Here is a 116,143-nt window from a genome sequence, read left to right as displayed (position 1 = left end):
AGGCCTCGTTTGCCCCATACAGTTAAAGCAGCATCCTATCCCTATGAAAAAAATCATGGCTCCCCCCAAAGCACTCTGGGAGCTGTAGTTTATTCAGGGTGCTGAGCTACAACTCCCAGGGTTCCCAGAGAAGAGGGGTGGATTCTTAAACTACTCTGGGTATTGCAGCTCTGTGAGGGGAATTGGGGCACCCTAAAAGGGCTCTTTAATGTGGCGTTATGGGCCCCGCCTGTACTATACACTTAAACGACTATCATACCTCTTTAAGCAGCCCCTTTCATAGAATTGTAGAGTTGGAAGGGATCCTGAGGGTCATCTAGTCCAACCCCCTGCAATGCAGGAATCTTTTGCCAAACATGGGGCTCGAACCCGTGACCCTGAGATTAAGGAGTCTCATCCTCTACCGACTTGGGAAAAGCTCTCGTCTATAACCTCAAGAGAGCTGCTGCCAGTCAGTGTTGACAGTACTGAACTAGGTGGGCTAGTGGTCTGACTCGGTAGATGTTTCAGTTAATTGGCAATAATGGCTAATATATGTAGATCTATTAGGTCAGGTGTGGGGGACCCTTTGCCATTCCAGATATTGCTGGACCAGCTCCCGCCACTGTGTGTCTTTTAAAATTATTATTATTATTCCCTTGATTTCATTGCTCTGAATGCCCTATCGATGCTGTGAACTTCTCAGAACACGAGGAAACATTATAAAAACATGGTAGATAAGTGAAATAAAAAGGTTTTTTAAAAAAATAAAAAAGCTTATCTCTCTGTTGCTTTCCTCAGCTGCCGAGATCAAGTGGATGAGAAAGAACATGCATTTTTGCTTGTGTTTTAAAAATTGATTTAATTATTTGTGTGTAAACATAAGAACACAAGAAGAGCCTGGCTGGATCAGGCTAGAGATATTATTATTATTATTATTATTATTATTATTATTATTATTATTATTAGGCATCCATCTGACTGGGTTGCCCTTGCCACTCTGGGCAGCTTTCAATCCATGAAAACTGTGGTTTTCAACCAGCTTGTCGTGGCACCCTGGGGTGCCTTAAATGATGGCCTCTTTCCTTCCTTCCCTCCCTCCTCAGATGCCATCTCTGACTCCCAAAGGCTTGTGCAGCTGTTTGTTGCAGCAGCCCTGGCTACAAGCTCTGCAGGCGAATGGTGCCTCTGGGGCTGGCCAGAGGGTGTTGGTTGCCAGGAGCTGAGGCGGCCTCGGAGTAAGCAAGCAAACTGGTGAGGGGCCCTTGCTGTTGGGAATGGACAGATAAGTCCCAGGCCCCTGGGGGGCAGCGTGAGGAGGGACCTCTCTATGGGGCAGCTCAGAGACCAAGAGGAGGACTCCTAAGGAGAGGGGAGAGGAGAGGAGGCTGAGGAAACACTCCACAAGCAGTGCTGTCAAGTATCCCGTTTTCCCCGGGATTCTCCCTTATTTTAAGCAGTTTCCCGCTGCTCTCCCTTATTTTTTATTTCCCTTAAATTTCCCGTTTTTAATGGAAGCAGCTCCTCCCCTGCTGGCCAGGGACTGGGTGGGAAGACCTCGCCTACTTGGAGAGAAAAGCCTCAGCCCTCAAAGCAAGTGGCAGCCGTTTCCCGTGCTTACAGGGGGGTGTATTCCTCCCCCTGCATCAGCCGCTATCCGTTGCCGCCGAGCCCCTCAGCCGGCCAATAGGGTTAGCTGGTGGGCGGAGCCTGGCTGCCTTTGAGCAGCTGCTGCTTCCTGTCCTGTTTTGATGGGATCAGACAAGAAGACGATGGGGCTCCATTGCACAGAGCACATGGCTGCCCTCCTCTTTGCTGGCTGCCCTCCTCTTTGCTCCTCTCCGAGCCCGCTTGGAGTTTGCATTGCTGCTCCGCCCACTTTTGCTTCTGGCTCCACCCACCACTGACATGTGACTGTCCCCCGGGATAGGTGAGACTGCTGATCCCTTATTTTCAAATCCGAAACTTGACAGCTATGTGACCACAAGGGGTGAGGGGCTGTGGGCTCTGCACCCAAGGGGTGACACAACTGGGTTCCTGAGCGCCACGGTAGCCGCAAAAAGGATGTATGTAGTTGGTCAAGGGAGCCATGGACCCAAAAAGGTTGGAAACCTCTGAATTAAAATGGCACTCTGCCCACCTGTGATTCCTAGCAACCGGCAGTTATAGAATAATGGAATTGTGACGGACCATAGTCCAACACCCTGTCTCTGACCAGAGAAGCAGGGTTTAGCCATCTTGGGCAATAGCCACTGATAGCCTTAATCTCCACGAATTTGCCCAGTGCTCTGTTACAACTGTTCCACACAGTGGTGATAATCAGTGCCTCCTGTGGAAGTGAGTTCCACAGTTTAACTGCACAAAGAAGTTTGTTCTTTTATCTAGACCGAATCCTTGAGTATTCAGCTTCACTGAATACTCCACGAGTTCAGGCACGGCTGTAAAGGGAGGAGACACATGATGTAGATTTATGAAGTTATGCAAGTTAATGGCAAGTGTTCAACACTTTCTTCTGCTTTAAGGGCTACATTGGCTTCTGGGCAACATTTTGGGGTCACATGACAGGGGAGGCAGAGGAGAGAGCGGAGGCTGTATGCAGAAACAAGCCTGCTGCATAAAGGCAAAATTTGCTTTCGTAGCTCCCCCCAGGGTCCTCTGGCCTCCCCACCACTGATATGGGGATGACGACGGGACAAAACCCATCCCTGTTCAGTGGTAGAGCATCTGCTTTGCATGCAGAAAGTCCCAGGTTCAATCCAACAGCCTGGCTGCTGGATCAGGCCAAAGGGGACCCCTCTAGTCGTAGAATCATAGAATCGTAGAGTTGGAAGGGATCCAAGGGTCATCTAGTCCAGTGTTTTTCAACCTTTTTTGGGCAAAGGCACACTTGTTTCATGAAAAAAATCACGAGGCACACCACCATTAGAAAATGTTAAAAAAATTAACTCTGTGCCTATATTGACTATATATAAAGTAATTCTCTTGAATAGGAATCAAATAAACACAAAGAAAGTATTTTATAATTACTTTATTATGAAATAGTAAGTAAACAGAAATATGAAAAATTATAAAATACTTTATTCAGTGCACAACCAGGGCCTGTTTGGCTGAACACAAAGCTGATATTCTGGCTGGGATTTTTCCCACGGCACACCAGGCAACATCTCGCGGCACACTAGTGTGCCGCGGAACAGTGGTTGAAAAACACTGATCTAGTCCAACCCTCTGCAATGCAGAAATTTCAACATGCGGCTCCATAGTCATTGCAGCTAGCAGTAGCCATGGATAGTCTTTGTCCAATCCTTTTACAAGTTACCCAAGTTGGCGGCTGTCTGTTGCTGCCTCATGTGGGAGGGAGTTCCGTAGTTTTAACTATGTGCTGCGTTCTTCCGTCTGAGAAACCATACGAGTGTCCCGAGTGCGCAAAGGGGTTCAGTCGCATCGGAGGATCCACACTGAGCAGAAAGCGCACAAGCGCTTCCACTGTGGGAAAAGCTTTTCCTAGAGAGATACATTATGGAGTCACAGAGGGACCCACACATGGGGGAAGCCATGAAAATGTCCCAGTTGGGGGAGAATCTTCAACCATCCGTGCAACTTAAGAGAACACTGGAAAATGAGGCCTTTGTGATTTGAGCAGAGAGAAAACGGAGAAAAGAATGCAAACTGCTTGCTCCACAGGGCAGCTGAAGCATCTCCCAGTTGCTTATCATTTTAAGAAATTAAAGAGTGCTTAATTCAGATCACTTGGAGAATAAATCTCCCCACTTACTCTTAGTATGAATCAGCCCTTTACCCCAAGGTTCCAGTACAGGTTACAACCACTGAAGACAATAATTAAAAGCAATTAAAAGTAACTTACTGTCACCAAAATAAGGTGGGTCCTAACAATATGCGCAAGCAGGTAAATGCATAACTTTTCATCTGGCCCTTGTTGACTTTGGGTGGCAAAGAGGGGGGAGGCAAGCAGGTGCCTAGAAACGTAGGCTTGGGGAGACCTGGGTTCAAGTCGCTTTCTAGCTTTAGGAATTCAGAGTTCCCCTGGACCACTTGCTGTTCCCGATACCAGTCAACCTCACAGAGATGTTTGGGGTATAAAAAGTGGGCTGAGGGGGGATTAAGCGATTTCACCAGCACTAGGTACCCACGTTGCTGGCACCTGCTCACAACACCTTGCCATAATTTAAGCTGCGTTTCCGACAGTCATAGCAGTTTGTTTCTCTGCTCCACCCCACATCACTACGGTTTGAAAACTCGCTGGTTGCAGCAATGCTTGATTTAGTGTGAATGTGCTTCTCAAACCACTTTCTTTGAACACAGGCATCTGTGTGTGAGGAAATAAGAATGCAGTTTCACAGGTCAATGAAAAACAAGCTAAAATACGTGACATAAAAGGAAAGGGGAATGGGGAGGGAGGAGGAAAGGAACAAGCTCAGGTACTAGTAGTTCTTAAAGTTCTAATGACCACTTGGGGTAGAAACAGTGCAGGGAGCTTCATGGAGTGACTGTTACTAGGTGACCGTTGCGGAAGAGCCCAAGGCAGCTCTGAGCCGCAGTGATAGAATAACCCTTATTGGTGTGTGTGTCTCTCTCTCTCTCCTCTGCAACCTCATGCAATATTAGCATTTGCTGAGTTCTATTTCCATGCCTATTTCCAGCATGGCCTACTTTAAAAAGGGTTCAATCTAAGCTCTGATGTCTCATCCATTGTGTCATTTAAAGTCACACTGTGTTGTACACCTTCAAACAGCATTCCTGAACATGCTTATTGCTCCCATTGTATTTCTGCATTCTGACTGCCAATGCAAGAGAAATGTGTTAGGGACACAGCCAAGAACACTTGTGTTTTTTGGGGGGTGGGGGCGTTGTCCATTCTAGGCAAAATGGCCACTCATGCCTGCTTATTCCTGGGGTTCCCGATGTGGCCCCATGGTGCCTGCCCAGGCCCTTGGCCCCTCCCATTTGTAATGAGGGTTGCTTTTTTCACCGAGGATGGTGTGGAAGGGGCTGCAAAGTGGCGTGCAGGCATCTAGGGACACCTTTCTCCCACATGGGGCCCATAAATAAGATGGGGCAGACAAGCTAGAGGCCACCAGCATGTACTGCAGGGGGTTCCCTCTGAGAACTGCTAAGGGCCAGAACCCCGTAGGCGAGGTCACAGTCTCATGTGTGCATTTCTTGTGTGGTGGCAGCAGCCACAACCCTTCGCTTGCCTGGTGCTGCACACCTTTCCTGCTGCTCTCAGCGTGGTGTTGTCTGTCAGCAGTGGGGGTGGGCGGCGGGCCAGACCCCCAGCTCAGGGTGCCCGGGGCCAGAGGCGTAGGAATCCTCTGGAGCACCAGGGGCACCATTGCTGTGGAGGCACCCCCTGGGTTGGGGCATCCTGACGCACGGACCGTGACGTCAGGACGCATGCATCAGCACAGACTGCACATGCCTGGAAATCCGGGCATGCGCCGTCCATCCCGCTGGCGCTGCTGCTAGTTTTGCGGCGACCCGCTGAGCAAGCACCAGCTCCTAAAGCAGCACAGACGGGGCAGCCCCACGAGCCGTCATTCTCGTGGGGCAGCCCCATAGCGGCGCCGGCGGGCAGACCCTGGACGGGCCACGGGGCGGAGCGGCTTTGCTCCGCGGCTTGCTCAGGGCCCGCCGGCGGGGCTGGCCCATGCGGCACCCCCTCCCCTGGAAGGACCCCCACCCCCTCGCTACGCCCCTGCCCGGGGCAAGGGGGGTGTGCCATCACCAAGGAGCAGGGGAAAGTGCTGGAGGGCAAGTGATAAAACCAAGCCTAAAGTGGAGTGGATTAGGGCTTATCCTCCCCCCCCCCCAAAGAAAAAAGAGCAGGCTGCACCAGTCTGTAGTCAGTGGCCCTGATAGTGGAACCAGAGTGAGTCCTGCTGACAAAAAGACGCTCCTTGGGGGAGCGGTGTGTATTTGGGATGGGGTTGAGGAGCACAGAGAAGGTTCCCTGCATAATGTATAGGGCAGCACAGCCCATGGGGCCCCTTCTGGAAGCTGCCAGACTGCAACTCCCATTCTCTCTTTAACCCTTGGTCTTGCTGGATGGGTCGGAGGGGAGTTGGACTCCAGCATTATCCAGAGGACACCTCATTTGATGCCCCTGATAGACAGAATCCAGCCTGTAAATAAGGAACGTTAATGCATTCACTTGAAACACGTATAACTGGGCAGAAGCCCCACTCAAAGCAATGAGGTTTATTTCTGTCAAAGTGTGGAGATGGCGAGGCTGTAATTGCAGAGAGCATTTGAAGCTGGTGCACTGTTCAATTTCCTTTTCATTTTCTTCCCATCTAGGGTCTCCAGAGCAAGGAGCTATCCTGCCTGACGTGGGGGAAGGGGTTCATTTTTTAGTCATCTATTAATCCAATGATGCATGAATTTTTCAGCTGCATAAGGTCTTGTGGGGAGATGAAGGTCTTGCAGAGTTGTGAGGGGTCCTGAGGATCATCTAGTCCCACCCCTTGCAGTGCAGGAAACCTTTGCCCAACATGGGGCCCAGACCCACAAGCCTGGGGTTAAGAGTCTCGTCCTCTGCCAAATCAGACATCTCAAATGGAAAACAAGATTGAAGGTAAGGGAGCCTGTTTGAGGAAAATATTATTTATTGGTACTTGTAAATGTGTGACTGTCTCTTTAAGAAGTAAGCGGCAGAGGGAATTCTGGGAAAAGGAAGGAAAATGCAAAGTGACAGCAACACATTTTTGTTTTGTTATTTCTGCTGATTTTGACTGGAATGAATCTTCTCAAAGGTCCCCTTGAAAAACTGCTCAAACTGCTCTTGGTGGGTAAATGGTTTTTATATTAGTCCCTCTGGTCTGGAGAGAAACTCCTGCTGGGCCTGAGAGGAAGATTTAGTCTCCTCAGGAGATACTGAGGTGGGTTTCATTTACCCACAGACAAAAGAAAGGGAGGAGGGTCTCTCCAGAGAACGAGGTTCCTGAGAACGTGTAAAGTTCGGCTCCTGAGTCAGCGTCAGAAAGAGACACACGTCCCTCTTCATAGTCCAGAGTCACCCGGATCCTCCTGGGCTCCTCATTCAGGGACAGAGGAGAATTATCAGGGGAAGTGCAAGCTAAGTACTCATCTTCCCACTTCCGCACAGCCCAAATCCCCACCTTAGGACTGAAGTAGAAGTGACCCTTTCTCTCCACAGACTTCCTGGCGACCCCCACAGCCCACCGTTCCCCACTTTCCACATTGACTTCCCAGAAATGTCTGCCTGCTGTGAATCCCTCACGTCCCAACACACAAGGCCAGTAGTTGTATCTCTCAGGATTTTTGGGCAGGTCTTGCTTTTTGTCTCCCAATCTCACGCTTTTCCGATCCTTGGACAGGATGAGGCCAGGATGGGCTGTGTCTGGATCCAGAGTGACATTTGCTGTTGGGGAGAAGATGAAGGAAAGAGAAGATTAGGCAGAGGCAGCTGAGAGACAGAGACAGACATCTTGTTAAATAAATAAAAAACAGCCGAAAAACCCAGATTCCCTTTCAGATCAATGGGATTTCACTTTTTTGTGAACATAAGTGTGCACAGACCAATTTATTAAATGTTAAACATGTGCATATGGACTCTCCTTAAGGGCAGGGGGATGTTAACTCTTGTCCTCCTGGACTCCTTCTCCAAGATCTTGTAGCTGAGCCAGCGTCTTTTTAGTTGAGCCACAAGAGAAGGGTTTTTTACAGTATGTCACTAGCTTAAGATGCTGCTCTGTTGCGATTCTCTGCTCTAGGCTAGGTGCCTTAGATCTGAGTCTAATGCACTAGAAATTTTTTCATGGGTTACTGTAAACCAAATAACCAAACAAAACAACTCGAGACATTTTGCAAAGGTTTAAAAATCCACCAAGAGCAGAAATTTTAATCATGAAAATAGAGAACCTGTCTGAGAAAAAGAGGACATGTGGCAACCAGTCCTGAAAAAGGTCACATGGAAAAGCAACCCAACTCTCTCTAGGCAGGAATAAAACTCTTCCCTCCTTCCATCTGATCCTTCTGGGTAATTTATCTCCCCCCCCCCTTCTGCACTTTAAAAGTCCACCCTCTCTGCCTTAGTGGTACAAACAGCAGGGCTAGAGTCAAGTTGTACAGAACAGACTCTTTACCCTCCATGAAACTGTAGTGCCCACCCCTCCTGTGAATTGGGGTCTCCATGTGAAATTTACCTCTCTGAAGATTTCTGAATGACTGAACATCTGAGGAAGCAAAAAGAGAGGCTTAACAGGCTACACTGCAATAACTCAAAGAAAATCATTTTACAAAACATCAGCATTATATAGCACCTGTTGTTTCCTTATTTCAAGCAAAAGATTAAATGTAGGCCTAAGGAATTAAAACAACTAACGTGTTTAGCTGCAATTCCTGCATTGCAGGCGGTTGGACTAGATGATCTTTGGGATCCTTTCACACTCTGCTATTCCATGGAAAAATCAGAAATGGTAAATCATACTAGAAAATGGCAGAATACAATCATTCAAAACCCACAAATTAAATGGGGATCTGTACTGAATGGCTGGAGGAAGGTTAACATCTGCCCCAAGTAAACTGGTGGGAAAAAGCTTTTGAAACAGGAATTTCCAAGCATGCTGACAAAGCAGATTGCAGAGGAAGAATCGACAGAGCTGGAATGGGGCTGATCTCAAAAGAACTGTGGGAACTCGGAGGAGATTGGGATGGCCGAAGCACGAGAAATGGCGGGTGAGGTTGAAACTCTGAGGAAGAGGCAGCTCAGGCCTTGGCTCTGCTGCTGGGAGACCAGCCTGGGCAGGAGGTGGAGGAGAGACTGGGTGCTTGTGGGTGCCGTTTCAAACACACTTCTTGAAATTTTATGTTATTAGCAGCAGTATAAGGGATAGAAGAAGTTTGTATAGATTTGATATAAGAATAATTTGTTAAGATTTAAAGATTTGTTATTAATTATTATTAACTATTATGTATTAAGATGCTTGTTTAGATTTGATTTTTTTTTAAATGAATTTAATTTTTGGAGAGGAGATGTTATTAAAGTAGAATCTGGATTTAAAACCGAAGGAGAAAAGGCAGGGGAAGTCAACCGTCAAGATTCGGAACTAGAATTTTTTTTTTTTTTTGCATGTAAACAAGAAGAAGAATCCTGGCTATGTTTGTATTTGTTTTATATATGTAGGTGTGGGTGTGGGGTTTGTGTTTTGCTATGAAATTGCCAATAAATTCTTTATAAAAAAAAACAACACACACTTCATGAGGGGAGAATCCAAGCAAATCTAGAGAAGCCCCAAAAGAACCTCTCCAGATTGTGTGGAAGGAAAAGAGAATGCAAGGGAGGTTGAGAACTCAACAAGATGGACATTGGACTGACTATGCAGGATTCCCCTTAAGGGCTTATGTAAGTTACTGTAAGGCTCTGAGGCTTTTTCCTACAATCAAGCAGTATATAAATTTTATGAAAGAAAGCAAAATCTATAAAATTGAGAGAAAATCAGGATAATAGTCTATAGGCAGGAATGGAACTCAAGACTAGTGTGCAGGTTCTTTGCAGGGACAAGCTCTGCCCCCAATCCAAACCTTCAAATCCTCTCCTAGTTCATTCATGGGACATACGAAGAACCCAAACACCACTAGAGGACTGTTACCCAGAGTGACGTCATTGATGGGGGTCCCAAAGTCTGCAGAACAGACGGTTCAACACCCATGAAATATCAGTCCCAATCCCTCCTTTGAAATTGTTCCTCCCCTGGAAATTTGCCTTTCTTTCTTTTCTTTTTAAAAAGATTTTTATTAAAGATTTTCTTGGTGTACAAAGGTCATGCAATGTCTCTCTCGTATTTTTCCATATAACATTTTTACAAATCGTTTTTTGTTGTTGAGACATTAGGAAGAGAAGGGGGGGAGAGGTGGGTGGGATGGGAGATAGGTGGGGTAGGGTGACGATGTTTCTGTTTTACTTAATATGTGTAGGGTTTGGTGTCAGCGTTGTCTGTGCAGGTTTTCTGTTGTTCACTTGTGCTCATTTGCTGGTGTGAGAGATCGGGGTTGGCGTGGGGTGTGATTGTTTTTTTGTGGTTGGCTGTGGTGTTCTTTGGTCTCCTGTGTGCATAGGGTGGGTGGGTGTTTTTGTCAGGTTAGCCATATTGATTTGTATGCTGTCGGTAGATTTTTGTCATTGTCTTGTTGGGCTGTGTGTACAATGAAGGGGGACCATATCGGGATGAAGGAAATTTACCTTTCTGAATCTGTTCTCTGAATAGCAGAGCATCTGAGGAAGCAAAATTATATAAAGTGTAAGGGCAACACTCTTCCACCTGAAATAAATCTCCATACAAAAGTAACACTTCAAAAGGTGGCATTATTAAATTCAAATACAGTTATTAAATATTAATTAAATTGTACAAAAAATAATTAAAAACAAGGAAATCATAGGAAGAATCTATGAAAATAACTAAAGCTTTAAATAGCAGATTAAGAATATTCAGCATAACTCCTGGTGGTCTCTGAACTTTGTCCCTGAAATTGGGCTCTACATTCTTGGACTGGAGGGGAGGCAGAGCAATAGGAATCTTGTACAAGGAGGCAGAGGGGAGATGGAGGCAGCCTTAACATCTTCCCAATTACCGTATTTTTCGCTCCATAAGTCGCACTTTTTTCCTCCTAAAAAGTAAGTGGAAATATCTGTGTGTCTTATGGAGCGAATGGTGGGCCCTGGAGCTGAATTGCCCAGGAGCCAAAAGCAGATTGTGCTTTTTCTTTTTACAAAGAGAAAAGGGGTGTTGAAAGGACCCGCTCAGCAGCTGATCAGCAAGAGATCGGGAGAGAGATAAGAGTCCCGGCTCCCTTTCAGCCCCGCCCTCCTTTGTTGAATGTGCTGCAGGGGGAGGTTGTTTGTTTCCCCAGCGACACGTGACTGGCTGATTAGCTTATCTGTCTGGAAACTGTAGAAAGGGCTCCCTTTCCTTCAGTAGTTGCAGAAATGTGAATTGAACCCCATAAAAATGGGGCTTTTCCTCTTTGCTTTTCCCCCTTTGCAAAAGGAGCTTTGCTTCCCCCCCCCCCCCCCGTTGCAAAAAAAGTTGCAAAACTTTTAGCTGATCCTCAAAAAAACAGGGCTTTTTCCTTTGCAAAAAAAGTTTCAAAACATTTAGCTGATCCTCACAAAAAAGGGCTTTTAGAGGAGGAAAACCAGAAAAAAAATTTCTTTTTTTTTATAAGAATTTATTGATTTCCACAACAAACAAATATAACACCGACAATAACCCCACACCCAACTATAAAATACACCAATAATTCTTCTTCTTGTATTATATATATATAAAAAAATTCTTGTTTGAATCTTGGCACTGACTTCCCCTGCCTTTTCACCTTCGGTTCTAATGACAAATATTACTTTAGTAACATCATATACAAAAATAATCAAATTCCTTTTCTAAACAAAACTTTGGATCTAAACTTTCTTCCTAACAAATCTTGTTTTATCATATAGAATATTTTCCCATTCTTGGCTTAATAAAAATCAAATCATATTATAGCTTCGCATTAATTCCCTACAAGATTCTAATTCTTAACACATTATTATCAATATACATCATAACAAATATCCTCTTTCCCTATAACTGCTGTTAATAACAAAAATTCAAAAATCTCTTTTCTTAATCAAAAGCTTAAAATCTTACCACACCGGTTTCAGGTTACCATAGTATAGTATTTTTCCTTTTTACCCTTAATACAGCTCACCCTATCCCCCTTCTGTCCATTTTCTTCAGTCGTCTTACTCCAGAGCCGCTCTTCACAATATCTTGTGAGCCAGTGTGGTGTAGTGGTTAAGAGCGGTAGACTCATAATCTGGGGAACCGGGTTCGTGTCTCCACTCCTCCACATGCAGATGCTGGGTGACCTTGGGCTAGTCACACTTCTCTGAAGTCTCTCAGCCCCACTCACCTCACAGAGTGTTTGTTGTGGGGGAGGAAGGGAAAGGAGAATGTTAGCCGCTTTGAGACTCCTTCGGGTAGTGAAAAGCGGGATATCAAATCCAAACTCTTCTTCTTCTTCTTCTTCTTTTTTCCCTACAAGTCCACAGATCCAGACAAAGTCCAAAACAGTCCTTGCGTGAAACATCAGGGTACACATATCTTCTTCTTCCAGCTTCTCCGGTTCAGCATACCATTCTTCTTTTATTTGTAGACATAATAATTTCTTCACCAACACTCTCGAGCTCTCACCTCGAGAGATAGATATAACAATTCTCCCCGTCCTGGGTCTGCCACCCCCGAAGGACGTTTCTTTTTCCCAGAGTCGCCAGACCATTCCACTCTGTTCTTCAATCATCCCCTTCAGCTCCATGCCAAGGCTCTCTTCTAATGCAGCCATTTCCTGTAAAGTCTCCTCTGTGGGGTATATCTTTTCTGACATGTCCCGGTTCAGAATCTCCAGTTTTCGGTTGAGCAGTTCCAGTCTCAGTAAAGTAATTCTTTGTTCATCACTCATCTCACGGTTCATAACCAAATCGAAGACAGTTCCCAACATGGCAGAAGCGGGCATAGGTGTCGAATTACAGTTTCGACTTTCAAACTTCTCCATCTTAATGTCAGTAACTTTCCACTCACTCACAGTCTTTCACCGCCATTTTCCTGAATCCAGGGCGCAAGAATCACAAATTTTAAAAAGAGATATTTTCCACATATTTACTCCCCGAAGGGAGATCAAAGGAGTCTCACTTGTCAAAGTTCTGATACTTTGTAACCATCACTGTAACAGCAGTCTCTTAAACTGGTTATTTTCTTTCCCCCGAAGGGAGGGAGGCAGGCTTCCTTTCCAAATGTCTCCCGGATCGTTAAAAAGGCACAAAAGTTAGTCCAATCGAATACTCACAACCACCGGGCTTCTTTAGTTCCAAACTTGACAGGTAGAACTTTGACGCTCGTCGCGGGGGTGACCGCCGCTCCGCGTCCCGGTTGGGGCATATCCCCTATGGCCCGGCTCCGTTGTCCCTTCACCCCCACTCCCCCTTTACAGGGGGAGCGAGGGAAGGGTTCAGAGCCATAGTGGGCACAGCCGGGGAGCCCGGGGTGCGGGACGCTCTTCCCGCTCCCCACCGGAGCCCCGCTTTGCGGTAGCGGGGCTCCAACCCCCGGGACGGACTGGGTCGCCTCGCAGCCGAGGCAACCCACGACCGCTCCGCGATGGCGTCGCCGCCGGAAGTGCAGGAAAAAAAATTTTCTAGTTTCCTCCTCTAAAATCGAGGTGCGCCCTATGGTCCGGTGCGCCCTATGGAGCGAAAAATACGGTAAATGGTGGGGGGAATAATTAAAGCCAAAATTGTGAAACATAAGGAGAAGCGAAGTTTGATGAGGAAGGATTGGCAGAGCTCTCAGGCAAAAGGAAGCCCTTCCTCACAAACCTTCTACAAACCTTTAAGGTTGTTAACAAGCAGAATTGTGCCCTTTTGGGGCTCATGTGCTCTTGCTTCCATCCTCAATGTCTCCATCTCCTCTCAGGAGATCTTGAAGGGAGAGGCACTAGATATGGCAGCTGCAGTGGGACATCTGAGGAGACGACGGCTCAGGCCATGGCTCCACGGCTGAGAAACAAGCCTGAGCAGGAGGCAGAGGGGGGAACTGGGGGCTTCTCAATGCCCTTTGACTCCATTCAGAGCAGGAGAACCACCTAAAGGACAACCCCAGATTGTGTAGATGGGTAACCAAAAGGAAAAGGAGGTTCTGTATAACTGAAAACAGAAGCACATGGGAGGAAAAAATCCTTCCTTTGCTCTACACTCTGTTTCAGGCTTTCTTTACAGGATTCAGCGTCACAATATACATGGGCCATTCTGGGGACAGGAAATGTAGGTTGGCGCACCAAGAAGGAAGGTATCCTGGGGTTACTCAATTCCATGCAATAAGAGCCTGGCATGTTCAGTTCTGAAGAAGTGATAGAATTCCCAGTGTCAAATCCTGACACCCATTTTTCATTACCTTTCCATTGTTTCATTGTATCCTCCACAAGGTGATTCAGATCACAGGATTCCAAGATCCTGTTCTTCAGCTCTGGAGGGAAAGCCAGTGGCTTCTCTGGACTCTCTTTTTTCTCATACCTGGTGAAAAGCAAAACAATGAATGGTCCCATTGTGGCACTGTCTCCCAAATTATTGCAGGAGATCTCAATAACATGAACAAAGTTGAAGTTCATTTCCCAACAAGTCATTTTCAGGATTCAGCTTCATCTGTTGACACCCACCTCTAAGTCCTGGTCTAGCATTTCAACTTCCTGCCCTGACAGAGATGGAAAAGTGGTATAAAGCTGGGTGTCCACCACAGATTGGGGAGACCTCAGTCCAAAACCCCTGAGGGCAGCTGTCAGCGGCTTCGTAAGGATGCTAAACAGCACAAGGGACAAGATGTAACCCTATGCGACACCACCGGAGGGCTCCCATGGCTTCCAACAATGCTGCCCCATAACAACTTTCTGGGAAGGTCCCAGGATGTAAGAACCAAACCCCTGAAGTGGGGTGCCTGCAATCCCTCCCTCCCGGAGCCACTCCAGAGGATGTGAGTGATGTCCAAAGCTGCCAAGAAGTCAAGGAGAACCTCAACCCTACCTGCTCCCCTCTCTCACCCAGGAAGGGCACAACCCCATTACCCCATGGGACTCTCACTCCAGAGGCAGGAAACAACCAGACTTTCACCCCCCACTCCAGACCACCTTCAGCCTCTCACGCTGAAAACGCTCCCAAGAAAAATAACCCATCTATTCTATAGCAACAGACCTTCCCTCCCTAAGTGCATCAAAGGGGCTGAGTTACCAGAGTTGGGGGCTTCTAGCTGGACATAGAAATCTATTGGCACATCCTAAGCTCTTTCCAAGCATCTTTGGCACTTTCTCTTCTAGATGTTTGAAATTACCAAAAAGTCAATGAAGAGAAAGTGCAAGAGAAAGAAAAGAGCCCCCATCCCTGGCTGATGTGATGTGGGGAGGGAGGGAGGAGGCAGTTGACTGTGAACCTTGGAGGGGGATTTGGGGGGGGGGGGCTACAAGTTCCAAAGAGGGGGTCTTGCTTTTACCTGTGAGATGCTGCAGGGAGTGAGTCCTACTGTCTCCCCCCTGCAGCCCCTGGAGAGCCATGTCTGAGGTTCTTGCATCTCTGCTTCAAAGTGATGCTAATGTAAATGAGCCAGATCCACTTACCTCTGCAAGGTGCTTCTCACATCCTAGAGGGGAAAAGAGAAGGGAATTCACTGCACACCACAGGACACACTAGGAAGACCCCCTCAGACCTCCCCATAGTGGAGGAATAGCCTGGTCCTCGGGTGTCAGTCTGCCTGGCACATGCCAAGGCTTTGTGTAGGGATGGAAGAATCAGCCAGTTTTCGTTTCTCACAGCTTTTATTTTTCCAATCTGATATTAAGAATTGTTCTGATATCAAGTTCTCCACATTTCCACATCAGTTTGCAATTATTGTTTAAAATCCATGTGAAAATCCACTAGCATTTAATGGAAATTACACCTTTGTGGATTCAATAGAAGATTCCACCCCATCTCTTGTTTTAGATTATAATTTAATAACTTTAATCCAGTTTGCATTGTGCAATTCAGACGTAAGTAAGCCTACAGGATAATCTTACCAGGGAACAGTCCCAAACTGTCTTCCATAGAAGTCCCCAAATTTCAAATTCTACTTTCCAAGTGGAAATTTAAAGAGCACCAGCAGCATAAAATGCCTCCAAAGGGGTAATAAAGCAGCTCAGTGTTTCTTTGGGCTCCTCCACACTTCTGCTTTTCCTGTGTCCAGAAAACACAGGTCCCAGTGGTTTTGCCTTTGCCCTGGCACTTTCCCTCAGGAAAAACCTGCTCAAAGGAAAGGTCAATCCGGAGAAAACCTGGCTGATGTTTGCTCTAATTCAGCAGTAAAAGAGGAAAGGGGTGGGACAAGCAGCAGTCTGGATGAGTCCCTCTGTCTTCCTCTTTGGTCACTGTGACTGAGCACCATTTTGGACTGATCTAGATCCCTGGGGAAGGTGATCAACCCAGAAGTTGTGGAGGGAACGGGAAGAGAAGCTTGGTAAAGAGACTGGCTCAGGTCAGAAGGAGGCCTGAATGCATCCCCAGTGCTCCTCCTCTAAGGGCACGAAGGCAGCATTGCCAAGCGGGAAGGCATTCAGAGACAAAGCATCATCAAAGAGCAGAATACCACCTCCCGTTCCATCAAGAATACAGAAGAATCTCTAGTCTGCATTCAGGTGAGTTAAGCATCCCAGGTCTCTTGGCTCTTCCTGTCCATTACAAACCTGACTAGAGGCTCCATCATCTGAGCCCCTGCACTCCTTGCATACATGAAAGGGGCACATAAAGGATTGCAGGCAGCCTTTTCCTGGAGCCTTGGGCTGTTCCTGCCACCGTCTTACCTGCAGGAGTTCACTCGCTGGCTGCTGACCCTTTTCCTCCATCTCCTGGATGATCCTCTCAAGAGAGGAGAGTTTCCTGGAGAGTCTGGCCTGCTGCTCATCCCTTCTCCCTGCAATCTCCTTCTCCACCTCTTCCACATGATTCAGCAGATGTTTTTCCTGTTCTTCCAGAAACTGGCGCAGTTGTCTGAACTTCTCCAGTATCTTCAGCCTCTCCGTTTCTGTTAATTTCTGGAAGAAAAGAGGAGGTCTGAGTGTGGAAGATGGTCAGCCTTCAAAACATCAGGAAGAGAATGATGAGAATTCCACAGGGAGGGCACTTCTGATTTTTCATAGACATGAAACCCCCAGTGGCTAAAGAAGTCAACATTTATTTTGAGGGGAAGCCCTCTTCATAGCTGTTTCTGATGACTTCTATTTCCCAGAGGACTACAGCCTAAAACAAGCTCTTTTTCTAGCCACGGGTGTTCCCTGCATGTTTTTGGGCATGGCATAAGCAGAGTTCTAAGTTGTTCAGAGAACATCCAGGGACATAAAACACCCCTCTGTTTAGACTGGTGCCATTTAGGTGTAAGAAGGCAACAGAAACAGGAGGAGGAGGAGGACAAAGTGCAGAGTTCATCCCTATAGCTCCCTTATTTTCTTTAAAGGTTCAAAATGGACAGAGTTTCCTAAAAATGAACAAAAGCGCACATTTAGAAAAATAATTCTTTAGGAATATTTATGGTAAATCCGGATTTGGATTTAATTGCTTCCACCCTTTCAGCTCACAAGTCCTCAGGCTTCTCATTGACTGCTATTCACATAATGAATGACAATGGGAAATAAACTAAATGTAGCTGCATTCACCCCTTCATGGATCACTGCTTTGTCGTGGCGAAGGGGCTTGAATTGCTCAGGGAAGCTATGGACAGGTCAAGATGGACAGGTCATAGTGGAGAGTTTGGACCAAACGTGATCCACCTGGAGAAGGAACTGGCAAGCCGCTCCAGTATCCCTGCCAAGAAAACTCCATGGACAAAGACAACAGGCATATAAAAGATATGACGCTGGAAGATGAGCCCCTCAGGTCGGAAGGCGTCCAGCCAAACTGCGAGAGGCAGTGAAGGATAGGCGTGCCTGGCGTGCTCTGGTCCATGGGGTCACGAAGAGTCGGACACGACTGAACGACTGAACAACAACAACAACAACAACAAAGCTGCATTCAAAGGTGAATTTACCTAATTTGCTATTGCTGAAAAAATATGGAGACCAAAACAGAGCAATCCTTTGAAATTCACACCTCTGATATTTTCAAGGTTGACCCAGCCAGGTAATATTCACAAAAAATGTATTTATGAGGGTAAAGTACAGATAAAAATATTTATACAAGGAGGTAGCTACCCTAACATGTGATTCATTTTCAGAATAATGAATAAATAAAGAGACTGATATGGAAAAAGGAGAAATGGGGAGAAGCTCAAATGGGCAGATTTCCCCATCACTTCTCAGTCCTGATGACTTGATTCTTCAAGTGCTTGTTCCCTCCCTAATAATAAGAGCTGCGCTTACCAGGAGGTCTTTGCATTCCTTGTCCAGATCTGCTTGATAGCCCAGGATTTCCTCTCTCTGTTTCTTCAGAATCTCCAGGCGGTGACAGATCTCTCCCTGGAAAGGAAAACTCAGGTTAGATTGAGACATAAAGAGAGGAGATGAATATTAGACTGGGTTCTTGTGCCCAGTGGCCTTGCTGGAATTGCAATGTAATTTACGGGAGGAAATAGAAGTCCAGAGGTTTTCAACCTTTTTGGCCATGACCCCCTGGACCAGCTACCTTTTTCTGTGGCACCCCTGTGGGGCTCAGAGACCCAGTTAGCTCTACCCTTGCTAACAGACTTCTACTCAAGGGAGATCCCTTAGTCCCCCTGGCAGAGAGAAAGACTTCAACTCCCTCCTCCCAGCCAAACCAGGAGCCCTCGGGCTTCCCCTTGGCTGCTTTTTACATAATAAACAACCACCAATTAATGCCATGCCTACTTTGGACCTGAGAATTAAAAAGCAAACCTCCCAAGAAGAATCCACAGCTATTCCCCACCCCCTTAAGATCCAGGGATCTCCTACCTTGTATTCCTGGAAAGCCTCCTCCAGAGGAATCACCTTGTGATGTTCATGTTCCTTTGATTTGTCACACACCACGCAGATGGGGGCTTCGTGGACTTTGCAAAAGAGCTTCAGGGGCTCCTGGTGCTTCTCGCAGACTCTCCCTTTCCTTCCTCCTTCTTCCTTCCCCTCTTGAAGGCTGAGATTCTCGATTAATTCTACGAAGTTTGCCAGTTGCCGGTTGGGGATGAGGCTCCTTATCTGAACTCTTTTTCTGCACTGAGGGCAGGAAGCCTCTGCCTCCGATTCCCCCCAGTACTGGATCAGGCAGGATCGGCAGAAGTTGTGCCCACACTCTGGGATGGTCACTGGATCCTTGAAGTAATCCAGGCAGATGGAGCAAGTGGCTTCATCGCGGAGACGCTGGATGTGACCCCCTGCAGCAGCCATGGCGCCCTCGCCCCAAAGAGCCGAGTTAAGTTTCACTTTCTCAGTTTTCAGCCCCTGGGAGTTTCCTGGAAATGACTCGGTGATCACGTGATCTTTAGTATTATTATTTTTTAAAAAAATGCCTCCAGGTCTTTGCAGTTGCTGAATTGTTTTCTCAAGGAGCAGGAAATGCTTTTTTATTGCTTCCCATGCTTTTCATTACACACCCACACAAAACCACACATTCCCACCACCCTTCTGAGTAATACCCCTCCCCACTCCCTCACTATATTTAAGGGTCTGGTGACTTCCGTTTCAGTGTATCTGAAGAAGTGTACATGCACACGAAAGCTCATAAGAAATCAAATCAAAGTTTATTGCGTTTGCCAATTGGCCATAGCACATAGAAAAGAATTCAGGCAGAAACCTGCCGCAGTTATGCAAGATATGTTAGATACATTTTGCTAAACAACAGATATAAATCATGGTGGATAAAACAATATATGGTAAAAGCAGTAATAAATCATGTGGCTATGGGTATTTCAGAATATTTACAAAAGTCCAGGGCTTTAAAAAAAAAAAAAAAAGCTCATACCAAGAACAAACATAGTTGGTCTCTAAGGTGCTACTGGAAGGAACTGTAACTATGGAAGGCATCATTTTAAGAAATTAGTGCCTAATTCAGATGACTTGGAGGATAAAGCTCCCCCCTTATTCTTATTCTTGTTATGAATCAGCCCTTTACCCTAAGGTTCCAGTACAGGTTACAACCACTAAAGATAATTTGAAGCAATTTAAAACAACGTACTGTCACCAAAGTAAGGTGGGTCCTAACAATATGTGCAAACAGGTAAATGCATAACTTTTTGGCCGGCCCTCTTTGACTTTGGGCGGCAGAGAGGGGGGAGGCAACCAGGTGCCTAGAAACTTAGGCTTGGGGAGACCTGGGTTCAAGTCCCTTTTTAGCTTTAGGAATTCAGAGCCCCCTGGGCCAGTTGCTGTTCCTGATACCAGTCAACCTCACAGAGCTGTTTTGGGGATAAAAAGGGGGGCGAGGGGGGAATAAGCGATTTCACCAGCACTAGGTACCCACGTTGCTGGCACCTGCTCACAACACCTTGCCATAATTTCAGCTGTGTTTCCGACAATCATAGCAGTTTGTTTCTCTGCTCCACCCCACATCACTACGGTTAGAAAACTTGTTGGTTGCAGCAATGCTTGATTTAGTGTGAACGTGCTTCTCAAACCACTTTCTTTGAACACAAGCATCTGTTGATGAGGAAATAAGAATGCAGTTTCACAGATCAATGAAAAGCAAACTAAAATACGTGACATAAAAGGAAAGGGGAATGGGGAGGGAAGAGGAAAGGAACAAGCTCAGGTACTAGTAGTTCTTAAAGTTATAATGACCACTTGGGGTAGAAACAGTGCAGGGAGCTTGATGGAGTGATTGTTACTTGGTGACAGTTGCGGAAGAGCCCAAGGCAGCTCTGAGCCGCAGTGATTGAATAACCCTTATTGGTTTCTCTCTCTCTGCTATGCAACCTCATGCAATATTAGCATTTGCTGAGTTCTATTTCCATGCCTATTTCCAGCATGGCCTAATTTAAAGAGCCCTGATGTCTCATTCATTGTGTCATCTAAAGTCACACTGTGTTGTGCGCCTTCAAACAGCATTCTTGAACATGCTTATTGCCCCCATTGTTTTTCTGCATTCTGACTGCCAATGGAAGAGAAATGTGTTAGGGACACAGCCAACAATATTTGTGTGTTTTCTTGGGGGGGGGCGTTTTTCATTCTAGGCAAAATGGCCACTCAACTCAACTTATACCTGGGGTTGCCGATGTGGCTTTTGGCCCCTCTCATTTGTAATGATGGTTGCTTTTTTCACCGAGGGTGGTGTGGAAGGGGCTGCAAAGTGGCATGCAGGCATCTAGGGACACCTTTTTCCAGAGTGTCTCTGGGTCCCATAAAGAAGATGGGGCAGCATCCTGCTCGGGTCCAGAACATTCAAAAGCAGCTTATTTTCATGCTCCTCTCTGTACTGCAAGGGGTTCCCTCTGAGAACTGCTGACGGCCGGATCCCCGTAGGCGAGGTCACAGTCTCATGTGTGCATTTCTTGTGTGGTGGCAGCAGCCACAACCCTTCGCTCGCCTAGTGCTGCCCACCTTTCCTGCTGCTCTCAGCGTGGTGTTGTTGCCCGTCAGCAGTGGGGGTGGACAGTGGGCAGGACCCCCAGGTCAGGGCGCCCGGGGCAAGGGGGGCGCGCCACCGACAAGGAGCAGGGGAAGGTGCTGGAGCCGAGCAAGGGTGAGTGACGAAACCAAGCCGAAGGTGGAGGGGATCAGGGCTTATCTGCCCCCCCCCCAAGAAAAAAAGGTTTATTCAAATTGGAGCCCGTGCTTGTAAAATTGGTTGCTGAAGGCTGCAGGGGGGGGGTAAGGCTGGTTTTGCTCTCTGGTCCTGCTTGCATGTTTTCCACAAGAGGGGTCTGGGTGGCTGGAACAAATGAGCCGCTCCTGTGTCCTTCCATGGGGTGAGTGGAGCCTCACAGGGACACACAAATGAGGCCAACATCATATAGGGGATGGAGCAAGGGCGCTCAGGCGGGGGGGGGAGTTGTATTTATTCCGACATCTGCCAGCACCCCGTGGGAAACGCAGGAAAAGGGGAGCAGGCTGCACAAGTCAGTAGTCAGTGGCCCTGAAAGTGGAGCCGGAGAGTCCTGCCAGATCTTGTGAGAGGGGTCAATTCCATAGGCATTTGTTGTTCCAGCCATTAGTATCCAAGGAGAGAAATCAGATGCACCTTGTGCCAAAATGACACTCCTTGGGGGAGCATTGTGTATTTGGGGTGGGGCTGAGGAACAGGTTTATTTCTGTCAAAGTGTGGAAATGGCGAGGCTGCATTTGCAGAGGGCATTTGAAGCTGACGCCCTGTTCCATTTCTTTTCCATTTTCTTCCCATCTAGGTTCTCCAGAGCAAGGAGCTATCCTGCCTGACGTGGGGGAAGGGGTTCATTTTTGTAGTCATCTATTAATCCAATGATGCATGAATTTTTCAGCTGCATACGGTCTTGTGGGGAGAGGAAGGTTTTGCAGAATTGCAGAGTTGAGGGTCATCTAATCCCAACCCCTGCAGTGCCCAACATGGGGCTCAGACCCACAACCCTGGGGTTAAGAGTCTCAACCTCTGCCAAATCAGACATCTCAAAAGGAAAACAAGATTGAAGGTAATGGAGCCCGTTTGAGGAAAATATTATTTATTGGGACTGTTAAAAGTGTGACTGTCTCTTTAAGAAGTAAGAGGCAGAGGGAATTCTGGGAAAAGGAAGGAAAATGCAAAGCCACAAAAACCCATTTTTCTTTTGTTATTTCTGCTGATTTTGACTGGAATTAATCCTCTCAAAGGTTCCCTTGAAAAACTGCCCAATGTCTCTTGGTGGGTAAATGTTTTTTATATCAGTCTCTCTGGTCTGGAGAGAAACTCCTGCTGGGCCTGAGAGGCAGATTTAGTCTCCTCAGGTGATACTGAGGTGGGTTTCATTTACCCACAGACAAAAGAAAGGGAGGAGGGTCTCTCCAGAGAACGAGGCTCCTGAGAACGTGTAGAGTTTGGCTCCTGAATCAGCGTCATAAAAAGACACACGTCCCCCTTCATAGTCCAGATTCACCCGGATCCTCCTGGGCTGCCAACTCAGGGACAGAGGAGAGGAATAAGGGGAGGTGAAGGCTGAGTACTTGCCTCCAGACTTCCCCACAGACCATATCCCTCCCTCAGGCCTAAAGGAGAAGTCGCCCTTTTTCTCCACAGACTTCCTGGCAACCCCCACAGCCCACTCTATCCCACTTTCCACACTGACTTCCCAGAAATGTCTGCCTGCTGTGAATCCCTCAAGTCCCAACACACAAGGCCGGTCAGTGAATCCCTCAGGATTGTAAGGCAGGACTTGATGTTTGCCTCCCCTTCTCACACCTTTCCGATTCTTGGACAGGATGAGCCTAGGATGGGCTGTGTCTGGATCCAGAGTGACATTTGCTGTTGGGGAGAAGATGAAGGAAAGAGAAGATTAGGCAGTCAGCCAAGAGGCAGAAACAGACATCTTGTTATATAAATAAAAAACACCCGAAAAACCCAGATTCCCTTTCAGATCACGACGCCCCCGGGACGTTTTCTTTCGCCGCCCCAGGTAACGCGGAGCCTTCCTCCACCACTGTAGATTTTATGAAAGGAAGCAAAATCTATAACGACGAGGCTGAAACCAGGAACTCAGACTGGTGTGCAGGTTCTTCGCAGGAACAAGCTCTGCCCCAATCCAAGCCATCAAACCCTCTCCCAGTTCTTTCATTGGACATACAAAGAACCCAAACACCACTAGAGGACTGTTATGCAGAGTGACGCCATTGATGGGGGGTCCCAAAGTCTGCAGAACAGACGGTTCATCACCCATGAAATATCAGTCCCCATCCCTCCTGTGAAATTGTTCTTCCCCTGGAAATTTACCTTTTCTGAATAGCAGAGCATCTGAGGAAGCAAAAAACATATAAAGTGTAAGGGCAACACTCTTCCACCTGAAATAAATCTCTACACAAAAGTAACACTTCATAACGTGGCATCTTTAATTTCAACTACAGTCAAACGTCGGTTTTCGATCATCTCCGTTACTGTACATTTCTGCTCCCGAATGTCAAAAACCTGGAAGTACGTGCCTCGGAAATTGACCGTTTTGGAAGTTGAACGTCCTTCCAGAGTAGATTACGTTCGACTTCTGAGGTTTGACTGTACAAGTATTAAATAGTACAGTGGAACCTCAGAAGCTGACCACCTTTAAACGTTTCGGCTCCCGAACTATAGAAAAACGGAAGTGATTGTTTTTCGGAAGCCAAACATCCGGCATGGCTTCCGCAACTTCTGATTGTTTGCAGGAAGCTTTTTCAGCCAATTGGAAGCAATGCCTTGCGTCTCGAACCATTTCGGGAGGCAAACAAATTCCTAGAATGGATTAAATACAAGAACTGAGGTACGACTGTAGAAAAAATAATTAACAATTTTAAATAATTAAAAACAAAAAAATCATAGAAAGAATCTATGAAAATAACTAAAGCTTTAAAACTCAGCAATCAAAAAGCAAGCTTACAAATAGCAGAAATTAAAAAATTCAGCATGAATTCTGATGGTCTCTGAACTTTTGTCACAGAAATTGGGCTCAACATTCTTGGACTGGAGGGGAGGCAGAGCAATAGGAATCCCATAAGAGGTTAAAGAGGGGAGATGCAGGCAGCCTTATCATCTTCGCCAAGCAAAGTAGTGGGGTAAATTAAACCAAAATTGTGAAACATAAGGAGAAGCAAAGGTTGATGAGGAACGCTTGGCAGAGCTCTCAGGCAAAAGGAAGCCCTTCCTCACAAACCTTCTACAAAACCCTCAGATTCTTAACTAGCAGAATCGTGCCCTTTGGGACTCATGTGCTCTTGCTTCCATCCTCAATGGGGGAACTCTCAGGAGATTATGACACCTGAAGCCCTAGATAGGGCAGCTGCAGGGGGACGTCTGAGGAAGAGACGGCTCAAGCCTTGGCTCCACCGCTGAGAAACAAGCCATTCAGAGCAGGAGAACCACAGGTTGTGTAGACTGGTAACCAAAAGGAAAAGGAGATGCACATGGGAGGAAAAAATCCTGACTTTGTTTTCATTACAAGCTCCAGCATCACAATATACATGGGCAATTCTGGGGGACAGGAAATGAAGGCTGGAGCACCAAGAAGGAAGGTATCCTGGGGTTACTCAATTCCATGCAATAAGAGCCTGGCATGTTCAGTTCTGAAGAAGTAACAGAATTCCCAGTGTGAAATCCTGACACCCATTTTTCATTACCCTTCAATTGTTTCATTGCATCCTCCACAAGATCACTGGATTCTAAGATCCTGTTCCTCAGTTCTGGGGGGAAAACCAGTGGCTTCCCTGGACTCTCTCTTTTCTCATACCTGGTGAAAAGAAAAACAATGTCAGCCCATTCAAACGCACAATTTCTGAGTCTCCCCACTGACGTCAATTCAAAGAAGAAGCAGAATCATATGGTATCAAGGGGTAGGATTTGTCTGAGGGTGGTGACAGCACAGCACACTTTTCCTTTCTCTAGATGTCCCCAGAGAAGGTGTGAGGAAGAAAAAGAGATTCACTTCTGCTGGGAAACGTAAAATGTTCCTTAAAACCTCTACTCTGAACCTGAGTGACACCTTAAATTGAGTTACAGGTGGGTAGCCGTGTTGGTCTGCCATAGTCAAAACAAAATCAAATATGATTCAAAACAAAATCAAAAATTCTTTCCAGTAGCACCTTAGAGACCAACTGAGTTTGTTCAAACTCAGTTGGTCTCTAAGGTGCTACTGGAAAGAATTTTTGATTTTGTTTTGACCTTAAATTGAAATACTGCACGTGGAATATGGTCAGAAACTCAGTCAATTCCTGCTCCCTCGTGAGAAGCTGCCCCCTCCCAAGGGGCTCTATGGGGCAGGAGTTTGCTTGGGACAGGGTGGGGCGGCCAGAAGAGTGTTTGCTGTAGAGTGACTGAAGTGGTCAGTCTAGAATGAAACAACTCAGGCAATAATTGCTCCTAGGAAAGGAACTTTGCCTTGTTGTCTGTTTCAGTAAAACAGCCTTCTCATAGCGACACTTGAGTAAACTCAAAATATTTGTTTCTGGAGCTTAGGGATCTCTTGCTTTGATATTTAAGATAACCTCAGCTCTAGAATCAGATGTTTGCAGAAGATGAGACAGATCTTCCACAGGCGCACTGTGGGATGTAAACACAGAGCAGCCAAACACAACACTCCTAGAGAGGACATGAAGGTAACTCAGTCCTCCAGGCTTAACTTCCTGCTTACCTGGACTGAGTTACAGGAACCAGAAGTAGGTGTGGTCTTACCTGGGAACAACATCCCAAAGATCACTCTCCATTTTTGCCTCATCCTTTGAAGAAGCAGCATGCTCTCTCTCAGCCTGCAGCTGAGAGAAGCAGAGGTGAAGCCTGTTCCCTCATGGAAGCAGCTTCACTGCATGTAAATACATTTATCTAAGTTTGTCTGCCTCCTTGAAGCATGTACTGTAACTCATGGATGTCTGTAAGTAAACTCCTTTTATATCTTATAATCAGTATTGTGTCTTTCTACTTTTAAGAGGGAACAAGGGGAATATACCAGGAATATAGCTGGCTTAAGCAAGCCTATGCAAACGTTTTTCTGCTGTGTTTTAAAAGGGAATGTAAACTCTGCTAAGTTTGGAGCTTGCTCACACAAGCTGGGATTGAGATATATAAATAATATATACTCATCCACACTCCTAAACATTCCCACAAAGGGTTATGGGCCCAGTATTGCATATTTTTGTGTATTTTTGAAGGATTGCATTGGATTGTGTTTTTGAGTTGAGTTAGATTTTTTTTGAAAGTACTTCCTGGTGAGCACATGTTTCTTTGTCTTTGTTCTTTTGTTACTGTGCTGAAAAGGGATTAATCCCCCTCCCCTCCCTCAGAGTTTACAGTACTCAGAGGCAGTGAAGATTTATTTGAGTTTTTTGTATTTTTGAGCATTTTTGAGTTTTTGTTTTTGGAATTTTTGACAAATTTTTGGATTTTTGAAATTTTTTCAACTTTTTGAATTTTAAGATGGCTAGTCTAGCTTTTGATAGTGAAGCAAGGCCAAACTATATGCTGCTGAACGACCATAATTTTGTGCACTGGAAGCAACGCTTAATGGTATATCTGAGTGCAAGGAACGTTCTGCAGGCTATAAAAGATGAAAAGCCTACAGGAGATAAAGAAGAAGATTTAGCCAAAATTGAAGCCTGGGAAAGGAAGAATAGCGAAGCCAAGCACATAATTTTAAGTGCACTTCGCGATGAGCATCTATCCTTAATAAACATTGAGGATGATGCATCCCAGATTTTAAAAGACATTGAGCGGATTTATGGAGCATCTACACAGAACTCCTACAGGCATTTGCTAGATAAATTGCTCAAGTTAAAGATGAACTCCAGAGAGCAGTTCACAGAGCATGTTAAGAGTTTTTCAGAGATTGTGCAAAGAATTGCTCTCACTCCTGAAGCTCTTAATGAAGTGACTAAGGTGACTTTCTTGCTAGCATCGCTAGGACCAGCATTTTCTTCATTTAGAAGCCTAATGGATCACACAAAAGATCTGACTTTTAATGAATTAATCAGCCACTTAAGAGAGGAATGCAGAGAAAGCTTGGATTCTCAAGAACGCAACTCTAGGAGAGGTGACTGTAATTATGCTTCTAAAGCAAAGAATTCCCAGACCTTTCAGCAAAAGGCAGAAAGGAAGGAAAGATTTAAGTGCTCCATGCTGTTACAAGAGAGGAGTTTAGCTGTCCAGAATTATGAAAATGTGCATAATACGTGGATTTTAGATTCTGGAGCGAGCTCCCATTACTGTTTTGTAAAAGGATATTTTAATGAATTAAATGATCAAGAATCTGAGATCGAAATAGCTGATGGCCGCATTTTGAAGTCGGAAGGTGCAGGTTCTGTGCATTTGGAATTCAATGTAGATAATGAGTCTTTTAGAACCAGAGTGTCTGATGTTCAGTATGTGCCAGAATTGAACTGCAATTTACTCAGTGTGTCCGCTTTGGACAAGAAAGGCTTCAAGATCACATTTGAGAATGGACAATGTAGTGTGACCAAAGATGGTGAAGTGTATGCTGAAGCCAGACTAACAAATGGGGTTTATGAGCTTAATGTTTCAGAAAAGCAGTCTGCAAAAGTCGCCCATTCCAGCCAGAAGGATGAAGCAGATTTAACGCTGTGGCACCGAAGATTGGGACACAGAGACAGAAACGTCATTCTGGATCTACAAAAGAAGGATCTTGTAAGAGGTTTGCAGGTAAAAGGGAGCAACAACCAGGCTCCAACAAAATGCATAAGTTGTATAACTGAAAAGGCTGTAAAACCTTCTTTTCCACGTTGTGCAGAGCAAAGAAGTACTAAAGTTTTGGACATTGTGCATTCAGATCTATGTGGACCAATCAATGTTCCATCACTTGGAAACAACAAATATATATTGATATTTCTTGATGATTTTTCGAGATATTGTGTTGCATACTTCATCAGAGAGAAATGTGAGACAGTAGAAATGTTCAGAGACTACATTGCCATGGTCAAGAACAAGTTCCAGAGAGCTCCAGGTGTGTTGATGAGTGACAATGGAGGTGAGTACTGCTCACGTGAAATGCAAGATCTCATGTCCAAGGAAGGTATCATACATGTAACCACAGTCGCATATACCCCACAACAGAATTCGATAGCCGAAAGGAAATTCAGATCCATTATGGAAATGACAAGATGCATGCTAAAGGAAGCATCCTTGCCCCAAAGGCTATGGGGAAATGCAGCCCATACAGCCGTTTATCTCCAGAATAGATTGCCCACCAAGGGGGCAGAGCGCACACCATTTGAACTTTGGCATGGAAGAACGCCTAATTTGTCACACATACGTGTGTTTGGTAGTCTGTGTTACTATCACGTGCCCAAGGAACACAGACACAAGCTAGACTCCAGAGCACAGGCAGGTATCCTGGTTGGGTACGCCTCTGGAGGAAAAGGATACAGAGTGATGGACTTACGAACTGGTAAGGTCAGCGCACAACATGCAATCTATTTTGATGAGCATGCAAAGGTTGACACAAGGAAGACTGTCATTGACTGTTCCAAGGAGTCAGAATGGACTCAAGAACTTATACACTTTCCTTCTGTAACCCCACAAAGTACTAATCTGCCTTCTAGTGTCATAGCGCCCCCTACAGGTGATGCACCAGAAGACGCAGAGGACCAGAATCCTGGCGGCTCCAGAGACGAAGAGGATCCAGAAGGGGACATGCCAGCGTTGGAGGATGATGAAGAAGCTGATGCGGTTCAGGAACCAGAACCAGAGGTCAGACGCTCATCCAGAACCAACAGAGGTGTTCCACCGGTAAGGTTGTCCTACCTTGCAGGGTCGGCGTCACCACAGGAACCTTCCACATGGGAAGAGATTCAGCGGATGCCAACTGCAGAAGCTAGTCTCTGGAAGAAGGCCGCGCAGGAGGAGATGGATGCACTGCATCAAAACAAGACTTGGACCCTCACAGAACTACCTCCGGGTAAGAAAGCCATTGGCTGCAAGTGGGTTTTCAAGGTTAAGAAGGGGTCAGAAGGGGAAGTGCAACGCTACAAAGCAAGACTAGTAGCACAAGGCTTTTCACAGAAATATGGTGAAGATTATGATGAAACGTTTGCACCAACTGTAAGATACAGTAGCGTGAGAATGCTTTTGAGCATAGCAGCCTCTAAGCAAATGGACGTACGTCACATCGATATTTCGACTGCGTTTTTGCATGGCGAGATTACAGAACAGATTTATATGAAACAGCCTAAGGGTTTTATAAAACCGAATGAGGCTCATCTAGTCTGCAAATTAGAAAAAGGACTTTATGGATTAAGGCAGGCTGCTAGAGCTTGGAATCAGAAATTGCACAGTATGCTGGTGCAACTTGGATACAAGCAAGGAAACGCTGACAAGTGCTTGTACAGTAAGTCAAGTAATGGACAATTTTCTTATATATTGGCTTTCGTTGATGACTTGATTATCGCAACATCTAATAACAGAGACTATGTGCAAATTGTGAAACACCTCAGCAAAGAGGTGGGAGTCAAAGAACTAGGAGATGTCAAGTACTACCTAGGAATCCAGGTGGAAAGAGAGGAAGATGGATCGTTCCTTCTCAGCCAGCGACAGAAAATAAATGAACTGATTGAATGCATGCAGATGCAAGACGCAAACCCAGTTGCAACGCCCATGGCCACAGACTTCCTGAAGAATCAGCAGGATTCGAAGCTGTTGCCAGATAACAGTGAATATAGGTCGGTAATTGGTAAACTTTTGTATTTAGTTACCACATGTAGACCTGACATAGCCAATGCAGTGGGGATTCTTAGCAGGAAAGTGAGTTCTCCCACTGAGCATGATTGGGCTGGTGTGAAGAGGGTGGTGCGTTATCTGAAGGGTACAGTGAACTGTAAATTAAGGTTGCCAGCTGTCAGTGACCCTAAGTTGGTGGGGTACACTGATGCAGATTGGGCTGGGGATAATGCTGATTATAAATCAACAAGTGGTCATGTTTTTATGTTTGGGGATGGACCTGTTGTGTGGGGCAGTTATAAACAGAACTGTGTAGCATTATCTTCCACAGAAGCTGAATATATTTCTGCATCGGAAGCGTGCCGAGAGATTGCCTGGCTCGATGAACTCATCAAGGACTTTGGTTTGGTGAGAAAGCAAGCTGTCAGTTTGCTGGAGGACAATCAGAGTTGCATAAAACTGACACAGAGTGAAAAGTTCCTTGCCAGGACAAAACATATAGGTGTGAGGTACCATTATATACGTCAGGCAGTCCAGGATGGACTTGTGGAACTGTCATACTGCTGCACCAATGAGATGGCTGCGGACATCCTGACGAAGCCCCTCCCAAGAGAGAGTTTCCAGAATCTACGTGTCAAGCTGGGACTCTGGGTGGTTGAATAAAGTTGTATATTTTTGTATGTTGTGTTCGTCTGAGAAGGGGTTTGTGGGATGTAAACACAGAGCAGCCAAACACAACACTCCTAGAGAGGACATGAAGGTAACTCAGTCCTCCAGGCTTAACTTCCTGCTTACCTGGACTGAGTTACAGGAACCAGAAGTAGGTGTGGTCTTACCTGGGAACAACATCCCAAAGATCACTCTCCATTTTTGCCTCATCCTTTGAAGAAGCAGCATGCTCTCTCTCAGCCTGCAGCTGAGAGAAGCAGAGGTGAAGCCTGTTCCCTCATGGAAGCAGCTTCACTGCATGTAAATACATTTATCTAAGTTTGTCTGCCTCCTTGAAGCATGTACTGTAACTCATGGATGTCTGTAAGTAAACTCCTTTTATATCTTATAATCAGTATTGTGTCTTTCTACTTTTAAGAGGGAACAAGGGGAATATACCAGGAATATAGCTGGCTTAAGCAAGCCTATGCAAACGTTTTTCTGCTGTGTTTTAAAAGGGAATGTAAACTCTGCTAAGTTTGGAGCTTGCTCACACAAGCTGGGATTGAGATATATAAATAATATATACTCATCCACACTCCTAAACATTCCCACACGCACAACCAAATCAAATGATTCTCAAAAGGACATTCAGGCTAATACAAAACAAATTATACACATTGTAAAAGTAAAACCAAAGTTCACAAAGGAAATAGGGCTAATTCATTGGGGAGAATTGGGGTGCTACAAGTTCCAAAGAGGGGGCCCTCCTTTTACCTGTGAGATGCTGCAGGGAGTGAGTCCTACAGTCTCCCCCCTGCAGCCCCTTTAGGGCCATGTTTGAGGTTCTTGCATCCAGGCATCATGGAGGGATGCTAATGGAAATAAGCCAGATCCACTTACCTCTGCAAGGTGCTTCTCACATCCTAGAGGGAAAAAGAGAAGGGAATTCACTGCACACCACAGGACACACTAGGAAGACCCCTCAGACCCTGGCCCTTGGATGTCAGTCTGCCTGGCACATACCAAGGTTTTGGGTAAGGATGGTGGAATCAACCAGTTTTCATTTCTCACAGTTTTTATTTTTCCAATCTGAAATTATGAATTTTTTCAATATCAAGTTCTCCACATTTTCACATCAGTTTGCAATAATTGTTTAAAATCCTTATGAAAATCCACCAGCATTTAATGGAATTTCACATTTGTGGTTTCAAGAGAAGATTCCAACCCATCTCATGTCTTGGATTATAATCTATTAACTTTAATCCAGTTTGCATTGTGCAATTCAGACGCAAGTAAGCCTACAGGATAATCCTACCAGAGCACTGTCTCAAGTCCCCAAATTTCAAGTTCTATTTTCCAACTAGAAATAAAAAAGCACCTGCAGCATAAAATGCCTCCAAAGGGGTAATAAAACAGCTCACTGTTTCTTTGGGCTCCTCGACACTTCTGCTTTTCCTGTGCCCAGAAAACACAACTCAAAGGGGTTTTGCGTTTGCCCTGCCGCTTTCCCTCCTGGAGGAAAGGGGTGGGACAAGCAGCAGTCTGGATGAGTCCTTCTGTCTTCCTCTTTGGTCACTGTGACTGAGCACCATTTGGGGCCAATCTGTATCCATGGGGAATCGGATCAACCCAGAAATTGTGGAGGGAAATGGGAAGAGAAGCTTGGTCAAGAGACTGGCTCATGTCGGAAGGAGGCCTGAACGCATCCTTGGTGAAGCCCCTCACAGGGCAGGAAGGCACCATTGCCAAGCTGGAAGTCATTAGGAGACAAAGCATCATCAAAGAGCAGAATACCACCTCCAGTTCCATCAAGAACACAGAAGAATCTCTAGTCTGCATTCAGGTGAGTTAAGCATCCCTGGTCTCTTGGGTCTTCCTGTCCATTACAAACCTGACTAGAGGCTCCATCATCTGAGTCCCTGCACTCCTTGCATAAATGAAAGGGGCACATAAAGGATGGGAGGCAGCCTTTTCCTGGAGCCTTGGGCTGTTCCTGCCACCGTCTTACCTGCAGGAGTTCACTCGCTGGCTGCTGACACTTTCCCTCCATCTCCTGGATGATCTTCTCAAGGGTGGAGAGTTTCCTGGAGAGTCTGGCCAGCTGCTCATCCCTTCTCCCTGCAATCTCCTTCTCCACCTCTTCCATATGATTCAGCAGATGTTTTTCCTGTTCTTCCAGGAACTGGCGCAGTTCTTTGAACTTCTCCACAGTCTTCAGCCTCTCCGTTTCTGTTAATTTCTGCAAGAAAAGAGGACGTCTGAGTGTGGAAGATGGTCAGCCATCAAAACATCAGGAAGACATGAAACCTCCAGTGGCTAAAGAAGCAAACATTTATTTTGAGGGGAAGCCCTCTCCATAGCTGTTTCTGTTGACTTCTATTTTGCAGAGGGCTACAGCCTAAAGGAAGGAGCATATTTTTCTTTGCCATGGATATGTGGGATGTAAAAGCATACTGCAGTCAAATACAACATTCCTACAATGCACATGCTGGGGAATTCTTTGTATCACTCAGGAGAAAACTTGCTAGTTCCTCCTGAGCTGAGACAGACTTCCTTTGCATGTCACTTGATGTGGGTGTGGCCTGTTCTTGGTAGAGGAGCACATGGCCTCCATGTTCTGCTCTGTGTGTTCTCCATTGTGTGTTCCTAAGAGTTAGGAGAAGTGACTGCTCAGTCGCTGTCACTTGAGATTATTTCCCTTAGTAAGGTTACCAGACCTCCCCCTTTCCCAGGGACAGTCCCCAGATTTACAAATCAGTCCCCATACAAAATCCTATCATTCCAACTGAAGTTGAAAAGTGTCCCTGGATTCATTGAAAAAAAATCTGGTAACCCGGGGTAGTTCACATAGTTATATGTTGTTCTGTAAATTAAGTCTACCTTCAGGGATCTTATTGTGAACTGGATGATTGTAAGTAAACTAGTTTTATGTTAATTTTAATCAGATGGTTGTGTCTATTCTTTTAGGAGGGATATAAAAAAGGGAAACCAGGAATCCTAAGTAGTGAGGCTCAGATGAGCCTGCAACTAGCTGACCGCTGTGTGATTTAAAAGGGGGATTGTTTAACAATTCTGCTAAGTTATAGAAATTGCTGGCGCAAGTTAGGAAGGATATAATAAAAAAATATATCCTCTCCTGCCTCCCTAAACATCTACACAGGATATTCCCTGAATGTTTTGGGGCATGGCATAACCAGCGTTCATAGCTGTTCAGAGAACATCCATGGACTTAAATGACCCCTCAGTTTAGACTGGGGCCATTTAGGTGTAGGAAGACCACAGAAACAGAGGAGGATGAGGAGAAAGTGCAGAGTTTATCCCCATAGCTCCCTGAATTTCCTAAAGATGAACAATAGTGCACATTTAGAAAGACAACTCTTTAGTAATATTTATGGTAAATCAGGATTTGAATTGAACTGCTTCCACCCTCTCAGCTCACAATTCCTCAGACTTCTCCTTGACTGTTATTCACATAATAAAGGACAATGGGAAATAGATTGTTACCTCGAGTTACAAACGCCTCAGGTTACAAACGCTTCAGGTTACAAACTCCGCCAACTTGGAAGAGTTACCTCAAGTTGAGAACTTTGCCCCAGGATGAGAACGGAAACCGTGTGCCGGCGGCGCAGCAGCAGCAAGAGGCCCCATTTGCAAAAGCACGTCTCTAGTTAAGAACAGTTTCAGGTTAAGAACGGACCTCTGGAACGAATTAAGTTCGTCACTAAAGGTACCACTGTAAACTCAAATTAGCTGCATTCAAAGGTGAATTTACCTAATTTGCTATTGCTGAAAAAATATGGAGACCAAAACAGAGCAATCCTTTGAAATTCACACATCTGAATTGTTCAAGGTTGACCCAGCCAGGTAATGTTCACAAAAAATGTATTTATAAGGGTAAAGTATATATAAAAATATTTATACAAGGAAGTAGCTACCTTAACATCTGGTTCATTTTCAGAATAATAAATGAATAAACAGACTGATATGGAAAAAGGAGAAATGGGGAGAAGCTGAAATGGGCAGATTTCCCCATCCCTCCTCAGTCCTGACTCGATTCTTCAAGTGCTTGTTCCCTCACTAGTAACAACAGAGACACCTACAAGGAGGTCTTTGCTTTCCTTGTCCAGGTCTGCTTGATAGGCCAGAATTTCCTTTCTCTCTTTCCTCAGAATCTCCAGGCGGCTACAGATCTTTCCCTAAAGAGAAAAGAAAAAACTCAGGTTTGATTGAGACACAAAGAGAGGAGATGAATATTATACTGGCTTCTTGGGTCCAGTGGCCTTGCTATAATAATGAAGTAGTTTACTGGAGGAAATAACCTTTTTGGGTCTACGGCTCCCTGGACCAACTACATTCTTTCTGCAGCACAGCTGTGGGGCTCAGGATCCCAGTTAGGTCCCCCCCTTGCTTGCAGAGCTTGCAGCCCCTCACCCTTTCTCTAACACCCTCCCTTGCGAAGCGCTCTCTCAGCCTCCTCCCCTCTCCCCTCTCCTTAGGAGTCCTCCTCTTGGTCTCTGAGCCCCAAAGAGAGGTGCCTCCTCACGCTGCCCCACAGGGGCCTGGGACATGTCTGTCCATTTCCAACAGCAAGGGCCCCTCGCCAGTTCCTGGCAACCAACACCCCATGGCCAGCCCCAGAGGCACCATTCCCCTGTGGAGCTTGTAGCCAGAGCTGCTGCAACAAATAGCTGCACAAGCCTTTGGGAGGCAGAGATGGCATCTGAGGAGGGAGGGAAGGAAAGAAAGAAGGAAGGGTTGCTAGCGGCACCCCTGAAGCATCATTCAAGGCACCCCAGGGTGCCACAGCACACTGGTTGAAAACCACTGCAGAACTTGGATGGGAAAGTTTTCTAGTGCAACTAACTAGTCTGGAGAAGAGCAAAGGCAGCCATGATTGCTCCTTTGTCTTCTCCCAGGAAAGATGAGTTGGACAGTGTTCTCGAAGCGACTAGCATGAGTTTGGCCAAACTGCGGGAGGCAGTGAAAGATAGGCGTGCCTGGTGTGCTCTGGTCCATGGGGTCACGAAGAGTCGGATACGACTGAACAACAACAACAACAACAAGGAAAGTCCCAGCCTGACTTCTCATCTTGAGGTCCGAGGGAGACGTGGGAAGAGGAGGAGGAAGAGGAAGAGGAAGGGGTGAGGCAGGATCCAACCTGGGATGTATCAGTCTAGCATCAAAGTGATAGTGAGGTCAGCCCAAGAGGCTAGAGACACAGGAATAGAGCAGCGCTTCTCAAAACTTCACCCATTCCAAACCCCTCTTCTGCAAGCCTAGGGCTTTTCCACACTTCCTCTTGAACCCACAGCTTTGCCACTTAATTGGGTCAAATGGCAATTCAGGTTTTCTGTTATTTCTCAGTTATTTTCTCTGCAGTAGCCAGAGCCCACGTGTGCTTGGACCACTGCCTTAAATGCTGCAGCTTCTTCCATTTCTGGGCCAAAGTAGTTCTTGCTGCGGCCAGAATCCACTGTTAGGGAAAATTCCAGCCGCCACCTTCCCCCACCGTGCAGCCTCCTCGCGGGACTCCCGCGCTGCCAAATGCGGGACCTGGAAGCCTCTTTTCTTTTCTTTGCCCCCCCCGACGATGAGCGGGTACCCCTTCACCACACAAGTCGCACAAGCACCACATAAAACCCTCGCGATAAAGGGTTTCCCCTAAATGTCCCGATCTGCGCCCCCAAGCCTCAATCTGCCTTCGGAGAAGCGCTCCTGTCAAACAGCGCTCCGCTGGTCTCCATTTTCTCAATGAACGGGAAACCCACCAATCAGGAGCATGCATTCAGCTCAGCCTGCAAAATGGAACGTTCAGATCAGCTACTATGATTCAATCATCACCTTCACGCTTGACTGAACACTAAGTGGGTTTTGACAGGCTCCCTGCTGGGAGAACAATGGAATCGAAACCAAAATGTAACCAGTTGGGGAAACTATTAATTATAACTTGCAACAATGTATCAAATGGACAATTTAGACGCTGGGTGGCCCAATTTTGACAGCTCGAAATATTTATTATTGTAAAAATCCACAACTCCTGAACGCAGTGTCCGATTTGCCTGGTTCGGGTGTCTATTTGCTCCTTGTAAAATAACCTTTCTAACCCCTCGGTCCCCGCCATCCTCCGATCATCAGAAGTATATTATTTCGATACTGCATAATTTTTGGACTCTCCACTCAGTGACTTTCATAATCCCCTAAGCAGCGAGTCACGTCCGCAGGAGGAGATACACCCCTCCCGATAATCCAGTCAAGCACCCATCCATCAGCTACCATGGCAGCAGACATCCTCCTAGGAGCTTTCTATTGTCCTGACGCAGAAGAAACCTTCAATGTGTATTACACCCACCCTAGATCCATTCACCGGTTCCTGCCATCCTTCCTGATATGCAAAACTTGTTTTTCCCCTATGTAAATTTTACTGTAACCTCCTCTCTCCCCTCCCCATCTCTGACGTTTCTGTGATGTATTTCGCTATGTATTCTGGGCTATCGCGGGAACTTTTAAAAGTCCAGGACACCCTTTGTTCGGGGTTCGGATCCTCCTGAACCTTGTTGCGCAATAAACTCCTTTGCTTTTGCTCCAATCTCCGGCTGGTCTCCATTGCCTCCGCAGCGAACCACGGGCTTCCTCCGTAGGACCGGGAGCTGAGCCTTCTCGACCCGGTAATTTCCGTAACAGTCTTGGTGCCGAAACCCGGGACCTGCGTTCTCCCGTGGTGGCTGGGGACCCCCACCGAGCCTTCAGCCGGCAACGGGACCCTTTTCTCCCGTGGAGACTCGACGGATCCCTGGCCATCCTCCGGGCGGTAATTGCAGGTCTCAAGGGGAGCCAACCGGGGAGCAAAGGCAAAGTTCAGCCGGCTTCGTCTCCAACGATCCAGCGGATCGCGGTGGAAGACGCGTAAGTATAAATCCAGTGCACTGGTGATTGGGGGGAGGGGGGAGGTAAGCCTGGCAACCGCAATCTACTGCTCTCTTGCCTATCATTTCTTGCCTGTCTCTCAGTCTGTCCCGTGGACTGCTGCTCAACTCGAAAGGGGAGTCCTGAGCTCTATCTCTTTTTCTCCAATACCCAGTCAGCCGCCCCGTTAGCTGGTCTAACGAACGCAAGGGACTGGGCTCTTTTTCTACTTTGCCAGCTGCCAAGGGGCAAAGGACTTCTCTGCACTATCCTAAACCTCAGCCGCCCCGGTCGGGCCATGTAAAACACGCTAGTCGTGCGTGAGCCCGCTTCCGAACGCAAGGGAGGTTTTTCCGGACCGTTTAACTCTATCTAAAGGGCTGCCCGATCTGGCACTGCAGTGGCAGGCGTCCAGTAGGGCTCCCTTCCTTAGCTGTTAACGATAGGCAGGAGGTTGCCAGGTGGGGGTACCCTGTAATGGGTGGAAATGGGGGTTGAGAAGTAGGAATAGATGAGAAGAAACGGAAGAGAAAGGAAGAGGAAAAGGGAGCTCCAGAAAAAAGGAAAGGAAGAGGTAGTTTAGAGTAGATCCCCCTGGTCAGCCGCCCCGCTAGCCGAACTAGTGAACGCAAGGGACCAGGCTAGATTATTGGAACGTCGTGTACTGTACTTTGCTTATGTTAAGAAACCCCCCTGTCCCACTCCCTTAGTGAGAAACCCCGACTTACAAAGATACCTTTCCCGTCCCTCCTTTCCCAAAAAAAAAACCCCAGGTTCCTCTTAAACCCCAAGGAACGATGGGTGCCAAGGCTTCAAAGCATGGTCGTCCTTCCACTGGGAAGAAGGTTTCTCGAAAGCCTTCTTTTACCCAGCCGGAACCCGACTCTCCCCTCGCGATTGTCATGAAGCATTGGAAGATAATTCCGGACCATGAGATTTTGTCTAGACAGAAGCTACAAGATCTTTGTAGGAATTCCTGGCCGTCTTTTACTGAAAGAGTGCCATCAGAACTCCGCTGGCCACCGGAGGGATCCTTCCATCAGGATCAACTAAAAACCCTAAAGAAGCTCTTATTAGAAGAAAGGCCTCGACAGCTTGATTATCTGGAGACTTTCGAGGCTGTATCCCAAGTCCTTATGACCCTAAACTCGTCCCCAACGCTCCAGATGCCCGTGATTAAACCTCCTAGAAAGAATCCTAAGAGACCAAACGAAGGTCCTGCGCCACCCCCCTATGAGGATCAGGCCATGGCACAGGGACCTGAACAGGGTGCTAGTCCCAATAGCCAAGCAGTGGCTCAAGGTGACAAATTACTGGTTCATCCCGCCGGCCAGGAAGGGATTCTAGCGGTGCCCGATGTGTTTATGAGTCCTGACTCTACTCCAACTCCTGTCAGAGACCATGGCACCTGTTCCCCATCCATTCTCCGGCAGTCCGTCCAGGCAAAGGCCAAAGGCAAAGGGGGAAACGACCACCAAGCAACCTCCTTCCAGATGCCACTGAGGGCTTTCCCTATACCACCGACAGACCCAGATGGGGCCCCACGTATGATCTATACCCATCAACCCTTCCGTACGGCCGATCTGATCAACTGGGCTAACACGATGCCCTCCTTGAGAGATGACCCTGACAAGTGCCACCGGCAAATTGCTACCATTTTCTCTTCCCATCACCCTTCTTGGACTGATGTCCACGTACTCTTAAATGCCCTATTCAATGAGGCTGAAAAGGCTGACATCCTCAGTAAGGCTGAAGAAGCCCTAAATCAGGAGAATTACCAGGAAGGGAGACCTCAAGGAGTGGGGGCCCTGACACCTAGAGATCTCCGTATTGAACCCAACCCTGCCTGGGACTACAATACCCCTAATGGCATCTGGTGCCTGAACTTGTTTAAAAGGGCCATCCTAGATGGCATCAAGGCTTCAGGGCAGCGCTCAATAAACTGGACTAAGGTTCAGACTGTAATACAAGGGCCCAACGAACATCCGTCGGATTATTATTCCCGGTTGGTGGCGGCTATTAAAACATGGGGCGGAATAGACCCCGAGAATCCGCACCATGATATAATAGTAAAAGGCTTCTTCAAAGACCAGGCATCGCCAGATATAAGGAAAGCCTTAAATCTCCTAGTTGGCTACGATGGGAAAACTTTTAGCGAAATACTGTCCATCGCCAAGTCCGTCTTTAACAACCGGGACGAAAAGAAAAGGATGGACACCAGGGCAGGGGAGGAGGCAGTGCTTGCCCTCAGTATGGAAACCCCTTACTTCCCAGCTCCAGGGTTCCCGGCCAGGGGAGGAGGCAGGGGGCGAGGAAGAGGGGAAGGATTGAATGCAAGCCCATCCATGCCACGACCCTGGGGCCCATCCACTGGCCTTTGTCACCTGTGTTTTCAACCAGGGCACCTAAGACGAAACTGCCCATATTTATACCCGGGGAGCCCATGGGTTGAAACCAACTCCTACCCATTCCCCGGAGGAAACTCACCATACTCCACCTTTCCTTCGCACCCCCCTTGGGCCCAGGGTTATGAGAACCAGCAAATGGTGCCACCTCATCCCCAAGGGAATTGGCCACCCCAAGGCACCCAGGTCTCGGTGGCCCAACCAACCGCAGAGTCACACCCTCCAAATCCTTTCCGTGCCCCTCTGCCAGCTCAAACTGACCCGCAATTCGTTCAAGCCCCTCCTTCCGACTTGAGAGCATAAGGAGAGCCCCAACAGGACCTTGAAGCCCTTCCCCTTTGGACTGCGCTCAATTCCCACCCCTCGTATACCCGGGGGTACAGCCCACCGTACCCCAGCACCGCACCCCAGCATCGCACCCCAGTTCCTGTTCCTCGTACCCCAGCACCGCACCCCAGCATCGTACCCCAGTTCCTGTTCCTCGTACCCCAGCACCGCACCCCAGCATCGCACCCCAGTTCCTGTTCCTCGTACCCCAGCACCGCACCCCAGCATCGCACCCCAGTTCCTGTTCCTCGTACCCCAGCATCGCACCCCAGCATCGTACCCCAGTTCCTGATCACCGCACCCCAGCATCGCACCCCAGTTCCTGTTCGTCGCACCCCAGCATCGCACCCCAGCATCGCACCCCAGTTCCTGTCCATCGCACCCCAGTTCCTGCTTCACCATTCCCGAGTCCCCGTACATCGCTCCCACCGAACATTTTCGGACTTGCCGCTATTGACAGCTCTTGACAGCTGTTTGACAGTTCTCCACATTTTCGGACCTACCGCTTTGACAGCTTGCCCTATTCTGACTGCTTGCCGTTTGACAGCCTTTTGACAGTTCTCCACATTTTCGGACTTACCGCTTTGACAGCTTGCCCTATTCTGACTGCTTGCCGTTTGACAGCCTTTTGACAGTTCTCCACATTTTCGGACTTACCGCTTTGACAGCTTGCCCTATTCTGACTGCTTGCCGTTTGACAGCTTTTGACAGTTCTCCACATTTTCGGACTCACCGCTTTGACAGCTTGCCTTATTCTGACTGCTTGCCGTTTGACAGCTTTTGACAGTTCTCCACATTTTCGGACTTACTACTTTGACAGCTTGCCTTGGTCTACCTGCTTGCCGTTTGACAGCTGTTTGACAGCTATTTGACAGCACACCCTGTCTCCCGTTGGCCACCTTTGACAGCTCGCCGGTGTGACTACCTGCCACTTTGACAGCCGTGTGACAGCTCATCATACTCTCCGATCAGCTGGCTTTTGACAGCCCACCATGCCTGCACCCGATGTTGGCATCCAACCATGACCGGCCCGCTCTCCCCGAAATACGACCAGCCGAGGCGGGTGGGGAAGGTGAGTACCAAGTCTCGAAGGTGTAGGTGTGGAGAAAAAGATTTGTGGTTCTGCGAACCAGATACAAATCTTATCTCCAAATGCGGGACTGTTAGGGAAAATTCCAGCCGCCACCTTCCCCCACCGTGCAGCCTCCTCGCGGGACTCCCGCGCTGCCAAATGCGGGACCTGGAAGCCTCTTTTCTTTTCTTTGCCCCCCCCGACGATGAGCGGGTACCCCTTCACCACACAAGTCGCACAAGCACCACATAAAACCCTCGCGATAAAGGGTTTCCCCTAAATGTCCCGATCTGCGCCCCCAAGCCTCAATCTGCCTTCGGAGAAGCGCTCCTGTCAAACAGCGCTCCGCTGGTCTCCATTTTCTCAATGAACGGGAAACCCACCAATCAGGAGCATGCATTCAGCTCAGCCTGCAAAATGGAACGTTCAGATCAGCTACTATGATTCAATCATCACCTTCACGCTTGACTGAACACTAAGTGGGTTTTGACAGGCTCCCTGCTGGGAGAACAATGGAATCGAAACCAAAATGTAACCAGTTGGGGAAACTATTAATTATAACTTGCAACAATGTATCAAATGGACAATTTAGACGCTGGGTGGCCCAATTTTGACAGCTCGAAATATTTATTATTGTAAAAATCCACAACTCCTGAACGCAGTGTCCGATTTGCCTGGTTCGGGTGTCTATTTGCTCCTTGTAAAATAACCTTTCTAACCCCTCGGTCCCCGCCATCCTCCGATCATCAGAAGTATATTATTTCGATACTGCATAATTTTTGGACTCTCCACTCAGTGACTTTCATAATCCCCTAAGCAGCGAGTCACGTCCGCAGGAGGAGATACACCCCTCCCGATAATCCAGTCAAGCACCCATCCATCAGCTACCATGGCAGCAGACATCCTCCTAGGAGCTTTCTATTGTCCTGACGCAGAAGAAACCTTCAATGTGTATTACACCCACCCTAGATCCATTCACCGGTTCCTGCCATCCTTCCTGATATGCAAAACTTGTTTTTCCCCTATGTAAATTTTACTGTAACCTCCTCTCTCCCCTCCCCATCTCTGACGTTTCTGTGATGTATTTCGCTATGTATTCTGGGCTATCGCGGGAACTTTTAAAAGTCCAGGACACCCTTTGTTCGGGGTTCGGATCCTCCTGAACCTTGTTGCGCAATAAACTCCTTTGCTTTTGCTCCAATCTCCGGCTGGTCTCCATTGCCTCCGCAGCGAACCACGGGCTTCCTCCGTAGGACCGGGAGCTGAGCCTTCTCGACCCGGTAATTTCCGTAACACCACCTAAGTAGCTCCTTCAAACAGAAGATTGCTGACTGGTCACCCCACAAGTTCAAAGGGGCCAGCTTCATTTCATTATCATTACTATTTTGTGGCATTATTGACATTGCATGACACAGGAGCATTTCTGCACCTCTGTAGTAGAAGAAGTAATTTTTTTAATGGATTAAAAGGCATTTTAAAAAGTTTCTTCTGAAGCAGAATTAGAATTTTATCTTTTTTTATATAACAGCACAGGTCCAATTCTGAGTCGTCATGGAAAAGTCACCTTTCCTCCTAGTCTTTGCAGATGCTACTCGGAACCACTGAGTCCTTTGCCATTTGGGATGGGAGGAGATTGCACAGGCCCCACAGCTCCCCAAGAATCAGCGTGCTCCTCCCCACCAGTAGGAGCTTCCACCCGCCACTCCCAAATCTGCTTCCAACAGATACTTGGGAGGGATCCTGCACCATCCGGTCAATTCCTAGCCACCTCCCCCCCCCCGCAGCTGACCCCTTGCTGCTCTCTGCTTTGCAGGGCATTGAGGAAGAATCCTGCTAGCCAAAGGAGACATGTACTTAGTTGTGTATGTGCAATTTACATTTCTAGTTTCTAAATATTTATAAAGCAACCTTGCTGGGGGATGGGGATGAGGTTAAGCCTTTCTGGCAGAGAGAAAGAGTTCAACTCCCTCCTCCTAGTCATCCCAGGAGCCCTCAGGCTTCCCCAGGGCTGCTTTTTACATTATAAACCACCACCAATTCATGCCATGCCTACTTTGGACCTGAGAATTAAAAAGAAAACCTCCCAAGAAGAATCCACAGCTATTTCACCCTCTCAAGATCCGGGGATCTCCTACCTTGTATTCCTCGAAAGCCTCCTTCAGGGGAATCACCTCGTGGTGTTTGTGCTCCTTTGATCTGTCACACACCACGCAAATGGGGACTTCATCCTCCTTGCAAAAGAGTTTCAGGGGCTCCTGGTGATCCTCGCAGACTCCTCCATTTCTTTCTTCTTCCTTCCCTCCTTGAACGCTGAGATTCTCGATTAATTCTACCATATTAGCCAGTTGCCGGTTGGGGATGAGGCTCCTTCTCTGAACTCTTTCTCTGCACTGAGGGCAGGAAGCCTCTGCCTCCGATTCCCCCCAGCACTGGATCAGGCAGGATCTGCAGAAGTTGTGCCCACACTCTGGGCTGGTCACTGGATCCTTGAAGTAATCCAGGCAGATGGAGCAAGTGGCTTCATCACGGAGACGCTGGATGTGACCCCCTGCAGCAGCAGCAGCCATGGCTCCTTCGCGCCAAAGACCCGAGTTTTCTCAGTCTGCCGCCACTAGGAGTTTCCCCTTCCTGGAAATGACTCAGAAACTAAGTGGCCACGTGATCTTTTTTTAAAAAAATATGTCCCCAGGTCTTTGCATTTGGTGAATGTTTTCTCAGGTAGCAGCGAATGCTTCTGGATTGCTTCCCATGCTTTTGATAACACACAAACAAACACACCGAGTACGTTGTGGTATTCGTATTGTTACATTTTCACTAATAGGGTTTGTGATAGGAAAAAACCTGCTCCTTTTCCCTTATGGGGTGCCCTGGAGCCCGTATACTGTACAGTCCTTATGTAGGTTCACTATCGTAAGGTAAAGGTAAAGGGACCCCTGACCATTAGGTCCAGTCGCGAACGACACTGGGGTTACAGCTCTCATCTCTGGACCACTTCCTGTTCTCGATACCAGTCAGCCTCACAGAGCTGCTTTGGGGATAAAAAGTGGCGTGAGGGGGGAATAAGCGATTTCACCAGTACTAGGTACCCACGTTGCTAGCACCTGCTCACAACACCTTGCCATGAATTAAGCTGCGTTTCCGACAGTCATAGCAGTTTGTTTCTCTGCTAGAGCAGGTTGAATAATTAACAGGAGGCATTAGGGATAGTTATTGGAATACTAGGTTGAGAGTTGAAAATATACTTATCTGAATAACCATACAGTTATATTAAACATTTCACCAAGTCATTTGAAACCATTACACTTATGTTTTATTTTACCAAAATCTGAATCTGAAGTGAGTTATTCATTGCCAGAGTGAATACTGGCTGGTGGCAGCGGATATACCATATGTCGTTGGGGCAGTTACCAATAGACCGTTAAACGTCTGGGGGTGCTGCTCAGGTCTGAGAGAGTGACCGCGACAGTTCCGGCCACGCCCCCACCAGCAGCCTATTGGCTGAGCTGACCTCAAGTTCCGCTCCCCCTCCCTCCCTCCCGCTCTATATATATATATAGTGTGCTGCATTTTACGTCCACTGGAGGGCGCTATTTTTTTGTACAAAATCACATTTTTTAGGTTTGATAGTTGTGGTTTTTCTCAATGTATGTATATCAGATCACTCCCATATTGCCATGGAACGTTGTGTCCAAGTTTGAAGGCAATCGGTCAAGTGGTTACGGAGCAAGGCCGACGCATCCACACACCCAGCTTGAACATTTATATATATATAGATTAATCCAATGATGCATGCATTATCACAGCTGCATAAGGTCTTGTGGGGAGAGGTTCCTAGAATTGCAGAGTTGTGAGGGATTCCCGAGGGTCATCTAGTCCCACCCCCTGCAGTGCAGGAAACATTTGCCCAACGTGGGGCTCAGGCCCACAACTCTGGGATTAAGAGTCTCGTGCTCTGCCAAATCAGACAACTCAAAAGGAAAACAAGATTGAATTTATTAGGACTCTTAGAACTGTGACCGTCTCTTTAAGAGGCTGCAGAGGGAATACTGGGAAAAGGAAGGAAAAGGCAAAGTAACAACAATCCATTTTTGTTTTGTTATTTCTGCTGATTTTGACTAATGAATTGTTTCAAAGGGCCCTTGAAAAACTGCCCAACGTGCTCTTGGTGGGTAAAAGGTTTTTATATCGGTCACTCTGGTCTGGAGAGAAACTCCTGCTGGGCCTGAGAGGCAGATTTAGTCTCTTCAGGAGATACTGAGGTGGGTTTCACTTCCCCACAGAAGAAAGAAAGGGAGGAGGGTCTGTCCAGAGAACGAGGCTCCTGAGAACGTGTAGAGTGCGGCTCCTGAGTCAGCGTCAGAAAAAGACACACGTCCCCCTTCATAGTCCAGAGTCACCCGGATCCTCCTGGGCTCCTCATTCAGGGACAGAGGAGAGTCATCAGGGGATGTCCAGGCCCAGTACTCATCTCCCCTCTTCCCCACAGCCCAGATCCCCACCTTAGGACAGAAGTAGAAGTCACCCTTTCTACTCACAGACTTCCTGGCAACCCCCACAGCCCACCATTCCCCACTTTCCACAGTGACTTCCCAGAAATGTCTGCCTGCTGTGAATCCCTCAAGTCCCAACACACAAGGCCAGTAGTTGAATCTCTCAGGATTTTTGGGCAGGACGTGCTCTACGTCTCCCCTTCTCACGCTTTTCCCATCCTCGGACAGGATGAGTTTTTTTGTGATCGTATTATTTTATTGGAAGTTTTAAAACTGTTTCAAACTGCATCTTAAAACATTGAAACCTCCCCAGGGAGCTTGGGGTGAAGGTTGGGCTAATAATAATAATAATAATAATAATAATAGTCAGACCATTAGTTGATCTAGTTGAATTGTTCCAGTTACAGGTAGGCAGCCGTGTTGGTCTGCCATAGTCAAAATAATAAAAAAAATTCCTTCCAGTAGTTGGTCTCTTAAGGTGCTACTGGAATGAATTTTTTATTTTATTTAGTTGAATTGTTGTTAGCATCTATGGGACAAGGGAGGAGTGAGCCGGAAAATGAGAGTACCCTTAAACATTTTTTTTAAAGAAAAAAAGCTCTCTCTAATTTTTATTATCTGTTTTACAAATTTAAAATACTCATTTAAAAATCAGTGACTTCCCTTCTTCTCTTTCCATGGTTCATTTTGCATATCATAAATCCCTGCATATTTTACAAAAAGTATTCCATTATTACATACATCATCATCATCATCATCATCATTATTGAATAGGACGTCCCTATTTTCATTGGAGAAATGTTGGAGAGTATTATCAAGTTGCTGGGAATTCCAAGCATGGAGAGCTCTGCTGTGCTTAGCTCTGGCTTTTCGCTTTCCCCCCTCCACCGGAGGCCAGTAGTCTGCACTTAGGTGGGCCCGATCCAGTTACCCTTTGGCCCGATCCTGCTGCCAGGGTCCTCTTAGCTTCTCCATTAACAGCCACCCCAACTTCTGCAGACTCTGAGACGCTTCCTTATGCAACCTGCGGATCTGCCCGCCTCTCTCTCCTCCCCGCGCGCAAAGGACCAAGTTCTCCTGCTGCCAGGCAGCAGTTCGAAAGGTGCAGCTCCTCCCGCAGTATGGCGGCGTGCCAGCCAGGCTTCCTACCCCGAATGAAGCTTTTCTTCTCCTTCTCCTTCCCCCCCTCTCCTCCCCCTTTGCAATCCTGACCCCTAAAGAAGTGCAGTTCCTTTTCCTCCTATGGCCGGGCTCCTGAACAGCCACATCATTCTTTTGTTCTCAGGTGGGAAAGCAAAAAAAAAAAAAAAAAACCCACACAAACCGCTGGAAGCAGGTAACTGGGGTGAGGTTGCAAAATGCAAAATGTGCGTGTGCGTGTGCGATTTCTTAAATTTTATTCTTAAGTGTGTTTCTTTTTCCTCCCCTCCGATGAACTCTGCTGGAGGGGGAGCGCGGCGCCTTTATTTATTTCTTGGAAAGCTCTGCTGAATCTACTTTGTTTTCCAATGAGAGGCATTGTCTGGCTTTTAAATCCCTCCCTTAAAACCCTCTCCTTCCGCCTACTAGATCTTTTCTTCTGTATGTGTGGTTTTTTTTGTAACATTTCTGCCCTACCCACTGCCGTTTAACCCTCTCTTAGCCTCCCATCCTTTTATTTTATTTTACTTTTTCTGCAAACCGCTTTTAAAAGAAACGAAGCGCAATGATTGCGCATCTAGGAGAATCCACGCGCCACCCAAACGCATTTGGAGATTTAATCCTTGCGTGGGCGGGGAAAAATAAATACAGATCAAAGGCTTACAAATAGTAGTTCAACCCTTGGCTATTAAAATTTATTTTCTTCCCCTTTTTTGGCCTTTTCTTACGAGGAGGTGCTGGACGGGTTAAACCGATAGAGGGCTGTGCGTCCCAGAGAGGACGAGAAACTTGAGCTTAGAAGAGCCGCTTAATACCCGAGGCCCTTTTCTGATGGGAGGAGAGAAAGGCGCACACATACAGAAAGAGAGGCTGGATTATTTTTTTTAATTTAAAGAAGAGTTTGCCTTAAAAATAATAATAATTGTTCCCTTGCAATAGAAAACTGCAGATCCTCCAGGAAAGAAATGCATTCGGGAACATGCACGGTGGGTAAAAAGCAGCGTCAGCCCAGCGAGCTTTGCAAAAAAAAAAAAAAAGAAAAGAAAGGGGGGAAAAAAGGGAAAGTTGAACCCCTCCCCGAAAACCTCCTGATCAAATAAAAGTAGGAGAGAGGGAAGGAGGGGGGTGAAAGGGAAAGACGGAGGGGGGGAGGGATCCTGCGCCTCCCTCTCGCCCACCCCCAGGCTGGGTTTTGTGCGGGTTGATCTCTCTCTCTCTCTCTCTCTCTCCCTCCAAGCATGGCCTCTCTGCTAGGACAATGGCAGAAGCTGCAGCTGATCCCAGATCCAAGGACAAGGCGGAAAGAAAGAGAGAGGATCCCGCGACCCTATAATCCCACTCCCTTCCTCCCCCGCAGAATATATATAGGGAGAGAGACGCTGATCACTCCTTCCTCTTTTAAGGCTCTGCAGGCTCTGGAAGAAGCGGTTGCACCTTTTTAATGTGTGTGCAAGGTTAGAAAACAGCTTTTTTTAAAAAACTGTGTGTCTGTGTACAAGTTATGAGACATCTAAATTCCCCGACCGGTCTGATCCAGACCTCATTTGGTTTAACTCGGCACTCAGTGCAGCCCCCATAAAAGGCTTATTGTTATTTTATTTTTGTAAACGTCCTGTGCAATGGATTTTTTTTAATGCTCTTTTGCTGCCTGAAGAAGGAAAAAAGCAGGTAAAACTAGCATGTTTCAGGGGGTTAAGATTTTGGGTTAGCCCCTCTCTCCTTGATGAATGGGCTGCAGTCCTACCAGAAGCTACAGAGCAGTAAGTCTCACTGAACTCAATAGGTTTACTCCCAGGAAAGTGGGTACAAGGATGAACGTAAGCTCCTTTCCATGAGACTTCTGCGATAGTCCATTTTAGTCTGCTAGATAACTTTTAAAAAAGTTTTCTCAATTCATTAACTCTTTCATTGTGCTGTTATTTATTTTGTACATTATCAGTTTTCTCATTTTGTTAACTTTTTCCATTGTGCTGTTATTTATTAAAACATTTCACACCCCCACTTATAATATCATTTGGATTTTGATATGGGGCACAGTAGAAAAATTCTTGCACTAAAATGTTAGAAATAGCCATAGATGTGTGAGATCTCGGGGAAAATGCCCCCCCAATCAAAGCTATTTTAAGTCAAATGCAAATGAATGTTGGTTTAAGGGGGAAATGGATGGATTAATCGTTAATAACTTAATATAATGAATCTGTTGGTAACCATCCTAATTTCCCAACTTGCAAATAAATGAGTAAGAACACCCTAATGGCCAAAGGCCCATCTAGTCCCAATTTCCTGTTCTCACTGTAAACTAGCAAAAAATGTCCTCTCTGGCAGTTAGAACCTCTGTTGCGTTCAGAGCCCTTCTGTTTGTGAGGTCATGTCAGATTCAAACTATAATCCAGGGGGCAGGGATCCTTTTTCAAGCTGAGGGCCGCACTCCATTCTGGGTGACCTCCTGGGGGCCACAAGCCGGTCATGGATAGGGCCGGCAGGAAATGTGGGCAGAGCAATGAATGTAAATTTTACATTTGTGCAGTAAACTTAAGTTTCCACAAACCAAGACCTATTGGAGTTCATGAATGCATTCTAGCCGGGCGAAAACTCTTGCAGAGGGTTTGAGGCATGCCTGCGGCCCTTGGGAGCGACTCAAGGGCCAGGTAGAGAGGTCTAGAGGGCAACATAGGGCCTGAGATCTATACCGTTTCCTGCAAATACTGTCTTGTATTGTGGTGGTTTTAGGAGAGGGCCATCAGAATTCCTTGTGAAGATGAGAAACTGCTCTGGGAACTGTAGTTCTGTGAAGGGAATAAAGATCTAGCAGCTGTCAGCACCCCTAACAAACTACAGTTCCCGGGATTCTTTGGGGGAAGCTATGACTGTTTATAAAGTGGAATGATAGTGCTTTAAATGAAGAGTGTGGATGGAGCCTGGGAAATATCTCCATTTTGGCTTGTTGGAAGAGGGAGGTCTTCAGTAGGCTCCAAAAAGACTAACACTTAAAGGCAGGGCATTCCTAAGGGCAGGTAAAAGGTAAAGGGACCCCTGGCCATTAGGTCCAGTCATGTCCGAATCTGGGGTTGCGGCGCTCATCTTGCGTTACTGGCAGAGGGAGCCAGCGTACAGCTTCCGGGTCATGTGGCCAGCATGACTAAGCCGCTTCTGGTGAACCAGAGCAGTGCACGGAAACGCCGTTTACCTTCCCGCCGGAGTGGTACCTATTTATCTACATGCACTTTGACATGCTTTCAAACTGCTAGGTGGGCAGGAGCTGGGACCGAGCAACGGGAGCTCACCCCGTCGCAGGGATTCAAACCGCCAACCTTCTGATCAGCAAGCCCTAGGCTCAGTGGTTCACCCACGGCGCCACCCGCGCCATACTAAAAGGTGCGGAACGGACCTCTTGATAAGGTGCTATCTGCCGGAGGCTCTCATCGGCCGAGCGGAGTGATCGCTTGGGTATATAATATTTCAAAAATCTTGTGTAAGTGAGCACAGACTTAACAGTCAAAACGGCATATTGTTAAAATATTAAACTAAGCATGCAACCTAGACCCAGTAAAACAGTGATATAAAAATGCAGAATGTGAAATAAAACAGAAATTCGGAAGTTTCAAACACGTTAAACAGGGTCTGATCCTGTTGGCCAGGAAAAGCCGGGGTAAAAATAGACGCTATTTTAAGAAATATTTATACTATGTGTTACCATTTTATTTTTCTTTTGCTGGTCTACGACCGTAATAAAGATATTATTAAAGATGTCTTTGCAAGACATCTGAAGCTATTAGTGGTTTCTGCTTTTGGTATGGCGATGAAAACAGCATTCCTTGATCTCTTTATACTCTTTATGCTTTGAGGTGTTTTTTTCTCCTAAAACCAAACTGCTCATAAGTTTCAAGACCGATAGCAAAAAAATAATGATCGGACTGGTTTCTGGGCACTGCCCTGCGATATTTTGAAAGGTGCAAGTACAAAGGACACAAGTACAATTTCCCCAGGTGATCTAAGTCAGTCACAATGACGTCATGTGTAGTCCCAAAATTGCGACTCCAAGCACCATTTAAGTAGCGTTGCCATATTTCAAAAAGTGAAAACCCGAACACAAAAGCTGTTGGGCTTCCAACATGGGTTGACATACATCCGGATTTCCCTGGACATTCCAGCGATTTTCTGCCCGGACAGTGTTTCCAACGGCCGAATCCTGGCGCTGCTAGATGGGAGGTTTCCCCCCTCGTTGTTTTAGCAGGAGATCCCAGGCAAGTGTGCATAGATACCCCCCTCCTAAAATGAAAGAGAAATTCCTCTTGCCCCAACTGCGATTTTAGCAGACATCCGTCCAGCCTCTGCTTAAATACACCGTCCGTTCCACGCAGTCCTTTTCGTCTAGAAAATTAGGTGCTGCTACCATGAATCTGTTACAGTAAGGGCCACACTTTTTAACAACCATGAAAAAGAGTTGCCGGTACTGCGTACCCTTGGGGGAGCACTGGTTCCGCGATTCAACAGCCTTTACTATCAGAAAGTTCTTCCTGGTGTTTAGTCAGAATCTCCTTTCCTGTAACTTGAATCCATTGATTTGAGTCCTACTCTGTGGACTGGCGCTGTGGGTTAAACCACAGAGCCTAGGGCTTGCTGATCAGAAGGTTGGCAGTTCGAATCCCTGCGACGGGCTGAGCTCCCGTTGCTCGGTCGCAGCTCCTGCCCACCTAGCAGTTCGAAAGCACATCAAAGTGCAAGTAGATAAATAGGTACCACTCCGGCGGGAAAGTAAATAGCATTTCCATGCACTGCTCTGGTTCGCCAGAAGCGGCTTAGTCATGCTGCCACATGACCCGGAAAGCTGTACGCCGGCTCCCTCGGCCAGTAACGCGAGATGAGCGCCGCAACCCCAGAGTCGTCCGTGACTGGACCTAATGTTCAGGGGTCCCTTTACCTTTTACCTGTGGAGCAGGATAAAACAAGCTTGTTCCCTCTTCCATGTGACAGGCCTTTAGGTATTTGAAGATGGCTGCCATATCTTCTCTCAGTCTCCACTTTTCCAGGCTAAATTCCCTTATCCGTTCCTCATAGGGCTTGGTTACCAGACCCTTGATCATCTTGCTTGCCTTCCTCTGCACATCTTCCAGCGTGTCAATATCTTTCTTAAATTCTGCTGTCCAGAACTGGACACAGGACTACAGGTGTGCTCTGACAAAGATTGAATACATCAGGATTTTGATTTCCCTGGATCGAGACACTGGGTTATTCCATGCCAAATCACCTGGTGCCATGTACTCTCAGAAATCAGATTTTCTTCCCAAATTTTTTTTTAATGTGTAGATAAACCACAGAGCCTAGGTCTATGTAAATTAAGGTGTAAAATACTTCTGTTGATGCCACGTGGAATAGGTTGGGGGATCCCTTGCCTGTTTTTAGCTGAGGAGAATTTTTCTCTGTTAATTTCTGTTTTTCTTCCTTGCTCTTCAGGTAGAAGGCCCTGCCATCAAACATTGATCTCTGTGTGCTTCTGAGGCAGAGACAACCCCATTGCAGCAGCCAGTTTTCCCACAGGTGTAAGCCAGAAGGCGTAGGCCGGACGCATTCCTCTCCCAGAGAAACCCATCGCCTTTTCGGAGAAGGCCGGCGGTTAGGCTGTCTCAAAATGGCCGCCAAGCGGGGCGCGACTTCGAGCCTCCATTTGCAGGGCGAGCTGGAGCAGGTGGCCCGGCGAGGGAAGAAGATGGAGGTCGAGGAGGACGAACATGAGAACCCCGAGTCAGAGGAAGGCTGGCGGGGGAAAGGAGAGGCCTCCCGCGGCCCCCGAGACAAAGAGGAGAGGCTGCCCAGGGGCCGGACGGCTCATCAAAAGGCCCTTCTCAACGCCACTCGCTCCCCTCGCTCGGGGTGGAGAAACCCGCCAGCGTCCCGGCCAGCGGAGTGGGAAGACAGGCGAGCCTTTCCGTCCTCCCTTGAGGGGCCGGCAGCGGCCCGACCGTGGCCCAGGAGCGGACGGGCGTCCCGCCACCAGCAGGGCCTGGCTGGGGAAGGCCCCGAGGCCCACAATAGCCTGGACTCCGGGGAGATTGGCGAGTCCGGGGTGGTGAAAGTGAAGGAGGAGGTGTTGGGCGACGACTCGGCCAGCATGGAGATGAAGCGCCAGCGCTTCCGCCAGTTCCGCTACCAGGAGGCCGAGGGCCCCCGCGAGGTGTGCAGCCAGCTCTGGTACCTGTGCCACCGGTGGCTGAAGCCGGAGAGGCACACCAAGGAGCAGATCTTGGAGCTGCTAATCCTGGAGCAGTTCCTGGCCATCCTTCCGCCTGACCTCCAGAGCTGGGTGAGGGAACACGAACCGGAGACGTGCTCCCAGGCGGCCGCTTTGGCCGAGGATTTCCTACAGGTGCAGAGGGAGGCGGAGAGGAGGGAGCAGCAGGTGAGCCAGAGATTCATCCTGATTGGCATCTGTGCGCATGCGTGAATGTGCGTTTGGGGAGCAGCAAACATTTGGGGAGAATATTTCACCGATCCTGGCCCGACTGTACTGGCTGGAAGAGCGGGTGGCGCTGTGATCTAAACCACTGAGCCTCTTGGGCTTGCCGATCAGAAGGTCGGCGGTTCGAATCCCTGTGATGGGGTGAGCTCCCGTTGCTCTGTCCCAGCTCCTGCCAACCTAGCAGTTCGAAAGCACACAAGTGCAAGTAGATAAATAGGTACTGCTGCAGCGGGAAGATAAACGGCGTTTCCGTGCGCTCTGGTTTCTGTCACAGTGATCTGTTGCGCCAGAAGCGGCTTAGTCATGCTGGCCACGACATGGAAAGCTGTCTGTGGACAAATGCAGGCTCCTTCGGCCTGAAAGTGAGATGAGCGCCGCAACTCCCATAGTCACTTTTGACTGGACTTAACCGTCCAGGGGTCCTTTACCTTTACCTTACCTCTACTGGCTGCCAGTTAGCTTAGGGTCCCAATTAAAGTGCTGCTTTTGACCCATAAAGCCTTAAACGGCTCAGGAACACAATACCTGAAGGTCCGCTTCTCCCCATATAAAGCGTCCCGGATTCTGCGATCATCCTCTGAGGCCCTTCTTCACCTGCCTCCTCCGCACTCCTCCTGCCCAGGCCCCAACCTCATTGCTCATGCTGTGTACTAGCGTCCTGGAGTGTTTTTGCCTGGATGGAGGATGGAGAGGGGTGTGTGTGTGTGTGGAAACCATCCTTCCGCCTGACCTCCAGAGCTGGGTGAGGGAACATGAACCGGAGACGTGCTCCCAGGCGGCCGCTTTGGCCGAGGATTTTATTTATTTCTTTAATTTATTTCATAAAATTTATACACCAGTGAACAACAAACTAACCTCAAAGTACTTTACAAAAAAATGATAGAATATTCAGTAAGCACAATTAACAACAATAATTTAAGTCTAACAACAGTCTTATCTTTTAAAATGTGTTACGGGGTGTTAGGATTGTGTACTTTGCGGTTTTATATTCTGAATTTGTCCTGTGAACCACCTTGAGATCTGCGGGTATAGGGCGGTATATTAATAATAATAATAATAATAATAATAGACTAAAACGGGTTAAAACTCACACCAGCTTTCTAAGCATCTGGGTAGGCTTGTTTAAACAAAAACATTTCTAGCAGGTCTTCTTCTTTCTTCTTCTTTGGCGATCACTCGTAGCCGAGTAATACTGTCTTCCATTAACACGGTTTTAACCGTGAGTTCGTAAGTGACTGTGGATCCACACGTCAGTGTTTATACTACATTTCTTTAGATTTGCCTTGAGAGATTCTTTTAACCTCTTTTGTCGACCACCAGCATTACGCTTTGCAGCGAAGGCACCTGCCTGTTGTCAAGAGGCAGGGACAAAACAAAATCGAAAATTCTTTCTAGTAGCACCTTAGAGACCAACTGAGTTTGTTCCTGGTATGAGCTCGTCAACAGGTTTTCCACACTTATCAGCCTATCACCCATTCCCACCACCCTTCTGAGTAATACCCCTCCCCACTCCCCCTCTATATTTAAGGATCTGGTGACTTCTGTTTCAGTGTATCTGAAGAAGTGTGCATGCACACGAAAGCTCATACCAGGAACAAACTCAGTTGGTCTCTAAGGTGCTACTAGAAAGAATTTTCGATTTTGTTTTGACTATGGCAGACCAACACGGCTACCCACCTGTAAGAGGCAGGGAGTTCCACACGAACAGATTGATTTCTTACAAATGCGGGATGGGCATCACAAAGCACCTGTAAGAGAGCCAGTGCGTCAAATTTCCATTGGTTGCCCCCTACTGCCATGTGGCAAGAGGGCAATGCATCCCTCTGGCTGAAAAAAGGGTTTCCTTGCCCCTACTGTAATTGCAAAAGCCCTGCCCTGAAGAGGGGCTGGGTTGGGCTATCTCCAAGGCTGCTTTCCACTCGAAAATTCCTTGCATTTTTAGAATTTCCCTATAAGAATGTGTCTGTTTACGAAAGCCTAAACCCAGGCATACGCAAAGTTTGCTGGGAACTGCATCCTGCCCAGCAAATCCTGCACTGAGCAGTGAGGCTTTGGCGGAGGGAATTAGATGACCTAGTCTGGATTTACTAAATTTGTGTACCTCTCGCTCAAAAAGAAGTATCCCTAAGCGGTGAACAATGGAATTGCACAAAGCAATATGCAGCGTTCAGAGCGTTAGAAACAAACCATTCAGTGGTCAAATAAACTAATAATGCAAAATGCTTAAGTGAAAGCTAGTTGAAACAGGAACATTTTTGGCAGGACTTATTCAGAGACCTGCTGTGATAAGCTTGCAAGGCACTTTGAGGGTAAACCCGTGCATATTCACTCTAGACACGGCACCATTATTGATTTGAGTCCTTTGGAGGTGTCCAGACCTAGACTGCCTGTATAAGATCAATGTTCGTTGATGTGACCTCAAGCGACAGAGCCAAAATGGTGCAGGGTTTGCTGCTTTGCATGGTTGTACAGCACTGCGACACCTTAACCCTCTCTCTGTCTGTCACCGACGGGATGGACGCAGAGGAATGGTGGAAAGAATCAGCTGGGGAGCTGTGGTGGTGGAGCAACAATGAGTTGTCAGAGGGAGAAGACTGGGAAGAGGAAGTGTCGGGACAGGGCTTAGTGAGCGGGGAGAGTCTGTGACAGAGAGAAGTCCAGAATCAGGCAGAAGCTGAAGCAGGAGAGGAGGGAGACCAAGAGGCAGAGATGCGTCAGGCTGGTGAAGAGGCACAGGGGTCTCCCCCTCCTGCTGCAAGAAGCTCCCCTCTGATTCCCAGAACCAGGAGAGGCATGAAAAGGGCAGAGGGAGAAGTAAGCTTCACGCAGGCGTAGTCTCAGATTGCTTGGGGGAAACCCTGGAGAGGAGGTGAGGCAGGGGCCTTCAATCTCAGCAACTGCTTCATGGGGCAACACCTGCCAGAGATGAGTTGCTGTGCTCATTAGGCCTGACACTCCTGTTTTTGCTAATGAAGAGTTAACACCAACTTGCATGGCATGATTTACTGCTGGCTCGCTCCTGACGCTGTCCTGTCTCTCTCACACACCCCGACCCCCCCCCCGCGTGACATCTCATGTCTGTGTTTCTTTGGTCACCCACCCCATTTTTCTCTGTGGCCACCCATTCCTATCTCTCGCTCTCTGATTTGTTTGGTGTTTTTTTTTTGGTATAAATTTTATTGAGTTTTTCTATTTTACATTTTTGAATATTCATTTAAACAACCTTAAAATATCAGTGGCTTCCCTTCTCCTCTTTCCGTGGTTCAGTTTGCATGCCATGGATCTCTGCATATTTGACATAAACTAAACCGGGCATGTCCAATCGTGATCTACCGGTAGATCACTGGACGTCTGTGGTAGATCACCGGCAGATCAGTGGCTCCCTCCAAAGAAGCTAAAAAAAATTGGCTCCCCTAAAAAAAAAAAAGCTCAACATCTTTGCCCTGCACCCCTAAAATGACCTGAACCACCAAAAACAGGACTTTCCTTCCTAAAAGAAAAAAGAAAACTCAATTTCGCTTTTCTCTTCCCTAAAGAAGCTGAACAACTTTACGTGAACCCCCCAAAACAGGGCATTCCTTCCTAAAAAAAAAGCTCAACAACTTTGACCTGAACACCCCAGAAGGGGGTAGATCACTGCCAGTTTTTAACTCTATGAGTAGATCACAGTCTCTTGGAAGTTGGCCACCCCTGAACTAAACCATTCAGTATTCCATTTTCACGTCCATCAAAACTTATTTCCACTGGTGGGTTTTTTTTTGTATACATGAACTTACCCTGCAGTTTTCTCTCTGCAGCGGCACTAATATTCCCCCCACCCTTTCCCTGGGAAGAGTTGTAACCGAGCCAATGTGTAACAGCACTTGGGAAACCCAGGTATTAAATCCCCATTCACCTAGTTACCACCTGCCCACTTATTCTACATCACAGGGTTGTTGTGAAAGCCAGTGTGGTGTAGTGGTTAGGAGTGGTAGACTCGTAATCTGGGGAACCAGGTTCATGTCTCCGCTCCTCCACATGCAGCTGCTGGGTGACCTTGGGCTAGTCACACTTCTTTGAAGTCTCTCAGCCCCACTCAGCTCACAGAGTGTTTGTTGTGGGGGAAGGAAGGGAAAGGGGAATGTTAGCCGCTTTGAGACTCCTTCGGGTAGTGAAAAGCGGGATATCAAATCCAAACTCTTCTTCTTCTTCTTGCAAGAAGGGCGGGGTTTTGTTTTAAATTAAAGGAACCAGTTACATGAATTCTGACACTGTTCGCTGCATGCTGCCGTTTACAAAGCGCCAGCTAATACAGAGCATAATTTTAAGTGGCGTTTTGCCCTTACGTATCACCCTGCCTTTCTGAGCCTTGCAATTTCGGACCTGATCAAGATCTTTGGTGCTGTTTTCAGGTGCTGGGTCTCTTCGAAATGGACAACGCAGATTCTCCAGAGCCGGAGCCGGAGCAACCCGCCTCCGACTCTGCGCCCAAGCCTCTGTTCAGGGAAGCAAAGCAAGAGGCTGATGAGGAAGAGGGCAGCAATTTGGGTAAGAAGTTCGTTTTGCGTGGTTATCTTATTTGCTTAACGGGTCGTCGCACCTGTTATGGGTTCGTAGGCTCATTCCACCCCACCCCACACCCCCGCCGAAATTCAGAGTGCCTGGCATCCAGGGCTGTACTCTCCGCCCCAAACATTTGCCCCACTGGGGAGTTTCAGAGTTTATTGCAAAAAGCAAGCAATGGCACCAGGGTTGATTTGATTTAAATCAAACTGATTTAAATCACAATTTAAATCACTAGTCAGTAAGGCTTCATTTAAATCACAGTTTTCTACATAAAGACTAATTCTTGCTGGTATAACTTTAATATGCAAGTAGATGAAGATTTTTAGAATAACAACTTTTCATATTAGTTTTTTTATCCCCAGTTCAATAGGTTAGTCATTCACATTTGGACAACTTTTCTGTTGTACTTAGGAAGGAGAAAAATGATCATTACCTTAATAATAACAATTTAAATAGATTTATTAGATCCATTCCACTCTAAACCATCAGAAAAATATTGTTTCTATTCTGTTCACTGAACTTCTTGAAACTTAACACTTAAGGGGTTGATTCTGTATTCATAGGTTTGTAGAAAAATAGGATTAAGGTCTTTTTCTCAACTCTGTTCATGTTATAACATTTTTGCTGTGAAGAAGAGGCATGTGATCTTTGCTGAGTCAAATTCAGTTTTGAGAACTGCAAAAGTAAACCAAGCATCTGTGATAATATCTTGTAGGCAGAGAAACTGCCCAATAATCATACAAAAAACTCTGGAAGAGCATAAATGACATTGTGAATGGATTAATGGAATTTATTTACCAAAAAATTTAAAAATATACAGCCTTATTCTACATAATTAAAAAAGTAATCTTTATTTCATGATTGAATAACCTTCGGATGGTAATATATTTTCCCCAAAAAGCATTTTATTTAAAAAAAATTCGATTTAAATAAAAAAAATTGATTTAAATAAAAAAATCTGATTTTTTTATTTTTTTAAAAAAAACATTGATTTTTATCCATCCTGACTTTATATTTTAAAGTTCTCCCAATAGATCAGTGTTTTTCAACCACTGTTCCGCGGCACACTAGTATGCCGCGAGATGTTGCCTGGTGTGCCGTGGGAAAAATTGAAAAATTACTTTATATATAGTCAATATAGGCACAGAGTTAATTTTTTTAACATTTTCTAATGGTGGTGTGCCTCGTGATTTTTTTCATGAAACAAGTGTGCCTTTGCCCAAAAAAGGTTGAAAAACACTGCAATAGATAACATTTCTCCAGCTTTTCTCGAGAAGGTACCCTCCAAAGCATCTGCAGCCCCTTCCACATTTTTGTAGGTCATCCCAGTCCTTCACTTGAGACGTGAATAAAGGGATTGGGCAGGCCTGCAGAATTCCTTTGTTCTCCATCCTTGGCACCTGGGAGATCACCTGTTGCAACAGGTGGGATGCTTCTGCTGCCCGGGGGAAACCCTTGCTCTTAGAAACATGCCTTCGGGGCGGCTGTCATGTTTTATTCTGTGTGGGGGCCTCTGTTTCATCTTTAAGGGGGTGGGGAAACCCTAGAGACCTTTTTGCTTGTTTGAGGGAGTTGTATCCACCCTATCAGCTTCTAAGGAGCTTAAGATCAATGGCTACTTCTCAGCAGAGACCCTAGAGCAGAACGTGGCGGCTGAGCGAGTTTATTGCCTGTATCAAGCTGGATCTTTCTGCTAAATGGATCTCGAGCAATGCGACTGGGAACAATCTGTTCCTGCCTGAGATGTTGCCAGTCAGTCTTGATGGGCCGGTGCAAAGCAACATTGGGCTGGCATCCTCTGTAATGCTTTTATCAGATTGCCACCGTTCTGTCAAAATGGGCTGGCTGCTCAATTTAGAATCGTGGAAGGGACCCTGAGGGTCATCTAATCCAATCCCTTGCAATGCAGGAATCTTTTGTCCAACATGGGGCTCGAACGCACAACCCTCAGATTAAGAGTTGTCTCCTGCAGTCCCATGGACTGCTAAAAGATCAAACTTATCCATCCTTAAAGAAATCAGCCCTGAGTGCTCCCTGGAAGGACAGATCCTGAAGTTGAGGCACCTCATGAGAAGAGAAGACTCCCTGGAAAAGACCCTGATATTGGGAAAGATGGAGGGCACAAGGAGAAGGGGACGACAGAGGATGAGATGGTTGGACAGTGTTCTCGAAGCTACTAACATGAGTATGGCCAAACTGTGTGAGGCAGTGAAGGATAGGCGTGCCTGGCGTGCTCTGGTCCATGGGGTCACGAAGAGTCGGACACGACCGAACGACTGAACAACAACAACCTGCTCTACTGACCGAGCTATCCCTTGGGATTTGCCTAAAAGAGGCGGGGGGGGGGGACATTTGTCCCTCCAGATGTTGCCAAACTGCCACCCCTATCGCCCCCAGCAAGCGCCAGGGAGGGTGAGTGCCGTCGTTCAACAACATCTGTCGGAGCAAAACTTCCCCTACGCCTGCCTAAAACGCTGCGCAAAATCTTGCTATCACACCTGGCCATTTTGTATTTTTTAAAAAACAAATCTCAGGGTAGCAGATGATGAGAAAATGCCTTTGCCCCAAACCCCAGAGAACCACTGCCAGGAGTAGCTAGGAGTGCCCTCCATAGATTATTGTAGTACAATTCCTATCATACCTGGCCATGCTGGCTGGGCCTGATCGGTATCCAGCAATGTCTGGAGGGCTATCCTGGGGACTGATCCATTTAGGGAAGCCGAGATGGTGTCTGTTGTTTTGAGATCAAGTAGGCTGGGAGCAAGAGAGGGCGGAATTGTGGAAGAACGTCGCCAGCGAATGGTGATGGCCAACTCAGCTGTACAGTTCAGGTTTTTCAAATGCCGGGGCCCTTAAAGACAGAGGGTGATGTTCAGCTAAGTATTACGGAGGGGAGCAGACCTTTGAAATGCTTGGACCTGGTCACGTTCGTTCATCCTCAGGGTCCCTTCCAACTCTGATTCTACCACCCAAAGTTTTCTTAAGTTTCTTTTTATTTTTTTTGATAATAATTTCTATTAGTTTTCGGTTACAATAATCCAATCACAGCCTCATTATAACAATGCTGAATTTTAATGCAGTTACAAATACCAGTCATTCATATGCCAAATTACATAATTTAGTTGCCCCCACCCCGTGTGCTAAAATTGACGGTTTGATGATTTTATTTATTCCTGCGTTCCAGAATCTTATTAATTTCAATTACATCCCAGTCAAAATAATAATTCCTTATACAACAACTGCAGTATTAATAACTTCAGTTCCTTTTGGCACATTAAATAGAACTGCAAGTGAGGAACTCAAGCTATATTGGGGGTCAGCAAACTTTTTCAGCAGTGAGCCTGTCCACTGTCCCTCAGACCTTGTGGGGGGCTGGACTATTTGGGGGGGTGAACGGATTCCTATGCCCCACAAATAACCCAGAGATGCATTTTAAATAAGAGGACACATTCTAGTCATGTAAAAACATGCTGATTCCCGGACTGTCCGCGGACTGGATTTAGAAAGCGATTGGGCTGGATCTGGCCCCCGGCCCTTAGTTTACCTACCCATGATCTGTATCCTTGTTCTTCCTGTATGTGGCAATTATTCTGTCCATGATGTTTTTTCCTGTCCTTGTTAAATGTTGCTTACCTTTTCCCGGTTGTTGTTGCTGTTCTCCTTTATGCCTTTTGTGGAGCTAATATTGCATTGTTCTTTCAAAAATCCTCCTGTGCTTCATTGCAACTTTAACGGCAGCTGCAAAAGTCACACTTTCCCAATAAATATCCTGTTTTCGCCCTTTTTCTCTCTGCCGTTTTTCTCTTACGTTTCTTTTTCGAGAGACAGAGTGATACAATATACGTATAGAAAAGTTCCTAATCTGGACCCTGGTGTGATCAGGATCTCTCTCTCCCCCTCCCCCTCTTTGCCCGCAGGCAACCTTGGGCAAGTGGCGCCCCGGGCAGGCGGCCCCCTCCCCCTGTACCCAGAGGAGGGCAGCTCCGACGACGAGGGCCTATTGGACCTTGTCTATGCCGCCAACCTTGAGATCCACAGCCGGCGGCCGCCCCGGAGGACCCGCCTCATCCGGATGCGCACCCACGAGCTGCAGGTGTCCGACGAGGAGTGCTTGACCCGTTTCCGCCTGGACCGCCAGGCCATCCAGGACCTCTGCACCCTGCTGGCTCCTTACCTGGACGGCGCCTCAGCCAGCCGCAGGCACATCCCCACCTTGCAGAAGGTCCTGATCGCTCTGCAGGTGCTGGGCACCGGGTCCTTCCAGCGGATGACGGGCGACAACCTGCGCGTGTCGCAGTCGTCCGTCAGCCGCTGCCTCGACGCCTTCCTGGAGGCCATGCTCCGCCATGTCCACGAGCACATCACCTTCCCCACCACCGACTCGGAACTGCGCCGCACGCGGGAAGCCTTCTTCGACATCGCCGGCTTCCCGAACGTCATCGGGATCGTGGACTGCACCCACGTCCCCATCATCGCGCCGGCTGACATGCCCGCGCTCTACCGCAACTGCCACAACTTCCACAGCCTCAACGTGCAGGCCACCTGCGACGCCTCAGGGTGCTTCACCCATGTGCTGGCAAAGTTCCCCGGCAGCGTCCACGACGCTCGGATATTCCAGCTCTCCCAGCTGCAGAGGCTCCTGGAGTCATGGCCTGAAGGAAAGGGTTGGCTCTTGGGTGAGTATTTGAGTGTTTTTTTTGGGGGGGGAAGGCCCATTCTGAGGTGAACGAACCGTGTCGAACGTCAGCTCTGTCTGCTCTGTCCCCACACCGGATGTCTGTGCCGCTGTCTTCTTCTTTAAGAAGTTGGAATTCTTATTGCCAAATACACTGTAATGAATCCAAATAAGAACTCTGGCCAAAAGTTTTAATCAAAAAACATACGTTTACTCGTAAGTAATTCCAAATGTAATATCAACATAGGAGATTCTGACATCCCGGTATGTTAGATAGCAGGTGCCAATGTTTATATACCAGTTTCTTAATATTGGACGTGTAAGGTGTACTCTGTGCTATTTAATATTATTTGATATTGCCAGCTGAAGAAGGCATCCATGCCGAAACGGGGCCCTGTCCTGGTCTCCCTGGCTTGCATCTGACACGTATTTGAGAAGCCTTGACATCTGTATTTAGAAGACTTCAAAGAAAATTTCCATATGAAACTATTTTATGTTTAAGACTGTAATTCTTTACAGAATTGATATTACATTTGGAATTACTTACGAGTAAACGTATGTTTTTTGGTTAAAACTTTTGGCCAGAGTTCTTATTTGGATTCATTACGCTGTCTTCTTCTTTGGCAGGGGTCAGCAACCTTTTTCAGCTGTGGGCCGGTCCACCATCCCTCAGACCATGTGGTGGGCCGGACTATATTTTGGAGGGGGGGAAATGAACAAATTCCTATGCCCCACAAATAACCCAGAGATGCATTTGAAATAAAAGGACACATTCTACTCATGTAAAAATGCGCTGATTCCCGGACCATCCGTGGGCCGGATTGAGGAGGCGATTGGGCCACATCCAGCCCCCGGGCCTTAGGTTGTCTACCCCTGTTCTTTGGCGATCCCTCGTAGCCAAGTAAGATTGTCTTCCATGAACACGGTCTTAACAGTGAGTCCATAAGTGACTGTGGAGGCCAATTCTGGATCCACATGTCCTTCCACAGTGGGGACATAGGTTTCTGGGCGGGAGTTGATCACGGTGAGGGTTTGCCATGCATGCCTTCCTCTTAGCACGTTTCTCCCTTTCGTCCTGAGTTCAAGCGTCTTCAAAGCCCATGACACCTTTGGTAAAAGCTGTTCTCCAATTGGAGCGCTCGCAGGCAAGTGTTTCCCCGTTGTCGGTGTTTATACTACATTTCTTTAGATTTGCCTAAGACGCCCACACAACATGTGCATAGGCAGCAAATCTATCGCTCCCTTGTCCTTTCAGACCCCCCAGTAAAATATTTAGTGGGGCAAGTTCCCCCAATATTTTCTGCAAGTTGATGTTTTCCTCCCTCCCTCTGTTGGCCAGCCACCTCCCCACACAGCCAGGCCAAGCTTCCCCAATACATACGGTTTATTTAAAATTTCATTTCTGAATTTCAAGAGTTTACAAAAGAATGCATACTTTCCAAATACACACCCATTTCACATTCGACTTCACCCCTCCATGGTTCCCCCCCCATGGTTTCTAAGTTTGCTGCATAATATAATTATTGTTTACCTTATCTTTTCCATGGCGGGCTCCCAGCAAATATTCAACTGCTGTTCTCCATTCAAATCCTACCTGCCTTTTTTTTTTTACATGTTTCCAATAATTCTTTAAATATTCAAGAAAGGTTTCCACTCCTCCTTATAGTCTGCCTCTTCTCTATCTCTAATTTTCATTGTTAAATTTGCCAATTTGGCATATTCCGTCAGTTTTTACAGCCACTCCTCTTGAGTAGGTATCTCCTGATTTCACCTATTATTATTATTATTATTATTATTATTATTATTATTATTATTATTATTATTGCAAATAAAGTACACTTGTTGCTGTCATCGCCTACAAAAATAGGCCCATCTGTCTTCTGGAGCTCCCCTGATATTTTCTGAAAGTTGGCACCATGCTTCCTCCCCTGCTGCCTTCTCTGGCTTGGACAGCACCTTCCCCTCCAGCCGGGTGCCACCCTCTTTTCCCGACTTGCTTCCTAGCTTTTGGCGCCATTTCTGCGCATGTCTGAGCTGGGCAGCCGCGAGAGGCAGGCAGGAAGGGCAGTTGGCGAGGCGAGGAGGAGGAGGTGGGGGAGCGGTGGGTACGTTTCCGAGCACAATTCAAAGTGTTGGTGCTGACCTTTAAAGCCATAAACGTCCTCCGCCCAGTAAACCTGAAGGAGTGTCTCCACATTGAGGTCCAGTTCTGAAGGCCTTCTGACGGTTCTCTCCATGTGAGACGTGAGGTTACAGGGAACCAGGCAAAGGGCCTTCTTGGTAGTGGTGCCCTTCCGCCAGATGTCAAGGAAATAAACAACTATCTGACTTTTAGGAGGCATCTGAAGGCAGCCCTGTTTAGGGAAGCGGTTTGATCTTTTATTGTGCTCTTAATATTCTGTTGGGAGCTGGCCAGAGTGGCTGGGGGGAAGCCCAGCCAGATGGGCAGGGTATAATCTTCTTCAAGGGAGGTAATAGTACCACTATATTCCGCTCTGGTCAGACCTCACCTGGAATACTGTGTCCAGTTCTGGGCACCACAGTTCAAGAAGGATACTGACAACCTGGAACGGGTCCAGAGGAGGGCAACCAAAATGGTCAAAGGCCTGGAAACGATGCCTTATGAGGAACGGCTTAGGGAGCTGGGTATGTTTAGCCTGGAGAAGAGAAGGTTAAGGGGTGATATGATAGCCATGTTCAAATATATCAAAGGATGTCATATAGAGGAGGGAGAAAGGTTGTTTTCTGCTGCTCCAGAGAAGCGGACACGGGGCAATGGATTCAAACTACAAGAAAGAAGATTCCACCTAAACATTAGGAAGAACTTCCTGACAGTGAGAGCTGTTCGGCAGTGGAATTTGCTGCCAAGGAGTGTGGTGGAGTCTCCTTCTTTGGAGGTCTTTAAGCGGAGGCTTGACAGCCATCTGTCAGGAATGCTTTGATGGTGTTTCCTGCTTGGTAGGGGGTTGGACTGGATGGCCCTTGTGGTCTCTTCCAACTCTATGATTCTTCTTCTTCTTCTTCGTCTCCTCCTCCTCCTCCTCAAACATGGAGGAGGGTGTGTGATAGGGGGAGGCCTGTGCCCAGCTGCATGTGGCAGAGGAACGTGCCCTCCGGGGAGCAGGGGGGAAGTGTGGGGAGGGGAAATATTCTGTTCAAGTTGCCTCCTGTGCCGCTCACGATGCTCTCTCCTCTCCTCCGCAGGCGACAGCGGCTATCCTTTGCGCCCTTTCCTCATGACGCCGCACCCCGACGACGGCCCGGAGCCCGTGGCCCGCTACAACGCCACGCACGAGACGACGCGGATGGTGGTGGAGCAGGCCTTTGGGCAGCTCAAGATGCGCTTCCGCTGCCTGCACTCCACCGGCGGGCGGCTAATGCTCCGCCCGGAGAAGGTGGCCAAGGTGTTTGTGGTGTGCGCCATGCTGCACAACATGGCCCTCCGGCGCCAGTTGCCCATTATCAATGGCGGACAAGGGGTGGACACCGAGGTCCCCGTGCCTCCCTATCTGGAAACTGACAGCCTGGTGGAGCAAGACCCCCGCGGGGTGGATGTCCGGGAGCAGATCATTAGCACTTATTTCTCACAATAAATTCGACTTTCGGTAGACGGCTCGCGGGTGGTTGCGTGTCCTTCGGGGTGTAGAAGAGGAAGGGCGGTCTTAGGTCGCCGTAAGCGCTCCTCTCTTCCATAATTGGATTCCCAAGGCTGTTGCATCTCGCCTAATGACCAAAAACACCAAGAGTTTCCTTAGGGGGTGATCAAGGGCCTCACACTGTGTGGTTTAATCTCTTAGCGCACGAGTAAACTGTGGAACTCCCTGCCACTGGAGGCAGTGATGGCCACCAACTCAGATGGCTTTAAAACAGGATTAGGCAAATTCGTGGAGGAGGAGAGGGCTCTCGATGGCTACTAGCCAAGTTGGCTACCTCCACAGCTGAATGCTTTTGAATGCCAGTTGTTGGGAAGCTCAGTTGGGGAGAGTGCATTTGGGATTGGGTCCCATTTTCGGGCTTCCCGTAGGCATCTGGTCAGCCACTGTGAGGACAGGATGCTGGACTCGATGGTCCCTTCCGTTCTCTGTGTCCCTTACGTATAAAACGGGAGTAGAGATTGACTTCCAAGCTTGTCATGTCAGCTGCTACGACATCCCTGGTAAGCGGCCTTACTTTATTTTAGTAAGGGGTAAAGCAAACTTGATCTCCCCTTATGAGGTGGCAATTTCCACTTTTACGTTTTCTGCAGATTAACTTCCCCACATATAAAAACAAGTTCAAGCCCCATCAGTGTGGTAAAAGACTTCTCATTTCAACTTGGCCTACTCTGCCGCCACTGCCCACGAGTCTTAATTGCTGGAAAGGAAGCCAGAATGAGTTTAGCAGGGAGGCGGGTGGGCTGCTTCGAACTACAGCAGGCGTGGGGAACCTTTTGGCCTCTGCTGAACTATAACTCCCATGAGCCCCAGCAAGCATTGCCAGTGGGTATGGCTAATGGAAGTCGTCCATCTGGAGGACCAGCGGTTCCTCACATATGACCTACAGGTACTGCGGAGCTTTGCATTTCATCAAATTTGGCACAAGATACAAGACGCGGGTGGCGCTGTGGGTTAAACCACAGAGCCTGGGGATTGCCGATCAGAAGGTTGGCGGTTCGAATCCCCACAACGGGGTGAGCTCCCGTTGCTCGGTCCCAGCTCCTGCCCACCTAGCAGTTCGAAAGCACGTCAAAGTGCAAGTAGATAAATAGGTACTGCTCCGGCAGGAAGGTAAACTGCGTTTCCGTGCGCTGCTCTGGTTCGCCAGAAGCGGTTTAGTCATGCTGGCCACATGACCCTGAAGCTGTACGTCGGCTCCCTCAGCCAGTAAAGCGAGATGAGCCCCACAACCCCAGAGTCAGGCACGACTGGACCTAATGGTCAGGGGACCCTTTCCCTTTCCCTTTACAAGATAGTTATGACATCTACGATGCTTGCAAGCACTTGGGGGTCTAATAGTGAGAAGAGACAGTGTGGTGTAGCGGTTAGAGTGTCGGAATAGGAACCGGGAGACCAGGATTCAAATCCCTCCCCAGGCACAAAGCTCAAGGGGTGACCTTGGGCCAGTCACTTCCTCTTAGCCTAAACTACCTCACAGGGTTATTGTGGGGAGTAAAATAACAAGGGGAGAACCATGTGTGTCACCTTGAGCTCCTTGGAGGAAAATGTTGGACTCAAATGCAATAAAGAAATAATAAAGATCCGCAATCCCACCGTGTTTTTGTTGTTGTTTAGTTTTAGGGGGGCTCATCTGATTTCTCATGGGGTGAACAGCAGCTAGAGGGAGGGATTTTTATTTATTTGTTAATTGCCATCAATCTCCCATTGTTTTATCTATCCCATTATTATTTTTTGTTCCATTTATTTACTATTCCGTTTGCATGCCTTAAGATGCTCAAGGTGGCATACATGACTCTCCCCCCAATATTATCCTCACAACAACCCTGTGAGGCAGGTTAGGCTGGAAGTCAGTCATCGGTGAGCTTCGCTGCAGCCAAGCGGGATTTCGAACCCAGGATCTCACATGCAACCGTCTCACGCTCTCTACGGGGGGAAAGGGTGAAACAAGACAGGTTTGCCACCAGTACTACCGACTCAAGTCATGTTCCTGAAGCCCCTTTGTGGTCAACTGTGAGGGACCCTTCGTTACACTCCAAAGAGCCCTCACACTTTTAAACGTTTCCCCAGACCGTGTCTCTCCCTAGGTTTCACCGACGACTAAAATGAATCCTAAAATGATATTATGAGAGATGTCCTCGGGGTACCTCAGTGCTCCGCGTTTGAAAAAATAACTCTTGCCACCTTGGGACCTCCCGCCCTGGGTTCCCAAACTACTGCAGCTTGCCTTCCCTTTTTGGCAACTGCGTGGCACCTTTGGCTTCACTGCCCAGTCCTCTGTATGCCAGGAAAATAAGCCACCCGTTCCCTCTATCACAGGAAACCCTTAGTGCTTTTCCCCTCAACCACACCTCTAGAGGTACTGACGCACTGCCACAGTCAGCGAACGTTGAAACACAAAATATGTTTATTGAGGTAACTTAATTAACAAGGATGTTCAGGTAGATTGCGGTTACAATGCTTTTCTTTCAGGTACATAAGCTTGGTTACAACATTAAACAGGATAAAAGCTTTTCTTCCCTAGCCTAATCCTAACCTCCAACCCGCTCACCCTCTCACCCTCAATCCCTGACCCACAACAACCGCCCAACTGCCATTCTCTCCCTTTTAAAAGGTCGAAAAGACCCGCCTCTGCGATTGAGCTGCCAGTCATCTAGAGTGGGTGTTAACTCTTCGAGTGCTGGGCACCTGCTCACACCCAGGCTCAGGGTTGGTCCGTTACATCAACCGTGAGGACTTTTAGCAATGGATGATGAGCTCGCCGATCTCCCCCTGGGGAAGCTATGCCCTTAATGCCGCCCATTAAATGGCGCTCCCTTGGGGTGGAGCATCTCTTTGGCCCTCTGAAGCTTCCATGTTCAGCCCAGCATCTCCAAGCAGAGCTACGAGAGATCCACCAACACAAGGTTGCAAGTTCAAACCCCGCATGGGACAGCTGCATGTCAGGGGGTTGGACTAGAACAGGGGTCAGCAAACTTTTTCAGCAGGGGGCCAGTCCACTGTCCCTCAGACTGTGTGGAGGGCCGACTATATTTTAGAAAAAAATATGGAACGAATTCCTATGCCCCACAAATAACCCAGAGATGCATTTTTAATAAAAGCACACATTCTACTTAGGTAAAAACAAGCTGATTCCCGGACCGTCTGCAGGCCAGATTTAGAAGGCGTTTGGGCCAGATCTGGCCCCCGGGCCTTTAGTTTGCCTACCCATGGACTAGGTCCCTTCCAAGTCCACAATTCTACGCTTCCATGCTGCTGGCTGGGGTGATTTCTGACGTGCATCAGGGCACGCACACAAGAGCTTTACAGCAACAAAGAGGAACCTGCAGTGGGTCTCTGGCTGCTGTGGGACTCCTGACTCCCATCAGCTCCAAGCCAACATGGCGAACGGTCAGGGATGATGGTGGTCGGAGTCCCGCAACAATTGGAATTTCCAGTTCTCCATCCATAAGGGAATCCATGAGGGAAGAGGATCAGCGCAAAGGAGCATGCAATGAGCACCAGTGGCGCTGTGGTCTAAACCACAGAGCCTCTTGGGCTTGCTGATCAGAAGGTCGGTGGTTCGAATCCCTGCGAGGGGGTGAGCTCCCATTGCTCTGTCCCAGCTCCTGCCAACCTAACAGTTCGAAAGCATGGCACTGTAAGTACAGTAGATAAATAGGTACTGCTGTGGCAGAAAGGTAAACGGTGTTTCTGTGCGCTCTGGTTTCCATCACAGAGTCCCATTGTGCTAGAAGCGGTTTATAGTCATGCTGGCCATATGACCGAGAAAGCTGTCTGTGGACAAACGCTGGCTCCCTCAGCCTGAAAGCGAGATCATAGAATCATAGAGTTGGAAGAGACACAAGGGCCATCCAGTCCAACCCCCTGCCAAGCAGGAAACACCATCAAAGCATTCCAGACAGATGGCTGTCAAGCTTCCGCTTAAAGACCTCCAAAGAAGGAGACTCCACCACACTCCTTGGCAGCAAATTCCACTGCCGAACAGCTCTCACTGTCAGGAAGTTCTTCCTAATGTTTAGGTGGAATCTTCTTTCTTGTAGTTTGAATCCATTGCTCCATGTCTGCTTCTCTGGAGCAGCAGAAAACAACCTTTCACCCTCCTCTATATGACATCCTTTGATATATTTGAACATGGCTATCATATCACCCCTTAACCTTCTCTTCTCCAGGCTAAACATACCCAGCTGCCTAAGCCGTTCCTCATAAGGCATCGTTTCCAGGCCTTTGACCATTTTGGTTGCCCTCCTCTGGACACGTTCCAGCTTGTCAGTATCCTTCTTGAACTGTGGTGCCCAGAACTGGACACAGTATTCCAGGTGAGGTCTGACCAGAGCGGAATACAGTGGTACTATTCCTTCCCTTGATCTAGACGCTATAATCCTATTGATGCAGCCCAGAATTGCATTGGCTTTTTAAGGTGCTGCATCCCATCCCTAGGTAGAATGGGCATTTGCTGCCCTACTCACTCTTGCCTCTGGCCCCACCCAACACCAGAATGTGGCCTTTGCCAAGGAACTTGGCCCCTGGACTTGAAAAAGTTCCCCGATCCTGGTATACATGCTCAGACTGTAACAAAAGCTTTCAGGACAAATTGGTGTTTCTGTGGGCAGACTGGAATGAAAGCCAAACAGATGGTCCAGAGGGAAAATCATACAGTCGTACCTTGGATCTCAAATGCCTTGGCTCCCAAACAAATCGGCTCCCAAACAATCGAAACCCGGAGGCGAGTGTTCTGGTTTTCGAACAATTTCCAGAAGCCGAATGTCCGCCGCAGCTTCCACGGCTTCCGATTGGCTGCGGGAGTTTCCTACAGCCAATCAGATGTTGCGCTTTGGTCTCCAAGCGTTTTGGAAGTCAAACGGACTTCTGGAACGGATTCCAGTCGACTTCTGAGGTACGACTGTACTTGAAAATATTTTTTTTCCCCACCAGCCTGTTAAAATGTAAAATTGAGAGTTTTTGTTGTTGCTGCTCATCCTATATAACAAGTTTTCCTTTGGGAATAGCTCACATCAATCTTGCTACGTACAACAAACAATATTATGATCATCATCATCATCATCATCATCATCTATATACTGCCCTATACCTGCATGTCTCAGGGCGGTTTACAGAATAAAAGCAAAATATAAATGGGGTCACGAAGAGTTGGACACGACTGAACGACTGAACAACAACAACATAAAACCACAACATCAATAATCAAAATAAAAACAACCCAATAACCCCCCACCAAAAAACCCCCACATTTTAAAAAGGCACAGGATGTCAATCAAATCAACCAAAGGCCTGGTTAGAAAGGCGAACATACCTGGGGAGAGCATTCCACAGCCGGGGAGCCACTGCAGAGAAGGCCCTGCTCTTGTGTTGCCACCCTCCGGATCTCTCGAGGAGGTGGCACACGAAGGAGGGCCTCAGAAGATGAGCCCGTGTGGTGTAGTGGTTAAGAGTGGTATATTTGTAATCTGGGGAACTGTGTTTGTGTCTCCGCTCCTCCACATGCAGCTGCTGGGTGACCTTGGGCTAGTCACACTTCTCTGAATTCTCTCAACCCCACTCACCTCACAGAGTGTTTGTTGTGGGGGAGGAAGGGAAAGGAGAATGTTAGCCGCTTTGAGACTCCTTCGGGTAGTGAAAAGCGGGATATCAAATCCAAACTCTTCTTCTTCTTCTTCTCTCAGGGTCCAGGTAGATCCATATGGAAAGAGGCAGCCCTTGAGGTATTGTGGTTTTGAGCCATTTAAGTCTTTATAGCTCAGAACCAGCACTTTGAATTGGGCCCGGAAACTAATTGGTCGCCAGTGCAGTTGGACCAGGATCAGTGTAATATGCTCAAACCATCTTGCTCTGGTGAGCAACCTGGCCACTGAATTCTGCACTAGCTGAAGTTTCCAAACCGTCTACAGAGGCAGCTCCATGTGTAACACATCGCAGTAATCTAACCTTGAGGTTACGAGAGCATCAACAGCAGTAGTAGTTAGGCTATCCCTGTACAGATAGGGGTGTAGCTTGCCTACCAGCCAAAGGTGACGGAAGGCACTCCAGGCCACCTGGGCCTCCTCGAGAAACAGTAAAGGATCCAGGAGTACCCCCAAGCTACCAACCTGCTCCTTCAGAGGAAGTGTAACCCCATCAAGAGCAGGCAACCTCCCAGCCATCTGGTTGAGGGAACCACCCACTAACTGAGCCTCACTCTTATCTGGATTGAGCTTCAGTTTGTTGGCTCTCATCCAGTCCGTCACCGAGGCAAGACACTGGTCCAGCACTTCCACTGCCTCACCTGCACATGTAAAGGAGAAACAGAGCTGTGTGTCATCAGCATACTGCAGACAACTTACTCCAAACCTCCGGATGACCCCACCCAGCGGTTTCATGTAGATGTTAAACAACAGGACTGGGCCCTGCGGAACCCCACATTGAAGGTGTGTAGGGAAATTTGCTTTGCTTCCACGTTTTCACATAGATCTCCTTTGTTGCAGCGGGGAATTGTTGAAGAATGTAAAAACGGAAGCACATCAAAAACATTCTAAAACGTCTAAAAACAATTCCAGTTAAAAACATGCTTCAATCCCGTAATCGCGGGATTGCCAGGAGGAATATTCTTCCGCCACCAAACACCTGGGGTAAACAGGCTACACTGAGTAACCGCAGTCAGGCCTTAACTTCCTGGCCAGGCCTTAGAGCGTGAAAGGGAGGCTTGGTCTCTGCCCTCCCTTTTCCTTGAGCTTTTAAAAAGGAAGGAAGCCATGAATATCACATTGGTGTTTTTTTTTTTAATAAGAAATTTATTAAATTTTACCAATAAAACATACAATACAAAATACAACAAAACAACAACAAAACAAACTACAAAACTACAAAAATCTAACTATCCTTATCTTATTCATATCATTATATTGGGACCTCCTCACATCCTCTCTTCTGTGTTCATTTCTAATCCTCTTTAGTAACTTTGTAACGTTGTAAAATCCTCATTCTCATCTAATCTTAATCTTTATAATCATAACTATAATCTTGATCCTAATAAAAATAAACATAGCATATTTCTAACTACTTCTTATATCCTATTTTTATCTAACCTCTGGCAATACTGTAGCCTAAAATATCCTCTGATTTCAATTTCAAATGTCTATCTTTTCACGTCGTTTCAAATAGTCTATCACGTTGGTTTATAGAAAGTGGTTTTGTTAGGTATGGATGAGTTTACAAATAGCTGATAGACATGGAATTGGAAACACTTTATTATCATTTCTTTCTTCTTTTTCTACCATTACTTCTTTCTCTCTTTCCCCTCCTTTTCTCTATTTTCCATTCCCTTTTCCTTTTTTTATGTCACCGTTTGTGCTTTTATCTAGATTAGAACTTAAAAAAAGAAAGAAAGAAGCACTTTTGTGGTGTAGTGGTTAAGAGCGGTAGACTCGTAATCTGGGGAACTGGGTTCGCATCCCCGCTCCTCCACATGCAGCTGCTGGGTGACCTTGGGCTAGTCACACTTCTTTGAAGTCTCTCAGCCCCACTCACCTCACAGAGTGTTTGTTGTGGGGGAGGAAGGGAAAGGAGAATGTTAACCACTTTGAGACTCCTTTGGGTAGTGAAAAGCGGGATATCAAATCCAAACTCTTCTTCTTCTTCTTCTTCTTCTTCTTCTTCATGCTGGGATGGGCGTGTCTGTGTCTTCAGGCCCTGGACTCAAATTTGGCTCTCCAGTGCTCTCTGACCCTCAGGACTCTTCCCAGAATGCACCCCTCTGTGGAGATGCTGGCCCATGGGGCAAATGGGGCACTGCCCCACCAGTGCCAGGTGGCCCCCACCTGCCTGCCTGCTTGCCTTCTTTCTTGCAACCAAGCCAAAGAGAAACGCTGCCTGTCGGTTTCCTCCTCTCAGTGTTGCCCCTTGCAGAACTCAGCAGGTTGGAGGATGGGGGCAACCCTGGAATGGGTTGGCTCTGCCTGCCACTGCCTCTCTGGCGCCACCTACTGTTGGGCTCCTTGGCTTCTGCCCTACCAGCCCCAGTGGGCACCAGCCACCGTTGAAACTAGCCTACCAGTCGAGACAGGTGAGGTTTTCATTCATTCCCCACTCCGCTTTTGCCCCAGGCCCCGCCCACCATTGGCATGTGGCCCCCGGAAGGCTGCCCAAAAGGGAATGCGGCCCTCGGGCTCCCCACCCTTGATGCAACGTAAAAAAAAGGGAAACACGCTTATCCGACCGTCTGCAAATGCATCAAAGGGTTAAAGTGACCGAGTGCTTGGTTTGCTAGAGTGGCCAAATAAAGTGCTTTTTTTTTTTTGGCTGGGTGGAAAACACTGGAGGTTTTTTTTTTTTCCTGTTAGGGGTGGAGTTTGGTTTTGAATTCCCCTGCAGCAAAAAAAAAAAGGAGGAAGAAGGAAGGGAGAAAAGATCTCAGTGCGTGGAGAGGTGAGTTGCAGAAGGGCAGAGGCGGATCTCCAAAGGTGGTGGGGGGGGGGGCAGAAGAAGAGGAAGTGACTTTTTGGGGTGGGGGGTGCAGGAAGGCAACACATCTCCAGCCCCTTTGCTTGGATCACGGGAGGTCTAACTCTGACCCCAGCCAAATCTACTCGCGCTCATTTCCTTCCGCATCAGAGAATGGATCCTCCGCGCAGAAACGCTTTTCTTTTAGGGAAGGCGGAGGTGTTTTTGGTTTTGCAATGCAGGGAAATGGGGTGGGGTGGGGGGAATAGATCTGATCAGTGATTTTTTTCCTTTAAAAAATGTTTAGGGGTACTCTCCTTTTCCTACTCATAGTGAAGTAGTGCCTCTAGATGAAGCCAAACTTAGATTCACAAAATGCCTAGGGGTATGCGTACCCCCAGGGAAAAAAAAGCATTGGATCTGGTTTCATGGGGAGACACATCGACACACACACACACACACACACACACACACACACAGTATGTGTTACATTGGAAGCTGCTTTATAATTGAGTCAGAACATTGGTCTGTCAAACTCAGGGCTGCCTGCACTGACCAGCAGCAGCATTCCAGGGTTTCAGGTAGGAGGGAGGGTGTCTCTCCTGGGATTAGAACCCAGGACCTCCTCTGCTTCTAAACTGCGACCCCCTTCACAGTAAGGCAGCACCTTTTTTGGTCAAGGATTTCCCCTGCACTCCATTCCATCCTTCCTCCCACCCTCCACAACACTCTGCCAGCATTCCGTGGCTACTGAGCATGCTCAGTTCTCCTGGGCTGTTTTTTTTGGAGGGGGGGTTCCCCCCTTAAAGGTCCCCCCCTACTTCTGCAAACCTTGGGGTTTCTCAGAGCCCTGAGGACGCTCCGCTCTTGTGAGTGGGTGGCGCCAGCATTTTAAGCATGCTGTATTGCATGTCTGGGTTCCTACCCAGTTTTGGGGGCTTTTATTTAATTTTCTCTGTTTATTTTATTTATTTATTTATTTATTTATTTATTTATTTATTTATTTATTTATTTATTTATTTATTTATTGCATGATTGTAAAAAGCAACAGCCTCAAAGCGTTCTGCATAAAAGATGAAATGATAAAATTACCGCCAAGGAAACAACGTATAGCGATAACATAAGATGTTCAAAAAGTTAAAACGACAGTAGATGAAAAAGAGATTTAAGACCGGTGTCAACTTTCTAACTTCCTTAAGTCGCTTCGATACTTTCTGGGGGTAGAAAGTTAGGATAAATTTATTTGGTGGACAGGAACTAAATGTGCTTTTAAGAGTATGGTGCACACACACCCTCAGCTCACCCATTCCAGGATACTCTATTCCGTTCCGCCTTCCGCTTGTAGTTTCACTCTCCCTCCCACCCCCAATCAGTGTTTCATGGCCACTGAATGCTCAGTCTCTATTGAGATGTTTTCGGGAAGTTCCTCCTGCCCCCTACTTTTGAGAACCTCTGGGTTCCCCCCAAGCCTGCCAACGGCTCACGTCTTTGGGTAGGTGGGCCAACTTTTGCCTCTCTAGGTCAGGCACGTTCTGTGTGAACAACTAGTCCCGAGTCTTTCATATGCCTGGACACTTACCGGTATGCCCTGATAACAAAGGGATTGTTGATCCAGCTTTTGTAGGAAAAGGATCCTGGCTCTGGAGTCTCCAGAGATACTGCGGCTGATTCCTTTTCCATGGGACCAGGCACAGCAGGGTGGGCCAAACTCTAAGCCAGGGGTTAGCAAACTTTTTCAGCAGGTCTCTCAGACCTTGTGGGGGGCCGGACTATATTTTGTAAAAAAAAAAAAAAAAAAAAAGGAATGAATTTCTATGCCCCACAAATAACCCAGAGATGCATTTTAAATAAAAGCACACATTCTACTCATGTAAAAACATGCTAACTGTCCATGGGCCAGATTCAGAAGGTGATTGGACTGGATCTGGCCCCCGGGCCTTAGTTTGCCTACCCATGCTCTAGGCCAGGGGTCAGCAAACCTTTTCAGCAGGGCGCCGGTCCACTGTCCCTCAGACCTTGTGCAAGGCCGGACTATATTTTGGAAAAAAATATGAACAAATTCCTACGCCCCACAAATAACCCAGAGATGCATTTTAAATAAAAGCACACATTCTACTCACGTAAAAACACCAGGCAGGCCCCACAAATAACCCAGAGATGCATTTTAAATAAAAGGACACATTATACTCGTGTAAAAACACACTGATTCCTGGACCATCCGCAGGCCGGATTTAGAAGGCGATTAGGCCGCATCCGGCCCCCGGGCCTTAGTTTGGGGACCCCTGCTCTAGGCCGTGGGGAAGGGCTGCAGCTCAGTGGTACAGCATCTGCTTTGCTCTGTCATTAAACTGTATCCCTTTCCCAGAATTCAACAGGGAGGAGGATGAGATGAGATAAAAAAATCAAAATCAGTTTTCTCCTCCCATTGGCTCTGGGATTATGAGAGGATTATGGAAAAGTGAAGGTAGCCATCTTGCAAAAGCTGCACCTACTATGGGGCTCCTTGCCTTCTGCCCCAGCAGCCACAACAGCTAATACTGTATATATTTTGGTTTTAATCTAGAGAAGCTTCTATACAAAGGTTTAACTCTGGGATGAAATGGAGGAGCAAGCGAGTCGTAGGCAAAAGGCAGTCTTGCCAAGTGTCAGAAAAGCCCCCGACGTCCTCCAGGCTGTGATCATCGGAGAAGATCTGCAGAGACCACCGGGAGTTCAGATCAAGGAGGAACCGAGCGAGGGGCAGTTGCAGCGCTGGGAAACCCAGTGGCAGGACTTCCTGAAGAGAGTGGAGGCTTCTCAGTTAGGCTGGGCTATCCCGCCACTGCTGGAGGAGCCCACCCCCTGGGACGACGCCAAGGCCTTCTTCGCCTCCTTCGAGCAAGTGGCCCAAGCCTGCCGGTGGTCCAAGGAAGAGTGGGTGGCCCGACTCTTGCCGGCCCTCAGGGGAGAAGCTGAGCAGGCCTTTAGCAAGCTGGAGGCCGGAGACAGAGAGGATTATGGGAAAGTGAAGGCGGCCATCTTGCAAAGGGACGCCATCGGTAGAGAGAAACTGCGCCAACACTTCCGGGGCTTCTGCTACCAGGAGGCTGAAGGGCCCAGGGGGGCCTACAGCCGGCTCCAGGAGCTCTGTCGGCAGTGGCTGAAGGTGGAGAGGCACACCAAGGAGCAGATCCTGGAGCTGCTGATCCTGGAGCAGTTCCTGACCGTCCTTCCGCCGGAGATCCAGAGCTGGGTGAGGGAGTGCGGCCCGGAGACCTGCTCCCAGGCGGTGGCCCTGGCCGAGGGGTTCCTCCTGAGGCAGCAGGAGGCCAAGAGATGGGAAGAGCAGGTGAGAGTGTCTCGTCCTTGTACAAACAGGAAGCGGTGGGGACCGTTGATGGCCTGAGGGCCACATTCCTTTCTGGGGGGGTCGCACGCTTGTTTGTATACAAAGCTGCAAGTCAGCTGTGCCAGAATTGAAGGTTCCTACACAAGCAAGAGAGAGCATTGCATTTCAAGGACACATGTTGTGACGTACCTCCACTCCACACTCTCCTCTTGTTACTAAGTGAATTTCTAATCAGGTATTCTGGGTCAAATTTCAATCCACCCCACCTGTCCCTCTGAGGTCTGTCTGTTATGTCAATTCCCTTTTATTAATAATCTGGGAATCTCTTAGTAACGGGAGTTTTCCTGTCCAGCGGCTGTGGCCGGTTATATCCTCTGCTCTGGGCTTCAGGGGTTAAACTCTTCTTTGCCTACAGTTCGGGGTCTCTCTTTCATTAGATCCCTCACTATACCAGTTAGCTAAGCCCTCTTAGCAACTCTGTGGCAATACCAAGGTTTCTGCCCGCTAGCCCCTCCTGAGGGAACTCCAAGACACAAACTATCACCCTGCAGGTCAGTTTTGTCCTTTCCCTGAGTTCACCTCCTCATGAGCATACATAACTCGCTGGACCAAATAAACGACGATATTTTCTTAGCTCAACAATAAGAAGTCTTTATTTCTTTATGATAGAGACAATTTATGCTCCCCGAGTTAGGAAGAGAGCAGAGAGAATTGTAGCAGATCCTTTACATCCCGGTCATCATCTGCTTGATTTACTTCCATCTGGACGTCGCTACAGGACTTCATATACAAAATCGGCCAGGCACAAGAATGGTTTTTTCCCTTGTGCCATTAAATTGTTAAATTCGTAGTTGTATAGCTTAAGGGAGGTAAAATATGGGTGGGGTTTCTTTGCTTCTTTGTGTTGTGAGAGGAACAGTGTCTGTATGTTTACATTGCAATGTAGCCGAAACAAATTCCAAGTATGTTGGAAAATGTACTTGGCCAATAATAAATTATTCCTATTCCTATTCCTATTCCTTTCAGAACATAACGGTTTCAGTAATGGTTTACAAGCTTAGTTTCATAACAGAGAAAACTCTTTCTTTCAGCATCATATACAAATCTTCAACATATCCTAACCTATCCTAACCTACCCACCACTATCCTGGCCCCACGCCCTCCTTCTTCGAGTCACCACACACCCCTCTCTAACGGCTGCTCCCTCCTTTTAAAGAGCGGAATGTCCCGCCTCCCATGAGATACCTGCCACTCAAACTGGGGTGCCCATTAACTCATAAAACACTGTGGGTTTCTGAAAATCCCTTAACTTAGATCCGTTTCGTTACACATGTCATCTAGGAGGGGGGAAACAGGAGGGGGTATGGTCTGAGAAGAGTCCCAAGGGCCAAGTTGAGATACCTGGAAGACCACAGGCTGAGGTCCCCTGCCAGTGTTGTATATGGAATAAACATCCTTCAACCGTTGGGTCATTGGACTGCAGCTCCCTCTTGGCTATTTGCTAACCCTCCAGTCCAGCAACATCTGTGGGGCGAGACAAGAAGCCAGAGGGAAACGGGAAACCAAGTGAGCTCTGCGCCTGTTGGCCGCCTCTAGTAAATCTCAGCTGGCACCAGCTAGGGCGAAGGTAGCTCTGACAAAATTCAAACCATATGTTTAAAGTGCTTTAGTACCACTTTAAACAGTCCTGGTTTCCCCCAAAGAATTCTGGGGGCTGTAGTTTTTTAGGGGTGCCGAAAGTTGTTGGGCGAGACCCATATTCGCCTCACAGAAGTACAATTCCCATAGTTCACTGGGAAGATGGCTAGACTGCTAAACCACTTTGAGAACTGGAGCTTTAAATAACTTTTTTATACCTGTTACAGGTGGGTAGCCGTGCTGGTCTGCCATAGTCGAAACAAAATAGAAAATTCTTTCCAGTAACACCTTAGAGACCAACTGAGTTTGTTCTTGGTATGAGCATTCGTGTGCATGCACACTTCTTCAGAAAAGCTCATACCAAGAACAAACTCAGAAAGCTCATACCAAGAACAAACTCAGTTGGTCTCTAAGGTGCTACTGGAAAGAATTTTCTATTTTTTTATACCTATAAAGGTTATCTATACTAGTGGCCAAAATTGTGGGAACCTCTTGGAGGAAGTGTATTTCCGAGGTTTGATGGCTCATAACACCACTTTTTATGAGTAATACCATAAAATTATATATCAAGGGAAAGATAATTTAATGAAGACTGTAATGCAACAAGGTTTGTTCAGTTATCTGTATTATATCAAAAGTTATAGCCAAATAACCAGAAAAAGAAAGCACAACTTGCTTAGGTAGCTTTCCTCCATTTGAATGTAGCCAACGAGCATGAGAATTTTTGTATATCTCATTTTTTTCTGTGTGTTTCACGTTTCTTCTTTATGACTGCTGTTGTAATAAATAATTCTTCATAAAAGTTATTGCATTACATTCTTCATTAAATTATCTTTCCATTCATATATCATTTTATGGTATTACTCCCCCCCAAAAAAGTGGTGTTATGCAGTGGCGTAGCTAGCCTCTGTGCTGCTGGGGGCGGCGGCAGCGCAGAGGCACCCCCCCTGGGGGAGGGGCACGACGTGTGCGTCGTGACGTCATCATGACGTCACGATGCACGTGTATGCAGAAAGGGGGAATTTCCCCCTTTCCGAGGCTTTTTTCCGGAGGGGGGTGGTGGTCAGCTAGGAGGGGGTGACAAGCGTGACACCCCCATCTCGCTGGTCGGCCCCCCCCCCGCCGAAAAAAAGCGGCGGAAAGGGCAAAAAGAAGCAGAGCAAGCGCTTGAATGTGCCTGTTCTGCTTCCTTTCCTCGCCCCCCCCAGCGGTTTTTTTCGGCGGGGGGGGTGGTCAGCTAGGAGGGGGTGACAAGCGTGACACCCCCTCCTCGCTGGTCAGCCCCCCCCCGCCGAAAAAGCGACGGAAAGGGCAAAAAGAAGCAGAGCAAGCGCTTGAATGCGCCTGTTCTGCTTCCTTTCCCCGCCCCCCCAGCGGGTTTTTTCGGCGGGGGGTGGTGGCCAGCGAGGAGGGGGTGACAAGTCTGACACACACCCCCTCGCTGGTCGGCCCCCCCGCCGAAAAATAGCCGCTGGAAGGGGGAAAAGGCGACATGCCCCCTATTCGGTCCGCCCGGTGGGGCGGGGTGGCAGGGGCCGGCCAAAGTGTCACCCCCCTCCCCTTGACCTAGGGGCGGCCTGCCCCCCCTTGCGACGCCCCTGGTGTTATGAGCCATCAAACCTTGGAAATACACTTCTTCCAAAGGGTCTCCACAATTTTGGCCACCAGTGTAGAATCTAATATTCATGGTAGCTCAGTTCTAGAGCACTGATCCTCAGTATCTCCAAGTTGGGCTCCCCTCTGGAACCCTGCAGAGCCATTGCCAGACAGGGCAGGCATTGCAGAGCTAGATTAGACTGTTCCTGTAACTAAAAATAATTTGTGCTATTCAAAAAAAATATATGAAAAAAGTCCACCCATCTGGTACTTGTATATTCCTGTCTCCCTGCTCTTAAAAAGGATCCTTGTTTCTTTTTCAGGAGCTGGCAAAGTTTGAGGAGGTGACGGTGTGCTCTGTAAAGGCCGAACCATCTCCCTCCAGCCCTGTGGAGATGAAGAAAACCAGGCAGGATCTGGGTGCTGGGCTGCTGGGTAAGCCTAATTTCTCCTGCTTCTGGATTCCAGGAACCATTGTGCGAAATTTAGCTTCAATATTTTAAGAAGTGTCCAGACAAAACTTCCTGAAGTAGAGGTGAAACTCGAAAAATATCGTGGAAAGGTTCATTTCTTTCAGTAATTCAACTTAAAAGGTGAAACTAATATATGAGATAGACTCATGACATGCAAAGCGAGATATGTCGAGCCTTTGTTTGTTATAATTGTGATGATTATGGCGTACAGCGGATGAGAACCCCAAATTAACAATCTCAACTTTGGGGTTTTCATCCGCTGTACGCCATAATCATCACAATTATAACAAACAAAGGCTTGACATATCTCGCTTTGCATGTCATGAGTCTATCTCACATTTTAAACTCCAGTAGCTAATGAAAACAATTGCTTACATAAATGGATTTTTCCAAGATATTCTAATTTTTCGAGTTTCACCTGTATATAGTGGAAGGTTTTCTTTTTTTCTTTTTTTAATTGTGTTGTTTGATCACTGATGTGTCTGTGGCCGTGGGCTCCTTTGGAAGCGAGGTTAGACGTGGAGTAAATAATTTGATGAAAGTTAAGTTGAGAGTATTTCAGGAGTTCTACCAAGAGTTATATTCAGCAGGTAACAATTCTATGGGGAAGATGAAAGAATATATTGATACACAATGGAAGATAAAGCCAGAGAGTAGAGATAGAGAGATTATGGAACAACCTGAAGGCAGCCCTGTTTAGGGAAGTTTTTAATCTGTGATATTTTAAATGTATTTTAATATATGATGGAAGCCGCCCAGAGTGGCTGGGGAAACCCGGCCAGATGGACGGGGTACAAATAATAATAATAATATATTATTATTATTATTATTATTATTATTATTATTATTATTATTATTATTAACCAATTTCAGAAAAAGAAATAGAGAAAGTTATAGGGAAGCTAAAAGGGGGGGAAGCCCCAGGGGCAGATGGATTGGAAACAGAATATTATAAAGTATTTAAAAATATTTTGGTTCCTAAAATAAATGTATTATATAATTCAGTAATAGAGGGTGAAAGGAGCCCTCCATCATGGGAACGATCAATAATTATCTTAATTCCAAAACCAGGAAAAGATTTGAAGGACCCAGGGCCGATATTCCTAATAAATCAAGATGCTAAAAAAAAGTGGAATAAAAATATATATTCTGCTGTCAGTTCTGTTAATTTAGTTCCCCCCCCCCACCTTTTTTCATTCTGAAAGGTTATGTGCAGCTGAGCAAAGGTGGAGAGAAAATTCTGGAATATTCTGAGCCTGAGGCGTTCCACAGGAGAGCAACTGCGACCGTTTCCCTGGCTGAGGAGGTGGGCAAAACAGGCCGGAGCCAACATAGCCCAAAGAGGCAGCAAAGAAACCGCCAGAGGAATTGGGCAGGAGGATCCGTTCCTGGCGTGGCAGACGAGGCCCTTTGCGACCGCCTCTCCAGACCTCAAGAACAGCCCTGCGCCGTTCCAGAGGGAGGTTTCGGCGAAGACTCCAGGCTTGGCCAACTTGAAAGAATCCAAAATGGAGGGGGACAGGTAGGGGACGCCGGGGAGAGCCTCGTCCCCAGGGACCCTCTTCTGAGACCTGAGAAGTCGCGCAAGTGCTCTTACTGCGGGGAAGCCTTCTGCCAGATCGCCCACGAGAGGTCCACACACTCCGAGAAGAAGCCCTTCCAGTGCTCGGCGTGTGCAAAGTGCTTCAGCCGCAACTCGCTGCTCCTCAAGCACGAGAGGACGCACGGCGGGGAGAAGCCGTACACTTGCTCCACATGCGGGAAGAGCTTCGTGTACAGCTGGAACCTCATTAAGCACAAGAAGAAGCACACGGGCGAGAAGCCCCACCAGTGCTCAGCGTGCGGGAAAACCTTCTTCGAGCGCTCGGACCTCGTGCGGCACGAGAGGACTCACACGGGAGAGAAGCCCTACAGGTGCTCCCACTGCTGGAGGCGATTCAGCCAGCAGTGGCTCTTGATCAAACACGAGAGAACCCACACGGCATAGAAACCTCCACAGGGCGAGGAAATGATATCTGGAGGGGCTGCTTCAGTGTGGTGTGGTGGTTAAGAGCGGTGGACTTGTAATCTGGTGAACCGGGTTCGCATCTCCGCTCCTCCACATGCAGCTTCTGGGTGACCTTGGGCCAGTCACACTTCTCTGAAGTCTCTCAGCCCCACTCACCTCACAGAGTGTTTGTTGTGGGGGAAGAAGGGAAAGGAGAATGTTAGCCACTTTGAGACTCCTTCGGGTAGTGATAAAGCAGGATATCAAATCCAAACTCCTCCTCTTCTTCTTCTTCTTCTTCTTCTTCTTCTTCTTCTTCTTCTTCTTCTTCCCTGTGCACATTTGGGTGCTGAGCTCGACAGAGGGGGGGTCCCTGGCAGTTCCACCGTCCTCAGAGGTTTTTGAGTGGAGGGCGGTGGCTTGGGAGAGAGCTTTCTCTCCGACTTCCTTAAGCTGCAGAGTTCCCCCACTGTGGGTTTGTGTCTGAGGACACGATTACGTAGCTTTTGCCGCATGACGGAGACACACCTTTCTTTCCTATGGCTTTCAACGTGTGATATTTTTATATATAAATATATACAGGATCCAGCTTCTTCTCTTCACAGGAATTTATTTCGACTGATTTTGAAATGTGTGTTTCTCAGTCGCCGCAACCCTCTCCAATACCTTATGGTAAGAAAGTGGAACAATAACAATACCATACAGAGCTGAAATATGTCTGGAATTTCCCAGACATAGCCAGGATTTGGTTGTTGTAAACCGTGTCTGGGCGGAATTCGCTTAATGTACGGGAAAATCCAGACATACGGCAACCCATGTCGGAAGTGTAGATTTTGGCCAGTTTCCTTAAAAATAGCTCAAACACTTTTGTTGTTGTTGTTTAGTCGTTCAGTCATGTCCGACTCTTGGTGACCCCATGGACCCGAGCACGCCTCCCGTAGTTTGGTCAGACTCAGGTTGGTAGCTTCGAGAACACTGTCCAACCATCTCGTCTTCTGTCGTCCCCTTCTCCTTGTGCCCTCCATCTTTCCCAACATCAGCGTCTTTTCTAGGGAGTCTTCTCTTCTCATGAGGTGGCCAAAGTACTGGAGCCTCAACTTCAGGATCTGCCCTTCCAGTGAGCACTCAGGGCTGATTTGCTTCAGAATGGATAGGTTTGATCTTTTTGCAGTCCATGGGACTCTCAAGAGTCTCCTCCAGCACCATAATTCAAAAGCATCAATTCTTCGGCGATCAGCCTTCTTTATGGTCCAGCTCTCACTTCCGTACATTACTACTGGGAAAACCATAGCTTTAACTATACGGACCTTTGTTGGCAAGGGGATGTCTCTGCTTTTTAAGATGCTGTCTAGGTTTGTCATTGCTTTCCTCCCAAGAAGCAGGCGTCTTTTAATTTCGTGACTGCTGTCACCATCTACAGTGATCATAGAGCCCAAGAAAGTAAAATCTCTCACTGCCTCCGTTTCTTGCCCTTCTATTTGCCAGGAGATGATGGGACCAGTGGCCATGATCTTGTTTTTGTTGTTGTTGTTGTTTTTAGATTTTGCATAAGAGGCTCAGTGACTTTGGGCAACCCTAAAACAACTTTTGTGTCTGCATTTTCGCTTTTTGAAATATGGCTATCCTAATATAACAAGAGGCTCGATTCAGGCCCAGGGTGATATTGATCTAAAACAGGCCCTGTAATGTAAGGAGTTTGAGCTGTGCATATCTGACCCTTGAGCAACCCCCTAAATCTCTTTTCCCCCCTGAATATTGACCTTATTTCATGAGAGGTGGGAGATGCTGGAGTGGGGGATACATTCAAGTACCAACCATGAAGAGCACATGGCTGGGATTGGGGTAAATTTGTCCGAAATCATCAGCTCCTAGCCCACTCGCAGAAAGCTGGCGTTTCAACCCCAGAGTTTGATTTTCAGCTCTAGGATGAAATGTTTGTGGTTATCATTTTGGAAGGAGGAATATTTCTTTGGGAATGATGGGGAACCTTTGCCCAATCAAAGGCCACATTCTCTCAGGGAGAAACTGTCGGGAGGCAGGGCAAGTAAGTGTCATAAGTGGGTGGGCAACACATCTCTCTTTGCGCTCCTCCTCCCGGCCACCGGCATTTCCTCCTCCTTGCCACCCTCATGAAATTAGGCCAAAGGCTGCATGAAATTAGGCTCTGGGGCCTCAGGTTGCCCATGTCCACTCATTTTTTTTCTGAGCATAACAGACAAACTCTTCTGCCTCAATTCCGGTGGCGGACCTACTTTTGGGGGCCCCTGAAGCTTGGGATGTTATGGGGGCCCCTGCACAACCATCAATGAGGTCTGGGTAACTACTGTTAACCTTTTTCAGTGGGGTTGTTCCATGACAGATCCCCGCACCTTTACAATATCTGTGCTACTGACTAAACTGACTGTGCTACTGACTAAACCCTCCCCACTCTGGTGACTTCTGTTTCAGTGTATCTGAAGAAGTGTGCATGCACACGAAAGCTCATACCAAGAACAAACTCAGTTGGTTTCTAAGGTGCTACTGGAAAGAATTTTCTATTTTGTTTCGACTATGGCAGACCAACACGGCTACCCACCTGTATTTGTGATTGTTGAACAACAAAACATAAATTCTTTTGAGTCACGTGACTCCAATCGGGTCTACTAGACCCATTTTTATTTTTTAAAAGCATTGTGGACTAATGTCGATTCTGGGGCCCCTCCAGGATTAGGGACCCTGAAATTTAAGCTTCATTGGTTTCTTAGTAGATCCCCTGCTGCTCAATTCTGCTTGCTTTCTATAGCAGGTGCAGGGGAACCTTTCTAGATGCTGCTGAGTGACAGCTCCCACCAAAAGCAGGCCCGATGGCCAGGGATGATGGGATTTGTCGTTCAGCAACATCTGGAGGGCCAAAGGTTCTCCAACTTGTTGTATAGCTTGGGAGCCACCCTCAAATTGTCTGATTCTGCAAACCAGCAATGGGGAGCCTCCGGCCCAGATAGGAGGCGTTGTAGATAGGCCAGCAGGAGGTTTGCAGGCCCCTGCCAATTGCCTGGTGGTTGGCACTTGCAAAGCCCCGTGTACAGCACTTTGCAAGCCCCAACGGCAAGCAGCTGGTGGTTGGGGCTCAGCATGCACAGGCAACGCATCCGTGGCAATGCTGCTTTCTGCTGGAACAGAGCAAGGGGAACCTCTCGCCTTTCAGATGTTGCTGGACTCAACTCCCATCATCCCTGATCACATGGCATGCTGGCTGCCGGAGCTGATGGGAGTTGGAGTCCATCTGGAGGGTCACAAATTCCCCCTGCCTTAGAAAAGTTTGGGAACTTGGTGAGGGTTGAAGTGTCCAGCTCTGAGCCCATAATGCAAATGATGAAACCGGTCCCCATCTCTGATCAATATTGAATGTGTTGTCCAAGGACCCCCTTCCCTTTTCTATTCTTCCTTCTCTTTGTTTTGTTCTTCCCTCCCTTCCTGTTCTAACTCTGCTGGGAGAGCCACAGACCCATTGTACTGGGTGGGTAGTACCTCTGAACATTATTCCAGAATGTTAAGCAGCATAGATCGCCTCAGGAAATTAAGGGGGTGTAGGGCACTTTCAACTAGATGGGCTGGGGGGGATTTTTGGTAGGGAGAGGCAGGCATTCAAATTGCTTTGATGAGTCACTTTGCTTTGGGTGAGTCTGTCCATGATTATGCCACTATTTTTAATGAGTTCTTTATGTATATAAGGGACGCGGGTGGCGCTGTGTTCTAAACCACTGAGCCTCTTGGGCTTGCCAATCAGAAGGCCGGCGGTTCGAATCCCCGCGACGGGGTGAGCTCCCGTTGCTCGGTCCCAGCTCCTGCCAACCTAGCAGTTCGAAAGCACACCAGAACAAGTAGATAAATAGGTATCACTCCGGCGGGAAGGTAAACGGCGTTTCCATGCGCTGCTCTGGTTTCGGTGTTCTGTTGTGCCAGAAGTGGCTTAGTGCTGACCACATGACCCAGTAAAAGTGTCTGTGGACAAACGCCAGCTCCCCTTGGCCTGTAAAGCGAGATGAGCGCCGCAACCCCAGAGTCATCTGTGACTGGACTTAACTGTCAGGGGTCCTTTACCTTTACCTTTTTTATGTATATGATCACTGAGATTATTTCCATTGTGTTTTACTGCTCATGGTGTATTGTAGACCAATGATTCTACACCCACCCATTACTAATCCTCCGTTGTATATCAATAAAATATTTAATTTGTTTCTGCTAGTTTGGAGTCTGTTGTCTTTGTCACTCGTTCAGCTGGGGTGCAAAGTGAACCCAGATTAACCCAAGAATGTGGTGGGGTATGCAAAAAAGATGGAACAGGTATCTTCCACCGCCAATAGCCAAACACATTTCAGCTGGAAAGAGTCCTGTGGCAAACTCAAAATCCTGAACGCCAGCTTGAGAACGGATCAGGAGCTGTAGTCATATTTCAGTTGTGTTGCATTGACAAATTCTCCTTCCAAGTTTCCCCCCACCCTGCCAAAGTGGAAGACTCAGTGTCTGCAAGTTTTAGCATGATGGGAGATAAAAATGTCTCCATTTGTTTTCTCCATGCTACGCTCACACCTTTCATGTCCCCTCTTGCCTTTTCTCTGAATTAAAGAGTCCCAAATTTTCTAACGTTTCCTCATAGCAGAGCTGCTCCATCCTCTTGATCAATTTTAAAATGCATTTTTTTTAAAACGCAAAAACCGCAGCAGCAAGCTTAATTCCCAAAGAGGCATTTCCCTCTCTCGCACATGGAAAACCTGCCTGTATCATCAAAAAACACACACATGAAGAAAGCTTGTATTTTGCTTCAGAATTCCTGTAGGGTGGGGCGTATTCATAAGCAAACTTATTGAAATGTTATCAGGCAGCTAACTGGTTAAGGATGGACTCCTCTACATGCAAAAAGAAGTTGGGGGGGAGCACATTTGGAACTCTAAGACACTTGTGGGCACCACAAAATAGCCAGAAGAAAAATTGGTGATCTCAGTGTTCCAAACCCCCACAAAAACAGGCAAAACCTACACACCAAAAATCAAAATCGGGGCAAAAAATGTTGTTGTAAAGTTCCCCAAGTAGTAGTAGTAGTAGTAGTAGTAGTAGTAGTAGTAATATTTCTGTTTCTATGCTGCCCATCTGACTGGGTTGCCCCAGCGATTCTGGGTGGCTTCCAGCAATTTATAAAACCACAGTTCCAGTTACAGGTAGGTAGCCATGTTGGTCTGCCATAGTCAAAACAAAATAAAATAAAAAATTAATATAAAATAAAAAATATATTTTATTTTGTTATAAAACCACAGTAAAGCATTACACATTAAAAACTTCCCTATACTAGGGAGAATTCTAGGCTTTGGTGGTCATTAAACCCAATCCCTGCTCAGCGCAGGATCCCAGACAGATACATGTAAAACCTAAGATGGAAACGCCGAACAACTTAGTGGAAGAGCATAATCTTTTAATGCAGACGTTTCAATACTCAAGCATCTCCATAGGGCTGAAAGCGCCACCCCACCTGAAGGCCAGGACAGCACTGCCAGTCAGTGCAGACGTCCTGATCTGACTCGGAATAAGGCAGGTTCCTCTGTTGCTCCGGTTCCCAGTGAAACACTTCCAAGGGAGGACAGCTCCTCCCAGATTCTTTTTTCCCCCCACGGCGATCTGCCCTTTCCCCGCGATTCCCACCCATTTGGCTCCAGCCTTGCTGCAGCTGAGCCGCAGCAAGCAAGCCTGCTCTAAGAATTATAGAACCGTAGAAAGGGATCCCCGAGGGTCATCTAGTCCGACCCCGTTGCTCCCATCTCTGTACTGCGGAGGGGGGGGGGCTGGACTAGATGACCCCTGGGGATCCCTCCCAACTCTTACGATTCTCTGATTCTGCGCAAGAGGCCCCTTCGCGATGTCCCTCCCACCCAGCCATAGGTCGGGGGGGGGGGTGACGTTTCCCAGAGCAAGAGCTCAAAAGGGGTTAAACCAACCGAGCTTTGCTTCCTAGAAAAGACAGCAGAGAGAGAGAGAGATGAGGATTTATGGGGCGGGGGAGCAGGCAAAGGGTCTTTTCCTGTTGTGGGAGGAGGGGGCGCCTGGGAAGATCCTTTTTTTCCTGCAAGAAGAAGAAAGAATGTGCACCATGGAGGGGTGAGCATGGAGGGGCTGCAGGGAGAGGGGGCGGGGAGGAAGGGGGTAGACGGTGCAGGAGGAAAGGGGCACCCCCATAACTACCCCCTCCCCACCCTTTGGATCCTTGCACGGCAGGATCCTTCCCACCCAGCTGCTTCCAGATCAGGAAAAGGAGGCAGGACTCCTCTGTGGAAGGAAGGAAATATATAGGTACAGATGCAGATCTATACCTAGGTAAAGTGGGTCATCTAGCATTGTATTGTCAACACTGGCTGGCAGCAGCTCTCCAGGGTTTCCGGCAGGGGGAATTCCCATTCATTATCAACATTCAGGAGGAGATAGATAGATAGATCCTCTTGAATATATACAGTGCTTTTTTTCCTTTAAAAATGTTAAGGGGTACTCTCATTTTGAATCAGGAAAATCACCATTTTATAGTTCAAATCAGGAAAAATAACAGTAAATGGACAATAATACAAAGATTCACAAAATGTTTAGGGGTATGCCTACCCCTGCGTCCCCCAGAAAAAGCAGTGTGTGTGTGTGTGTGTGTGTGTGTGTAGTGTGCATGCACACGAAAGCTCATACCAAGAACAAACTTACGGTAGTTGGTCTCTAAGGTGCTACTGGAAAGAATTTTTTATTTTATTTTGTTCAAACGTTCCTGTTCACCCAGGCATTTGATGGCTGAAAAGATGCTGCTCCTTGCAAGCTTGAAATTATTAGCTGTGAGGGCGGCTCACACGTGACACTTTTTTTTAAAAAAAAAAAAACATTTTAATTAAAGATTTTCTTGATTTACAAAGGTAGTGCAATGTCTCTCTCATATTTTTCCATATAACATTTCTACAAATCAGTTTTTTGTTGTTGAGACATTAGGAAGAAAAGGGGGAGAGAGGTGGGTGGGATGGGGAGATAGGTGGGGTGGGGTGACGGTGTTTCTTTTTTTACTTGATATGAGTAGGGTTTGGTGTCAGCGTTGTTTGTGTAGGTTAACACGCGACTGTTTTAGAAGTATTTTAGGTGTGCTTAGGGGTTTTTTTAGATGCTCAAAACATTTTGATTGTTATCTTGGATTGTTTGCTGTTGTTTGCGGCCCCGGGCTCCTTTGAGAGGAAAAGCGGAAATTTAATATATACAAAGAAGAAAAAGGGCCAGGGAACATGACATTTTCACTGGGGTACGGTCGCCAAGGCTTTGTGCACACCACACATTTAAAGCACACTGATTTACCCCCACCCCAAAAAAAATAATCCTGGGAAATGTAGTTGGCATCTCTGCATAGCTACAATTCCCAGCACTCCTAACAAACTACAGTTCCCAGGATTATTGAGGGGAAAAACATGTGCTTTAAATCTATGGTGTGTACTTAGTCTCTCTCTTATTAGTAGGTGATAGTATTAAAACTACAAAAGAGTAAAAAAAATATGCAGTTTTTTCCCCAGTATAACTTGCATGCAGTTACCATTTTTTAGCATACGCAAGTGGCTGCAATATTAGAGCTCTCTGTTCTCTTGTGAATTCATTTTCTCTTTTGTTTCTGCCCTTTTCATTCTCTAGGCAGAAGCTCGGGATGCTTATCGATTTGTTCTAGAAATGTCCGTAACGTGCTCTTAAGTTTGTAAAGCCACTTGAGAATGAAAATGGGGAATCAGGACACCACAGGCGACACGTTGCAGGAGGCGCCAGGGAGAAAAGGGAAAAGCACAGGTTTCCTCCAGGATGGGAGCCTCAAGGAATTCTTGCATAGGTTTCCAGGAGGGCAGGTGAAGCAGGAGCCAGGCGAGGAGCCGACAGAGGACACATGGCAGGAGCTCCTGAAGAAAATGGAGTTTCCTTTGTCCGAGTGCAGGAAGCCACAGTTGCCCGAGGAGCCGTGGGACGACGTGAAGTCTTTCCTGGCCTCTTTCGAACGAGTGGCCGAAACCTACCGGTGGCCCAGGGAAGAATGGGTGGCCCGAATCCTGCCGGCCCTTACAGGAGATGCTGAGTTGGCCTTCAGTGGGCTGGAAGGCAAAGACAAAGAGGATTATGGGAAAGTGAAGGTGGCCATCTTGAGAGCGGAGGCCAAGAACAGGGAAGAGCAACGGCAACGTTTCAGATGCTTCTGCTACCAGGAGGCCGAGGGGCCCAGAGGGACGTACATACGGCTCCGGGGACTTTGCTACGGGTGGCTGAAGGTGGAGAGGCACTCGAAGGAGCAGATCCTGGAGCTGCTGATCCTGGAGCAGTTCCTGGCCATCCTGCCAGCGGAGATCCAGAGCTGGGTCAAAGAACAAGGCCCAGAGGCTTGTCCCCAGGCGGTGTTGCTCGTCGAGGATTTCCTGCTGAGGCCACGAAAGGCCAAGGGGCAGGAGAAACAGGTGACACCCATGGGTTGTGATTTTTGTGTGTGGCATAGCAGCTTTTTAATTTTATTTTTCTTACTACTACATTGCTACTGCCATGGTAGAAGGCAGTATGTTTCTGAATACCAGTTGCTTGAAGCCACAAGTCATGCTTGTGGGCTTTCCTCGGGGGCGTCTGGCTAGCCATTGTGATAACAGGATAGAATCAAAGAATCACGGAATTTTAGAGCTGGAAGTGACTACGTGGGTCATCTAGTCCAGCCCCCTGAAATACAGGAATCGTATGCCCAACGTGAGGACTCGAACCCACAACGCTGAGATTAAGAGTCTCATGCTCTACTGATGGAGCTATTTAAGGATGATGGACTAGAGGGGTTACTGACATCCTGAACTTATTCAGAAGGGTTTCTTAATTACGTTTAATTGCATTGCTCCAAGGTCACCCAAGGGATGCGGGTGGCATTGTGGGTTAAACCACAGAGCCTAGGGCTTGCCGATCAGAAGGTCAGCGGTTCGAATCCCCGCGACGGGGTGAGCTCCCATTGTTTGGTCCCTGCTCCTGCCAACCTAGCAGTTCGGAAGCACGTCAAAAGTGCAAATAGATAAATAGGTACCGCTCCGGCGGGAAGGTAAACGGCGTTTCCGTGCGCTGCTCTGGTTCGCCAGAAGCGGCTTAGTCCTGCTGGCCACATGACCCGGAAGCTGTCTGCAGACAAACGCCGGCTCCCTCAGCCTATAGAATGAGATGAGCGCCGCAACCCCAGAGTCGTTTGCGACTGGACCTAACGGTCAGGGGTCCCTTTACCTTTACCTAAGGTCACCCAGTGAGCTTCATCACCGAGTGACGATTTGAACTCTGCTCCTAGTCCAACACTCTAACCCAGTGTTTTCCAAACTGTTTTTGGACTACAATTCCCATCATTCCTTGCCACTGGTCTTGCTATCTAGGGACGATGGGAGTTGTAATCCAGAAACAGCTAGAGCCCCAAGTTTGGAAAACACCGCCAAGCAACGTTGGCTTTGACCCTTAGGTGAATTTCCTTTTTCATCGATATCGAGCCCTATGGCTTGAAATATCTGTTTTGATTGACAGGAGTCCCCGAAGACGGTTGAGTCTCCTCACTCAGGCTGGAAAATGCCACAGTGGTCGGAGGAGCCCGCGCCATGGGATGACATGAAGGCCTTCCTGGCCTCCTTTGAGCAAGTGGCCCAAGCCTGCCGGTGGCCCCCAGAAGAATGGGCAGCCCGGCTCCTGCCTGTCTTCAGAGGAGAAGCCGAGAGGACCTTGAGCAACCTGGAGGCCAGAGACAAAGGGGATTATGGGAAGGTGAAGGCAGCCATTTTGCGACAGGACGCCATCAGGAGGGAGAAGAACCGCCAACACTTCAGGCACTTCTGCTACCAGGAGGCCGAGGGCCCGAGAGGGGCTTACTGTAGACTCCAGAAACTTTGTAGGGGGTGGCTGACGGTCGAAGGACACACCAAGGAGCAGATCTTGGATCTGCTGATCCTGGAGCAGTTTCTGGCTGTCCTGCCACCGGAGATGCAGACCTGGGTCAGGGGACAGGACCCAGAAAGCTGCTCCCAGGCGGTGGCCCTGGCTGAGGAGTTCTTGCTGAGGCGGCAAGAGGCCGAGAGAGAGGAGAAACAGGTGAAACTATTTCCCTATGTGCGGCACAGGGCCAGGGATGAGAGAAAAGTATAGCTTGAGGTTGTTGATGGACTCTGCCTTGTGTCTCATTTTCCTTGGCTGTTTTCCGAAGGCCAACCTAGGGGCAATGTTTCTCGTGGAAGCACCCAAGTCTGAAAGGATTGCTCTTATTCTTACTCTTAAGAATAAATAAGAATAAAATAAAATTACTATAAATTAGTTTGGAGATGGTATTTAACACCAGTCAGAGTAAATCAAATAAACAAGGGATATACAGTGTTAACAGGTGAAACTCGAAAAATTAGAATATCGTGGAAAAGTCCATTTATATAAGCAATTGTTTTCATCAGCTACTGGTGTTTAATATATGAGATAGACAGGTGACATGCAAAGCGAAATATGTCAAGCCTTTATTTGTTATAATTGTGATGATTATGGCGTACAGCTGATGAAAACCCCCAAGTTGAAATTGTTAATTTGAGGTTCTCATCAGCTGTACGCCATAATCATCACAATTATAACAAGTAAAGGCTTGACATATCTCGCTTTGCATGTCATGTCACTATCTCATATATTAGTTTCACCTTTTAAGTTGAATTACTGAAAGAAATGAACCTTTCCACGATATTCTAATTTTTTGAGTTTCACCTGTATGTTGGAGAGGATGCCAGGAAACAGGGAATTACATTTCACATGTGGTGGGGGTGTAAATATGTACATTTTTTTGGCAAAGGGTGTTTAAGGAGATAACAGAAATCACTGGGTTAAAGCTGACCAAATGTAGCATTATTATCAATTTACAATGTGGTGGAAGGTTCGCAGGCTAGGAAGGACTTGCTCACAAATTTATTGACAGCTGCACAAATTATGATAGGCAGGAAGTGGAAGGGGCAAGCAGAATATAAAATGGAAGAATGTGGGCTATAGCTATTAATGATAAATTAACATGTGCCATTAAGGTAAGACAGGGAATATGCAGGAGAAATGATTTTGAGGAGATATGGAAGGTGTTTGTAGAATTTGTACTGTTAAAACGGAATGGGGTCAAGCCATCGCAAGAGGCGTTGAAATTTCGGGAGGTTGGATAGTTCCGATAGAACGGTCTCGGTGGTGGGGTGCACATTTTTATTCTTATTTATTTAAGATTATTACTTTGTCAAAATAAAATAAAATATTTAAAAATTACAAAATGGCTCCATAATGTAAAAAAAAAAAGGATTGCTCTCTGCTGTTTCAGGTGGCGTTGGAGGAGGAGGAGGAGGAAGAGGAGGAGGAGGAAGATGCAAATTTCTCGGATGCAGGGCAATCTCCGTGGGACTCCGAAGAAGGGCACCTGTGTGTGGTAATCAAACAGGAAGTTGAGGATGGAGAGGCCAGTCCTTCTGGTGAGGAGACATATGCCTTTCTTTGAGCTTGAGTCCTTCCCTGGGTTAAGGTCAGCTGTGGCTCCTCCATACTCCCAGGTCCCTGCTTTAGGTATCTGCTTGGCCACTGTGAGAACAGGATGCTGTTCTCTGGTCTGATCCAGCAGCCCTTTTCTAACGTCCTTGCCAGTTCTGAATGGCTAAGATTCAACTGCCCATTTGGATATCCTATGCTTATTCTTATTATTACTATTATAATAATAAGTGTTTCCTGCTTGGCAGGAGTTTGGACTGGATGGCCCTTGTGGTCTCTTCCAACTCTATGATTCTATTAGACTCCAAGGGTGGTAGCACTGCCAACAGGGCTTTATTTTCTCATCACAGCACACAAGAGGATCTGTAGGGAAAGAGGTGGTCTAGTCAATGTTATTCTTTCAAGAATAGTGGGAAAATATACAACAACAACAACAACAACAACAACAACAACAACAACAACAACAACAACAACAGTTTCTTATTTATACTCCACCAATCTGTTTGGGTTTCCCCAGCCACTCTGGGCGGCTCCCAACAGAATATTAAAAACATGATAAAGCACCAAACATTAAAAACTTCCCTAAACAGGGCTGCCTTCAGATGTCTTCTGAAAGTCAGCCAGTTGTTTATTTCCTTGACATCTGACAGGAGGGCATTCCACAGGGCGGGCGCCACTACCAAGAAGATCCTCTGCCTGGTTCCTTGTGGCTTCACTTCTCGCAGTGAGGGAACTGCCAAAACACCCTCAGAGCTGGACCTCAGTGTCCGGGCTGAACGATGGGGGTGGAGATAAATAAAATACATTTTATTTCTACTATATATTTTGGAAAGTTGTTTATCCTCTACTGATCTGGAAACATTTGGATATCGCAGACAAATTTTGTGCAAAATTCCTGAAAGGACAGAGCAGGGTATTGTGTATGGACGCCATCTTGAATCAAGATGGGAGGCTGAACCTTTCAAAACGGCGTCTTTTGCATTCCTTAGTAATTACTTTTAGTAAGTACACATGCTTCTAGTAAATAAAAAATAAGATTCAACTGCCAATCCAGTTAGCCTGTGTTACATGGAATGGGGGAGCGCCATCTTTTCCTTGTCTGCACTTCTGGGGGGAAACGCAACAGGTCTTACTGCTGAGTAGACATGTACAAGATTGCACCCTTAATTTGGTTTTAGGCACTACTTTAATACTCTCGTCTTTTTATTCCATTGTTTGTTGTTGTTTCTGACGCTGTACGCACACCATACATTTAAAACACATTTCCCCCTCTCCAAATAATCCCGGGAACTGTAGTTTATATCTCTCGCGGAGCTACAATGCCCAGCACCCTTAACAAATTGCAGTTCCAAGGGTCCTTGGGATGTGAGCTTCAATGTATTTCATGTTTTACCACTGCTTTCTGCCTTGAGCTCTCTTGGCAGAAGAAAAGGTGAGATACAAAAGTTTTGAATGAATAAAATGAAGGCATTTCTCTTCCTCCAAAGAAGGCTGGGCTGTGAGAGGAATCGTGGTGGAGGAAGGCCTCGGGGTGGAACGCGGTCTGAGGTGCTGAGAGTTGTTTATTTGTTTATATATATATTTCTAAAAGCAACGATACCACTTAGCATAATAAAAATCTCTAACCAAGGTTACGTAGGGATCACCAGTGTTGTGTATAGGAGCACACAGCACCTTTGAGCCTCCGCTCACCCCACCACCCTCTTTCCCACTTCCTACCAGGCTGGAAAAAGAGATTTAAACCCAGTGCCATGTCTCATTTGATATTTTCACCACTGCAAGCCAAACTGGTGGGTTCAGGGGGCAGGTTAGGCCCCTGTGCTGAGCATTACCCACCTCTGGATCCAGCCAATATAAGTTGGTAAGGGTGAGAAATCTGTGGCCTTCTAGAAATGGTTGGGCTCTGCCTCCCATCAACCCAGTATAGCCAAAAGGGAAATAATGTGTCTAATAACTGTTCCAGGTAACCAGTACTTCCATTGGGTAAGATTTCTCTCTTTCTCCCACCAGTAGATATGTGCAAGACTGAAAATGAGGAGGAACCAAGCGAAGCGTCTGTGGAAAGATTTGAGGATGCTGGGAATACGTGCCCGGTGTGTGGGAAAAACTTCAGCTGCAAATCGGACCTTAACAGACACCAGAGAACCCACACAGGAGAGAAACCATTTCGATGCTTCGAGTGCGGAAAGAGCTTCAGTCGGGGCGACTACCTTATTCTGCACCAAAGGCTTCACAGAGGGGAGAAACCCTATAAGTGCTCAGAGTGTGGGAAGGGCTTCTATCGAAGCACACGCCTTATTTCACATAAGAGAATCCACCTAGCGGAGAAGCTGTACAAATGCTCCGGCTGCAGCAAGAGCTTCTGCGATCAGTCCAGACTTATGCAACATAAGAGGACGCAGCACTCAAGCGAGAGGCCGTATAAATGTTCAGAGTGCGGAAAGAGCTTCATTCGGAAAGCACACCTTACTAGACATCAAAGAATCCACACAGGCAAGATACTATACAAATGCTTAGAGTGTGACAGGAGCTTCAGTTGTAGCAAGCATCTTATTTCACACCAAAGAATCCACACAGGAGAGAAGCCGCATAAATGCCTGGCGTGTGGGAAGAGCTTCAATTTCAGCGGGAACCTTACTTCGCACCTGAGAATGCATACAGGAGAGAAACCATTTGAATGCTCGGAGTGCGGGAAGACTTTCAGTCGGAGTGCCCACCTCACTTTACATCAGAGAACCCACACAGGGGAGAAGCCATACAGCTGCTTGGAGTGCGGAAAGAGCTTCAGTCAGAGCAGCAACCTTACTTCCCACCAGAGAATCCACACAGGGGAGAAGCCTTATAAATGCTCAGTTTGTGACAAGAGCTTTGGCCGGGGTGACTCTCTTATTTCCCATCAAAAAACCCACGTGGCAGAAACCGTATAAGTGCCCAGAGTGTGGGAAGAGCTTTTTGCCAAAAGCACGCACCTTATTTCACACGAGAAAGTTCGCAGACGAGGGAGGAACCGCAGGGAAAATGCTGTGCCGTCAATGCTTGGAACTGGGAAACAGCTTTGGCAAAAAGACAACTACACCACAAAGAATGCAAATCTCTGAAAACCTCCTGCTTGTTCTCATTTGCTCCACTGAAACATACATAGTGAATAAAGTTAGAAAAGGTTTATCAAAGGATATAATCTTTATTATAGTGTAGAGCAGAGCTTTCCAAACTTTTCACGTTGGTGACACACTTTTTAGACATGCATCATTTCGTGACACAGTAATTCAGTTTTGCTAACAAACTGGAGGTTAAACTAACCCCTTTCCAGCCCTGGGAGGAGCGCAAGGAGAATTCGTGCCACACAACTACACGCTGCAGCCAACTCACTGAAATATCGCAACACACAGTTTGGAAAGCTCTGGTACAGAGAGAGACAGGACTAGTTTTTGCCTTTCCCAAGGTATCTTGAAAGCCAGAGACACTATATTGCGGCCTAAAGTGATTTTAATTTGGTCATCTGAAATCCTTAGTTGGGGGGCAAGCCTTAACTTGACTGTCCATACTAGATTTGGGCCTTCCGTCCTGGAAACTGAGAACACCGTCATGGAACAAGGAGGCAAATCTACAGTTACTGAGGGCGGGGACCAATATTACAAAGTTCAGGTATCTTTGTGAAAGAGCTTCGGAAGTATGGCACATTAAACAGGTTTTAACGAAGTACAATTAGCCTTGTTCTTGTTGATGGCTGTCTGTGTGGTGGTCTGTAGAGCCTACAAGTTTGGGAGGCTCATAAAGGAGAGCGAGCTCCTGTTGCTCTGTCCCAGCTCCTGCCAACCTAGCAGTTCGAAAGCACACCAGTGCAAGCAGATAAATAGGTACTGCTGTGGCGGGAAGGTAAACGGCGTTTCCATGCGCTCTGGTTTCCATCACGGTGTCCCGTTGCGCCAGAAGCAGTTTAGTCATGCTGGCCACATGTACCGGGAAGCTGTCTGTAGACAAACGCCAGCTCCCTCGGCCAGTAAAGCGAGATGAGTGCCGCAACCCCATAGTCGTCTTTGACTGGACTTAACCATCCAAGGGTCCTTCACCTTTACCAATCCTTGGAATATTGAGGTAGGAAGACTCCTGGAGAGAATTCCTCGGCAGCCACAATCTCGCTAATATTTTCCTTGATGAGTCTGGAGAACTTGAAAGCTTCCTTATGTTTCGGGACATATTTGGTTGGTCCTGGAAACGATTCCTTATGAGGAACGGCTTAGGGAGCTGGGTATGTTTAGCCTGGAGAAGAGAAGGTTAAGGGGTGATATGATAGCCATGTTCAAATCTATAAAAGGATATCATATAGAGGAGGGAGAAAGGTTGTTTTCTGCTGCTCCAGAGAAGCAGACATGGAGCAATGGATTCAAACTACAAGAAAGAAGATTCCACCTAAACATTAGGAAGAACTTCCTGACAGTGAGAGCTGTTCGACAGTGGAATTTGCTGCCAAGGAGTGAGGTGGAGTCTCCTTCTTTGGAGGTCTTTAAGCGGAGGCTTGACAGCCATCTGTCAGGAATGCTTTGATGGTGTTTCCTGCTTGGCAGGGGGTTGGACTGGATGGCCCTTGTGGTCTCTTCCAACTCTAGGATTCTATGATTCTAATAAAAAAGTATCGCTCAGCTGTGGATTTTGGAGTTTTCTCCCAAACGGAAATTATTTCTCTTACCTTCATTCCTACATTTTCATTGCCCACCCCCAGCATCCTGTTTCTGTCTTGGTATTGTCTCGTAACATCTGGTGGGCAACAATTCTGTCCCTGACTTAAAAGAATGACATAGGATTTGATGTGGAATACCTCTGAGGAGACTCTGGAGAGCAGCTGCCAGTCAGAGTTGGCATCACTAGGCTACATGGAGCAATGGCCTGGCTCTGCGTAACATGCCATATGCACCATCCATTTAAATTCTATTTCTCAGCGTGCCACTCAAATTCAGGAGGAGTTAAAAACGATAGCAATGATATAAGCAGAAATAAAGGAGACAGAAAGGGCAGGAAAATCAGTTCGGAGGGTTGTAGGACTAACAGGCACATTAATTCCAATGGGTCTACTCTTAAGTAGAAGTTAGTTGGCTGCCACCCAGTACAGTTGCCAACTTTTTTTGGCTGGAGACTGCCCCAGTGCCCTTGACATTTTAGGCATTGGTTGCATACCTTTAAAACACCATTATACGGGTGTTTGTTTTTTTAATTAATTTCCATTTTTAAAACAATATTCTTATACATTCACATCATTTTCAATTTCTACACTTCTGGGATTACTTAGATCCCTCAGACTCTCCCCCCCCCAATTTCCCAAAAAAAACCCCAGCTCGGCTGGGCAAAGATGGCGGTCATCTTTGCCATTTCGGCATAGTCCATCATCTTGGTTACATGATTCAGTTTTAAACTATCCTGCATTGCAGGGGCTTTCCCTTCCAACTCCACAATACTATGATTCCATATCGTAGCTTCTTCCCCCCAAAAGTATGGGAGCTGTGGTTTGTTAAGGGAGCTGTTAGCAGACCTCTGTTCCCCTCCTAGAGCTACAGTTCCCAGAGTGGTTTAAACAATAAATCCCTCTTTATAGGGAACTCTCTGAGAGGGGTGGCAGCACCCTTAAGAAACTATTGTCCCCAGGATTCTTTGGCGGGGGCTATTTGCATGGCTGTTTTAAGGCAGTATGGTGCTGCTTTAAATATGTAGTGCAGGTTATATTTATTGCAAAATGTGCATACTTTACTTACCCATTGTTTTTAAAAAGTTATGTTGGTCGAATCTGTATTTTTGCTATACTGAAAACTAATAGAAATATTTCATTTCCATATATATATATATATATATATATATATATATATATATTCTCCAAATATATTTATATTTTATATTATATAATGTGTGTGTGGTGTGTGTGTGTGTGTGTGTGTAGTGGTACCTCGACTTATGAGCTCCTCAACTTACAATGTTTTCGACTTCTGATTTGAGTTCCGGAAGGAAAAAAATGGCCGCTTCCGAATTTTTCAACTTACGAAGGGAAAGCGGCAGAGCGATACCTCGACTTACAAGTTTTTTAATGCGGTTTTCTCGACTTACGAAAAAATTTTCCCTTCAGAGACAGCACCCTTCGACTTACGAAAATTTCGACTTACAAGTGCTCGTTCGGAACGCATTATCGTCATAAGTCGAGGTACCACTGTATATATGGAATATATATGGAGAATATATATATATAATTTATTTATTCAGTGCTTTTTTCTGGGGGGACACGGGTACACATACCCCTAAACATTTTGTGAATCTAATGGGAGAAGAAACAAAAAAAAAATATTAGTTTCTTCTCCAGCGCGGTGAATCGTCACTTCCATTGCTATCCCAGATGGCGGCCGCATTTCCAGTCACGGTGCTTCCTGAGTCTCAGACAGAATGAGAGTACCCCTAAACAGTTTTTTTTAAAAAAACACACTGTATATATTTATATTTTCTTACATATTATATATATAAAACAAAATAAAAAATTCCTTCCAGTAGCACCTTAGAGACCAACTAAATTTGTTCTTGGTATGAGCTTTCGTGTGCATGCACACTTCAAAGCTCATACCAAGAACAAACTTAGTTGGTCTCTAAGATGCTACTGGAAGGAATTTTTTATTTTGTTTTGTTTTGACTGTGGCAGACCAACACGGCTACCTACCTGTAACTAATATTATATATTGGAGATGAGCCCTCAGTCTCCCTCCAACCTGTCTCAGCACAGAGCTCCTGCTTCCTGATGTCGTTCAAACAAAGGGAATTTCTACTTTTGCACTCTCTTTCCTCCCTCCTAACTCCGACTTTATTTCAAATCCCCCTGTGCCCTATCTATCCGATTTGCTCAAAGCTTTGCAGCAGGCGGAGGGAGGGGAATATGATGTCATTTCCTGCCAGGCCCGCAATGCATCCTGGGACTTGTAGTATAGTTCCTTGTTGCTGTGAACTACCATTCCCAAGGAAGCTTTTGCAAAGTGCCTGCCTTGGACGTCCCCTTTAAAGCGTCCGCGGCTATTTTAATAATGATAATTATTATAAATTTATTTTTTTAAGCAAATGCACAAGGCAAGGGGAAGAGAGAGGAGGGTGCAGACCTAGAGGCAGGGATTTGGAAGAGAGGAGTCGAGCAGGCGCCTCGCTTGGGCTGCGGAAAGTCGCGCACTCCGAGCAGCAGTTAAGTCTTTGCAGGGCGTTTTCTTCCGCGTAAAGCCACAAAGGATCGGGCCGCCTGGAGATCGGCTGCTGGCTTTGGTCTGGCAGGGCAGGGAGACGCGTGTCTCGGGTCTGGGGGGACAGCTTTCTGTGCCAGGAGAAATAAGGAATTTATATTCACTTTCCTCCCAAGACACGTTGTTGCTTTGGGGTCTGGGGGTCCCTCCTTGCGGGGAGGAAGGAGCACGTGGCTTTGGATCTGGGTGAGTCCAGAAGGGGTAGATCCTGCACGTCTGGGAGAACCAGGAACGGGGGGTGGGAGGGCTGAAGGGCAATGTGGGATTTATATATTTATACTTACTTATTACATTTATAAATGTATTTATTACTTTATAAATGTACTTATTATAAATGTACTTATTATTTTTATCTTCCAAGCAGCTCAAGGTGGTCTCCGTGCTTCTCCTCTTCCCCATTTCATCCTCACAACAACCCTGTGCGGTAGGTTAGGCTGAGAGGCAGTGACTGGCCCAAGGTCACCCAGCATGGCCGAGTGGGGATTCAAACCCAGGTCCAATCCAGCACTCTAACCATTACACCACACGGGCTCTCCACAGCACTACTCGTGTCTCGAAGCTGAAATCCCAGGGTGGCGGAACTGGAGGAGAGGACCAGAGTTCGAATCCCTACTCAACCACGAAGCTACCTAGGTTACCTGGTGTGCCTTGAATGATGGTCACAGGTGCCATGGGCAACACTGGCCTCCATCCCTCTTTCTTTCCCTCTCGCGTCTCTGCCTTCCAAAGGCTTGTGCAGTTTTTTTGTTGCAGCAGCCCTGGCTACAAGCTCTGCAGGCAAATGGTGCCTCTGGGGCTGGCCAGGGGGTGCTTCCCAGGCCCCTGTGGGGCAGTGTGAGGAGGCACCTCTCTTTGGGGCAGTGGGGGCAGCTCAGACACCCAAGGGTGGCAGCAGCGGCTGCCCAGAGGATTCCCGAGGAGAGGAGGCTGAGGGAACACTCCACAGTGGAGGAATGAGGGGCTGCCAGCTCTGAAAGCAAGGGGAGATATAACTGGGCTCCTGAGCCCCACAGGGGTGCCGCAGGAAGAATGTAGTCGGTCAAGGGAGCCGTGGACCCAAAAAGGTTGAAAACCCCAGAGGAAAAGTCAGCTAGGAACCGTGTAAACAACCAACCAAACTGTAGCAGGTAGAGCACGGGACTCTTGATCTCAGGGTCATGTGTTCGAGTCCCGTATTGAGCAGAAGATTCCTGAATAGCAGAGGGTTGAACTAGATGACCCTCGCTATTCTATGGATTCTTCTCTCTAGTAGAAACCTAGGAAGCTGTCTTATACTCAGCACATCTAGCTCAATATTGGCAACACTGACTAGCATCAGTTCTCCATTGTTTCAGGCAGGGAGCCTATCCCAGACCTGCGTGGAGTTGCCAGGATTTGAACCTGGGACCCTTTGAAGCAGGACCGTTGAGCTACGGGCCTCCCCCAATCCTCGAGCGCAGTATCGGTGTTGTACGGGCATAGGGGCGACTTGCTTAATATTGTGCATAGTCTCTTCCAATCCTGGAATCACCCCCTTTTTTATTTCCCTGCAGGGAGAAATCTCCTGAGCTCTGCAGCTCAGCCTCATTCCCTTTCTTTTTCCCCACAGGAAGAAATCGCCTGAGCTCTGCAGCTCAGCCTGGCCCAACTGTGAGCAAAGAAATTCAGATGCTGGATGCTGAGCAGTCCATCAGCCCAGCATCATTCACGAGCGGCGCTTGGGAGATTGCATCTCGGAGATAGGCGAAGTTACTTCCTTGCAAGAGAGAGAACGACATGGCTGCAGACCAGGGACCCAAGTCAGGATTTGGCCTCCGGCTCGCACCCACTCTGGTGCTCCCCAGGAACAAAGCGGGGGGTCAAGATCCGGCCTGCCCCGGAGCAGGGATTGGGAAGCCACCACGTGTGCTTCAGGCTGGAAGCATTTGGGGCTTCCTCCACAAAATCCCAGCGGACCAGGTGAAACCGGAAACAGGAGAGGCCACTCTTCAGCGCTGGGAAACCCAGTGGCAGGAGTTCTTGAGGAAAATTGAGTCCCATCCTCCCTCGGCCTGGGGGCTCCCACAGTTGCCAGAGGAGCCCACACCCTGGGAAGACACGGAGGGGTTTTTGGCCTCCTTTGAGCAAGTGGCCGAAGCTTGCCGGTGGCCCCGGGAAGAGTGGGTGGCCCGCCTCCAGCCAGCCCTCAGCGGAGAAGCCGAGTGGGCCTTTCGAAGCCTGGAGGCCGGAGACAGAGAGGATTATGGGAAAGTGAAGGCGGCCATCTTGCGCGGGGACACCATGAGCAGGGAGGAGCAGCGCCAGCGCTTCCGGCGCTTCTGCTACCAGGAGGCCGAGGGGCCGCGAGGGGCCTACGGCCATCTCCAAAAACTTTGCCAGGGGTGGCTGAAGGTCAAGAGGCGCTCGAAGGAGCAGATCCTGGAGCTGCTGATCCTGGAGCAGTTCCTGACCATCCTGCCGCCGGAGATGCAGAGCTGGGTCAGGGGACAGGACCCGGAAAGCTGCTCGCAGGCAGTAGCCCTGGCCGAGGAGTTCCTGCAGATGCAGCAAGCGGCCTCTCGGAGCCAGGAGCAGCAGGTGAGGCTGAGGCATGGCATGTGGCCCTTGGCAATCTTGGGGTAGGAGAGGAACCAAGCACATGTTGGAGGGAGCCACCCTCACTGCCGGAGGCACAGCACACTTCCGGGACTCGCCAGTGAGGATAACTGCTGTTGTGCTCAGGTTCCTGCTTGTGGCCTCTACATTGGTGCATCTGGTTGGCCACTGCGAGAACAGGGTGATGGAGGAGACACTCTGCTTCTTACGACCTTCATACCGTTGTGTGAATTTCAGAAGATGCTAAGAGGGGAGGGTTTGTACATGGGGCAGGCAAAATCCTAAAACCCTTGAATCTGCTGATGTCTTCCTCTTGTGCTTGAGTGGTACTATATTGCTTTGCCTGGGTGAGGATCAGCCCACAGAAACGGAGTTTGCTGTTAGAATTGTAGAGTTGGAAGGGACCACGAGTGCCATCTAGTTCAACCCCCTGTAATGCAGGAATCTTGCGCCCAATGTGGGCCTCGAACCCGTGACCCTAAGATTAAGAGTCTCATGTTCTACCACCTTCTTCTTCTTCTTCAATTATTATTTATTATTATTACTTTAAAATACTTAGGGGTCTTTGAGCACACACTCACTCCCTTTCACTATTGGATGCCCTTTTTAAAAAACAAACAAATTTCGTTTCTATTAATTTTTTGCATAACAAGTTTTTTGCATAACATAATGCAAATGATGAATCAGAAACTTAGAAATGCAAGCCAAATTAAAGCAGAGTGGGTCTCGTTTGGTTTGCTAGGTAGACACAAATGGAGCTGGGACCCAGCGTATCCAAAACTCCTGCCGCCCGGGGAACACTCTGGAGAGACATGTTACACTGAGAAAAAGGACAGAATGTTAAATTCTGCCACCATTTTCATCATTAAAAAAAAAAAACAGAGAAACTGCGAAAGTGATTTGCGTCACAAGCAAAAGCACGCACGCCATCGCTGTCTGTTGATGTGAATTTTTTATGGGGCAAAATTTTAATGAACCATATAAAATACAGTGGTACCTCAGGTTACAGACACTTCGGGTTACAAACGCTTCAGGTTACAGACTCTGCTAACCCAGAAGTAGTACCTCAGGTTAAGAACTTTACCTCAGGATGAGAACAGAAATTGCGCGGCGGCAGCGGGAGGTCCCATTAGCTAAAGTGGTACCTCAGGTTAAGAACAGTTTCAGGTTAAGAATGGACCTCCAGAACGAATTATGTTCTTAACCCGAGATACAACTGTAAATGAATTGGGGAAAGGAAGAGGGAGGAGAAAGGGTTTCTGGAGGGGGGTGTTGTGGTCTAGGTTCGAAAGCAGACAGCTTCGTGGAGAACAAGGCTATGAACAACTACCGCAGGAGGGGAAGGTGCCATTGCACTCGGATCCTGCCCACAAGTGTCTCATGGGCATCTGGTTGGCCACTGTGGACTTGATGGGCCACTGGCCTGATCTGGTTGGCCTCTTGCATCCTTAAGTGAAACAAGGCCCTCCAGAAGTTTGTCAGAGTAGACGTTAAGTGTCGCAACTTCCTCCAAGTCACGGACGAAGGGAAGGAAGAGGCACTGTAGCAGGGCAAAATGTATCGGGCTCGCTGTGTGGCCCTTGCACAATCTGATAATACGGGTCAGCTTCTGAGACTGGGCTACGTGCCAGAGACACCCTCTTAATGTAAAATCAGAGGACATTTCTCAGGCTCCTGCCACAGGCCCTCAACCAGAAGCCACTCTTCCGGGGAAAAATTGAAATTGGCGAGGTGTGAATAGGAAAAAACGTCCTCACCCTCCAACCCCCAACCCCCTCCAGCAGCCTTTTCTCTTTATTTGCTAAAAGGCTCCATCCTTGTTATTTTCCAGGCTGTGGCAGAAGTGGTCACCCCACTTCCAGCAGAAGAACAGACTCTGTCTGGTGCCAAGGAATTGAGGAGGCCCAAGCAGGAGGTCGATGGTGGAGCAGTTGACTCCCTCATGGACCGAGAGGCCAGCAAACTGGGTAAGGTTTCCTCAGTCCTTGGTTTTGCCTGAGGCTTCTCCCACTCACAGAAAGCCTGGCATCTTGGACAGGAAAACACAGTTGGTCCATTACGATTTATTCAATGTATTATTCTCAGAAGCAAGTTTTTAAAATTCTGCCCTTCGGCCCCCGAAAGTTTCCTAGAGGGGCTTATGGCGACCAATATTAACATGGTCCCTGCCCCTCAGGCTTAGGAATCCAAAAGTCACGACACAAAAGGAAAAGAGATGGGGCAGGAGGAGGGGAAAGCGATGGCAAAAGGGTAAACGTTGACAACATAATCATTATAGAGTGCTTTCTCCAAACCTCCACTTGTTTCTCCTCCTTCCCAAGTGAGACTTCTGCTGGTGAAGCCCAATGGTTGACCTCCCAGCAAACATTTTTTTGAAGCGCCTAGTTAGACTGTGGCAGTCTCTCCCACTGGAGTCATGGCTGTGAAAGAGGATGAGACAAATTCAGGGTGACACCTGGCTTGAGAGCAGTACATGTGAAAAGGATCTAGGAGTCTTGGTAGACCATAAACTTGACCTGAGTCAACAGTGTGATGCAGCAGCTAAAAAAGCCAATGCAATTCTGGGCTGCATCAATAGGAGTATAGCATCTATATCAAGGGAAGTAATAGTACCACTGTATTCCGCTCTGGTCAGACCTCACCTGGAATACTGTGTCCAGTTCTGGGCACCACAGTTCAAGAAGGATACTGACAAGCTGGAATGTGTCCAGAGGAGGGCAACCAAAATGGTCAAAGGCCTGGAAACGATGCCTTATGAGGAACGGCTTAGGGAGCTGGGTATGTTTAGCCTGGAGAAGAGAAGGTTAAGGGGTGGTATGTTCAAATATATAAAAGGATGTCATGTAGAGGAGGGAGAAAGGTTGTTTTCTGCTGCTCCAGAGAAGCGGACACGGGGCAATGGATTCAAACTACAAGAAAGAAGATTCCACCTAAACATTAGGAAGAACTTCCTGACAGTGAGAGCTGTTTGGCAGTGGAATTTGCTGCCAAGGAGTGTGGTGGAGTCTCCTTCTTTGGAGGTCTTTAAGTGGAGGCTTGACAGCCATCTGTCAGGAATGCTTTGATGGTGTTTCCTGCTTGGCAGGGGGTTGGACTGGATAGCCCTTGTGGTCTCTTCCAACTCTTATGATTCTATGATTCAGGGCTATCAGTTGCTACTAACCACAATGGCTCTGCTCTGCCTCCACGGCTGGAGGCACTTCTGAGCACTAGTTCCTGGAAACCACGGGAGGGGAGAGATGGCTCTTGTGGTCAAATCCTGCTTGTGGGTTTTCCACAGGCTTTTGGTTAGCCACTATGGGAGCAGGATGCTGGGCTAGATGGGCCATTGGCCTGATCCCGCAGGCTTTCCTTACGTTCAGTATTGTCTCCCTTTGTCTCCAGAAGAGAACGGCACCATCGAGGGTTTTCAGCTAGGAGGTCCTTGCTCAGTAGACGTGCTTGAGATCTCGCCAGGAGGATCCCGGGAGAGCCTCTCCTTCCCAGTGGAGATTGGTGAGAAGGGGGAACTTTGAGACTGATTTGCCATAGATATGCGGCAACCTCACAGGAGAATGTATTTGGTGCAAGGGGGACGTTGCAATGACAAAAGGCCCACAGAAGGGATGGGGAACATGCTGGCGGACTCCCGCTCCCATCAGCCCTGCCAGCATGGCCTGATGGCCAGGGATGATGGGATTTGTAGTCTGGTGACACGCAGAGCAGTGGGTGGTGAGTTTCATTGGGGCTGTTAGGGTAGAGGGCAGGGAGACCCAGCAGTGCTAAAGCAGTTCCATCAAAATATTAAAATAAACACCCCCATCGGAACAGTACAGCAGCTAGAAGCAGCTTTTAAAGAAGGAAGCTTGGATCAGGAGATTGAGGGAACATTTGTCTACACAGGTATGTCCTCAAGAGCCGGTGGAATGCCAATACTGATGGCACCTTTTCTCTCACTCTCTCTCTCTCTCTCTCACACACACACACACACATATATACATTTCTTTTTTACAATTTAAAACGGGTCAGCAACATTTTTCAGCCGTGGGCCGGTCCACCGTCCCTCAGACCATGTGGTGGGCCGGACTATATTTTGGGGGGAAAAATAATGAAGGAATTCCCATGCCCCACAAATAACCCAGAGATGCATTTTAAATAAAAGCACACATTCTACTCATGTAAAAACACCAGGCAGGCCCCACAAATAACCCAGAGATGCATTTTAAATAAAAGCACACATTCTACTCATATAAAAACACGCCGATTCCCGGACCGTCCATGGGCCGGATTGAGAAGGTGATTGGGCCGCATCCGGCCCACAGGCCTTAGGTTGCCTATCCGATTTAGAATATTCATTTAAACAACCTTAAAATATCAATGACTTCCCTTCTTCCCTTTCCATGGTTCATTTTGCATAACATAAGTCCCTGCATATTTTATATAAACCAAACCATTCAGTATTCCATTATTACTTCCATCAAAACTTACCGGTATTTACACTGTTGAATTTATCTTAATGCTGCCAACGTTTTCAAGTGCACACAATTTCCTGCAATATATTCAATAAACATTTTCCGATCTTCTTCAAACGCATGTTCTTCTTGTTCTCTTATTCTATAAGTTAGGTCCACAAGCTGCACATATTCCATCAGTTTAAGTTGCCAATCTTCTTTGCTCGTTGTCCATTTTGGGGCTATCAAAACACGGGCCGCAGTAGCAGCATACATAAATAACCTTTTTTGACACCTCTTCTCTATCAGCAGGACTCCCCTTTTCAGGCTCACAGCCGTTCATCTTTTCCCTATTTCCGATATTCCCATTTGACAAAGATTTCCTCTCTGTTCCAGGAGGTGCTAGGCTGGTGCACGAGCAGGGCGGGGAACTTTTGGGGGCGCCCCCGACGAAATCGGGACGTTGGAACGAAGAAGGAATCTGCGGCCCACAAGAGGGAGCGGAGAGGTGGGCTAAAGACCCGGCACAGGGGTGGAAGATGAAACCCACGGCTATTCCAGCCGGCGACCTTTGCCAAACGTCGGCTCCACAAAGACTGTACAAAGGAGCGGGAAACAGGCAGTGCCCTCTGTGCGGGAAAGTTTTCACGACACAATCTAGCGTGAAGAGACACCTGAGGATCCACACAGGGGAGAGGCCGTATAAATGCTCCTATTGCGGGAAAACCTTTAACCAGAGAGTGATCCTAACGAACCACGAGAAAATCCACACAGAGCGGAGATCGTCCCAAGGCTCCGACGGCGGGGAAGGCTTCAGGAAAGAAGCGAGCATCCCTGGAAACCAGAGAACCTATTTGGTTACCAGTGATGATGATGCTATACACTGCCCCTGAACGCCGGTTGCTAGGGAACATCCGCGGGAGGCAGCCTGTATCCCGTTTGTGGGCTTTCCATTGGTTGGCCACTGTGGCAAACAAGATGTTGGACCAGAGAGGCACTGAAGCCTAGTACGCCTTATGGCGCCACCATGAGCGCTTAGTAAGCTTTTGTGTGACTGGAATCCACCCAAAAAAACCCACAATAACTTGATTGAGCCTTTAAGGTGGCAAAATACTCCTCTCCCCCCCCCTCCGTTTTTGCAACAGCGGCTGGAGGGAAGAATGTGAAAATTCTCCATTGTACAGTGGGTTGGTTTCGACAGGGTCTCGCACAGCCCTCCAGAAAAGTGAGAGGGTGTCAGGGACCAGCAGGACACTGATGACTGTGCACTGGGGGATGTGGGGGCTGGATTCTGACTTGGCAGAGGGGAGGTCAGTGGTTTGCGGGGACCTGTTCCAGCCAGGAGGCAGGGGAAGTGTCAGAGCTGGAGCGTGGAGCACAGGATGGGTTGGGACTACTGTCCCTCCAGAACCAGGAAGGGATTGAAAAGGGAGGAGCAGAGGAAACTGCAGGCATAGTCTCCGACTGTGTGCATGCAAGCAATTGGGGGAAGATACATAAACTGCAAAAAGATCAAATTTATCCATCCTTAAAGAAATCAGCCCTGAGTGCTCACTGGAAGGGCAGATCCTGAAGTTGAGGCTCCAGTACTTTGGCCACCTCATGAGAAGAGAAGACTCCCTGGAAAAGACCCTGATGTTGGGAAAGATGGAGGGCACAAGGAGAAGGGGACGACAGAGGATGAGATGGTTGGACAGTGTTCTCGAAGCTACTAACATGAGTCTGACCAAAAACTGCGAGAGGCAGTGGAGGATAGGGGTGCCTGTCGTGCTGTGGTCCATTGGGTCACGAAGGGTCGGACACGACTCAACGACTGAACAACAACACATAAACTGGTGGAGGGAAACTGGTTTTGCAACCGCTCCTTGAAATAGCTGCTTAACCATTAGATTGGGGTGCATAGGTGTCCAGAGCTGTAGAAGCGACTGTGTTATCGTTGACAATAAATACTTAAACTATCTGCCGTATGCATTCCTTGGCTGGGAAGTGCCCTTGACAGAGGGGTTATCCCATGGGAGGTGCTCCCCCTTGGGACTGGTGGACTGGACTGCAGGGAGCCTGACAGTAGGTGGTGCCGGAGAGACAACGACAGGCAGAGCCAGCTGATTCTGGTTTTGCCCAAGGGGCGACCCCGAGACTCGGGCGCAGGAAGTGGGCAGGCAATGCCACCCTCTGGATGGGTTGCAGGTAAGAAGGCAGGGCAAGAGGGCAGGCTGTGGGAAGATTAAAGTTGGTGGGGCAGGAGGCCTTGTCCACCCAAATGGACCAGCATCCTCTAGGGTGATCAGAGCTCGAGGACATATTCCAACCAGGCAAAAACGCTCAAGGAGAGTTTAAGGTAGGGCTGCTATGGGGCATGGCCTGGGTTGGAGCTGGGGAGATGATGGGGCATGTGGAGAGTGCTGAGGCCAGATAGAGAAGATTGCAGGGTGGCATTTGGCCTCTGTGCCTTAGCTCCCCACCACCACCACCACAACGTAGTTAGATAAATATTTTGTTGGAACGTTCTCCTAAACCAGTGCTTCCCAAACATGGGTCTCCAGCTGCTTGTGGACTACAATTCCCATCGTCACTGACCACTGGTCCTGCTAGCTAGGGATGATGGGAGTTGTAGTCCAAGAAACAGCTGGCGCCCCAAGTTTGGGAAACACTGTCCTAAATTCTTCAATTCTGCTCGTTTCCATGCAATAACGTCTCTGGTGTGCTCTGGTCCATGGGGTCACGAAGTGTCGGACACGACTGAACGACTGAACAACAACAATGTTAAGGAGCAAGAGAGGCTTGGCATCTTTGGTGTAAATGCTATTTTGGGGGTAACTTCTCGTCATAACCTGCCCTGCGCACTTGAGTGTCTTTGGTTATAGTGTGTCATATATAGTGTGGGGGACTCCCTGGTCCTGAATGGGGTAACTGTGCCCCTGAAGGACCAGGTGTGCAGCCTGGGAGTTGTTTTGGACTCACAGCTGTCCATGGAGGCGCAGGTTAATTCTGTGTCCAGGGCGGCTGTCTACCAGCTCCATATGGTAGGCAGGCTGAGACCCTACCTGCCTGCGGACTGTCTCGCCAGAGTGGTACATGCTCTGGTTATCTCCCGCTTGGACTACTGCAATGCGCTCTACGTGGGGCTACCTTTGAAGGTGACTCGGAAACTACAACTAATCCAGAATGTGGCTGCCAGACGGGTGACTGGGAGCGACCACTGCGATCATATAACACTGGTCCTAAAGAATCTTCATTGGCTCCCAGTACGTTTCCGAGCACAATTCAAAGTGTTGCTCTTCATCTTTAAAGCCCTAAATGGCCCCAGCCCAGTATACCTGAAGGAGCGTCTTCATTTTTTAAAGGATCAGCCCGCCATCTAGATTCAAAACGGCGTCCAGTGGTATCCATACACAACACCCTTCTCTTTTTCAAAAATATTCAAAATTTCAGGAATTTTGCGCAAAATTTGGCTGTGATATCCAAATGTGTCCAGATCAGTAGAGGATAAACCAACTTTCCAAAATATATAGTAGAAATAAAGTATATTTTATTTATCTCCACCCCCATCATTCAGCTCGGACACTGAGGTCCAGCTCTGAGGGCCTTCTGGCGGTTCTCTCACTGCGAGAAGTGAGGTTACAGGGGACCAGGCAGAGGGCCTTCTCGGCAGTGGTGTCCAGCCTGTGGAACGCCCTCCCGGCAGATGTCAAACAGATAAACAACTATCTGACATTTAGAAGACATCATGAAGGCAGCCCTGTTTAGGGAAATTTTTAATGTTTGGTGTTACATTGTGTTTTTAATACTCTGTTTGGAGCCACCCAGAGTGGCTGGGGAAACTCAAAGAGATGGGTGGGCTCTAAATAATATTTATTATTATTTTTATTATTACTATTACTGTTATTATTATTTCTCGTTCTAACCTGCCCAGCACACTTGAGATCCTTTGGTTAAACCCATCATATGAATGGGGCAAAAATTACCGTATTTTTCACTCCATAGGGCGCACCGGACCATAGGGCGCACCTCGTTTTTAGAGGAGGAAACAAGAAAAAAATATTTTTCTGGTTTTCCTCCTCTAAAAGCCCCTTTTTTTAGGATCAGCTAAAAGTTTTGCAGCTTTTTTGCAAAGGGAAAAACCCTGTTTTTTTGAGGATCAGCTAAAAATTTTGCATTTTTTTGCAAAGGGGGAAAAGCAAAGAGGAAAAGCTCTGTTTTTATGGGGTTAAGTTCACATTTCTGCAGCTTCTAAAGGAAAGGGAGCCTTTTCTACAGTTTCCAGACAGATAATCTAATCAGCCAGTCACATGTAGCTGGGGAAACAAACAACCTCCCCCTGCAGCACATTCAACAAAGGAGGGCGGGGCTGAAAGGGAGCCGGGACTCTTATCTCTCTCTGGATCTCTTGCTGATCAGCTGCTGAGCGGGGTCCTTTCAACACCCCCTTTTCTCTTTGTAAAATAAGCATGATCCTGTTTTGGCCCCTGGGCAATTCAGCTCCAGGGACCACCATTTGCTCCATAAGACGCACAGATATTTCCCCTTACTTTTTAGGAGGAAAAAAGTGCGTCTTATGGAGCGAAAAATACAGTACCTTTCCCCCCTCAGCTGCCATGTCTGTTTGTGACATCACAAGCAGACCATACATAGACCGGGCTGGGGAAACAGCCTCACAATTTGGACGCGGGTGGCATGCCAGTTTACGGCGTATTACGTCCACCGGCATTTTACTTTCCCACTTCCCAAGTTCATCACTATGCAAATATGGTCATTAGCCCCATTAGACAAATTTATTGACACATAAGCAGAACATTTTTTATTACAAGATTGTTTTAATATTGAATACGTGCTGACCGCCAGCTGCCCTGCTTTTCATGCTCTGACAATTTTTCAAGCTCAAGCCAGTTTCTTATCTGATAAAGTCAAGTGTGTTAACCACAAATCACAGCTATATGCAACCTCTGTGCGTCTAGGTTAAGCGTTTTTAATCCAAACTCTTAATAAAGCACCCTTAAACAAAGAAAAGGCAACAATCATTTCATTTCCTACAACCTTTATTTTACACCACTGTAAATTAAAAAAAAAAAAATTTGGTGTTTGTTCTGTAGATCCATCCGTGTAGCTCCTTGGGTAGAGCACGAGACTCTTAATCTCAGGGCCGTCCTTCGAGCCCCATGTTGGGCAAAAGATTCCTGCAGGGGGTTGGACTCAAAGACCCTCGTGGTCCCTTCTAACTCTGCAATTCCATGATTCTGCGATCTAATTGCATTGCTTTCAACTGAAATCATTCTCGGCACACTCAAACACATTTCAAACACGTTCAAAGGTTTTAATTTTAAAAAATCTTTATTAAATAATTTTTCAACTGAAATGGTCGTGTGATCTCAACAATCAAGCTTTAGAAACCACCCAAAATGGCATGAGATACAAAGTCCTTCTTCTTCATGTTCCTGAGAGATTTGAATGGGAAAATCCTTTCCATTCCTGAATAATAAGGGGCAGTGGGGTGAGGGAGGCCGGGGGGCCACATCCACACCGTTTAAACGCCTATGAAGCTGCTTTAAACATTCATGACTTCTAACCCCAAAGAAACTGAGAGCTATAGTTTGAAAAGGGTGCTGAGAGTTGTTAGGAGACCCCCTTGTTCCCCTCCCAAAGCTACAATTCCCAGAGTTCCTAACCCTAACCCTGACCTTTAACCTATAACCAGAGCTACAATTCCCAGAGTTCCCTGGCAAGAAGGGAACCCTACCCCTCCCTCTACCCCTACCCCCTTAACCAGAACTACAATTCCCAGAGTTCCCTGAAAGAAGGGAACCCTATCCCTCCCCCTCCCCCCTTAACCAGAACTACAATTCCCAGAGTTCCCTGAAAGAAGGGAACCCTATCCCTCCCCCTCCCTCTACCCCTACCCCCTTAACCAGAACTACAATTAACAGAGTTCCCTGAAAAAGGGAACCCTATCCCTCCCCCTACCTCTACCCCTACCCCCTTAACCAGAACTACAATTCCCAGAGTTCCCTGAAAGAAGGGATCCCTATCCCTACCCCTACATCTACCCCTACCCCCTTAACCAGAACTACAATTCCCAGAGTTCCCTGTCAAGAAGGGAACCCTAACTCTAATCCTAACACTAACCCTTAACCCTTAACCAAAACTACGGATCCCAGAGTTCCCTGGTAAGGGAACCCTAATCCTAACTCTAATCCTAATCCTAACACTAACCCTTAACCTTTAATCTAAACTACACTTCCCAGAGTTCCCTGGCAATAAGGGAACCCTACCCCATACCCCTACCCCATACCCCTACCCACTACCCCCACTACCCCATCCCTACCCCCTACCACTAACGCTAGCCCTAGCCTAGCCCTAACCCTCGTAACAAGTCTCAGTCCCCTGAACAACCTACAGTTCCCAGAGTCCCCGAGGGGAAGCCATTCCTGTTTAAAGCGTCTTCATAGTACTTCCAATGGACGGTGCGCCTAATGTGGCCGAATGTTCCCTCCCTCTTTCTTTTCTTCTTCTCTCTCCCCACTGCCCCATCACTTGCAACGCAGCAGATGTCCGCCTGCAGTCTCCCTTCAAGGCTCCTTCTCTCGGGTCTGGCCACAGCCTTGTCCATTGCTGGCTGCCAGTATTTCGCATTCATTTCTCCGATGGAAATAGGGATGTCCTGCGGTTCTCTTCAAAGCTGCCAGTATTTCGCATTCATTTCTCCGATGGAAATAGTGACGTCCTGCAGTTCTCTTCAAAGCTGCCAGTATTTCGCATTTATTTCTCCTATGGAAATAGGGACGTCCTGTGGTTCTCTTCATGACTTTGCAGGCTGGAT

At 47.4% G+C, this 116,143-nt stretch overlaps 6 protein-coding genes across 9 annotated transcripts; 4 read left to right on the top strand and 2 right to left on the bottom strand.

Moving 5' to 3' along the window:
- Positions 1 to 6,272: 6,272 nt before the first annotated feature.
- Positions 6,273 to 18,934, bottom strand: LOC117042731 (zinc finger protein RFP-like). 2 transcript variants are annotated; one of them, XM_033142354.1, is made up of 8 exons: positions 18,469 to 18,934; positions 17,920 to 18,015; positions 16,369 to 16,599; positions 15,151 to 15,173; positions 13,941 to 14,059; positions 10,199 to 10,231; positions 8,163 to 8,192; positions 6,273 to 7,378 (listed from the first exon to the last, which is right to left on the bottom strand). In XM_033142354.1, the coding sequence occupies exons 1-8, from the start codon at positions 18,895 to 18,897 to the stop codon at positions 6,861 to 6,863; spliced, it is 1,479 nt and encodes a 492-aa protein (XP_032998245.1). In that variant the 5' UTR covers positions 18,898 to 18,934; the 3' UTR covers positions 6,273 to 6,860. The 2 variants fall into 2 exon arrangements, with proteins under 2 accessions (XP_032998245.1, XP_032998247.1); XM_033142356.1 differs by lacking the exon at positions 8,163 to 8,192.
- Positions 18,935 to 22,126: 3,192 nt separating this feature from the next.
- Positions 22,127 to 43,722, bottom strand: LOC117042742 (zinc finger protein RFP-like). 3 transcript variants are annotated; one of them, XM_033142373.1, is made up of 7 exons: positions 43,285 to 43,722; positions 34,543 to 34,638; positions 32,451 to 32,681; positions 31,343 to 31,365; positions 24,751 to 24,860; positions 23,381 to 23,401; positions 22,127 to 22,915 (listed from the first exon to the last, which is right to left on the bottom strand). In XM_033142373.1, exons 1-7 carry the CDS (start codon positions 43,714 to 43,716, stop codon positions 22,398 to 22,400), a joined length of 1,431 nt encoding a protein of 476 aa, XP_032998264.1. In that variant the 5' UTR covers positions 43,717 to 43,722; the 3' UTR covers positions 22,127 to 22,397. The 3 variants fall into 3 exon arrangements, with proteins under 3 accessions (XP_032998264.1, XP_032998262.1, XP_032998263.1); XM_033142371.1 differs by lacking the exon at positions 23,381 to 23,401 and having other exon boundaries at positions 43,285 to 43,716; XM_033142372.1 differs by lacking the exon at positions 32,451 to 32,681 and having other exon boundaries at positions 43,285 to 43,716.
- A 3,798-nt stretch (positions 43,723 to 47,520) lies between these two features.
- Positions 47,521 to 66,071, top strand: LOC117042670. Its single transcript, XM_033142262.1, has 5 exons — positions 47,521 to 47,765; positions 52,234 to 53,176; positions 57,628 to 57,763; positions 61,699 to 62,457; positions 65,661 to 66,071. Exons 2-5 carry the CDS (start codon positions 52,409 to 52,411, stop codon positions 66,047 to 66,049), a joined length of 2,052 nt encoding a protein of 683 aa, XP_032998153.1. The 5' UTR covers positions 47,521 to 47,765; positions 52,234 to 52,408; the 3' UTR covers positions 66,050 to 66,071.
- An 11,022-nt stretch (positions 66,072 to 77,093) lies between these two features.
- On the top strand, positions 77,094 to 83,602 carry LOC117042715 (zinc finger and SCAN domain-containing protein 31-like). Its single transcript, XM_033142330.1, has 3 exons — positions 77,094 to 77,873; positions 81,431 to 81,542; positions 82,786 to 83,602. Exons 1-3 carry the CDS (start codon positions 77,145 to 77,147, stop codon positions 83,565 to 83,567), a joined length of 1,623 nt encoding a protein of 540 aa, XP_032998221.1. The 5' UTR covers positions 77,094 to 77,144; the 3' UTR covers positions 83,568 to 83,602.
- Positions 83,603 to 91,270: 7,668 nt separating this feature from the next.
- LOC117042461 (zinc finger and SCAN domain-containing protein 12-like) lies at positions 91,271 to 98,265 on the top strand. The gene is made up of 4 exons (XM_033142007.1): positions 91,271 to 92,038; positions 93,117 to 93,722; positions 94,912 to 95,059; positions 97,083 to 98,265. The coding sequence occupies exons 1-4, from the start codon at positions 91,313 to 91,315 to the stop codon at positions 97,997 to 97,999; spliced, it is 2,397 nt and encodes a 798-aa protein (XP_032997898.1). The 5' UTR covers positions 91,271 to 91,312; the 3' UTR covers positions 98,000 to 98,265.
- A 3,906-nt stretch (positions 98,266 to 102,171) lies between these two features.
- LOC117042768 (SCAN domain-containing protein 3-like) lies at positions 102,172 to 108,429 on the top strand. The gene is made up of 4 exons (XM_033142410.1): positions 102,172 to 102,511; positions 103,914 to 104,881; positions 106,731 to 106,866; positions 108,284 to 108,429. The coding sequence occupies exons 2-4, from the start codon at positions 104,081 to 104,083 to the stop codon at positions 108,412 to 108,414; spliced, it is 1,068 nt and encodes a 355-aa protein (XP_032998301.1). The 5' UTR covers positions 102,172 to 102,511; positions 103,914 to 104,080; the 3' UTR covers positions 108,415 to 108,429.
- The last annotated feature ends 7,714 nt before the right edge of the window (positions 108,430 to 116,143 follow it).

This window comes from Lacerta agilis, chromosome 2 (assembly GCF_009819535.1).
Source record: "Lacerta agilis isolate rLacAgi1 chromosome 2, rLacAgi1.pri, whole genome shotgun sequence".
NCBI lineage: Eukaryota > Metazoa > Chordata > Lepidosauria > Squamata > Lacertidae > Lacerta > Lacerta agilis.
This window is presented reverse-complemented; position numbering and strand designations above follow the sequence as displayed.

Excerpts from the sequence above, each read along its gene's own strand:
- LOC117042731 (XM_033142354.1), bottom strand. The coding sequence starts at position 18,897 with ATGGCTGCTGCAGGGGGTCACATCCAGCGTCTCCGCGATGAAGCCACT. Across the intron at positions 18,016-18,468 it reads AGGCTTTCCAGGAATACAAG|GGAGAGATCTGTCACCGCCT; the intron begins GTAGGAGATCCC and ends TTTCCTTTCCAG. Across the intron at positions 10,232-13,940 it reads TACAATGAAACAATGGAAAG|ATGCTCTGCTATTCAGAGAA; the intron begins GTAATGAAAAAT and ends TTGCTTCCTCAG.
- LOC117042742 (XM_033142373.1), bottom strand. The coding sequence starts at position 43,716 with ATGGCTGCTGCTGCTGCAGGGGGTCACATCCAGCGTCTCCGTGATGAA. Across the intron at positions 31,366-32,450 it reads CAGCGAGTGAACTCCTGCAG|GATGTGAGAAGCACCTTGCA; the intron begins GTAAGACGGTGG and ends TTTTCCCTCTAG. Across the intron at positions 23,402-24,750 it reads TGCAATGAAACAATTGAAGG|ATGCTCTGCTATTCAGAAAA; the intron begins GTAATGAAAAAT and ends TTGCTTCCTCAG.
- LOC117042670 (XM_033142262.1), top strand. The coding sequence starts at position 52,409 with ATGGCCGCCAAGCGGGGCGCGACTTCGAGCCTCCATTTGCAGGGCGAG. Across the intron at positions 53,177-57,627 it reads CGGAGAGGAGGGAGCAGCAG|GTGCTGGGTCTCTTCGAAAT; the intron begins GTGAGCCAGAGA and ends TGCTGTTTTCAG. Across the intron at positions 57,764-61,698 it reads GGAAGAGGGCAGCAATTTGG|GCAACCTTGGGCAAGTGGCG; the intron begins GTAAGAAGTTCG and ends CTTTGCCCGCAG.
- LOC117042715 (XM_033142330.1), top strand. The coding sequence starts at position 77,145 with ATGGAGGAGCAAGCGAGTCGTAGGCAAAAGGCAGTCTTGCCAAGTGTC. Across the intron at positions 77,874-81,430 it reads CCAAGAGATGGGAAGAGCAG|GAGCTGGCAAAGTTTGAGGA; the intron begins GTGAGAGTGTCT and ends TTTCTTTTTCAG. Across the intron at positions 81,543-82,785 it reads TCTGGGTGCTGGGCTGCTGG|GTTATGTGCAGCTGAGCAAA; the intron begins GTAAGCCTAATT and ends TCATTCTGAAAG.
- LOC117042461 (XM_033142007.1), top strand. The coding sequence starts at position 91,313 with ATGAAAATGGGGAATCAGGACACCACAGGCGACACGTTGCAGGAGGCG. Across the intron at positions 93,723-94,911 it reads GGGCCAGGGATGAGAGAAAA|GTGGCGTTGGAGGAGGAGGA; the intron begins GTATAGCTTGAG and ends CTGCTGTTTCAG. Across the intron at positions 95,060-97,082 it reads TGGAGAGGCCAGTCCTTCTG|TAGATATGTGCAAGACTGAA; the intron begins GTGAGGAGACAT and ends TTCTCCCACCAG.
- LOC117042768 (XM_033142410.1), top strand. The coding sequence starts at position 104,081 with ATGGCTGCAGACCAGGGACCCAAGTCAGGATTTGGCCTCCGGCTCGCA. Across the intron at positions 104,882-106,730 it reads CTCGGAGCCAGGAGCAGCAG|GCTGTGGCAGAAGTGGTCAC; the intron begins GTGAGGCTGAGG and ends GTTATTTTCCAG. Across the intron at positions 106,867-108,283 it reads CCGAGAGGCCAGCAAACTGG|AAGAGAACGGCACCATCGAG; the intron begins GTAAGGTTTCCT and ends CTTTGTCTCCAG.